The 138,028-nt window shown below is 44.1% G+C and overlaps 32 protein-coding genes across 32 annotated transcripts; 17 read left to right on the top strand and 15 right to left on the bottom strand.

Moving 5' to 3' along the window:
• Positions 1 to 1,487: 1,487 nt before the first annotated feature.
• On the bottom strand, positions 1,488 to 2,534 carry POGZ-2 (Pogo transposable element with ZNF domain; the record flags this gene model as incomplete). The annotated part of the gene is made up of 2 exons (XM_032020609.2): positions 1,488 to 1,663; positions 1,715 to 2,534. The coding sequence occupies 2 exons, from the start codon at positions 2,532 to 2,534 to the stop codon at positions 1,488 to 1,490; spliced, it is 996 nt and encodes a 331-aa protein (XP_031882429.2).
• A 15,766-nt stretch (positions 2,535 to 18,300) lies between these two features.
• CGGC5_v015618 (uncharacterized protein) lies at positions 18,301 to 20,097 on the top strand (the record flags this gene model as incomplete). Its single annotated transcript, XM_066153296.1, has 3 exons — positions 18,301 to 18,317; positions 19,677 to 19,701; positions 19,924 to 20,097. The coding sequence occupies 3 exons, from the start codon at positions 18,301 to 18,303 to the stop codon at positions 20,095 to 20,097; spliced, it is 216 nt and encodes a 71-aa protein (XP_066007188.1).
• Positions 20,098 to 43,803: 23,706 nt separating this feature from the next.
• On the top strand, positions 43,804 to 45,718 carry ATR14 (Cytochrome P450 monooxygenase ATR14; the record flags this gene model as incomplete). The annotated part of the gene is made up of 5 exons (XM_032027919.1): positions 43,804 to 43,854; positions 43,903 to 43,995; positions 44,046 to 44,115; positions 44,162 to 44,266; positions 44,340 to 44,395. The coding sequence occupies 5 exons, from the start codon at positions 43,804 to 43,806 to the stop codon at positions 44,393 to 44,395; spliced, it is 375 nt and encodes a 124-aa protein (XP_031875741.1).
• Positions 45,719 to 46,853: 1,135 nt separating this feature from the next.
• Positions 46,854 to 48,833, bottom strand: FRE2-2 (Ferric/cupric reductase transmembrane component 2; the record flags this gene model as incomplete). The annotated part of the gene is made up of 1 exon (XM_032027921.1): positions 46,854 to 48,833. The coding sequence occupies one exon, from the start codon at positions 48,831 to 48,833 to the stop codon at positions 46,854 to 46,856; it is 1,980 nt and encodes a 659-aa protein (XP_031875740.1).
• Positions 48,834 to 50,906: 2,073 nt separating this feature from the next.
• On the top strand, positions 50,907 to 51,539 carry ctr4-1 (Copper transport protein ctr4; the record flags this gene model as incomplete). Its single annotated transcript, XM_032027923.2, has 2 exons — positions 50,907 to 50,943; positions 51,064 to 51,539. 2 exons carry the CDS (start codon positions 50,907 to 50,909, stop codon positions 51,537 to 51,539), a joined length of 513 nt encoding a protein of 170 aa, XP_031875749.2.
• Positions 51,540 to 52,159: 620 nt separating this feature from the next.
• On the bottom strand, positions 52,160 to 55,390 carry CGGC5_v015614 (putative transcriptional regulatory protein; the record flags this gene model as incomplete). The annotated part of the gene is made up of 3 exons (XM_032027924.1): positions 52,160 to 54,475; positions 54,709 to 54,733; positions 55,149 to 55,390. The coding sequence occupies 3 exons, from the start codon at positions 55,388 to 55,390 to the stop codon at positions 52,160 to 52,162; spliced, it is 2,583 nt and encodes an 860-aa protein (XP_031875750.1).
• Positions 55,391 to 57,262: 1,872 nt separating this feature from the next.
• rhmD (L-rhamnonate dehydratase) lies at positions 57,263 to 58,753 on the top strand (the record flags this gene model as incomplete). Its single annotated transcript, XM_032027925.1, has 4 exons — positions 57,263 to 57,366; positions 57,445 to 57,593; positions 57,670 to 58,637; positions 58,694 to 58,753. 4 exons carry the CDS (start codon positions 57,263 to 57,265, stop codon positions 58,751 to 58,753), a joined length of 1,281 nt encoding a protein of 426 aa, XP_031875751.1.
• A 1,406-nt stretch (positions 58,754 to 60,159) lies between these two features.
• DHG2-1 (L-rhamnose-1-dehydrogenase) lies at positions 60,160 to 60,972 on the top strand (the record flags this gene model as incomplete). Its single annotated transcript, XM_032027926.1, has 1 exon — positions 60,160 to 60,972. One exon carries the CDS (start codon positions 60,160 to 60,162, stop codon positions 60,970 to 60,972), a length of 813 nt encoding a protein of 270 aa, XP_031875752.1.
• Positions 60,973 to 64,229: 3,257 nt separating this feature from the next.
• On the top strand, positions 64,230 to 65,665 carry CGGC5_v015611 (putative CDP-alcohol phosphatidyltransferase class-I family protein; the record flags this gene model as incomplete). The annotated part of the gene is made up of 2 exons (XM_032027927.1): positions 64,230 to 64,552; positions 64,654 to 65,665. The coding sequence occupies 2 exons, from the start codon at positions 64,230 to 64,232 to the stop codon at positions 65,663 to 65,665; spliced, it is 1,335 nt and encodes a 444-aa protein (XP_031875745.1).
• A 923-nt stretch (positions 65,666 to 66,588) lies between these two features.
• CGGC5_v015610 (uncharacterized protein) lies at positions 66,589 to 67,652 on the bottom strand (the record flags this gene model as incomplete). The annotated part of the gene is made up of 2 exons (XM_032027928.1): positions 66,589 to 67,296; positions 67,560 to 67,652. The coding sequence occupies 2 exons, from the start codon at positions 67,650 to 67,652 to the stop codon at positions 66,589 to 66,591; spliced, it is 801 nt and encodes a 266-aa protein (XP_031875746.1).
• A 235-nt stretch (positions 67,653 to 67,887) lies between these two features.
• Positions 67,888 to 68,202, top strand: CGGC5_v015609 (uncharacterized protein; the record flags this gene model as incomplete). Its single annotated transcript, XM_066153295.1, has 2 exons — positions 67,888 to 67,904; positions 68,016 to 68,202. The coding sequence occupies 2 exons, from the start codon at positions 67,888 to 67,890 to the stop codon at positions 68,200 to 68,202; spliced, it is 204 nt and encodes a 67-aa protein (XP_066007306.1).
• Positions 68,203 to 68,659: 457 nt separating this feature from the next.
• COX9 (Cytochrome c oxidase subunit 7A) lies at positions 68,660 to 69,170 on the bottom strand (the record flags this gene model as incomplete). The annotated part of the gene is made up of 4 exons (XM_032027929.1): positions 68,660 to 68,753; positions 68,822 to 68,852; positions 69,004 to 69,046; positions 69,135 to 69,170. The coding sequence occupies 4 exons, from the start codon at positions 69,168 to 69,170 to the stop codon at positions 68,660 to 68,662; spliced, it is 204 nt and encodes a 67-aa protein (XP_031875747.1).
• Positions 69,171 to 69,644: 474 nt separating this feature from the next.
• On the top strand, positions 69,645 to 70,786 carry CGGC5_v015607 (mitochondrial 54S ribosomal protein uL22m; the record flags this gene model as incomplete). The annotated part of the gene is made up of 3 exons (XM_032027930.1): positions 69,645 to 69,684; positions 69,776 to 70,573; positions 70,647 to 70,786. The coding sequence occupies 3 exons, from the start codon at positions 69,645 to 69,647 to the stop codon at positions 70,784 to 70,786; spliced, it is 978 nt and encodes a 325-aa protein (XP_031875748.1).
• A 450-nt stretch (positions 70,787 to 71,236) lies between these two features.
• CGGC5_v015606 (GPI-anchored CFEM domain protein) lies at positions 71,237 to 72,379 on the bottom strand (the record flags this gene model as incomplete). The annotated part of the gene is made up of 4 exons (XM_032027931.1): positions 71,237 to 71,611; positions 71,670 to 71,926; positions 71,985 to 72,156; positions 72,290 to 72,379. 4 exons carry the CDS (start codon positions 72,377 to 72,379, stop codon positions 71,237 to 71,239), a joined length of 894 nt encoding a protein of 297 aa, XP_031875743.1.
• Positions 72,380 to 78,943: 6,564 nt separating this feature from the next.
• On the top strand, positions 78,944 to 81,041 carry CGGC5_v015605 (putative RNA-binding protein; the record flags this gene model as incomplete). The annotated part of the gene is made up of 4 exons (XM_066153294.1): positions 78,944 to 80,727; positions 80,783 to 80,793; positions 80,841 to 80,964; positions 81,023 to 81,041. 4 exons carry the CDS (start codon positions 78,944 to 78,946, stop codon positions 81,039 to 81,041), a joined length of 1,938 nt encoding a protein of 645 aa, XP_066007292.1.
• Positions 81,042 to 81,049: 8 nt separating this feature from the next.
• CGGC5_v015604 (putative RNA-binding protein) lies at positions 81,050 to 82,222 on the top strand (the record flags this gene model as incomplete). Its single annotated transcript, XM_066153293.1, has 1 exon — positions 81,050 to 82,222. The coding sequence occupies one exon, from the start codon at positions 81,050 to 81,052 to the stop codon at positions 82,220 to 82,222; it is 1,173 nt and encodes a 390-aa protein (XP_066007171.1).
• Positions 82,223 to 82,745: 523 nt separating this feature from the next.
• Positions 82,746 to 87,441, bottom strand: DHX29 (ATP-dependent RNA helicase DHX29; the record flags this gene model as incomplete). The annotated part of the gene is made up of 5 exons (XM_032027196.1): positions 82,746 to 82,988; positions 83,044 to 83,119; positions 83,175 to 85,874; positions 85,928 to 86,642; positions 86,703 to 87,441. The coding sequence occupies 5 exons, from the start codon at positions 87,439 to 87,441 to the stop codon at positions 82,746 to 82,748; spliced, it is 4,473 nt and encodes a 1,490-aa protein (XP_031876400.1).
• A 1,922-nt stretch (positions 87,442 to 89,363) lies between these two features.
• Positions 89,364 to 99,077, top strand: GCN1 (eIF-2-alpha kinase activator GCN1; the record flags this gene model as incomplete). The annotated part of the gene is made up of 7 exons (XM_066153292.1): positions 89,364 to 89,505; positions 89,568 to 96,916; positions 96,971 to 97,512; positions 97,995 to 98,009; positions 98,253 to 98,522; positions 98,682 to 98,832; positions 98,922 to 99,077. 7 exons carry the CDS (start codon positions 89,364 to 89,366, stop codon positions 99,075 to 99,077), a joined length of 8,625 nt encoding a protein of 2,874 aa, XP_066007172.1.
• A 1,659-nt stretch (positions 99,078 to 100,736) lies between these two features.
• CGGC5_v015601 (putative serine hydroxymethyltransferase) lies at positions 100,737 to 102,620 on the top strand (the record flags this gene model as incomplete). Its single annotated transcript, XM_032027199.1, has 5 exons — positions 100,737 to 100,868; positions 100,938 to 100,994; positions 101,135 to 101,228; positions 101,279 to 101,416; positions 101,476 to 102,620. 5 exons carry the CDS (start codon positions 100,737 to 100,739, stop codon positions 102,618 to 102,620), a joined length of 1,566 nt encoding a protein of 521 aa, XP_031876370.1.
• Positions 102,621 to 103,175: 555 nt separating this feature from the next.
• On the bottom strand, positions 103,176 to 105,899 carry ALKBH2-0 (DNA oxidative demethylase ALKBH2; the record flags this gene model as incomplete). The annotated part of the gene is made up of 2 exons (XM_066153291.1): positions 103,176 to 104,749; positions 104,879 to 105,899. 2 exons carry the CDS (start codon positions 105,897 to 105,899, stop codon positions 103,176 to 103,178), a joined length of 2,595 nt encoding a protein of 864 aa, XP_066007173.1.
• Positions 105,900 to 106,869: 970 nt separating this feature from the next.
• Positions 106,870 to 108,195, bottom strand: gefL (Ras guanine nucleotide exchange factor L; the record flags this gene model as incomplete). Its single annotated transcript, XM_032027201.1, has 1 exon — positions 106,870 to 108,195. The coding sequence occupies one exon, from the start codon at positions 108,193 to 108,195 to the stop codon at positions 106,870 to 106,872; it is 1,326 nt and encodes a 441-aa protein (XP_031876382.1).
• Positions 108,196 to 109,207: 1,012 nt separating this feature from the next.
• On the top strand, positions 109,208 to 110,202 carry taf8 (Transcription initiation factor TFIID subunit 8; the record flags this gene model as incomplete). The annotated part of the gene is made up of 2 exons (XM_032027202.1): positions 109,208 to 109,499; positions 109,556 to 110,202. The coding sequence occupies 2 exons, from the start codon at positions 109,208 to 109,210 to the stop codon at positions 110,200 to 110,202; spliced, it is 939 nt and encodes a 312-aa protein (XP_031876372.1).
• A 784-nt stretch (positions 110,203 to 110,986) lies between these two features.
• Positions 110,987 to 112,527, top strand: cpc-2 (40S ribosomal protein RACK1; the record flags this gene model as incomplete). The annotated part of the gene is made up of 5 exons (XM_032027203.1): positions 110,987 to 111,028; positions 111,170 to 111,207; positions 111,342 to 111,468; positions 111,562 to 111,879; positions 112,102 to 112,527. 5 exons carry the CDS (start codon positions 110,987 to 110,989, stop codon positions 112,525 to 112,527), a joined length of 951 nt encoding a protein of 316 aa, XP_031876381.1.
• Positions 112,528 to 113,287: 760 nt separating this feature from the next.
• Positions 113,288 to 114,606, bottom strand: CEL6C (1,4-beta-D-glucan cellobiohydrolase CEL6C; the record flags this gene model as incomplete). The annotated part of the gene is made up of 3 exons (XM_032027204.1): positions 113,288 to 113,708; positions 113,776 to 114,273; positions 114,341 to 114,606. 3 exons carry the CDS (start codon positions 114,604 to 114,606, stop codon positions 113,288 to 113,290), a joined length of 1,185 nt encoding a protein of 394 aa, XP_031876385.1.
• A 2,182-nt stretch (positions 114,607 to 116,788) lies between these two features.
• magt1 (Magnesium transporter protein 1) lies at positions 116,789 to 117,952 on the bottom strand (the record flags this gene model as incomplete). The annotated part of the gene is made up of 4 exons (XM_032027205.1): positions 116,789 to 116,973; positions 117,026 to 117,381; positions 117,434 to 117,534; positions 117,599 to 117,952. The coding sequence occupies 4 exons, from the start codon at positions 117,950 to 117,952 to the stop codon at positions 116,789 to 116,791; spliced, it is 996 nt and encodes a 331-aa protein (XP_031876386.1).
• Positions 117,953 to 118,782: 830 nt separating this feature from the next.
• On the top strand, positions 118,783 to 120,764 carry CGGC5_v015594 (uncharacterized protein; the record flags this gene model as incomplete). The annotated part of the gene is made up of 3 exons (XM_032027209.2): positions 118,783 to 118,818; positions 118,892 to 119,176; positions 119,235 to 120,764. 3 exons carry the CDS (start codon positions 118,783 to 118,785, stop codon positions 120,762 to 120,764), a joined length of 1,851 nt encoding a protein of 616 aa, XP_031876406.2.
• Positions 120,765 to 121,335: 571 nt separating this feature from the next.
• Positions 121,336 to 122,703, top strand: CGGC5_v015593 (rRNA methyltransferase 2; the record flags this gene model as incomplete). The annotated part of the gene is made up of 8 exons (XM_032027210.1): positions 121,336 to 121,563; positions 121,627 to 121,677; positions 121,742 to 121,768; positions 121,830 to 122,171; positions 122,227 to 122,243; positions 122,307 to 122,355; positions 122,414 to 122,575; positions 122,626 to 122,703. 8 exons carry the CDS (start codon positions 121,336 to 121,338, stop codon positions 122,701 to 122,703), a joined length of 954 nt encoding a protein of 317 aa, XP_031876405.1.
• A 378-nt stretch (positions 122,704 to 123,081) lies between these two features.
• Positions 123,082 to 124,069, bottom strand: CGGC5_v015592 (60S ribosomal protein eL18; the record flags this gene model as incomplete). The annotated part of the gene is made up of 4 exons (XM_032027211.1): positions 123,082 to 123,159; positions 123,217 to 123,584; positions 123,669 to 123,773; positions 124,066 to 124,069. The coding sequence occupies 4 exons, from the start codon at positions 124,067 to 124,069 to the stop codon at positions 123,082 to 123,084; spliced, it is 555 nt and encodes a 184-aa protein (XP_031876393.1).
• Positions 124,070 to 124,963: 894 nt separating this feature from the next.
• CGGC5_v015591 (putative mitochondrial carrier) lies at positions 124,964 to 126,271 on the bottom strand (the record flags this gene model as incomplete). Its single annotated transcript, XM_032027212.1, has 5 exons — positions 124,964 to 125,207; positions 125,264 to 125,400; positions 125,457 to 125,732; positions 125,820 to 126,164; positions 126,263 to 126,271. 5 exons carry the CDS (start codon positions 126,269 to 126,271, stop codon positions 124,964 to 124,966), a joined length of 1,011 nt encoding a protein of 336 aa, XP_031876404.1.
• A 2,600-nt stretch (positions 126,272 to 128,871) lies between these two features.
• Positions 128,872 to 130,191, bottom strand: srp1 (Pre-mRNA-splicing factor srp1; the record flags this gene model as incomplete). The annotated part of the gene is made up of 6 exons (XM_032027213.1): positions 128,872 to 128,924; positions 128,988 to 129,061; positions 129,120 to 129,337; positions 129,389 to 129,488; positions 129,558 to 129,614; positions 130,109 to 130,191. 6 exons carry the CDS (start codon positions 130,189 to 130,191, stop codon positions 128,872 to 128,874), a joined length of 585 nt encoding a protein of 194 aa, XP_031876392.1.
• Positions 130,192 to 132,399: 2,208 nt separating this feature from the next.
• On the top strand, positions 132,400 to 135,213 carry ARE2 (Sterol O-acyltransferase 2; the record flags this gene model as incomplete). The annotated part of the gene is made up of 10 exons (XM_032027214.2): positions 132,400 to 132,456; positions 132,674 to 132,755; positions 132,825 to 133,192; positions 133,273 to 133,635; positions 133,696 to 134,356; positions 134,417 to 134,535; positions 134,597 to 134,693; positions 134,752 to 134,785; positions 134,841 to 135,024; positions 135,094 to 135,213. 10 exons carry the CDS (start codon positions 132,400 to 132,402, stop codon positions 135,211 to 135,213), a joined length of 2,085 nt encoding a protein of 694 aa, XP_031876391.2.
• Positions 135,214 to 135,508: 295 nt separating this feature from the next.
• Positions 135,509 to 137,710, bottom strand: fim1 (Fimbrin; the record flags this gene model as incomplete). The annotated part of the gene is made up of 5 exons (XM_032027215.1): positions 135,509 to 135,546; positions 135,602 to 136,587; positions 136,637 to 137,316; positions 137,400 to 137,610; positions 137,688 to 137,710. 5 exons carry the CDS (start codon positions 137,708 to 137,710, stop codon positions 135,509 to 135,511), a joined length of 1,938 nt encoding a protein of 645 aa, XP_031876390.1.
• Positions 137,711 to 138,028: the final 318 nt, after the last annotated feature.

Raw genomic sequence — 138,028 nt, 5'->3', positions numbered from 1 at the left:
GCAAGGTGCGGGGGCGGAAGAAGCGACGAGGTCCTGGGAAGAGGTGAGGGAGTTCTTCGCGGAAAGGACGTGCCAGTGTCGAGACGAGAACCAAGCGAAGATGAGACCGGACTTTGCTGTCGGTCGGAGCGTGTGCCGGTCGGGGTCGGGTAGCGAGGGGCCAGGTGACTCGTTGACGTTGGAAAAGACCTGGAAAGTCTGTGCTGTTTCTGGTACAGATGCGACTGCTGCTGCTGCTGCTGCTGCGGCTGCCTCGACGGCCCTGCGCTCGAGAAGGAGGTTGTGCTTCCAGTGTGAGGTGAGGGCATCCTGTGCGCCTTCACTTGATTGCTAAGGTCTAGCTAGAGACGTCAACCTAATCACCTGAATCAGTCCGCTGCCAGATCCGCCGCATTAGAAAGGTCGCAGGTGCTATGCTTTAGAAGTCTACCTAGGGGGTAGGACTAGTAGGTTTCACTTATTATCTATCTAGTGTTTTACTTACGCTATATAGCGTTAAAATATATAATAAGCTAATAGTATAATATAATAAAGTAAGAGAGAAAACTTATTAATTATACTAAATACTCTTCTCTAAGTGCAAAACCTCTTAAAAATACCTAAATACTATAAGAGGCTAGCCTTTAATTTTTTTAACTTAGGGGTGCTTTAATTATAGTAATCTAAGCTAAAAAAGGGAGGTTTCTAAAATATTCTTTATATAGAGGGAAAAAAAGTATAAAGTACTTATTAAGTAAATATAGTTATTAAAAATATAATTCCTATAAATCTATAGTATTACTTAGATATAATAAGTAAGTATAGTTTATAATATATACCCCCCCTTCTAGTCTTTATATAAATATAAGTTTAGTATAAGCTAAAATAGACTTAAAAACTTTATTAATTTGGACTACTAATTATACTATACTTTATAAATAAATAATATAATAATATAATTCTTTATTTTTAATTTATTTTTAGTTTTTCTTGTTCTTATTAACTTATATAGTAATAAATTACTTAATTTTTTATAATATTATTTAACTAACTTATTATTATTATAGCTATATTTTAGTATACTTTTAGTTTATTTATTTCATAAGTTAATTAGATCTAAATCTTTATTAATTATTAACTTATATATATTTAGTTACTATTTATTTAACTTCTATAAATAATACTTTTTATGTATTATTACTTACTTTTTCCCTATTATTTTATTATAATTAACGTGGTTCATCAGTCAGCCGGCCGGACCAGTCAGCCGGACGTTTTTCTCCCACGTACACAACAACATCTAGTATTTCTCAACCACAACGCATTAAATCAACTATTAGTTGTCGCTATCAGAATCTCCTGAGGGTTCGACATCTTTGGAACAGGTTCGCGCGTTATGCCCAGTCTCACCACACATACCACAGCGTCTCCGAGCTGGCTGGGCTCTCTTTGATGGACCCCCCTCGTCGTCCTCTTGAGGTGCTGGACGTTTCCCTTTTTGTTTCCCTTCAAGGCAAAACCTGAGATTCCTCTATACTAAGTGCCCCTCCAAGCTGGACCCGCGTTCTTTTAGCCCTCCGGCGCTTAGCAAGTGCTACATTCGCATCCTCAAGGGTACGAAGCCGATCAGTCAAAATAGTGATTGAGTGCGCCATTGCCTGCGCACCCTTTGACAATTGCTCAACTGCAGCAATAACTGGTGTCGGTAAGCTTCCTTGATGAGCAGAGATGCGACTTTTGATAAAGCTGGACTGTGAGACGGTTTGTTGTGGGTTAGAGGGCGTTTGCGACTGCCAAGGTGGTGGTGTTGAAGGGTTGGCTATAAGAGGTGTAGGCGTCCGTAAATGCACATCAAGCTTTTTGATGACATGGTCTGGGTCCCATGGTGAAATTCCAGCGCCTTGGAAAGCAGACCTGATGTTTTCCTCATCAAAAACCTTGTTGTGGGCCTGGTGGAAGGCAATAAAGAACTCAGACTTGGTGATGTGATTTATGGAGGCTCTGATGAATAGGTTGATTTCATCACCGTATGCGCGTTTTAAAGGCGAATAAAGGGCAATATCTAATGGCTGTAGTAGATGCGATGAATGTGCAGGCATACTGACGGTTATAATATTGTTCTGCTTGCAGTAATCGTCGAATTCGGCCGACAAATGGCTCTCGTGGCCGTCGATAATAAGCATCCGGTAGACGCCCTTCGTTCGGTTCTTAGTGTGTTTGTCGAAGTGTTTAATCCAGTCAAGACCCGTCTGATTGTCCGTCCATCCATTAGCAGTGGGTTTGATCACCCAGTTGCCCGGAAAACCTGATTCCGTGGTCCAACTAGCAAGGTGATATACGCCCTTAACGATCACGAACGGAGGGATGCACCACCCGCCCGAATTGATACATTCGATGACTGTAGCCCATTCACGGTTGCCAGGCTGGACAGACTCTGCTTTGTCGCGTCGATCAGCGCGTGTTACCACCATTGACGCGGTGATCATGCCCATCATGAAGCCGGTTTCGTCGAAATTGTATAGGTCCCCCTCTTGGATGCCATACTTGGCCATCATGTTGCGTAATAGCGCAAACCACTTTGATATAACCTCAGGATCTTCTTGAAGAGCCCTTTGATAATCGTATGGACGATTAAACTTGGTTTTCAGAGCAGGCTGTGAGTCCACAAACCGCCTGGCCCATCGCTTGCCAACAGGCTCGCCATTACGCGCTCGCAGCAGGAGATTGGCCATATCTTCCACACCGGCGAGGCGCAAAGGAAATCCTCTGGAATACTGCTCAATAACGTATTGGAGAAGTGTTTTCTCCTCGATCGCATCGAGTTTATGTCTTTGAGGTTGGGTAGTTTCGCGTCAAGGTTGGTTATTTATTCTGTTGCGTAAGGAGCTTTTAGGGACACCATAGTTCTTTGCTGCACGCTATACACTTAGCTTTTAACCTGCAGCATGTGTTAATTAGATCGCCTCGATAGCAAGAAGGATTTTGTCTTCTTGTGAGTAAATTGGCATTGTGGTTGTAGAGTATTTACGCGTTGAGTGTTTAAGTGGTTAATGACTGAGCGTGTCTGGGAAAAAGTGCGCGGCTGACTGATGAACCACGTTATAGATAATATATTTATAACAAGTTAAATAATTAACTGAATAATTAAAAAGCTTATAAAATAATACTTTTTATAAATAGTTAATCTAAATACTATCTAACTATATTATATTACTTATAGGGTTAACAAACTAGTTATTTAGTATTTAGTCAGACTAGTTAGTTAACTAGTTTAGTTAGACTTAAGTCACCTAATTTGGCTAACTTAACTTAACTAGCTTAGTCCTAGTTAACTAGCTAGTTAACTAGTTAGGACTAGTTAAGTTAGTATATAAATTAATTAATTAAATAGTTTATTAATTAATTAGCTAATTATAATTATAATAAATTATGTTATATAATACTACTAATATAGCTTTATATTAATAAGTATATATTAATAAGCTTTTTATATATACACTAGCAGTAAATATATTTTAATATATAGAACTAATAACTAGTTTAATTTAGACTAGTTAGTTAGACTAACTAGTTAGACTAGCTAGTTAATTAGTCTAGTTAAGTTAAACTACTTAATATAGTTAACTTAACTTAACTAGCTTAGTCTTAGTTAGCCTATTAATTTAACTTAACTTAACTCAATCCTAACCTTAATTACTTACTTCTATAATAGTATATTTAAAATATAATAAGAACAAAGTAAAAGCTTTATTATTTTTATCTTAAGTTTTAATAGCTTTCTAAAAGCTTTACTTTTAATATCTAAATTATTATAAGTATAATATAAATATACTAAAAAAGCATTTAGTTTAAATAAATTATTATTACTTCTTAAGCTATAAAAAGCTATAACTACTAACTATACTTTAAGTTTTAAATTGGAGAGTAGTAATACTAGTAGTAATACTAATAGAAGTATTATAAAGTTTAATACTAATAATAATAAAGTATTACTATTTATTATTATTTATATTAGCTTTATAACTAGCTTATTATAGGATTATTATATCATTAAGTTAGTTACTTAGCTTATTAATCATAGTATAAATTATTTTAAATGCTTCTTTACTTATTAATATTACTTCTAGCTTAATTACTTTAAGTTTAATTAGCTTTATTTTCTACTTACTATTTATTACGCTACATAACTAATAAAGTAAATATTTCATTAAGCTTAAATATATAAAAAGCTAACTTTTATTTTATTTAACTTAGAAGTACTTTAATTATAGTAATTTAAGCTAAAGAAGGGAGGTTTCTAAAATACTCTTTATATAGAGGAAAAATAAGTATAGGATGCTTCTTAAGCGAACATAATCGCTAAGGCTAGAATCCCTATAGGTTTATAGTATTATCTAGATGTAATAAGTAGGTATAGCTTATAACAAATACTTATATATTAATTTTCTAGTTAACTATAAAAGATATAAAAATAAAACTAATTAAAACTAGAACAACTTAGAAAATACTTATTTTTATTTAGTTTTTAAAAGGTAGAAACTAATAAATTTCATTCTAAACTAAACTAAAGAATTTTAAAAACTGTTTTAAAAATTTAGTTATTAAACTTATGAAGAAAATTAGAAAAGAATATAAAAATAAATACATTTTTTATTTATCCACTTAGTTTTTTTATTATAAACTAATTAAACTTCTATTTATTTATATAAGCTATTTTCTCTATAGTAATACTTAATACTTAAAAAAATATGTATTTTAGTTTTTATTTTTAAATTAAAATTACTAAAAATTCTAAAAGAATTATTTCTTTTAATATATCTTTCAAGTTTTTTATATATTAAAGTAGAGAAAACTTGATTAGGTTTTATTTATATATTTAAAGTCATCTTAAAGTTTTAGAGTTTTAAATTATTAGATTCATTTTATATTAAATTTTTAACTATCTCTTATTTTATATAAATAGTATTCTTATTCTTTATAGCTATTTAGGATATTATATATTAAGAAATAGTAATTCTTTTAGTATAATTAAAAATAAGTAAAGATCTTAAAACTTTATGTTTTAAGTAATATATTTAATTAAATTATTTTATATAACAAAAAGTCTATTTAAAATATAGCTATCTAGCTTAATAATATTCTTAAAAAGATTAAGTTTTCATTTTTATTTATCTACTTTTATTTAATATATATACTTTTCGAGGTTTTCTATTTTAACTTACTATTTTAGTTTTGTTTTATTTTTTTTAAAAAGTAGTCTTTCTTTTTAGTTTTATCTATATAAATTAAAAGGTTTAAATCTCTACTTCTTATGAATTTATTTTAATTATTGGTATTTAGAGAGGTAATTAAGTCTTTTTTAATAAGTAATATTAATTCTTAAGTAACTAAAAATATTATATAAGTAATAGTTAGAAGAAACCAAAGAGTTACATAAAGATATATCTTTTCTAAGAGAATATTACACTCTTAGTATACTTTATAGCCTAATATATTAAGCTTATATAGTTTATATAACTTACTCTTTAGTAAACACTTAATAAAGCTCTTTTATAAGATATATAATATGTTATTGAATACTTTACTATATACCTCTTTAACTATATAAATAGCTAATAAAACCCTTATATATAGTAATACTCTTTTAAAGTAAATAAATATAATAGTAACATAAGATTAATTTAAATATAATAAGAAGTATGTTTAAAAAGGCTATAAAGCAATCCTTTATATAAAGTTATAAAAACTTTTTGACTTATAATATATTATTAATACTATATTTATATATATATATTAAGAGCTAGTAGTTAGAGAAGACTAAAAGGTTTATAAAAAGGTATAACGTGGTTTATCAGTCAGCTGCGCATATCAGTCAGCTGCGCACTTTTCCCCAGACACGCTCAGTTATTAACCACTTAAACACTTAACGCGTAATTACTCTACAACCATAATGCTAATTTACTCATAAGAAGATAAAATCCTTCTTGCTATCGAGGCGATCTAATTAACACATGCTGCAGGTTAAAAGCTAAGTGTATAGCGTGCAGCAAAGAACTATGGTGTCCCTAAAAGCTCCTTACGCAACAGAATAAATAACCAACCTTGACGCGAAACTACCCAACCTCAAAGACATAAACTTGATGCGATCGAGGAGAAAGCACTTCTCTAATATATTATTGAGCAGGATTCCAGAGGATTTCCTTTGCGCCTCACCAGTGTGGAAGATATAGCTAATCTCCTGCTGCGAGCGCATAACAGCGAGCCTGTTGGCAAGCAATAGGCTAGGCGGTTTGTGGACTCACAGCCTGCTCTAAAAACCAAGTTCAATCATCTATACGATTATTAAAGGGCTCTATAAGAAGATCTTAAGGTTATATCAAAATGATTTGCACAATTACGCAACATAATAGCTAAACATAGCATCTAAGAGGGGGACCTATATAATTTCAACAAACCTAGCTTCATAATAGGCATGATCACCACGTTAATAGTGGTAATATATGCTGATTGACGCAGCAAAGCAAAGTCTATCCAGCCTAGTAACTATGAATAGGCTACAGTCATCAAATATATCAATTTAGGCGGGTGGTGCATCCCTCCGTTTGTGATTATTAAGGGCGTATATCACCTTACTAGTTAGACTATAGAATTAGGTTTTCTAGGCAACTGAGTAATTAAACCTACTGCTAATAGATGGATAGATAATTAGATAGGTTTTAATTAGATTAAATACTTTAATAAACACACTAAGAACTAAATAAAGGGCGTCTACTAGATACTTATTATTAACAGCCATAAAAGCCATTTATCAGCTAAATTTAATAATCACTATAAGCAGAATAATATTATAACTATTAGTATGCCTGCATATTTATTATATCTACTATAGCTATTAGATATTACCCTTTATTCACCTTTAAAACGCATATATAGTGATAAAATCAACCTATTCATTAGAGCCTCTATAAATCATATCACTAAGTCTGAGTTCTTTATTACCTTCCACTAGGCCTACAACAAGGTTTTTAATGAGGAAAACATCAGGTCTGCTTTCCAAGGCGCTGGAATTTTACCATAGGACCCAGACCATATCATCAAAAAGCTTAATATTTATTTATAGACGCCTACACCTCTTATAGCTAACCCTTTAATACTACCGCCTTAGCAGTTGCAAACGCCCTCTAACCTATAATAAACTATCTTACAGTCTAACTTTATAAAAGGTTATATCTCTACTTATTAAAAAAGCTTACTAACACTAATTATTACTACAGTTAAGTAATTATTAAAAGGTGCGTAGGTAATAGCATACTTAATTACTATTTTGACTGATTAACTTTATACCCTTAAGGATATAAATATAGCACTTACTAAGCATTAGAGGGCTAAAAGGTTGTATATATAGCTTAGAGGGGCACTTAGTATAGAGGAATCTCAGGATTTGCTGGAAGAGAAACAAAAAGGTAAACGTCTAGCGCCTCAAGAGGACGATGAGGGGGGTCTATCAAAGAGAGCCCAGCTAGCTTGGAGACGCTGTGGTATGTGTCGTGAGACTAGGCATAACGCGCAAACCTGTTCCAAAGATGTCGAACCCTCAGGAGATTCTGATAGCGATAACTAATAGTTGATTTAATGCGTTGTGTTTGAGAAATACTAGATATTATTATGTATGTGGGAAAATGTGTGCGGCTGACTGATATGCGCAGCTGACTGATAAACTACGTTATATTACTTAAGAGGAAGTTATCCTCTTAAGTATCTTTAAATCATAAGCTTATAAGGCTTATACTAGTTATATAACTTACTCCCTTAGTAAAGCTTACTAAAAGGGTTATATAAAGTAGAAAATATATTATAAAATAAACCATCATATACCCCCTTAGCTATAAGTATAGCTAAAAATACTTTATATATATATATAAAAGTATTTATATTATATAAAGACTAATTATATATATAAATTAGAAGTACCCTCTTAAAAAAGAATAACTTAGAAGTTTACTCTTTATAGTATAATTAAAAAAACCTTAATAAGTTCCTTTAACTTATAATATATTTAGTTAGCTTTATAAATATATAAAATATATTAGTTTATATACTTTATATTTATAAATAAAAATAGTTAACTAAATAAATATAAATAAAGAGGAAAACTTCTCTAAAATATATATAGAATTCTTTTTTATATCCCCTTTTTATTCTTTATAAGTATTTATTTTACGTACTTTTCTCTTCCCTCTTTATAGTAATATCTAAAATATATTTATAAAACTTTATACTACTTCTTAAAAGTATCCCTTTATATATTCTTCTTTTTTATATATTTTTTATATTATTCTTTATAAATATACTTAAGATATTTCTTAAAACCCTTCATAATAAGTTACTTATAGTAATATTCAAAAAGTATATTTTTTAAAAGTAATATAAAACTTTTTATATATCTAAAAAGCTATTTAATAGAATATTATTAAGCTTAAGAGAAACTAAAGAGAATATAAATATCTAAGTATTTATTCTATAAGACTTTTATTAACTATTATAACTTTCTAAAAACTAAAAATCATTAAAAGCTATTTTATAAACTCCTTCTTTTATAAAAGAGAGTGAAAAAAACTAATTAAAGGTTTTAATAAGAATATTTCTACTAATACTTCTAAATATTAATTTACTTTAAAAGATAAGTATTAGCTTATTTTGAAAGATACTATTATAAGAAACTTTTATATGAACTAAAAACTTTATAAGCTATTCTTTATTATTTAATTTTACCTCTATTTTTATAAGAATACTATTACTATTAAGTTTACTAAGAAACTTTTTCTTATTTAAGATAATTAGTTCTTAAGAGATTAACTTATTTAGGAGTTTATTACTACTTATATTAATAGTTCTTATAAGCTAAATATTTAATTTATTAAGTTTAGTATTAATAATAAAAAAGATATTAATAGTAATTTCTTTTATTTTTCTAGTAATACTCTTAAGTTTTTTTTTTATTTCTCTCAAAAAATAGAATTAAATTTGGAAGGTTTTTTCTTATTAAGATATAAAAGTTTTTCTCTTATTTATAAAAGATATATGACTAAATTTTAATATCTTAAGAGTTAATATTTTTATTACTTTTATTTACTACTAATAGTAAAAATATAAAACTAAATATAAGTTTATTATATTTTTTTTATAAATAAGATTAATATCTATTTAGAAATCATTACTCTTTAAAAAGTTATATTAACTAATTATAAAGGTAATATTTTCTCATTATTAAAGAAAGATAGTATATTTTATAAAGTTATATTTTATTTAGAAGTTAATTCTTTCTTAAATACTTATAGCTTTTTCTTAATAGTATTTATTATAATCTTTATAAGTATAAAGTTTATAAATTTTAATACTTTATTTATACTATTAGTAACTTTTAAAATAACAAGTATTATCTTTATATTTAGTTATCTTATAAGAGATATAATAAATAATATAAATAGACTCTTTATAGCTTTTATTATATTATCCCTCTTAAGCTAAAGTTGTTAAAAAATATAATCTATATTAAGATTTATTATATTATAAGACTATTAACTTCTTAGAAACATGATAATATTCTATGAATAAGTTTTCTTATTTTCTTTCATAAACTATTTAATTTTATAAATAAGCTCTTTAAGATATGTACTCTATTTAGTAACTAACTTAAAAGTTATATAACTGAGTTAAAATATAATAATAAAACTAAGTTTATTAATATGGTTAAAGCTTATAAAATATCTAAAACTTATAAAATAGTTATAATTTATAGAAAGTATAGTTCTATCTCTTCTATTAAAATAAAAACTAAACGTATTAGTAATATACTTCCGAAATAGTTCAATAAATCTTAAGAAATATATTAATATAAATATCTACTTTTAGATTTAAAAGGTTCTTATAAGATAACTTATTATAAATAAACTATAGAATAATCTTTATATTCTAAATAAATCAGCTTCTTAATCTTTAATTTTTAAGTATTTTAAACTAAGTACTTAAAAGCCTTTAAGTTAAAAACTTTAACTTTTAAGTATTAAAGATAAGTATTATTTTCTTATATAAATTTAAAGTTATAAAAAAGTTATTCTTAAGAAATTATAACTACTAATTATATAATATTTATAACTTTTAAATAGTTCATATTAAAATAAGTTTATAATAAAAATAAAATAAAATAATTAGAAATAAATTTATATTAAAAAAATATATTATTAGTTTATATAAATATTTAAAATAAAGTTTTTTTATTATAAATCTTATCAATATATCTATTTAACTAAATATTAATATTCTTAAGAGAAAATTCTAAAACAATATTAATTTTAAAACTTTTAATGAAGAAAATATTCTGAAGAATAAGATCTTTTATTTATTCTCTATGAAGTTTATAAAAACTTTATAAAAAGCTTTTATATTTACTTTATAAACTATTAAAATTTAATTGTTTATAATAACTTTTTTAAGCTTCTTAAGTAGTTTGTAATCTTATAAATAACTTAAATTATTAATAATATAGTTTAAAACTATAATATTATAAACTATAAAAAGCTATAAGAAACTATTATTTTCTCTATTTATATTAAAAATAAATTGAAATTTTTCTTCAAATATATTAAGAGTAATTAAGTTTATATATAATAGTATAAATATAATAATAACTATATTATTAAGATATATAATACTTTTAGTAGTATATCTTTTTACTTTCATAATATCCTTTGGTTTAAAATATTTTTTACTTATAAAGTCTTAATAGATTAGTTCTTACTTTTTTAAAAATATTTTAGTTTTAATATTATTTTAGATTTCTATAATAATTCTTAAAGTTAGTTAATAGAATATCTCATTCATTTTACTAATTCAATTCTTATATAGTTTTTAATAAACTAAATATATTATAAAAAAACCTTTATCAATAAATTTATAATATAAATATTTTTTAATTTTTCTAGAAATATTTCTAGATTTTTAAAACTTTTTATTTTTAAACTTTAACTTTTAAAATTTAGAATTTCTTAAAATTAAACTTAAGGTTTATAAGTTATTAAATCTATTATTGATTATTATAGATATTTTATCAATTTTAACTTCTTTTTAATAAAAGTTTAATTAAATAATTCTAATAAAACCCTTTTTATATTCTTCTAGGTTAAGGAATAATTTAATTAATTCTTTATAAATGATAAAAATTTAGATTATTTACTATATTTAATTAAGAGTAATTTAAACCTTAATAGCTTATAGAAAGTATTTAACTATAAAAACTTCTTAGATATCTAAAATCTTATAAATAAATACTTAGTAATAATAATTAATCTATTAGTTATTAAGATCTATTTAACTAATATTCAAGTAAATAGCTTTATAAAAAATACTAAAATAGTTCTCTTTTATAATAATCTATATACCTAGATTACTCTTTATAAGCTTACTTTCAAATAGTTTAACTACTATTTAAAGAGAAAATAATCTATTACTTTTCATATTTAAAATAGTTTAGTTTATACATCTTTATAAATATGTAAATATTAAAATAAGATTTATATTATTACTTAACTTAGAAGTATTCAAAATATATAACTTAAACAGAAATAGAGCTTTATATCTTAGAATAAGCTTACATAGAATATAGTTTTCATTAACTTTATTTAAGATTTAAAGCTTAACTATATTTATAAGTTTTTTATTAATACTTATAAAAACCTAGTTCTAAATATATTTTAAAAACTAATTTCTACTTTTTTAGTTATCTTAAATATTAACTTCTAAAATTAATTATTATTTAAGGAATATTTTATATTTAGCTTAAAGGAGGGGATCTTTAAATATAATAAATATTAACTTACTTAGCTTAAAAAGAGGTTATATATAACTAAGTATAAAAATAATAAGGATTTAAGTAACTTTATCTTTATTAATAGTTTATTACTACTAAGTTTTAATAGCCCTCTCTTATATATCCTCTTAAACTTTATTATCTACTTATTTTATAAGATTTCTATTATAAATATTTTATTTCTCTTTATTTAGCTAAATAATATAATTTTTAAAGGAAAGGATATTTATTCTGTTAGTATTGCTAAAAATAAGTATATTAAGCTTATTAAGATTAACTAAATTCTAAATATTATATATGATATGAGTAATTTTAAAATAGTTAAACTAAACTAATTAATCTTTATAAGTTTACAACTTTATTTATATATTTTTAAAATAGAAGTTTATTTTAGAAACCTTTCTAGAAGAATAAGATATTTTATAAAGTATATGAAAGTAGTTATATATAAAAAGAAGTATAAAAAGAGTAAAAAGAGATTTATTTACTCTATAAGATATTTTAATAATAATAAAAAGGAAAAATTAAAGTTCTAATAAGCTAAGCTTATAATTACTAAGAACTAATAGTTAGAAAAGACTAAAGAGTTTATAAAAAAGTATATATTACTTAAGAGGAAATTACTTTCTTAAGTATTTTTAAATTATAAGCTTATAAAGCTTATACTAGTTATATAACTTACTCCTTTAGTAAAGCTTACTAAGGAGGCTATATAAAGCAGAAGATATATTATAAGATAAACTATTATAATATATAAAATATATTAATATTAAGTAAGATAAGTAAATAAACGCTCTCTCAATATAAATAAAAGTTGAATTTCTTATAAATCTTTTCATAGAACTTTTCCTCTTTTAATATATCTTAACTTTTATATTTAAGGTTAGGATTTAATTAAATTAAGTTAAGTTAATAAGTTAACTAAAATTAAGCTAGTTAAGTTACCTTAACTATATTAAGTAACTTAACTTAACTAGATTAGTTAACTAGCTAGTCTAACTAATTAGTCTTAATTAGACTAGTTATTAGTTCTATATATTAAAATATTATAATAAGGTAAGGGAGAAAACTCATTAGTTATACTAAGTACTCTACTTTAAGTAGAAAACCCCCTAAGAATACCTACATATTTATACACTAGTTTTCTAGATAACTATAAGAGATATAAAAGTAAATATATAAATATAAGCTTAACTAACTTATATTTTATCTATATTTTCTACTCTTTTTATACTTTAAGTTATATAATCTCTTAAGAAAAAATAAGTTACTAAGAAGAATTTTAATAGTATTATCCCTATAGTGTTCTATTTTATTTTTACTCTAAATAATTAAAGAAATATAGTAAAGATTAAAAAAAAGGATAAAAATAAGACTAACTAAAGCTAGAGAAACTTAAAAATATTTATCTTTATTTTTTTTTTGAAAAGTAAAAATTGGTAACTTTTTTCTATAAACTAAGCTAAGGAATCCTAAAAGCTTTTCTAGAGGGATATTTATTAAAGTTATTAAAAAGAATAGAAAAAGTATAAAAATAAATATATTTCTTATTTATTTATTTAGTTTTTTTATTATAAACTAACTAAGCTTTTGTTTACTTATATAAGCTATTTCTTCTTATAATAACGCTTAATACTTATAAAAACGCTTATTTAACTTCTTACTTTGAAATTAAAATTACTAAAAATTCTAAGAACTCTATTTTTTTCTATATATCCTCTAAGTCTTTTATATACTAAAAAGAGAAAAACTTATTCAACTTTATTTTATATATTTAATTTACTTTTTAGTTTTTAATTTATACTTTCTACTATTTTAGCTAGTAGTTAGTTTCTTTATTAATTCTTTCTTAATATAAGCTTAATTATGATCTTCTTTTTAGATTTTTTTAGCTTACTATATATTAAGTACTATCTATCCTTTTAGTATAGTTAGAACTAAGAAAGTATCCTAAAGTTATATAACTTAAGCTATATCTTTAAGTAAGTTATTTTAAGTAATAAGGAATTACTTTAAAATTAAATTATTAAGTTTATTTACTTTAAATAACTTAAACCTTTTAACCATTTTTTTAACTTTAATATAATAGAGATCTCTTTACTTATTCTCTATTCCAATTCATATATCTTTAACTTTATTTAATTTTTCTCTAAAATAGTCTTTTCTTTTTATATTAATAATAAAAGTTACAAAGTTAAAGTTATTATATAGATTATATCTTCTATTTTATTAGTTTCTTTCTAAGAGGTTAGGTTTTCTATTTTAACTTTAATTAACTTCTAAATAACTAATATCTAATTAGGTATAGTTTTTGTAAAGCTTATACTTCCTTTTGCTTCTTATTATTCTTTCTATCTCTTTCTGTAACAGGCTAGGCCTGTCACATGGGATGCTCTCGGCTATGTTCGGCACTGGAGTAAGACATCAAGGGATAGGATATCAAGGGATAGGATATCAAGGGATAGGATATCAGGGTCGAAGATAAAAGGACATGTAGATGCAGCTGAGATGAACAAGAAACCTTCCTTCCTCATCTGAGGATAGTTTATAAAGTTTTTTAAGTATTTAGAACAACTAGTTTTAATTTTAACTTAATTAAGTATAAACTTTCTATAAAAATAGTAAAATATATAAGGTTTATTTTTAATGCAAGTAACAATATTACTTATAATATAGAGAAAATATAAATAATTATTAAATAAGAAGTACTTATTCTATAAAAAAGTTATAAAGTTTCTTTAGATTTACTAACTATTATTAAATATTAATATTAGAGTATTTAGCAGTTATAAAGCTTTTTACTCTTTTTATAAAAAGGGAGTTCTATTTATCTAAAATCAAGAATAAGAAGATATATTTTAGATATTTAAATATTATTTTAAGACTATATTAGTATTATATTATTTTAATTTATAAGTTTTAATAATTATTAAGATAAACTACTTAAAGTTTATGTAAAGAGGAGTATTAACTTAAAAGGATTTACAAAGATAATGATATTATATTGTTTTCTATTTATAGAAGCTAATTTTAAATTGATATAACTATTTAATTTATAATAAAAAGCTATTAGTAGTAATTATATATTTAAATATATAAGATATAAAGTTAAGAAGCTATTTTAGATATAAATCTTTAATTAACTATGAAAGCCTCAAATATTTTATATATAAATAATATTTAATAAAATATTAAAGTTACTAAATAGAATAGTTATTAAAAAATATAATTTATTTTTAGAATATTAATTAAGCTATTTTATAGTTATACTTATTATATTCTTATATTATAAATAAGATATTTTAAAAAGAATAGGAGGATAAATAAGAAAAAAGAAAGGTAATGTAGATAATTTCTACCTCTACTTTAGGGAAAATATATAGGTTAATTTATAGGAGCTCTTATTATAATGATATTTAAAAACTTAGCTTTTTAGTACATTTAAAATAAAGTATAAATAAGTAGTAATTAGTACTAAGAAGCTTACTCTATAATGAAAAGAGAAGATTAAAGTTTCCCCTTTTAGTTAGGTTTAAAACTATAAGTTACCAAGTATAATATTAACGCTTTTAACTAATTAATATTTGAAGATTAAATCTAAATATTAAGATTAATAGATAAAATCTTTTTAAAATACTTTCTAGAAATAGTTAGTTTAAAAGTATTATAACTTAGTAATAGTAAGCTATTTTAGTTAAAATAATATACTAACTATCTTAGTTTAATAATACTTCTAGTTAAAGTGGTTTTTAACTATTTATTAATTTATAAGGAATTATAATAGCTATGATTATAGAATAATATAGTAATAAGTAAAGTATAGGCTTTTCTAGTTATTATTACTAATAGAATAACCTTGTTATAACGTTATTGTAAACTTTATAATAGATCTCTTATATATAATAAAAATAAAGTTTAAATACTTCTAAATAATAATAAATAGATTCTTAAAAATAATAACTTTAAAAGGGATAATATTAATAGATATAGAGATATATATAGAACGCTTTATAAACTATTATTATTAGTTTTATAATATACTAAAGTTAATTATTAGTAATAAAAGTAATAACTAAATAAGCTAGTTTTAATAATAGTTTTATATACTTATCAAGATTAAATAACGCTTAAGTATTACTTTCTACCTATAAATAGATAAAATAACTAAATATTTAACTAGAAAATCTAAGTAGTTTTATAAATAATAATTAACTTTACTTAAGGTAACTAAGAGATTTACTTATTTTCTATTCAACTAATAATTAATGGCTATAATATAGCTATAATAAGAGTAACTTTATTTTTATTTACTTATAAGTATTATATCAACTTAGTATTAGTAGTTTCACTTATATCAAAGCTAATAAACCTATATAAATCAATTACTAATAAGTTTATTAGTAAACTAAAGTTAACTATAAAGTTAGTATAAGCTACTATTATAATAACTTAATAGATAATAAAGTAATTAATAAATACTGAAAGGATCTTAATGAAATATTATAAAGTAAGTAATAAGGTTTAGTTATTATCAATAAACTTCTATATAAAATAACTTTATAAGAAGTTAGATTAGTTATACTTAATGTATAAAGTAACTAAAATAATCTTACTAATTATAATTAAGTGAAATATTTTAAATAAGGTTTATAACTATTTTTATATTATTTTATTATATTATATTATAGATAACTTACTCTTAAGCTTAAAAGTTAATAACTTTAAACTACTATTTATTCTTAAGAATAGAGAGGATAAATGGGAAGTTAAGTTTGTTTTAATAATATAATAGATATATATAGATAAAAGTAAATATTATAAGTTACTAGTTACATAGATAAAGTATAGCTAGCTTATTTAGGAACTTTTATAATTCTTATAAGATTACTAAGTAGTTAATAAGTTTATAGAAGAATATAGCTTTATAGATAAAAACAATAACAACATTTAGTACATAATATTGTAAATAAATAATAATAAATAAATAAGAATAAAATAAGAGAGGTAAAAAGACTTTATTATAGTATAGTATAAAGCTATAAAAAACATAATAAATCTAAAACTACTAAGTTCTAACTAAATACCCCCTAAAGAAGAATTTAAGTAAAACTAAATATAACCAGCGCTATAAAAAGGATATAGGGCTAGAATTACTAATACTAGTATAACTAGTAGAATGATACCTAATGATTAAATAATTAACTTTATAACTATTAATTATATATTAATATAACTAAAAGGAATAAAGTAACTATAACTTTATCTAATTAGAACAAAAAGTGCAATTATATAAACTACCTATTATAGTCATTCCTATAATTAGCTGAAACAAGTAAATATATTAGGTTAGTTATTATAAAAAGTATATGTTAATAAAATAATAATTCCCTAAAAGCTAACAATATAGTTATTATTAACTAAAGTTAATGTTAAGTTAAGATTTAAAACTAAAATAATAGAAACTAATAATTTATAATAAATCTATTAACTATAACTATAATAATACTATAGATTTAGAATATCCAAATTCGATTAAATAAAGCTATAATAATTCACTTTATAATAAGGTTTTTATAGTTAATTACCTATTATAGTAATTACTTGATTAAGTAATTACTTAACTAAGTAAAGGTTTATAAGGAAAGAAAATATTATATATATATAATAGATTTTCCTACTTAGAATAGGTTTTAAGGAAGTAAGTAATTTAATAGTTTTATCTATCCAACTACTAACACCTATTATTACTATTATTAGTATTATTAAATACGAAGAATTTTATTATAATAACTAGTAAAATGAAAAGTTTCCCCCTTTTATTATATTAAATACTACCCCTACTCTTAATAATATTGCCTCTATTATACACGCTTTTATAAATAGTAATAAAAGACCTTGTAGTAATACTATTTCTGGTTTTAAAGAAGAAGACGCTTATATAAAGATATTAGATTTTATAGTAGAAAACAACTTATCGTTTAATACTATAGAATCTAATTCTTTTAAAAAGTCATTAAATTATTATAATATATAAGTCTATATTTATAACATTTATACTTAATATTTACAATACTAACTTATAATAGCTCTACCCTTATAATTCATTAAAAGAAAATGAGGGCTTGATTAGACTCTACTTATAGTAGATTTTTATCTTTTATTAATATCGAAATTACGAAGAATATTAAAACTTTAGGAAGATTTTCTTTAGTTTTAGATATTTAGACTTCTAAAGCCTAAGATACCTCTTTAAGTATTATTATAAGCTATATTAATAGCGATTTTAAGCTTATATAAAAGCTTATAGGTTAGTATTAACTATAAGTATTATTATTATTATTATTAGTATTATACTAACTATATGTTTAGTTTTTAAAGACCTTATTTAAGCTTATACTAGTCTTTATCTTTATAAAGAAGTAATAGATAGTTTAAGTATTTATCCTAACTTAATTATGAATAATTTCTTTAAGTAAGTTAATTATATTATTAATTATATATATATATATATACTAATTATATATAGTTTTATTAGAGATAATGTATAAAATAATACTACTTTTATTAAGTCTTTTAAAGCTAATTATAAGGAAACTTGTAATAAGCTTTTTAAGAATGATATTAGATATATTATATGAATAATTAACCTAGTAGTATAAGATATACTATAGAGTTTTGTATCTAATTTTACTATAAAAGAGGAGTTATCAGATTATACTAACAGTAATATTAGTATAATTAATAATAACTTAGCTATAGAAGAAAACAAAGAATTAAAAGACAATTTATTAAATGATAAGTATTTTGTTATATTATATATAATATTAATATTTATTATTTACTAACTAAATTAAATAGACCTTATGAAATAAATTTAACATATAACTATATTAGTTAAATATATAGGCGAAAAAAACACCTTTTATTAGAAAGTATTAATAGAGCTAAAAGTAAGAATACTCTACTTTCTAATTTTAATAGGAGAACTATCCCTATAAATAAGTTATTATTATAATATATACTTATATTATTAAAATATATATCAAAGACTTTATATTACTAATAGTAAGTATAAAGCTTTGAAAGACTTAAAATCTATATTTCTAGTCTTTTTAAAGCTTAGTACTTATTTGTAATATAAGCTTTATATTAACCTTGCTATAGGGTTATTATATATATATACTATTTATAAAAAGCTAGATAATTCAATCTCTAAGTTTACTACTTTAAAAGAGAGATTAATAGAAATAATAACTAAATATTATTATTATTATTATCATTAAATTATATAAACTAACTAACTTAATTTATAAGCTACTTATTATACTATCTTAATTAATAGTATAAAAAAGGGAATAACTAAATTAGCTAAATATTTCCCTTAAAAATTAGATTTCTTTAATCTAGATACTTATAAACCTTATATTATAAGTATAATACTAGATCCTAGATTTAAAGTCTACTATTTTAAAAACAATAAGCTTCTATACTATTATCCTACCATTAAAAAGGATATTATTAATTTATTAAAAAGAGAATATAAATTATAAGTATATATATATTTATTATTTTTATTATGTATTAATCTACTAGTTATATACTAATATATTAATTTAGGGTTAAAATAGAAAAAAATAGATCTTTAGACTCTAAAGACATAGTAGATTCTAATACGTCTTATAATTCAGATTCTAATCATTATTTTTATATTAGTAGTAATACTACTATAAAAGCTAAATATACTAGTTATTTAGCTAAGGGGCTATTAGGATAAAACATAAGTTATTTTACTAATATTAATATTAATTATATTTACTAATATTTATTATAGATTAATCCTTTACTTTATTAGAAAAGTAATAGCTATAAATGTCCTATATTAGCTATTTTAGCTAGAAAGTATTTAGCTATTCTAGCTACTTCTGCTCTTATAGAGAGGGTTCTTTCTATTACCAGTACTATTACTACTAAAAATAGAAATAAACTAAGCCTTTATACTATAGTAGAATTAATCCTATTAAAATATTAGAAAATTAAGGATTTAAAGGAATTAGAAGAGATGTTTTTAGATAACTTAGAAGAAGAAGAAGAAGAAGAAGAAGAAGAAGAAGAAGAAGAAGAAGAAGAAGAAGAAGAAGAAGAAGAAGAAGAAGAAGAAGAAGAAGAAGAAGAAGAAGAAGAAGAAGAAGAAGAAGAAGAAGAAGAAGAAGAAGAAGAAGAAGAAGAAGAAGAAGAAGAAGAAGATTAATTAGTTAGATTTTTATATATATAGTTTATTCAGTTATAAGTTATTTTATTTAATTTATTATTTTACTCTTTGCTTATAAACTATTTATATCAATAATCCTATAATATTAATTAATATTCATTAATATTAGTAATTACATAATATTTATACTAATTTATACTAGTTAACTAGTCTAACTAGTTGGTCGACTTAATTTAACTAGCCTAGTATTAGTTAATAAGTTGACTTAACTAGCCTAGTCTTAGTTAATAGGGTGACTTAACTAGCCTAGTCCTAGTCAGCTTGTTAACTTAACCTAACTTAACTAAATCCTAACTCTGAGTTAAACCTTATACTAAGATAAGTAGTATATAATAAACAAGAATAAAAAAAAGTTAATCTAATATATATATACTAAGGGAGGGTATTAAGGCTATAATATAATATATGCTAAGCTTTAAGAGCGATATATCTGAGAAAATATATATTAAATGATAAGAAATAAAATTAAAGGCTATCTACCTTATACATAAACCTAGCTAAGATATTTTAAAGACCTTTATACTTTTTCTATACCTTTAAGAATTCTATTTTAATATATTTATATTAATATCTAGAAGATTAGTAATTACTTTTCAGCTCAAACTTATAACAGGTTTATTAAAAAGCTTAATTAAGTTTATAGGAGATAATGTTTTATTATTTTAGTATATAATTTAAAAGCCAATAGACTTATTAAAAAGAAGTATTAATCCTTTATTTATATTTTTTTAACTTAGTTAGACTTTAGTAAAAAGAATTAAACTTTAGTTTCTTATATAGCTTTATTTATTAACTAAATATTAGTTAGATATTCTATAAAATACTCTCCTTTTTACTTTTTCTATAGATATAACCTAATTACTCTAATTAAAACTAAAAGCATTACTTAGTAAGTATTAGTTTAATTAAAGGTTAGAGATATTAAAATTAAGCTTCTTTTATATATATAGATTTTTAAATAACTTAATTCTAACTAGTAAATAGCTTTTAAATATATTATAAAGTAGTACTATTAAGTTACTAAAGATTATAACTAAATAAATAAGTATAAGATATAGTATAAGGAGCTATAATTTAGAGATATTATTTTTATCTATAATATAAGGCTATCTATTAATAAAAGCTCTTCTAGTAAGTTTAGTATATATTAGTTAGGCCTCTTTTATATTTAATAAATATCGCTTTAAACTTTATCCTATTTATTCAAAATCTGTATTAAAATTCTAATTAAGCGAATAGTAGCTAGTAACTACTGAAAGAAACTTATAATAAATAAAGATAGCTATTTAGATAATATCTCTAAAATAGAAGTTTAATTAGACTTTAAATAAGCTTTTAGTAAGGTTTTTCTTACTATATATTAACTTAATCTTAATACGCTTAGTTTAACACAGATCTTAAACCTTAATAAGTTATCTATACTAAAAGAAGTAGAAACTAATAATTTTAATATTATAAAAATATAAATTAAGTAATTATAAGAATAAAATAAAATATTATAAGCTGAAGTTAACACTTAGTAGTAAAAGAATGAAATAATAGTAAGTATCTTTATAAAGAATTAAGAATTTAATAGCTAGTATAAAGATATAGAGAAACTAAAGGATAGCTAAGTTTATAAAACTTGTTTATTTTTATTTATTTTTAATAAATAGAATAGTATCTTATTTACTTATATTTAGTTACCTTTATATTATAATATATGATAAATATATACTATATTACTTCTTTTACTTTTAATATATAAGGTTATAAAAGAAGGGGGGATATATAATAATAGAAAAACTAATGAAAACTATAAAGATTAGAAACTACTAAAAAAACTCTAAAGAAACTAATATTACTCCTTTAAAAATTTAAACTTGGGTTAGACTAATTATTTCCCTAAATATAATAAGTAGTAGCCTCTTTTTTTTCTTTTTTTTTTCTTTTAACTTTATTTCTACTAATAAAAAGCTAACTTATTTATAAAGGTTCTTATTAAGGATTATAAAAAAACTATAAGAGAATACTACTATAGCTTAAATTTATAATTTATAGCTAATTTAGTAAATTAGTTAATTAATAGTCTATATACTAATGTAATTAGTTATCTTACTTTTAAGATATTTATACTTAAAATAGAGTATAATATTAATATTCCTACGTACTATTAAGAATACTTTTCTTTTTATTACCCTTTTTAATATACTTAATCTATTTATTTATCTATCTCTAAGTTATAATTAAGCTTATATAAGTATAAAGAGCTTTTCTTATATTAGATATAGTTAGAATAAGCCTCTTTTTATTTAGTTTAATAGGAAATATACTTCTAGAAAGGAATAAACATAATAACTTAGTAGCTATTTCATTTAGTTTTAAAAGATATCTTTATTTAGCGTTTAAAGCACTTATTATATAAAAAGAGATTCTGAACGCTATATATATATTTTAATAAAGCTTTAACTACTTCTAATCTATCTATCTTCTAGTATAGCTATTCTAAAGGACTAATATAACTTTCTATAATATAAACCTCTTTTATAAAAAATAGAAACCTATTTAGTACTTCTCTTTGATTAATTAGCTCTGTATATATTATTAAGAACTTAGTAAATAAATATTAGAATCTTAGAATAACTCTTTTAGCTTTTTTATTAATAGTAATCTTATAGATAAAGCTTATTTTATATTAAACCTAACTAATAAGACTTTTAATAAGAGTTTTAAAAAAGAAAGAGAAGCTTATATATAAGCTAGTAGTAGTTTAAATGGCTTCAGAGAGATAACTTATTATAACTAATAGTAATATAATAAATCTAAATAGATAGATAGTTTTTTCTTTATCTTTATAATTTATAGAAGCTAATATAAGAGAGAAGGGAAAAAGCTTATATACTTAGTTTGAAATAGTAATATAAAAATAACTTAAGTTAATTTTAATATCTATAATCATACTACTTAGAAGTAATCTAGCTATTATTATAAAGTATTAATTAGGCTAAGGATTATAAAAGATAATATATTAAAAAGAAAAAAAAAGAGATATAGCTAAGTAGAAGAGATATATCTTTTTATATCTAACTAGAGAGGTAGTTAATATTAGAAATAGTAGCTATAATAACCTAAAGGTTTATTTACTATAGTAATTTATTAATAACATAAAAAAGAATAATTTAAAAAGCTTTTCATTATAACCTAAGATTAACTAAACTAAAAAGAATATATGTATTTAAGTTTTAATAATAAGAGTAGAGTAAATATATTAATTAAAATGTTGCTATCTATAAAAAGGAGGCTTTTAACTTTATATACTTTATAATTAAATTATAAAAAACTTTACTTTTTCTATAGCTATAAATATTAACTTTCCCTTCAAGTATATATAATTATAAGCTTAGCTTAGTAGTTTATAATTATATCTTACTTTTCTTATTATTAAATTATATTAGTTACCTTTTTTTCCTCTACTTACTACTTTTAGTATTTAACTTTACTTTTATCTGATTACTAACTATATTTAGTAACTACTTGAATCTTACTTTTAAAATAAACTACTTTATATACTTAATTAATTCCTTCTTTATTTGAAAATTATATTTGTAAAAGGAGTATTAAGTCTTAATACTAAATTTACTATTAATAACATGTATAAAAAGGGGTATTTTAACTTACTAACCTTCTACTAAATAACTTTATGTATTTATATATGTAATACCTACCTTACTTTAATAAATAACTTTATATTTAATTATAATATCTTGACTAAGCCTAACTATTACTTATAAATCTGAAAATTATACTTCTTCTTTTCTTACTTACTCTTACTAACTTTTGATAAAAACTATTAATATTATAATTAATACCTCATTATTTATTATAAATCTACTTTTTTAACTCTTTATTTTTTTCTAAGATACCTAATTACTACTATCTAAATAAGTAGTAATATAAGCCTATTTAGTTCATTCTATATATTTATAACTTAATAGCTTCTTCTCTAAATTACTATAAAACTTTATATAATATTTTATTAAATTACTCTTACTCCCCTTTAGTCTCTCTCTTTTAGAGATTATATTCCTAAATCCTAAAAGGCTTATAAAACTATATAGAATATTAACTAAATTATTAGAATTAAGTAGAAGCTTATAATTTATATTATATACTATTAATAATAAAAGTATAAAGCTAAATATAAGTTTTTTATTTCTATTTTGTAAGTAAACCTAATTCTTCTATAGAGATTATTACTTTTTTGAAAACTATTTTAATTAATTATAAGAGTAATATCTTCTTATTTTTTAAAAAAAAAATATTTTTTATAAAGTTATATTTTACTTAAGAGCTAATTTCTTTTTAAGTATTTTTAGCTTTTCTCTTAATAATATTTATTATACTCCTCTTAAAAGTAAAGCGTATAAGTATTAATATATTATATATATTATATATATTATTAGTAATTTATAAAGATATAAATATTATTTATATATTTAGTTATTTTATTAGAGATATTATAACTAATATAAATATATATCTTATAGCTTTTCCTATATTATCCCTTTTAAATTAAAACTTTTAGGAGATATAATTTATACTAAAGTTTATTATTTTATAAGACTATTAACCTTTTAGCAAAGAGATTATAATCTAGAAGTAAATTTTCTTATTTTATTTTCTTATAATCTATCTAACTCTATAAGAAAGCTTTTAAAAATATATATTTTATTTAGTAACCTATTTAGGAGTTATATAATTTAAAACATAGTAATAAAGTAAGGTTTATTAGTATAATAAAAGCTTATAAAATATTTAAAATTTATAAAGTAACTACTATTTATAAGAAATATAGTTTTATCTCTTCTATTAATATAGAAATTAAACTTATTAATAATATACTTTATAAAGCTAAATATCCCTCTTTTTTACTTATTAACATTTATATAAAACTTAAGATATCTTAGTAATAAACTAAAAAGATCTTATAAAAGAGTAAGATTTTTAATATCTCTATTTAAGAGTAATATACTTATTATATAACTCCTCTTCTTTAAATACTTTTTAGTTTAGTTTTCAAAACTATAGATATAAATTCCTCTTTAATATCTCTCAAGAAAATTATTATTTAATAGATTTATATTATTAATAATTTAAGTAAAGACAATAATCTTAAAAATTAGTTTTGTTAACGTGGTTGATAAGCGAGTCGATCAGACAAGCGAGTCGATCACCTTAGCAAAATTATAGTAGGCTGCACGCGAAAATTTGGTAAGAAATTGTTAAGACGTACTAACAATTTCTTACCAAATTTTCGCGTGCAGCCTACTATAATTTTGCTAAGGTGATCGACTCGCTTGTCTGATCGACTCGCTTATCAACCACGTTATAAAAAGTAGTAAATATAAATATTTTATAGGTTTTTATTTATTTCTTACTAAGAATATTATAAACTTTCTAATATTGTTTTCTTTTAAAAGCTTACTTTTAAAGCTTGAAAGTATTATTTTTTAGCTTCTCTTAAGTTTATTATAAGTTCTTCTAAAAGAGTAAAACTTAGCTTTTATAAAGGGTTTATTAACTTATCTATTCTTAAGTAATTATCTATACTTTCTATTTATAAAAATATACCTCTCTCTTGAGAGGATTTTATTAACTTAAAAGAAATTACTACTTAGAACTTTATATAAACCTTCTATAATAAGTTTAATATATCTAACTTAGCTTTTACTAAAGCTAATCTTGTAAAACTTATCTTTTTTATAAGATTTAATCCACTTAAGAACTCCTTTATATATTCTATTTATATATTAATTAATAATATAAACTTTATTAATATTATTTTTAGAAGAACTTAAGAAGATATTAATATTTTTATAAAATAAGTTATTTTATAAGATAGTATTAATTTAGTTTATGAGTTATCCTTTTTAGTTTTAAAACTTACTAAAGTTAGATCTTATAAGATTAGTTTAGGTTTTTTATAGTTTTTATTAAGTTTTATATTAAATAAGAAAAACTTATTTACTTTTTATAATTCTTATAAGTATATTATAACTATATATTTTATATTTATAAGATTTAAAAGTAAATAAGAATATTTAAGTTTTATTTATAAGAGGTTTTTTATAAATCTATTAATAAGTATCTTATTTATTAGTATATAAGTAATTTAGAAGCTCCCTTTTTAATACTTTTATTTTAACTATATATTATAGATATTAATATATTTTAAGTAAGTACTTATTCTCTTTTTTTTACTTATAATAAGTCTAATTATGTACTAGTTATTATAGTAAATACTCTATATATTACTAAGCTTAAGTTCAATATTTTTTAAATAACTTCTAAAAGACTACTAACTATCTCTTGTATTATTTCTATTAAACTTAAGAGTTTTATCTTAGCAGTTAATATTATAACCATTACTTATTTAGTTATTTTCTATTAAATGAGTTTTCTAAATAGTATTATAAGGTATTTTTATAAGAACTAATATATTTTTTATTATTTTTAAATAAAGTATCTATAGCTATAAATAAGATCTAAATATTTATAAACTTACTCCCTAAAGTACTAAAGTAAATTATAAGATATTAAGTCTTATATAGGTACTTTATAGTATATCTTATAGTAGCTAGATATTTTTAAAATAGATTTATAAAGAATTAAGATAAAGGTATTATAATAAATATAATATCTACTTTTATAAGTATAGCTATATAGAATATTAACTTAATTATCTCTTAAAAAGTTTTAATTTTTTATAATATTACTTATTTCTTATTTTTCTTCCGTTTTATTTAAAAGAGAGAAGTTAATAAGTACATAGTATCTTATAAGTTAAACTTCTAAATAACTTTCTTAATATATAAACTACAAACTAAAAAGATCTTTTAAGCTTTTTAATCTCTTATAACTCTTACTCCTAAGTATTATTTAATATCTCTTTATTTCTGAGTTTTCTACTTTTTTCTAATTCTATTAATAACTTCTTAAGTTTTATCATTATTATCTTTATAAAATAGAATAAGAAAGTTATTAATATAGAAAATAATTATAACTTTTTAGTTAGGGTTCTAAAAGAAGTAGAAGTCTTTTTTTAAATTTTAAAGACTAAATCTCTTAAGAGTAAAGCTAAATCCTTTATATTATAGGAGTAATATATTTTAAAACGTATATAGAGCTCCATTTACTTTAATAATATATTTAATAGGGGAATCTAAATATCTTTTAAGTATATTGTTAAGTAGTTTAGAACTTTTTATATCTTAAAGTTAATAATTTTCTTGAGTTTTTTATAATATATAGTAATAAATAACTTCTAAAGCTATTCAAATAGCTTCTTAATTTATTTTTAAATCATTAAAAGTAATAGTAATTAGATATAATATATCTTATTAAATTATAAAAAGGGATTAAGAAGAGGTTTCAAGATTATATTTTAGAGATATTATTTTTAGCGGCTTATTAATATTAGCTCTTATTATTTTATAAAATATATAGTAAAGTTTTTGATTTTTCTCTATAGTCTTTTATTTCTCCAGTATAAAAGTTGTAAAAAAGTTATTTTATTTCTATTTATTAGATATTAAGTCTTTATTTTTTATACTAATAGTATTATTAATATAAATAATAAAAATACTTTTAGGTTTAATTTAGAAACTACCCTCTTTATAAAAACAAATTTAAATATAAGTCTTTTTTATATATAAGTATTTCTTTTTTAGCTTAGAAGTTGTTTTTTCTATATCTCTAAAGTTAGGCTAACGTTTTAAAAAAAATAAATTCTTTTAAAAGCTATTCATATCTATTAGTTTAAAATTTCTTACATCTTTTAATAAAAACTTTATTCTATTAATAAATTCTACTTTTTCTTAAGAGTTTAGAGTAATAATAGTAATATCACTCTTAAGACCTATATTACTTAAAAATTCTAAAGTTTAACTAAAAAAGTTATTTCTAAATATCTAACTATTAAGTTTAAAAAACTACTTAAAAATACAAAAGCTATATTAAGTAGTCTTAAATATAATCTTTTTATTTTTTATACTTTATAGTAACTATTATATTATAATTCCTTTATTAATTATAGAATTATTTTTCTTTAAAAAACTTACTCTTATTAAATATAATATTTTATAAAACAATTACTCTCTTAAGTATTAAAATCTAAATTTACAAAGATTATATATATTAGGTATATATTTTATAAAATATCTAACATAGCTATATAAAACTATTTTAACTTTTTTCTTCTTATTACTCTTTTTTTTTCTCTTAAGAATGTATATTTTATAATTATGTATATATATCTCTCTTTAGTAAAGTTAAGTTTCTAGGTTCCATAGTATATTATAAGCTAATATTTATATATTAAAATATCTTTTAGATTATTCTTTTTTAATTTTATTAAGGGATTCTTAGTTTATTAATATATAAAGATTTATATTATATAAGAAGATATTTATGAATATTAAGTTATGTTATAGCTTAAAAAGAAATCTTATTAAATTCAATATCTATATATTTTATATAATTACTTTTTTTTTATCCTCTTTTCCTTACTAATTAGTTTCTTTATATAAAGAGGGGGGAGCTTAATATTAATATTATTCTCTTAAGTTTGTTATTAGTATTTAGTTATGTTTTAGATTATGATAATAGATCTATTAATATTCTATTTTATTTTATATATAAAAAGTCCTTTTTATCTAAGAACTTAATTCTTGAAAGTTTATAATATTTAGAATACTTTACAATAAGGTTTATTCAAAATTTAAATTTTAGAAGGTTTTCTTATATATTCATCTTTAATTACAAGAAGCTATAAAGCTTTTAAATAAGGTTTTCAGTAGTTAAATAGATCTTAAGAAATATATTAATATAGATATTTACTTTTAGATTTAAAAAGTTTTTATAAAATAACTTATTATAAATAAACTATAGAATAATCTTTATATTTTAAATAAATTAGCTTTTTAATTCTTACCCCTTAAGTATTTTAAACTAAATACTTAATAGCTTTTTAGCTAAAATATTTAACTTATAGGTATTAAAAATAAATATTATTTTCTTATATAAGTTTAAAGTTATAAAAAACTTATTTTTAGGAAACTATAACTACTAATTATGTAATATTTATAACTTTTAAATAGTTTATATTAAAATAAGTTTATAATAAAAATAGAATAAAATAATTAGAAATAAGTTTATATTTAAAAATAAGATATTACGAATATATATAAGTATCTAAAGTAGAGTTTTAGCTTCTTTATAATAGATCTTTATAATAGATCTTTATAATAGATCTTTATAATAGATCTTATTAATATATCTATTTAACTAGATATTAATACTCTTAAGAGAAGATTTTAAAATAATATTAGTTTTAAAATTCTTAATATAGAAAATATTCTTAAACGTAAAATCCTCTATTTAATCCCTATTAAGCTTATAAAAAGTTTTATAAAAAACTTTTATATTTATTTTATAAATTATTAGAAGTTGATTTATTATGGTAACTTTTTTAAACCTCTTAAGTAGTTTATAATCTCATAAGTAACTTAAGTTATTAATAATATAGTTTAAGGTAACGTGGTTCATCAGTCAGCCGGCCGGACCAGTCAGCCGGACGTTTTTTTCTAAACACTCTTACGTCCAAATCACTTAATTAAACCTTTGACGCGTAAAATCTCAACAACCATAATGCCAATCTACACCCAAGAAGACAAAGTCATTCTCGCGATTGAAGCGATCCGATCGACACACGCTGCAGGTAATAACTTAAGCATTTCGCGTACTGCAAAGACCTACGGTATCCCAAAGAGCACCTTAGCCGATAGAATAAACAACCAACCGCAACGCGAACAAGCTTAACCCTAACGACATAAACTCGATCCGATCGAAGAGAAAACACTTCTCCAATACGTTATTGAACAGGATTCCAGAGGATTTCCTTTCCGCCTCAGCGGTGTGGAAGATATAGCTAATCTCCTGCTGCGAGCCTGTAATAGCAAGCCTATTAGCAAGCGATGGGCTAGGTGGTTTGTAGACTCACAGCCTGCTCTGAAAACCAAGTTTAATCGTCCATACGATTATCAAAAGGCTCTTCAAGAAGATCCTAAGGTTATATCAAAGTGGTTTGCGCTATTACGCAACATAATGGCCAAGTATGGTATCTAAGAGGGGGACCTATATAATTTTGACGAAACTAGCTTCATAATGGGCATAATCACCACGTTAATAGTGGTTATACGCGCTAATCGACGCAGCAAAGCAAAGTCTGTCCAGCCTAGCAATCGTAAATAGGCTACAGTTATTAAATGTGTTAATTTGGGTGGGTGGTGCATCCCTCTGTTTGTAATTATTAAAGGCGTATATCACTTTACCAGTTAGACCATGGAATTAGGTTTTCCGGGCAACTAGGTGATCAAACCCACGGCTAATGGATGGACGGACAATCAGATAGGTCTTGACTGGATTAAACACTTTAATAAACATACTAAGAACCGAACGAAGGGTGTCTACTAGATGCTTATTATCGACAGCCATAAGAGCTATTTATCAGCTAAGTTTGACGATTACTGCAAGCAGAACAATATTATAACTGTTAGTATGCCTGCACATTTATCATATCTACTATAGCTATTAGATATTACCTTTTATTCGCCTTTAAAACGCGCATATAGTGATGAAATCAACCAATTCATCAGAGCCTCTATAAATCGTATCACTAAGTCTGAGTTCTTCTTTATTACCTTCCACTAAGCCCACAACAAGGTTTTTAATGAGGAAAACATCAGGTCTCCTTTCCAAGGCGCTAGAATTTCACTATGGGACCTAGACCATATCATTAAAAAGCTTAATATGTATTTATAGACCCTTACACCTCCTATAGCTAACCCTTCAACACCTCCACTTTAGCAGTCACAAACGCCCTCTAACCCACAACAAACCGTCTCACAGTCCAGCTTTATCAAAAGTCGCATCTCTGCTCATCAAGGAAGCTTACCGACACCAGTTATTGCTGCAGTTGAGCAATTGTCAAAGGGTGCGCAGGCAATGGCGCACTCAATCACTATTTTGACTGATCGGCTTCGTACCCTTGAGGATGCGAATGTAGCACTTGCTAAGCGCCGGAGGGCTAAAAGAACGCGGGTCCAGCTTGGAGGGGCACTTAGTATAGAGGAATCTCAGGTTTTGCCTTGAAGGGAAACAAAAAGGGAAACGTCCAGCACCTCAAGAGGACGACGAGGGGGATCCATCAAAGAGAGCCCAGCCAGCTCGGAGACGCTGTGGTATGTGTGGTGAGACTGGGCATAACGCGCGAACCTGTTCCAAAGATGTCGAACCCTCAGGAGATTCTGATAGCGACAACTAATAGTTGATTTAATGCGTTGTGGTTGAGAAATACTAGATGTTGTTGTGTACGTGGGAGAAAAACGTCCGGCTGACTGGTCCGGCCGGCTGACTGATGAACCACGTTAATGATATTATGAATTATAAAAAGCTACAGAAAGTTATTATTTCTCTATTTATATTAAAAATATACTTAAATCTTTCTTTAGACATTTTAAAAATAGTCAAGTATATATATAGTAATATAAACATAATAATAACTATATTATTAAAGTATATAATACTTTTAGTAATATATCGTTTTATTTTTATAGTATCTTTTAGTTTAAGCTATGTTTTATTTATAAAGTTTTAATAAATTAGTTTCTGTTTTTAAGAGTACTTTAGTTTCAATATTATTTTAGATTTCTAGAATAACTTTTAAGATTAGTTAGTAAAATATCTTATTAATTAACACAAGTTTAATTCTTATATAATCCTTAAGAGATTAGATATATTATAAGAATTATTTTTTACTAATAAATTTATAGTATAAATATTTTTTAACTTTTCTAGAAGTATCTCTAAACTTTTAAAATTTCCTATTTTTAAACTTTAGTTTTTTAGATTTAGATCTTTTTAAAGTTAAGTTTAAAATTTATAAGTGATTAGGTCTACTACTAGTTATTATAAATACTCTATTAATCTTAAGTTTCTCCTAATAAGAATTTAATTAGATAATTCTAATAAAGATCTTTTTATATTTTTTAGTTTAAAAATAGTTTAAATAATTCTTTATAAGTAATAAGATCGTAGATTATTTATTATACTTAATTAAAAGTAGTTTAAACCTTAATAACTTATAGAAAATATTTAATTATAAAGATTTCTTAAATATTTAGAATTTTATAAGTTAATACTTAGGAATAATAATTAATTTATTAGTTATAGAAGTTTATTAAATTAATATTTAAGTAAGTAGTCTAATAAAAAATATTAAAGTAGTTCTCTTTTATAATAGTCTATATAGCTAAATTACTTTTTATAAACTTATTCTTAAGTAGTCTGATTACTATTTAAAGAGGAAATAATACATTATTTTTAATATCTAAAGTAGTTTAGTTTATAAGTTCTTATAAATATATAAATACTAAAATAAGATCTATATTATTACCTAACTTAGAAATATCTAAAATATAACTTAAATATAAGTAGAGCTTTATATCTTAAGATAAGCTTAAGTAAAATATAATTCTTATGAAGCATATTTAAGATCTAAAGCTTAATTACATTTATAAATTTCTTATTAATACTCATAAAGAGTTAGTTCTAAATATATCTTAAAAGCTCATTTTTAGTTTTCTAATTATTTTAGGTATTAGCTTCTAAAACAGATTATTATTCAATAAATATTTTATATATAATTTAAAAGAGAGGATTTTTAAATAAAATAAAGATTAGTTTAAGTTTAAATATATATATATATATATATATATATATAAGAGTAGTTAAAACTTAAATAACTTTATTCTTATTAGTTTCTTATTAAGAATTAGCTATATTTATTTGCTCTCTCTCTTAAGTTTTATTCTTTTTCTATTTTACAAGATCTTCTTTATAAATATTTTATTTCTCTTTATTAATCTATTTAATATAATTTTTAAGAGAAAGGATATTTACTCTATTAGTATTTCTAAGAATAAATATATTAAGCTTATTAGGATTAACTAAATCTTAGATACTATACATAACATAAGTGACTTTAAAATAGTTAAAACTAAACTAATTAGTCTTTATAAATCTATAATTTAACTTATATCTTTTTAAAATAAAAATCTATTTTAGAAACTTTTTTAAAAGAGTAAGATATTTTATAAAATATATAAAAATAGTTAAGTTATATATAAGTAAAAATATAAAAAGAGAAAAAAGAGATTTACTTGCTCTATAAAATATTCTAGTAGTAGTGAAAGAGTAAAATTAAAGTTTTAATAAACTAAGTTTATAACTACTAAGAGCTAGTAATTAGAAGAGATTAAAGAGTTTATAAAAAAGTATATTTTATTTAAGAGGAGGTTATCCTCATAAGTATCCTTAGATCATAAGCTTATAAGGCTTATACTAATTATATAACTTGCTCCCTTAGTGAGGCTTACTAAGAGGGCTGCATAAGGTAAAAGACGTATTATAAAATAAACTATTATAATTATCAATGTATTATTAAAATATTACTAAAGTTCTATTTAGCTTAAATAAGTAAACTGACTATTTAAAAAGCTTACATTATATATAAAAAGTAGTTTTCTCTTAATATCTTTTTCTTATATAAATTTTATAGAAAGCTATTATGATATTTAATTTAATATACTATTTTACTAAACTAACTTTTTAAACAGTTTTTTAAATTAAGAATAAAAAGTAATAATCTTATTTTATAATAACATCTAATACTTAATAGTTATAATAAAACTATAATTTTCTATCAAGTTTTCTAATAAAGAGTATTAATATACTAATGAATAACTTATTAGTTTAAATAAGCCTCTTATTAAGTAAGTTAATAAGTATCTTTTTAAATATTAATAGATTTTCTCTTAATATATTATAGAGAAAGCTTTAAAATAAAAATACTTTTCAGCTAATAATATTATACTTCAAATGAATTTTATTATTCATACTAAAATAACTTAAGAATAAAAGTATAGTTTAGTAAGTTTAAAAAGCTTCATAAATTTATTATAAATATATAATATTAATCTTCTAAAGTAATCTTTTAGTTTTTTTATTTTAAGTACTTTTTTAATATCTTTCAAGTTTATAATTTATATCTTTATAGCTACTTTAAATAACTAACTCTTAATAACTTTCTAATAGATTATTATAAATGAAGTAGTATTTAGTTAGTAAGCTTTTTAGATCTCTTTTACTTTTTGAAATTCTTTTTATCTTTCTAAAATAATAATAACCTTTATTTTCTTATAGAATACTTACTTCTTTACTATATTGTATACAATATTACTTTATTCTATTTATAATTCCTTAAAAAGAAGTTAGTATTAAATTCTTCTATTATATAAATAAAAAATTATTATATATAGCTTCTAATTTTAAAATATAATATAGCTACTCCTTTTATAATAGTTTAAGCTAAATTATCAATATAACCTTATAATTACTATACTTAGTAGTTAATATATAGTAGATAGAAGTAATAAATATATTAATAATCTATTATTATATAGATATTATTTATAATCTATTAAAATACTAATAAGAGTGTTTTTATTAATTCTAATTATTAATATTATAAAAAGCTTATCTATTCTATATTTCAACTAAAACTATTCCTAACTAGCTTATTTTTCTTTTATTATCCTTAATATTTAATTTTATATCAAGGTTACGTATTTCTTAAGTTAGAAATATCTTCTTCTTTTTAACCTCTTTTAAATCTAAATATATTATTTCTTTAATAACTTTTATTGTTTTAAGATTATTTTTTAACCTTTTAGCTTTTTAATAATCTTTGTATAAATAGCTAATTTAATTATATTTAAAATAGTAATATATTTCTCTGCTAAAGCTCTTATTTATTCTTTTATGAGAATCATATACTAACTCTATTATTTTAATATCTTGATCTATATTTATTTTAAGAGGTAATAACTTTATTTCAAAAGTTATAAATTGATATAAAATATTATGAATATAGTATAATCTTTTTAGTTTCTACATAATATTTTATATAAAGCTTATATATTTAATATATTTATAAAAAGTTAAATAGTCAACTAAATAACTAAGAAGCTCATATAATAATACCTTATAACGTTATAAGTAATTAACTTAAATACTATCTAGCTAGGTTATATTACTTACCTCTATAATAGTATATTTAAAATAGAAGAGGAATAAAGTAAAAGCTTCATTATATTTTATTTTAAGTTTTAATAACTTTCTAAAAACCTTATTTTCTATATTTAAGTTACTATAAATGTAGTTGAAATATATTTAAAAAGTATTTAGTTTAAATAAGCTATTACTACTTCTGAAACTATAAAAAGCTATAACTACTAGCTATACTTTAAGTTTTAAATAGAAGTTAATTAAATATTATACTTTTTAGTTACTTAAATAGGAAACTTAATCCATCTTAATCTTATTATATATCTATTATACTTATATAATATACTTATTATAGTTTCTTATAAACTTAAAGAAGTTAAAGAGGGGTTTTAAGTATTAAATATTATTTATTTCTTAAGTAATATTTGGTTTAAAAGAAGTAGTACTAATAGTAATATTAATAAAGTTACTATAAAGTTTAGTATTACTAATACTAAAGTATTATTACCTACTATTATTCATATTAGATCTATAACTAACTTACTGTTAGCTTATTATAAAATTACTAAGTTATTAAGTTACTTATTAAGTTTGTTAATAGCTATATAAATTACTTTAAATACTTCTTTATTTACTAATATTAATTTTAAGCTAGCTATTTTTGCTTAATTGGCTTTATTTTCTACCTACTATTTGTTATACTATATTACTAGTAAAATAGGTATTCAAATAAGCTTAGATATATAAGAAGCTAGCTTTTAGTTTATTTAACTTAAAAGTACTCTAGTTATAACTACTTTCTTTTTATAATATTTAGAAATTATGAAATATTTATTACTTTTCCCTCTTTCTTAAGTTCTTTTTATTTTCTTTTGGTTTATAAACTTTAAAAAAGTATTTAAAATATAAGTAACATTAAAAAACCTTATAAAGACTTTCTGATTCATATTTATTTCTGTTATAAAAGTTAGTTAATTAAATCTGAAATAATAAAATATATTAGTAATATATTGAACTTTTAAAGAATCAAAGCCTTTCAATCTTAAACTAATATTTAGATATAAATATCTTTAATATAGTTAATATTATAATGAGAAAAAGCTAGTATATTTTCTGTATTTATCTTAAAAGTAGTTTTCTTAATATTATATTTAATATAATTAAGTTTATTAAAGGTTTAACTAAACTATAGATTTTTTAAATATATTAAAACTTAAAACTATTAAAAACTATATTATACTTAAATAAATATATAAAAATAGGAATATTATAAATATAATATTAATTAAATAGTAAAACGGTAAATTTTAAAAAAGCTAGTAGTAATTACTAATAATAAAAATAAAACTAAAAAGCTTAAGAAAAATATTTTTTCAACTTCTATAGTATTTTAAAATTATTTTAGAGAAATAACTTTTTTAAAGCTACGTATATTAAATTAACTTATAATTTTATTATTAAAGATATTAATAAAGGAAGACGTAAAAAGATCTATATAATATTTACTTTCTAAACTAAAAGTAATAAAATAAGAATTTAAAAAAAAATATTTAAAAAACATTAAACTTTATTATCTTTATTAAAACTTATAAAAATAGCAATTAGTTTTTAATTATAAATATTAAATAAAAAAGTAGCTTATATCTCTATTTAGATTTTAATTAAGATTTTTAGTTTATTATTAATACTTTTAGTATATTTTAAATATTTTTTTAAGAAATAATAAAACTTATTAACGATTAATATAAAATCTATAAAGTATTAATAGAGCAGGCCTCTAGCTATTCACTATGATTCTTACCTACTTAAAGCAACAGACCTTCTAACTCTACACCTCCTTACAATATATATAGCCTTTAGTTATATAGTTATAAACTAGCCTAATAATCTCCTAAGTCTCTAACCACCTCTCCTAACCTCAGCTGCACTCATATATATATTATCAACTTCACTATCTTCAACTTCACTTTAGTAATAATATAGTTTATAATTACTTAGTTACTTAATTACTATAGACTACTGAACTATTAACCTATCGTCTCTCTCCTATATCACTTATGCTGCTATTAAACACTATCTTTATTACTGCTTCACTATCTACTATTAAGTTATTACTATTATTGCAGTCTTCTTATTTAATTAGGCTAGCTGACGCCTTTAAAGCAGCTATGCTATTATTAGCAATTTTCTCTCTGTTCAGCATAAGGCGCACTTACTAATATCTAAGCCTTACTAAGCTAAAGCTTAGGCTACCTCTACCTTAGTATTATAGAAGGCTTATATAAAGAAAAACTACTCTTTAAGATAGCTAGAAGTATATATAGCTTCTATATAGAAGCGTCTAAAGCTGTTATTTATCGCTTTAATTATAGTATCAAGAGGGTCCTCTCTAAGGGTATTTATAAAGGCTCTAGTTATAGCCACCTTAATAATATACTATTAATTAGTAAAAAAGTATTGACTAAATATAAGGGTTTTATTTAATATATAGATATTATTTTATATAATAATACTTTTAGCTATTTATTTATAGAAAGGTATATTTTATATAGGATTAATATTCTTATTTATCTCTTATAGTATAGATATTATAAAGCTTTCAGATTTATTATAGGTTAATAAAGAAGAGGAAGATGAAGAGAGGTAAGCATAAAGCTTTATATATAGTAGTAGAGTTTTTATACTTCTAGCTATGAGAACCTCTTCTAATAACCTCTTTAGTTAAGAAGTTATCTCTTATATAGTAGCGTTTATAAAACCTTATCAGAAAGTTTAGTAAAGCTGTTATTAGCTATAAAAGCTTTAATAACCTATTTAGCCTTAATATAATCAGCCCTATTATATATAGTACTGCTAGCCTTATGCTATATAGCTAGCGCTATTATTATTCTGCTAGTTTATTTAGCTAAAGTATATATTTAACTTTATATAGTAATACTTAGAGGGTTTACTTACTAATAGGAATATTTAGGGTTTCTATACTATTTTCTTTAATTAGTAGAGAGTATAAGTTAAAGTGTCTATGTAGTGTTTCTAGAATTATACCTACATATAGAGTGAATTTTGCTATAGTCTTTTTACAGGAGGGCTGCATTATAACTATAAACTTAAGTACTAATAGAGATATAAAGATTTACTAATTATATTCTTTTTATTTTTTAAAGTTTTAATTTAAATTATTAAATAACTTTTAAAAATATAATTTCTATAATATTAACTTTATTTATTATATATTTTATAAGAAAACCTATAATTTAAAAACAACTTAGTTATAATATATAGCTAAAAAGTAAAGTATAATAAATAATTATTATAAACTTGTTTTTAATTACTAAGTTTAGCTTATTATCACAAATTTAAACTTTAAAAAAGTAATAATATTAAGAAGTTTTAATTTAAACGTAAGTAAATATTTAATAAATAAGTAAATATTATAGATATTATAGCTAGAAATAATAAAGGTTAAAGATTTATTAATATAAATTTAGCTAGAGAAAAAGTTAAAACATGATATCTAGTTTATTTAAATTAGTTTTTTATAATAAAGTATTTAGTAATATACTATATGCTTTATAAAGGAGTTTTAATAAGCGCTTACTAAAAAGTAAGTTATATAAGCTATATAAGTTTAATATATTTAAGATATAAAGTATATTAAAAGTATAATGTTTTTTAGAAAAGATATACTTTTATATAACTTCTTAGTCTCTTCTGATTCTTATCCATATAATAGTTATAAACTTAGTTTATTAAATTTTACTCTTATTTTTATTTATATACTATAACTATTTATAAGAATAAACAAGATTTCTTCTTTTCTCTTTTTAAATTATTTTTAATTAATTTACTATTAAGACATTTATTTTTATTAAGAATTAACTCTTAAGTTCTAAGTATTTTCTAAAAACTTAAGGAAATTAAGTTAAGATTTAAAACTAAAATAATAGAAATTAACAATCTATAATAAACCAATAAACTATAACTATAATAATACTATAGGTTTAAAACATTTAAATTAGATAAAATAAAGCTACAATAATTAACTTTATAATAAAGTTTTTATAGTTAATTACTTATTATAGTAATTACCTAACTAAGTAAAGATTTATAACAAAAAATATATTATATATATAATAGATTTTTCTACGTAGAATGGATTTTAAGGAAGTAAGTAATTTAATAGTCTTACTTATTTAATTACTACTAACTACTTCTAATAATATTACCTCTATTATATATACTTTTATAACTTTATTTAAGTTATTATTCTTATTCTCTTAAGTATTCTTTTTTTTTCTTAAGATTTTTACTTACTCTTTATATTTAAGTTTCTTAGTAAGTAATAAAGAGTGCTTTTAGTTAGAAAAAAAGCTAGTTTATAAGAGTAATATAGTTCTAAAAGTTAAAAATACTTATAAAAAGAGAAAATAAGATTAGATTAAAAACGTTTATACTAAGATATTAAGCGTTTATATTAAAATAATAAATATTTATAATAAGTTTCTAAGTAAAACTACTTAAAGAAGCTTAATAACTAAGAATATTTATAGTAAAATAAGAAAAAGTTATACTAAGAGGATAAGATATGATTTATAAGAGATAGAAATATATTTATACTAGAGAACTCTTGAAAATAAATAACTTTACTAAAAGTATTCTTAAATATGTTAATAAATATCTACTTATTAGTAATCTTTCTTATATAATTCTTTTATAAAAAGTTAAGCTTTTACTTTTGTTTATAAATCTTTAGACATATTAGTATTACATAAGTATATTCTTCTAAGTATTAATCTAAGTTAACTAATACTACTTATAAATTAATAAGAATAGTAAGTAAGAACTTATAAGTATTTTTCTATTATTAGTAGCTTTAATAGACCTCTTATTTATAATATTAGCTTAATAATAAATAAAATTATATACTTTATAGAAATATTAATAAGAGTTTTATAAAATAAGCTTATAACGATTATAGCTTATATATTTGTAGAAATTATAATAATTAATCCTATATAAGTAGTTAAATAAAAAACTTCTATTAATAAGAATTAGTTATAAAACTTTATATATATTATTTTTAAAAAAGTCCCTTTTATTATAATCATAAAAGTAATACCTAAGATTAAATCTCTTAATTCTTAAAAAAGAGAATAAATATAATATTTTCTTATAAATAAAATTACACTTACTTTAAATCTTATTTTTATTTTTACTTAGAATTAAAATAGTTTACTTGAACTTATAATTAGTAGTGTTAGTTCTCTTAGAAGTATAAATAAAAGTAAAAATAAGTTTTTAAATAAGCTTAAAAGTAGTAGGTTTAAAAAAATAAAAATACTTTTATAAATAGACTAGCTTTACTAATATAAATAGAATATAGCTTTAAACTTATAAATAAATAAGCTAAGCTTATTTCTAAATAATATAAAACTTTATAAAGTTATATGAAAATAGCAAATAAAAACTTTTACTATTAAAAAACTTATAAAAAATTAAAATATCTTTAAATATAAGTTCTTTATTATTAATATTAAATTTATTCTCTATTTATAAAAATAGTTAGCTAATAGCTTTAGAAATAAATAAGTAATACTTATTATAGCCTCTAGCTGTTCACTATAATTCTTACCTACTTAGAGCGATAGACCTCCTAACTTTACGCCTCCTAATAATACACACAGCCTTTAATTATATAATTATAACTCTCCTAACCTCAGCTGCACTTATATATGCATATTAGTTAATAACTTCACTATCTTTAACTTTACTTTAGTAATAATATAGTTTATGATTACTTAATTACTTAATTACTATAGACTACTAAACTATTAACGTATCCTCTCTCTTATAAAATACTTATACTGCTAATATTATCTCTATTACTACTTTACTATCTACTATAATAGCGTCTTTAGAAGTAAGTTATTACTATTATTATCTTCTTATTTAATTAAGCTAGCTAATACCTTTATAGTAGCTATATTATTATTAATAATACTCTCTCTATTTAGTATAAGCTATACTTATTAATCCTTAGAGGGCTACCTCTACCTTAGTATTATAGAGGGCTTATTTAAAGAAAGGCTACTCTATAAGGTATATAAGTAATTTACTTACTTCTACTACGAAGTTTATATACTTACTATTAATTAAGTTATATATTATAAGGTTTTCTATAGGGGTATTAATAAGAGCTCTCTTAAGTGTTATTCTAACTATATGCTCTCTATATATCTTAGATTATATAAGGAAAAAGTAAGTTTTATTAATTTAATTAATATTAAACTCTTTTATACGTTATTTACATTAATAAGTATACTAAGCTTAAAGTATCTATATATAGGGTTAGGTACTAATATTATAAAGGTTTTTTATAAGTTATAAGGATAAGTTATTAATGTAAGTTTAAAGGTGAGGAAGAAGAAGAAGGATAGGCGTAAAGCTTTATATATAGTAGTAGAGCTTTTTATACTTTTAGTTATAAAAACCTCTTATAATAACCTCTTTAGGTAAGAAGCTATCTCTATTTAGTAGTATTACTAAGCTTATTATAAGAGCCTTAGTAACCTCTTTAGCCTTAATATAATTAGCCCTACTATATATAATGCTACTACTACTAGCTTTATGCTATATAGCTAGCGTTACTACTATTCTACTAGTCTATTTAGCTAGGGCGTGCGTTTAACTTTATATAAAGGTTTACCTACTAGTAGGAATATATAAGGTTTTTATACTATTTTCCTTAATCAGTAGAGGGTATAAGTTAAAGTACTTATATAGTGTTTCTAGAATTATGCCTGCATATAAGGTGAATTTTGCTATAGTCTTTTTATAGGGGGGCTGTATTATAACTATAAACTTAATAATACTTATTATAATTTTTATCCTAAGAAGATAAAGTCTTAATTAATAACTAATTGTCCTTATTGATAAGTTTATTAGCTTTATTATTTTAATAAACTTATTAAGTATTTTTAGTTTTATAATATATTTATAACTACTTTATAATAGTTGAATAGTTTATATAGCTAGAGCTTATTATTATATAAATATAATGTTATAATATAAAAATTAAAAACGTAAGAAAAAGAAAAAAAAACTTATAAAAAAGTAAAAATGGAAAAAATAAAAAGAGAATAAATTACTATATAAGTAATAGAAAAGATCTTATAAGTAATAATAAAATAATATTTATAAGATATAAAGGTTAAGATATATAAAGAAATAGAAATTCTATAAAAAAACTTATAGAAAATTACATTTTTATTTATATTAAGAGAATGTTTACTTATTTAGTTTATTTAATACTAATATAGTTTATATATTTATATAATATTAATAATATATTATAAATTAAAAAGCTTTCTCATAACTTTATATAAAAAAGCGTTTTATAGTTCTTTTAAGAACGCTCTTTAGTATACCTCAAATAATCCTATATTATTATTATATTTATTTTAATTTAAATAAATGTTACTCTTAAATATAAAACTCTTATTAACTACTTATATAGCTAAAGAGGTATATGATAAAGTATCTAATAATATACTATATACTTTATAAAGGAGCTTTAATAAATATTCACTAAAGAATAAGTTATATAAACTATATAAGCTTAATATGTTTAAGATATAAAGTATACTAAGAGCGTAATATTCTTTTAGGAAATAAATACCTTTATTTAACTCTTTAGTCTCTTCTAACTATTACTTATATAATAGTAATTTAATAGTTTTATCTATTTAACTATTGTTACTTATTACTACTACTTATTACTACTACTTATTAACTAAAGAGTTATTTATATTTAATATAAATATTAAGCTATAAAAGCTTAAAAAATATCTTAAGCTTTATAATTATTAAATTTATTACATATATCTTAATATATTATATAGCTTTTTATTACATAGCTAATATTATTATTATTTTGTTTATTTATTTAACTAAAGTATAATTTAACGTAATATAAGAGTTTCTTTATTAAGAATAAATAATAAAGTATTTATATTAAATTCTATAATCCATCAAATATGTTAGTAAATATCCTTAAATAATAGTATTTATTATATAAAAGCTATATTATAAATATTAATATAATATAAAAGCTTATAAAAGCTACTATATAAAGCTAACTATAGCTATACTAATTAGTTATATTACTTATAGTTTACCTCTATACACCCCCTTTAGCGTCTATAGGGTCTAGTAATTTATCATATAAATCTAGCACGATCTAGGTTCTACGCCGGATAAGTATTTCCCTTCCCATCTACACCCAGGTCTAGTTTTAATTAGTCGGCTCTGATCGCCCACTGCCTGATGATATCCGTTGAGCATATATGAGTTCGAGACGCTGCAATGTTAAAATTGTCTACAGATTTCAAATGACGTTTCTTTGTTAGCTCTTATGGGCACCATCTCCGTTTTCGCACAATCCCGGTTGAATTGAGATAATCCCCTTCTCATAGCATACATCAGCGATTGAATAGTGCTTGAACGTTATTCTGCAATCCACACTATGGAAATCCTCCCAGGACTGACTTGGGCCTCCTGTACTGCCATCTCCATCGTAAGCAGTCATCTATCTCACGTTGTCGCCGACCCCTGATGTTGGCAGGTCATTTTGTATACTGCTTGGGCATGCATATACAATGTCTTCATCCACCCTCTTGCTAGATATCCCGGGCCCTTGTTGGCGAGAATCTCACCAGTAGGTAGTCTCAAACACAGTCTTGACACTTCAGATTGATCCGGATATAGGTATACAGCATCTGGGGCCTTTTCCGAGGACGGTGGCCATTTGATGTCCACCAGCTGCATCTGAAATATGGTCAGTTACCTGCATGATCATGGGAATCAGTCTTGACAATTAATAGGCCCAATCGTCCGAATTATGCCAAATGAGCTTTCCTTCACGGAGCCACAAGCATGGAAGGACATATATGGCCACCGCCAAGGGCACCCCCAATTCCATAAAGACCGTACGTCAAGTTGAGGCACCACATTCGTCCAGAACCTAGGAAATTGGAGAACTAACATTCTGTAGCTATCCAGTGAGATACCTGACGTTGACATATGCTGGAAAGGCTGACACCGGACGCGTGCGCTAATCAATTCCACAGCGTCGGATCCGTGCAGGACATACCGGGATCTACAACATTGACCATGGCTGATGATGCAAACCATACCCGCCAAAGGCGAGCGCTCTCGCACGCCTTTAGCCAGAAGGCATTACTGGAGCAAGAGAGCATCATCCGCGGCTATGTAAATCTCTTCGTCGATAAGCTGAGACCGTTCTCTGACAGCCACACGGCGATCAATATTTGCGACTGGTTCAGTGGGTTTTCATCGATTGATTCCATGGAAAAATCCGTCTAATCACCTGCGTTCAAGACTTCACAACGTTCGATATCATAGGTGACATGGCTTTCGGCGAACCGTTCGGGTGTCTCAAAGACGGTGTCTTCCATTCATGGGTATCCCTCATCACACAGACCATCAAGGCTGGGGCGTACGAGCAGGCTACGAGGCGAATGTTCAAGACCGGAAGTCTTCTGCAGAAGGTGCTTGTTAATCTCATTCCAAGTGATCTCAGAGAGAAAAGATTCCGCCACTTGGAGCTGAGCAGAGAAAAGTGCCTCAAGTAAGGAATTTCCCAGACACCTGCCACTATAACTGCTGACAATAATGGTAGGCGAATTGACGAGGGCCTCCGGAGAGAGCACCGAGATTTTCTATATTACATTCTCCGCCAGAACGAAAAGGGCGGAGTCAGCCAGGACGAGATCATCCTCAACAGCGCCCTGTTCATAGTTGCTGGTTCCGAGACCACAGCTTCTCTTCTCTCGGGCCTGACGATGTGGCTTATGCGCACCCCACACGCGTATAAGAGACTCACGGAAGAGATACGATCCAGTTTTGCATCTGCCGAAGACATGAAGTTCCTGGATCTTCAGAAACTTCCTTACATGAATGCGTGTATTGACGAGGCGTTGCGCATCTTTCCACCTGTGCCGACGGGTCTCACGCGTACTGTGCCGGAGCACGGCGACACCGTTGCCAACCAGTTCCTTCCTGGCGGAACTACGGTATCTGTATACAGCTGGGCAGCGACTCACTCGCCCTACAACTTCTCCCGCCCCAATGACTTCGTTCCGGAGAGATGGATAGAGTCTGCTTTTGCTAGTGAGAACAAGGAATCCAGTCAGCCATTTTCTCTCGGCCCACGAGGATGCATAGGCAGACATCTGAGCTACCTGGAGCTCAGGCTGATACTCGCGAATTTGCTGTGGCACTACGATATCCAGCGTGCGCCTGTTCCCTTGGGAGAAGAAGACATGTGGGACGCAGATGGGGATTTAAAACATGTGAAGGCTTTCAACACATGGAATAAGCCCCCTCTTATGTGCACACTGACCCTTGCACAGAGGTAGTATAGCGTAACATATTCAATTGGAAGCCCACCGGTACCTATCGCGCAAACTCATAGTCTCCCAGCGCGCCCTCCCCGTTTCTGGTTTGACGCAGCACTGCACTCATAGAGCAGTCGGGAGTATTCTAATGGATCACTACGAGTGTCTCTGATAGACTGCCATGTCATCCATGGTCAAACGCGTTGGAGCGATGGAACACCACCGTTAGATGTGTGCTGCCGGAACCTTGATATCTTCGCACGGATTATCTCCCCGGAATAGGAGGCCTTTGCCTCCCTCGCAAGCATAGTTTCGACGCCAAGGTTCCCGGACTACTCTCACCGGAACATTCGTAGAAACGCATGTGATAGCGATGGGCCCAAGTACATGCAATGCTACAGTTCTGAGAGTCAAACTCACCGCACAATCCGGTGTGTTTGGGTGGTCATCCCGCTTCAAACCACAGTGATGTCCCTGGATCATGAGATACCTGCAATGACGAAGCTCGCTTTCTGGCAGGGAATATGGAGATAGAAACGAGCGAGATGCGAGAAGTTCATCGACATGAACCCAAGCCTGCTGGAGGGCAGGTCCGAGGCATGATCATCATCAGACAATTGTGTCAGCCCACGTTCTTCACGATACGCATGTTCCTTTGTGGAATGGCCATGATTCCGACCTGGAAGGGCCTCTGAGCCATGCTGTGAACGCCTGAGTGCAGATAGCCAGACTGATGCCACTCTCAACAATGGCACTATCCAGTCAAGACCATTCTCAAGATGACATAGATGGAGTTACGTCGTTAAATTCTCCGTACCGCTTGTATGTGACCAACGCCTTGACCGCGATGCGCCTCGTTTATGCCTACCACTTCCTATGCAAATGTACGTAATGTCTAGTGTCTGTTAAACTCCTCGTCAAAGAAAAAGGAAGACGACTTCATGGTAAGCCATCCCCAGAAACACGCACAGAATGTGCTGGCTGAGGGATCGAATACGAATGAAAGAAGTCGAAGCAAGTGCCTTGTAATAGTGCTGTACCAACACTTTTGGGTATGTTGCACCGGTCTAAGTCTTCTAGTTATGAAAAATGGTATCAAGACTGATGAATTTGAACAACAAAGCCTCAGGAACCCCGAGCACGTAACCGTCAATCATCACCTTTCCATACGCTCGTCATGGATAAGGGTCACATTATACCGCTCCTCTCCTCTCCATACCCTACTCACTGAGTTGCACTTCGAGACCGCAACACGCATGCCGGACATCAGGCCACCAGGGCCACTGGCAAATACGGCCGTTCTACCAGAGGCAGTATTATCCACGAAGTTCCGAACAATGGTGTCTAGCTGGGGATGCCCAGAGGCTTCGCCGCTCGTCGTCTCCGTCACAACGCGTGACAATACTTGAGCCTGCTTCTCATCGGAACCAGCTGCGTCCTCCGACGTAGATCCAGATTCAGAAGCCTCAATGGCCTTGCTAGATCGGCTCGGGGGTTGACTGCGAGCATCGCGCGTTGCAAAGATGCGGATAACCACCTTTGGACCATCACTGGTCTCTAGGGCATCAAGTTCGGGTTTGATCCAAGCAACGTCGCTCATGTGTCTTACGACCCAGACAAGCTCGAGCTTCCGAGAATTCCCCGAGTGCCTCTTGAGGCTTATCAAAGCCGGAAGAACGTACGTCACTCCAGTACCACCAGCGACGCAGAGAATGTTGACATCCGAGGTGATATTTCGAATGATTGGGTCTCCGTATGGCCCCGTCAGTATCACTGGCGTCGTGGGCGCAGCATGTTCCTTGTCGCCGGAGAGGGCGGCAAGCTTTCGTGCGGCGATCTCGGCCACCTTTCTGGTCTCGCCGCCCTTGGCACGGAAAATGTATGAATGCTTCGTCTTTCCGTTCACCGTCAGGGGCGCGTTAAGAGGAGTGAACGGGTGAGACTGCCAAATACTGCTTTCGGAGAAACACAGATAGAAGTGCTGGCCGATGTGCCATGCGTCATGAGGATGTTCGAAGTCGAGTCGGACGACATCGCCGTCCTCCGCGTCCGGGAAAATCGTCAAGGCAGCCTGGGCAGCAGAGAAGCCCATGCCCTTGCCCTCGATGAAGTTATGGTGTAGTAGAGCCGTTCTGATACCACGGGCAGCGCGATCCAGGAACCAAAGAACGAGAGATGGAATCATAAAGCACTCGAGATTCTTCCAGTGACCGATACAAGCTCCAATGTATAGCATTGCAAGAACATAGTGAGACTTCCGGAAGAACTCATATCCCGTCAGACGAATAACCGGAGGCAGACTTAGGACGTAGAGTGCCATGAGGAAGAACAGGGCGATGCAGCCCCAGATCATGTATAGCTGGGAGATCCACTCATTTGCGACGGACGGTTGAGGCTGGTACAGTCGAACTTCGACCACTAACCACGCGATAGTGTGCAGACTTGACTGAATGACAATGATGTATCCTAGCCAGCGGTGAAGGAAGTTGAAGTTCTGGTAGGGGACTCCGGTGAGAAGAGAGAGGATCGACTCTCTGGTAGCAAAGAGAACGGTCAAGGGCGTGAGAGCGTAGGCAAGGATTCCGAGACGATCAGACCAGGGGCCGAGAGAAGTTCGAGTGTTGTAGACCCCTGGCATTTTCTTGACGGGCGTTACCCAAGTGGTGTAGATCATGCCGACGAAGGAGAAAACCAGAAGGTAACCAGCCAATACGGTCAGGATTAATACCTGAAGACGCGTGGTGCGTCCAAAGATGGGTCGGACACAGTCGGGAAGGAGATAGCGGTTAACCGCAGAAGAGGTGGCTTGGCGGAGGCGGTGGACGAAGCTCTTGCTCGCGCGTGTGTCTTCTAGGAGGGCAGCACGAAGGACGTCTTCCTCGGAGAGGGATGGAATGGCCCGTCTTCCAATGGCCCAGATCAAAAGAATGCCGCCAATGATGATCCATAGAATACCAACGTATAACATACCCCGGTCGTGGGAGCCGTAAACAAGATCAAGATATGCGCATGATCCAGCATCGTTGGTGCAGGGGACAGCTCGGTCTGCATAACCCCAATGAGGCTCTAAGGACGAGGCTTCGCTGAGGTTCTGGATATGGCGAGCTGCCAACTGGCTCCTAAGATGATAGTCCATTCTGTAAGAGATGCCCAGCTTGTCGGTAGGTCGGCGCCTGAAATGGGGGCAAGCTTGCGAGACGTCAGCGCTCAGCGCCGTCTACGTAGGTTGACTTGCAGCGCAATGTAGGGTTGCATAAAGAACGAGGCCGTTCGCGTGTCGTTCTGCCGTCGCGAAGTATTGCCGAGGAAAGGAGGCTTGATGGCGAGATAGTGAGGAAGTAGGATGACGATAATCGAGCGAGGACTGTGCTGTATTGCCGACGATGGTCGTGGCGTGGGAAAAACCTAATACGGGAGCTGTTGGTCGTTCTGGGACGAGAGACTTTGAGATGACGGTGGACTAGATAGCGACATCCGGCGACGCATTTCTCTTAAGGCCCAGGGGACGATGTGGCAACGGTACTAGGTAAGTACCGTCGCATTCTCTGCATGGGAAAAACGGGACGAGGCGGGATTTGAGAGAGTTTATGGGGTTGGTCAGTTAATGTAAGGGTCTTGGTATGTTTCCGGGTTGGGGCGGCTCCGCGGTGTTTCGATCCGGGATGAGAAGCGGAGTTATCTTGATAGCCATATGCCCCATACTAGGGCCGCTTCGGCGGTTGTTGACTTTCTTTTTGAGCAAGTTTGTGTGTCATCAAGAATGGGAGAGCTATGATGAGCCAGTTGGCTAAGGTCCAGACCCAGGCTGGAGCCCGCGGTGAAGGGAGAGACAGGGCCTGGCCATGGCGAGGTCCATGGATGAAAGCCGTGTGGTTCTGCCTTGACGCAGAGCAACAGCGGGGTTCATCCACGTCCTCGCTGAGCAAGGCTTGAGGCCATATCAATCACATCAGCGGAGGATGGACTGAGACATTGAAGAAGCAATATCCGGCTAGGGACTGACCGTAGTGAAGCAGGTGAATCCACAGGACGCACTGATATGTCGCTGTTGGTCTTAAGATGGGAGCCAAGAAGTTAGCTGACCCGATCCAGAAACACGGAACTTGAAGTGAGGGAAACGTGGAATGAGCAAGTCCGAAGTGAGCATCTTTGAGCAAGTTTCTGCCGGAAAGCGGGCCCGGGCCGGGGGCGTCGATCCACTAAGGAGGCCGCAGTGGGGTTGGCACGGACACTACACTACGGGAACACTGAACAGGTGCGATTCCAAGGCCCACTTGTTCTCCATAGAAGAAGTTGAGGCTCAGAGCGCATTCACATTTCTTCTTGCACCTTGATAGCATCAATAAGATGCGCCATGCCAGATTCCTGCCCCTACCACTCTGCTCTAATTATCTCATGGTGGTGTTTGAGCAAGTGCATCGCGCTACATTTTTCAATTGCAGTTTGAATTGTCAACTTTGAATAGGTTGCCCAGCGGGAAACGGTACCCACCCGCATCTGTCCACGGTTTTTCGTGGTACCTTTTCCGTACTATATGGAGGTACCTTACGCAGTTAACCTCCGAACCGGCTTAGCGTGAGCAAGTTAGAGGGTCCCCTCCGCGCTCACCTCACGATGGCCAGTGGCAACCCAACTTGGCAATTCGACTTGGCAAAGCACCTGTCACTGCCACCTCAACTCTGATTTCTTCTGCCACCAATCATAAAGTCACTTCTCTAAGGGCACGTCAACTCTCCAGTCCCAAATCTGGACCCTTGTTCCCGCCTGTCTTGAAACTTGCGCACCACTTAGCTTACCAGGATCGACTCCCCCGCGACCCAGAGCTTCTGCTGGTCGCGTTTCCCACTGTTCGGTTCACCCGAACCCACTGCATGTCTGCTTGCTGCCGAACTCGCCCGTGCATCTTTCCTCTCGTTGCGGGGCATTTTAATCCTCTCGCTCACCCTGCGCTCCAACCTTTCAGCCTTCCGTCTTCGCATAGATAATAAGCCACCCCGGCCCCGACTCCTCCCTGCGGCGCCGGTCGTATGAGCTGCCACCGTCCCCGATCGAATTGCGCTTTGCTACCACCACTCAGAAACCGAACATCGCAACCTTCTGGGGCTGAAGTTCCTGCAACTTCAGAATCGACACGCTACGGAAATAGAGCCACAGACCTCGCGGCATAATGGATCACAGCTCTATGAGCAGTTCCTCGGCGGACTGCAAGATGTCCATGCTGTGGAACTGGTACACAGTTGACGCTTGTGCGTATAACCAACCTACCTAATGGGCACTGACTGCCTAGCCTACCTTATACGAGCATGCTCGCAATTGTGTGACATCTCAACCTCGAACGAATTCTCGCTGACCTTTGCCCCTGACAGGCTTCCTTGCCGAATCGTGGCAGATCAAAAATGCCGGCATGTTCGCTGCCAGCTGTATCGGCGTCGGTCTCCTCACTGTTTTCCTCGAAGTCTTTCGCAGACTGGGCAAAGAATACGATGCCCTCATTCAACGCCAGTTCCAAGCACGCGCTGCTGAGCTGCAAGCTCGCATCCCGAAAGAAACCAATTGCTGCGACCCTCCCGCCGTCGTGGCGCCTCAGACGCTCGTCTTCCGCGCATCCCCCCTGCAACAATTTATTCGCTCAATAATTCACGCCGCCACCTTCGGCCTGGCCTACATCGTCATGTTGCTGGCAATGTATTACAACGGATACCTCATCATCTCAATCATCATCGGAGCCGGCCTGGGCAAGTTCCTGTGCGACTGGCTTGTCTGCCGCATCACCCTCGACGCACCAACAGCACCAGGTCCAAAGGCTCCAGGCATTGAGGAGCCAAGTGTGTGCTGTGGCTGATAAATCCTGCTACCCTACATGTTGTATACATCTTTTCAGCGGTGTTGTGGCGCATGATCATAAGGCATTGTCGCGTTGCGATCGGTCAGGCTCGGACGGGGGACTGGGAAATATTTTGCTGTCTAATGCCCAGCAGACACTTGGGTTGGCTACGAAGCAAATAATGAATATATACCCTTCATTTTATTGACAAATGCCTCAGCGCAACCTTGTTGTATCATAGGATTCTCACCCCGTCAGATCCTCAGTAGGCAGTTCTCCAATACCCAGCATCCGCCCGCCCCATACTAGTAACACAACTTCAAACCGATCAAAAGCTTCGGCTTCAAATGCTTGTTCTTCGAATTTTCAACAGCTGTAGCTCAACAACTGTTGGACTGAGACCAGTCGCCCAGGGTCTGAGACAACCGTGAGATCCGTCATTATCATACACACATACTTGCATAGTCAACCCTTGATTGAGTCAACCCATCTTACCTACAAACACAAAACAGACAGGTATCGGGCTAATGCAAGAACTAAAATAATTACCTGGCCATGCGTTACGTTGCCAGAACAGCACTCAACCAGCAGCACGCTAATCGAAAACCACCCCCCTAATTCCAATGTTCGGGTGTGATTCATGTGAGAAATTTAGCTCCCTCCTGCTTAAAGAGCCAGTCGCTGTTCGCGTCCACCATAAAATTCGTAATGTTGAATTCGTTGCCCGGAGGAGCTGGTCCGCTGGAGCCGCCGTTCTCGCTGTTTGCATCAACCCCCGATGATGCTCCATTTTGCCCACTGGGCCCGCCAGCCGCATGCTGGATACCGGCGATGTTCTCATTGCCTACCGGCAAACGTGGCACATTGAAAAAGTCAAAGACATCCAAATACTCGAGCTCATTTGGCGCCGGTGTTCGTGCGGGCGTAACGCTTGGTAAGCGGCTGTGGTTGGGCACCCCGTTCGCGCGAGGCTGCCGCGAAATCAGAAAGTCGAGGTCAAAAGCCGTCCGGCGCATGTCGGCTAGTATCTTGACTGAGCTCGGGGTGACGCCGTCTCCCTGTCGCTCGCTGTCGCGGTGTTCGTCCAAGACGCGTTGTAGAAGGCCGCAATAGCGCGCTGCCACTGGCCAATATCTCCCCATCTCGCGAAGGGTTTCCACGAAAAACTGGATTTGAGGTGAGAGTTTGTGTTCTACGGTTGACCCGTGGACTAAGAGCAAACGAGAGGCCACCCAGAGTGTAAATGCGAAAGGGGGACCCAGCTTCGCCAGCAGGCCATTGTTCACGACGAATTCGCCTAGTGCGGCTATGTTCTCGACTGCGCCGTGGCATCTCTGTGAAGCACTGTAAGAAGGGGTGAATATAGGAGACCGGGTCGTTGGATATGCCGCTGACGAGTGCAGTCTGATGACTGCTGTGTGGTATGTGGCGTGTAGCATGACCCAGCCACAGTTGAGCGTCTTATTGCCAGGCTGGAACAATTTCGCCATATTGCCGTATTCACCGGGGAGACCGAATTTCCACGATGTGAGCATGTTGTCCAACTCCTTGTACCGCATTTGCCACTGCTCAACATCGCTCAACGCACTGATATCCACAGGCTGCTTCAAGAACTTGTGGATCTTGGAGAGGATGGCCAAGATCTCAATGTAATACGAGAAAGCACCGAGATTCTCCGGCTTGTTGATGTCATACTCGGGGTTCGTATCCTCAGGATGGTCTTGCGTACGAAACCACCGCGTCTCGACCTTTTGGTTCTTGATCCACAAATCATCTCTGCAGGGCAATGTGCGGTCGATTTCTTTATCATCAAGTGCGAACTCGAAGGCGGTTGCCAATGTGGCATAGCGATCCAGAAGATATATCATCCAGAATAGCCGCCGTCGTGACTCTTCTTCGATGAAGTCCTTTGGCTCCGGGAGAATCATGGCCCTCAATGTATAAATTGATGTAAAGTTGGGCGAGACTGAGAAGGATGTGCTCTCAACAGCCAAACCCAGTTGCACAACCGATCTTGTGATCAAAGCCATGATATTCCACCCTGGCGGGCCATTGCTGCTCCCTGATAGATCGAGGGCCAGAATCACCAACGCTTGGAGAGCCTTAACCGAAGAATTTTCCATGCCATACAGCAAGACTCTTTGTTTGGATATGGAATGATAGTGCTGCCGGCTGTCCTCCGTGAGTCTCGAATCGGTTGAGTAGCGCAGGGTGGTGGCTACGATGGCGTGGAGAAGGATGCGATCGGTCTCTTCAAGAGTGGAGGGTCCGAATAGAGAATCAAGGGTCGTTTTCCTGTGCAGAATCGGGCACCATGTGTTGATGTGCTTGAAATATAGGTCTACCAGGGCATAGAGCAAGTCGTAAGGTGGAAGCTCTTGATCTGGTGTAGTTGAGGTCTGACTCTGGGCCATTGGAACGTCAGGCGAGTGGAGTTGCGTCTGGTTCGTGCCGTAGTACTCTTGAGCCGCACTGCTTGGGTGGGACATGGCAGCCACATGGCTCGGAGGTGCGGGCATACTGCTCATGGGCATCTGCCCCTGAAATTCATGCATTGAAGGCGTCGGGGGAGGCATGCCAAACTCCATAGACTGCGTTGAGGGCGGATAAGTGGACGGCTTTTGCAAGAAGAGGGCAGTCTCAGCCTGTGGCGTCCTGATCGACTCTGACGGGCGAAACAAATTCGCGGCTTCTCGTGGAGTGCCGTGGTCACTGGGTAGACTTGGGTTGCTGTTTCGTATACTTGGCGCCGTGCCATTGTGTTGGCTGGAAGTCAGAGTTGCCTGAAGGATCTCGGCATGCGCTCTGAGGATTTCCTCGAGCTTATCCAGGCGTTGCTCAAGTTCCCGGCCGTAGCCTGCGCGAAGTCCAGGCTTCTTACGCTCCTTGTATTCGCAAAGAGCACCATTGCGACTACACCAGCCGCAGGAAGGCTGGCCACGGTCGCATTTTACCTGTAAAGCCGAGGTCGGTCAGCTGCAGCGCCCTTGCGTCTTCCAACGGATGCCTATAAGGCCGCAAATCAAAATGAACAACGCGGTGTACGCTTTGAGCTTGCCAACACTACGGTGGTAATGAAGGTACCACGACGGAGGATCGAGGAGAAACTGGGTACAGCAACTGTGGAGGTGGGTAAGGGGGAAATGGAGGGGAGCGGAAAAGGAAGCTGAAGTGGACGCAACGGTACCTTTCTTTGCTTACACAGCTCGCACCTTGGAATTGGGTTGTTAGCTTCGGTATTTTGCTCGGAAGGCACATGCTCTGGAGACGGTGACATGGGGAAGACGGGGACGGCAGAGCACAAGGGGCATATCAGAGACAAGCAGGCGGGTAAGAGCAGGAATGAGGCGGCGAGGTGTGTGGGGGGGGGGGGGGGGATATCAGACAGAGAGGCGAGGCAGGTATCCAGAAAACGGGCAAGGCTCTGACTTGGTTTAAACAAAGACAAAGCACAGTAAAGGTAGGGCAGGAAGGACGGAGCAGAGCGAGTACGGGACGGTCAACCTAAGCAAGGTTGTTGTTGGGCAGTGACGGGATTGGGATAGGGATAGAATGGAGACAGGACGGAAGGAGAAGTAAGTGGACGGGCAAGGGGAATGGAACGGAACAGAACAGTGAATGACTTACGAGACAGATATGGGTCTCTTGCGCTTCCCAAGACGGGTGACATCCTGATCGTCCTGGTCGAGATCGTTTTCATCAGCGCTATGCAGCTGGTTGCCGTCGTCAGAGTCCTGGTCGTTCAGGGACTGGGTCTGGAATTGGGTCTGCGACTGGTTCTGGTCCTGGTTCAGATTCTGGAGAGACTTGGTGGTGTTGGCTGCAGGCGGTGACCGGCTGCTGAGAGCGTGTCCGCCATTGTGCTGCATCCTCAGGTGCGCGGGTCGGATGGGCGACGCGACGCAGCGCAAGGCAGTCGTCGGGTGCGCGGGTGCAAGGCAAGGCAAGATGCGTGGTTGGGTATGACGCGCGCAGCGAGGGCGGCAAATTCGCTGGAGTTGCAGGCGTTTGTGCGATTCGCAACGCAAACTTCGGGAGAAGCTTGGGAAGCTCGGGGTAATGTTGAGCAGAGGGTGGGAAAAAAAGGGCACAGGAACAGGAGGCTGGGGCGGAGGGCAAGAGGAGGCTCGGGGTATTTTTGTTTTTCGTCCCACACGTGCCGCAGGCCGAACAGAAGAAAATGATGTGACAACCCCGGACGGCAGCAGTGGACAGGGAATGGAATGGCGGCGAGGGGAAGGTGGATGAGGGGAGGGAATTCGGGGGAGGGGAAGCGAAGCGGAGAGGCCCGCGAGGGGTGCGGAGGTGAGTGTGGAGGCGGAGAAGAAACGGGCGCCTCGGATTGGACAGACTCCAACAGATGGAATGCCAAAACTCCTGGGCACCTACGCGGTAAGCAAACTGTGGAGGCCACGCGGACAGAATATGGAGGTGGCTTGAGATCCGTCATCTGGCGGCTGCGCCAGGCCGAGGCAAGGAAATTCCATTGCCTACCTTAGGTACGACCACACTGCAGTAACATAGCCGCAAATGGCAGGCTCCACGTGATAAATCACGAGATGACACAACTGTGGCCGCCATGTGCGATCCGCCGGCGCCGGGCAGACCTGGACGGGAGTCGTGGTGCGGAGACGGCTACCGCCGGCCTCCTAAGTCGGGCTGCGACCGGACCTGGAGTCCTCCGCAGTGGAGGAAAGCACCTGTTGATGCCTCAGGAGAAGCAGCCTACCTATCCAAAGGTCCCGGACTAGATCTCGGGCAGAGCTGTCCCATTCCCCGAATGCCAATTGTCACGAGACCATGGCTGGGATTCGTACGGAACAGAGCTCACCCGAATTGACTCTGAGAGACGCAGACTCATCCGCCATCGCCTTCCGCAAGCCCAGTCATACATTGAAATGTCCGATTGGCGAGCGCCTGCAGGGCATTTAGTCGAGCCTTGTGCTACTTACTCGATTGAGTTCGTTGTTGGTCGAGCAGAGAAGCTTGTGTTCCATGCCGTGTTCCATGCCGTGTTCCATGCCGTGTTCCATGCCGAACTCGGCGCGTCTTGCATCCGCCGGAACGACATCAACCTGGCTGGTCATATCCTTCGAGTTGCTGCCCACGCCAGCAGTTGATCGGAGCCCGGCCGACGCACGGAGAGGGAAGGACTTCGTACCTACCTAAGCACACTGCAGTGGACCTGAGGCAAGGAGGGTCCTTCGTGCCCTGAGCGTACGCTGGAGCTTCCGAACCCCCATGCCGAGTATCAATGGATCCAATTCCGCCTGTCGGGACATCTGACACCGATCTCCAAAAACCCCCAGTCCACCGCTCACTACCTTACCTCAGTCAGTGAGGCAGCACGAGCTTAGTCCACGAGACTCTCGGCCCAGCCATGCCTTGTTTACCCCCACTAACCTGATCATGTTGCCGTTGCCGGTTTTGCCTAGTTGCTTCTTGCCTGGCCGCCTAGGTTCCGTCGTCTGATAAGCTGTCTCTTGTTTTTTTCATATCCCCTCCCTTCGTATCCAGCTCGGCTTGTCTGTTTCGTAAGCCCGCCCGCATACCGCATGGCGACTTCCTCCAATTATTCTTAAAAAGACGCTGGTGTATTTCTCTTCCCCTCACATTTTCTTTCCCCCCTCAATCGCTTTTCTTCAACCGCATCGTGGCTCTCGTAATTGTCCCGCAGCGCGTCACTCCCTCTTCACCACCACTTCCACCCCCTCAGCAAGAGCCATACAGTGAGTGACACAATGGCGTCCGTGAGGTCATTCCCCTCCATCAAGGAGATTCGGACCTTCGTTATTGGCGGCGTCGGCTCCGGAGGCGACTACCACAATGTGAAGGGCGGCCACTGGTAAGCTTCCCACCACGTCGCTCCGACTGCAGCGGTACGACGTGTCACAGAAGCGCGACTGACACTGATTTTCAACAGGTTGATTGACAGCCCCATCTCCACGCCTTGCTCGCGATGGGAGCAATACCGCAATTCCAGAACGAGCTGGGGCATCAACGTCCTGGGCTCGTTTCTCGTCGAGATTGAATCTTCAGATGGCACCGTTGGAATTGCTACTGGCTTCGGAGGTAAGATGGGTGTATCCGCGACGCCTTTCTTGGGCGAGACGACGGAGAAACTAATTTGCTAATACATGACGCACAGGTCCTCCGGCTTGCTGGCTCGTCCACCAGCACTTCGAGCGCTTCCTCATCGGTGCCGATCCACGCAACACGAACCTGCTGTTCGAGCAGATGTACCGAGGCTCCATGTTTTACGGCCGCAAGGGTCTGCCCCTCGCCGTCATTTCCGTCATTGACTTGGCCATTTGGGATTTGCTGGGCAAGTTGAGAAATGAGCCTGTCTATAGACTTATCGGTGGTGCCACCAAGGAGCGACTCGATTTTTACTGCACTGGCCCTGAGCCGGCTGCGGCCAAGGAGATGGGCTTCTGGGGCGGCAAGGTTCCTCTCCCCTACTGCCCAGACGAGGGACATGTTGGGCTGAAGAAGAATGTCGAGTTCCTGCGCAAGCACCGTGAGAGTGTCGGCCCCGACTTCCCCATCATGGTGGACTGTTACATGAGTCTGAACGTGCCCTACACAATCGAGATTGCGAAGGCATGCGAGGATCTTAACATCAACTGGTGGGAGGAGTGTCTGTCTCCCGACGATACGGACGGCTTCGAGCAGATCAAGCGGGCACACCCGACCATCAAGTTCACAACGGGCGAGCACGAGTACTCACGGTTTGGGTTCCGCAAGCTTATCGAGGGCCGCAACCTCGACATCATCCAGCCCGACGTCATGTGGCTGGGTGGCCTGACAGAGCTGCTCAAGGTTTCGGCGATGGCGTCCGCCTATGACATTCCTGTTGTTCCTCACGCCAGTGGCCCGTACAGTTACCATTTTGTCATCTCACAGCCCAACACGCCATTCCAAGAGTACCTGGCCAACTCCCCAGATGGCAAGAGCGTGCTTCCCGTGTTCGGTGATCTCTTCCTGGACGAGCCCATTCCCACCAAGGGATATCTTACAACGGCAGACTTGGATAAGCCTGGCTTTGGCTTGACGTTGAACCCCGCCGTGAGGTCAAAGTTGATTCCAGGCAAGGCGCTGCTCAGCACCAGCATCGTAAGAAACTAGCTACCCACCCACATGCGATTGTAGCAAGACTAACAGTAAGATAGGAGAGGCCTTTGAAGACGGAAGAGGAGCAGGCGGCTGCGAACGTCACGAATGGCGCTTGAAGTACAAGGAGAGAATAGAGGCGAACGGCATGCACGGTCATGAAATATAGAGGCGAACGGTGGTGGAGCGCTAAGTACTGTCCTCGGCGGGGAGCCATTACAAACGAGACCCTTGGGACAGTGCCGCAACCAGCGGCCATGAATACTCTCATAATGCTGTAGCAATGGAAATGAATTGGATGTTAATGTCGGCTCACTGTGTTCTTTGTTCCCGATGCCTTCGGTCTCTGCCGAATTTGACATCAGAAGTGTGCCTTGATCTGGACGGCCAGCAGCAGTCTAACCATGGCAGTGATTAAGTGGCTGAGAGAGATGATATCCATCGGGACACCCGAAGGGCATGACGCACCGGATAATCCGAGACAGGCGATGAATAAATGGCGTCGTGTCGCCCAAGGTCGCGGAGCAAAGGCCGTCTCAGCGGCGTGGACGTTGTTAGGACGAGGGACTCCCGGCTGTGCTTGGTGGGGTTGGCTCGCTGTAATGAGGCCCGAGGACGCGGGGTGAGTGACACTAAGTAGAGAATGGACACAGCTCGTAGTGGGTCCATGGTGGGGGTTTTAAGGGGCTCACGGTGCAGTGAATGGAACCTGACATCAGGTACCCAAGGCAGCCCAGGCACCTTACACTATGGAAGTGATCTGGAGGAGGGGACACTGAGGTGGAATAGACGGGCTGTGCCTGGGCACCTCAGACACCTTCTGGGGACGGCACTATCTTACCTATCTTACCTTAGGTTGAGTAGGTAAGGTAGGTAAGGTAGGTAAGGTAGCCTCGATGATGTTTTCTGACAGAAAGACACGATGCCTGCGCATTCTTTGCTACCCACCTACCTACCTACCTTAAGGTGCATTCCTACTGGCAACAAAGATTACCAAAAGTACTGACCTGCCTCACCTAAGTTTAGGCACCTAATTAGTACCTACCTTACCTTACCTAGGTACCTACCTTACCTTGTATACCAACTTGGGCATCGTGACTCGGTTCGTCGGTGCTCCAGAGAACCAGCCTCGCTGCACATTAACCCCTCGTGCTCCTCCCGCGTCTCCGCCTCCTCCACCGCCGTCACCCACACCACCACACGATCGTCCGCAGCTACAAATACTCTGCCGGCCAGCCACTCGCCCACCCGTGTCAGAATGTACACGCTTCAATCGAGAGAAGACAGCCGGAAGAGAGTCAACGAACCATCTTGCACGCCATCAATCTGAAGTAGGCTACGATCGATCTTGTCTAACCCCTCCGGCTTCTCCTCACCCGTGTCGCCGTCCCCTCGCCGTCGAACCAACTAAATCCTCCGACACCCTTGCCGCCCAAGAACACCCCGCACCCGACATAAAATCAACCTCACCTCCTCCAGCTTCTGTGCGACGTCCCGAACTACTGCGTAGGCAATTGACATCAATATGGCCCCAACCAACCTTCTCGCCGGCAAGACCGCCATCATCACTGGGGGTACCACCGGTATAGGACGTGCCATCTGTCTTGAATACCTCAAACAAGGAGCCAATGTGGTCGTCAACCACCTGGGCCTTGGGAAGGACCAACCTCATCTCGATTCTCTCGAATCCGAGGCAGCTTCTCTGAGAACGGCGAACCCTAACGCCGGACGCTTCGCTCATCAAGTTGGTGACGTTCGCGAGCCCGAGACCGCCGCCCAGCTGGTGGCTCTCGCCGTTAAGCACTCGGGCAACGGCCGCCTCGACGTCTGTGTCTCTAACGCTGGCATCTGCACCTTTGCCGAGTTTCTCGACTTGACGCCAGACCTCTTTACCAAAACTGTCCGCACCAACCTCGACGGTGCTTTCTATGTCGTACAAGCTGCTGCTCGCCAGATGAGCCAGCAGTCGCCCCCGGGAGGCAGCATCATAGGCATTTCATCCATTTCTGCCCTCGTCGGTGGCGGTCTGCAAACACATTACACTCCCACCAAGGCCGGTGTCCTCAGTTTGATGCAGAGCACCGCTGTTGCTCTGGGCAAGCATAAAATTCGCTGCAACGCGTTGCTCCCTGGCACCATCAAGACCCAGCTCAACGATGAAGATCTCTCAGATGATGCCAAGCGCACATACATGGAGTCCCGCATTCCTCTGGGCCGCACCGGAGTGCCGTCCGACCTTGCCGGCCCGGCCGTCTTCTTGGCCTGTGAAGAGCTCAGCGGTTATGTTACCGGTGCACAGTTGCTCGTTGATGGCGGCCTCTTCGTCAACCTTCAATAAGCGCCATGACCCCTGACCTGTTCGGGTTTCCATTTTAGTGTTTGGTATCGGGGAATCCTGCCCGAAGGTATCGTAAAATAGGAATGAGGAATGAGGCATATTGCAAGACGAATGAGGGATAAAAGGGAGATGCACACGCACCTCGCACGCGAAGGCGCTTTGGTTACTACCTGCCGGCCTAGCCTGCGTTGCCCATTATCAAGGGTGAAACGCAGCTCCAAGGATGGATGGATGTATGATTGATTATTAGCAAGTGAGCGGCGTCTCCCAGAATCCACCTTCGTGCTCTGGCCATCCAGTCACGCCAGTCCATTGAAACCATGACCCTCCATTATTCCCTCGTGGAGCCCCTCAGCCTCCTTGGTGTCTGCAGAGTAGTAGTACCATGGGCTCCTGGTACTTGTTTCCCTCCTCTCATTCTCGCCTGTCGTTGTCCATGCTATTTTCTACCCAACAAGCTACAACAGGCGAATAGGATCTAGCTAAAACATGCAGCAGGTTTATGAGGAATGACAAGGCCCGTATGTCCAAACTGTCTCTGGTGGACTTATGGCAGACAAAACTGGATGGCAAGGGGAGTTGCAAGGGGGGCGTGCATATAAGTACAGAGACGGCGGACGGTGACGGCATCACAATGCGAATGGCGAGTAGCGCGCGTGGTGGCAGCGGGACGCGATAGCGATAGCGCCGGACCACGGCCTGTTTCTGTTCGGCCAACGTCCTGCCACGTCTCGGCAAAGCTGACCGATGGCGTAGCTGCGCAGGAGAAGACGGCGAGGCGCAGGAAAACAGAGAGACAAAAGGCTATGGATGATAAAACGCGCATCAAGAGGTCGTCCCGAGCCTGTGAGAATGCCCACCATGCCCACCATGCCTTGCCTGCCTGCGGCCTGCCTGCCTGCCCACCCTATTTGACCTTACCTCGCGCAGTGAGCCTGCAATGCGTCGCACACGTCGCTGGGAACGCAGTGGATACTTGGGGAATGTGTCGAATTGACCAACACATACTGTACGAGTCGAACATTTGGCCATATGCTTCATTGTCCCGTTGCCTATGCTCCATTGTTCCTCGTGCCCTCCCACTCCTCGGACCCTATGAGGAGATACTGTGCGTATTGCGCCCGTCCCTCAACAGGGAGGGTGGGAGCAGCCAGTTCACCCACAAATGTTGATGAGGGACAGACCGCGGAGCAACGTGCCCGTGGCGGCGGGTACAACGTATGTGGATGGCCTGGAGATGTTGTGGAATTGTGGTCCTGTCCGCAATGACATGGAGAAGCCGCAACGAGACGTCATTCGCCGAGTCAGTCGCTGTTAGCCCAGATATGTTGGCAGGAAAACGGCCTTCTGTGGGCAGTTGCCAAGGATCAGCATTGCTAGACTCTCGAATCGACTTTTTTCTTCAAGGCCATGCCAGCCGTGCTTAATTAGCAGGCAGTGAGACAAGCCCTGTCATGCGGAACCGGTGTCAGAAAAACCGTACCTTAGACACGCCCGAGGCCTTCCGGGCCCGACCCCTTTCCAAGCGCCCGGTTCATTGCCGCCACAAGCGCATTACCTAAGCCAGCCGATGCTGCGGAAGTTCCTTCGGCCCGTCTTGCGGAGCCCTCCTGGTCCAATCACCCGAGAATCCGGCCTGTCACATTGACTTCTGAACCCTTCACATTGTCTGTACACTAGTGTCTCGAGTGGGTATCCACCAGCATGACGTCACTGCGGGCTCTCCGGACCCGCTCTGATGGAGCCCGCTTGGCCACCACACGGCCAGAAGTCTCACGTCGAGGCCTGCGCTACGTATACACTTTTCCAATCTTCCTGACACCGACGCCCTCGCTCTCACCTCATGGTGCGATTGCATTCTCGCATTTGTGGACCACAATCTGTGCTATCACGGCAGGTTGCTGGCACCATCCCTGTAACGTCTACCCGTATCGCAAGGAACGATCGATAAGGAGCAGCACCTGGATCCAATAGGAGTCATGGAAGGGGAAAGGATGGGAGGAGGGGGAGGGGCAGTGGAGGGGCATCCTCACAGTGTTCTCTGCCCTTTTCAGGTGAGAGGCATCACACAAAACAAAAGCACCGATGTACCATTTGTACTACCTAGAGACAAGGTGGCGCGGCATATACTTTGAAAGATACCGGATCAAACTCCTGGCTGTCTTTACCTTTCGTTGGCCCGAGGCGTCCTTCTCTCTAACTGCGTGTCGCTTCTTCTCTCGCTTGCCTTGTCCATCTTGGATGTCCCTCCCTCATCATTGCTGTTTTTGGCTGACCATGCCGCAAGCCGCAGCACCCGTCCGAAAGTCTTGAAAGTTTGCTTATTTCAGGGTCCAACGGGCGTGATGGCGGCTTGCATGTGCACTCGCCAAGGCCGCTTCGGAAAGGCGATCGCTGCCGCATCAGTCCAGTTATCATCATCCCTCTCGGGACATTTCGAGGGCCTCTCCTTGCTTCTCGGCGGAACCTTTCGCAGCCGCAACGAGGAACCAGAAAGCCAAGTCTCCACCATGACGGTTGGCAAACTGGGGCCGGATGGAGCCTCGTTCACCATGCTCTCTCCCAAACTGCCATCTTGCTGGGTGACTCGCTCATTTCTTTGCCCGGCCCAGCCTTTGCGCCGACCCCAATCTGAATCTCACCGCCGTCGCTCCGCTTTGTGCCCACGTTTCTTTGCTTTCAAACAGGCGCACACACACGCAGGATACTTTGGAGATTGGGCACTGAGCCTATCCTAAACATGTACTGCTGTATCCTGTAGGAATCAGAATTCTCACCACCAGGTAAGGTCCTTGTGTCTCCCTCAGTGGAGCACTCAGGTCTAGGATCCAAAAAAACTTCTCATGCTACTTCGCCTCCACGTATCCACGGACCATGCACGACTCAAGAAACTCATCCCAGGAGTATCAGTCAACAAGGGCCTGCGTTTGCCTGGTTTTTGCGGAGACATCCACACGTTGGAAAGAGAGTGCTCCAGAAAGAGAGGTCAGCTATTAGAGTGAGACGTCAGCGTCAAGTCAAGATGCTCTCATACCTGGACTATATAAGCCGGTGGTCCCCAGGACGCATTTTCAAGATGGTGCTTATTGTTGCTTCATCATTTACTTTTCCGATTCATCAGCGCTTTTGACCGCTATTTATCTTTGAAAGATTAAGCTTGGGTGCATTCTACTACTCACCACTTCACTTGATTGCGCACCAGGAAACTAGTCTGCTCCCTCCGTCGTGTTCGACTCCCCTCATAACGGTTATAAAACATGGCTCCCAACCACCGAGCTTCGTCCACCGGCAGCTTCATTGAAAGCATTGTCGCAGCCCGCAAGGAACTGGACAATCTTGCTCTAAGCACTCCCGAATCCTCTCTGGATGGCTCCGCCGGCGGCTCTGCTGGATCATCAGCTCTGGGTAGCCCTGCCGGCGCGCTGTCACCAGTCACGCCCACAATCGACGCCCCTGTCGCTGACAGCTTTGCTTTCGCCTTCGACATCGACGGTGTCCTCATTAGAGGAGGTCGGGCAATCCCCGAAGCAGTTGAGGCGATGAAGGTGTTGAATGGCGACAACGAATACGGTATCCAGATGTAAGTTGTCACCCCGCCCACATCGCACGGCCCCACTTATATCCGCCGCATCGTGGCTTTTCTGCTCGCCAATGATGGATGCTAACATGCACGTCTAACAGTCCGTACATCTTCCTCACCAATGGCGGTGGTAAGACTGAAGAAGAGAGATGTGGTGATCTGTCTAAGCAGATGCAGATCGACATCTCACCAGCGCAGTTTATCTGCGGCCACACTCCCATGAGAGAAATGGCCGAGCGCTTCAACACTGTCCTTGTTGTTGGCGGTGAGGGCGAAAAGTGCCGCGAAGTTGCAGAGGGCTATGGCTTTAAGGATGTCATTACACCCGGAGACATTATCAAGCATAACTCCGCAACAACCCCCTTCCGCAAGCTCACCCAGGACGAACTTACAAATTCTCGCGAAAGAGATTTCACGGATGTCACCATTGAAGCCATTTTTGTCTTCGCTGATTCCCGAGACTGGGCTGGCGACATTCAAATTATGCTCGATCTCGCCATGTCCAAGGGAGGCCGTCTCGGTACTCTGAGCGAAACTTTCGACGAGGGCCCACCGATCTACTTCTCTCATAACGATATCGTCTGGTCTGCTGCCCACGATAATGTTCGTCTTGGCATGGGCGCTTTGCGCCGCATGTTGGAGGTCATTTTCCGTGACGTTACCAAGAAGAAGGGCAAATTGCACACCCACGCTTTCGGCAAGCCCCAGGTCAGTACCTTCGAGTTTGCAACGAGATTGCTGCAGCAATGGCGTCGTCAGCAACACGGCTTGGACGCACCTCCCGACACCGTCTATTTTGTTGGGGATACACCGGAGAGTGATATTCGGGGCACCAACGCCTACGATGAGCATGCGGACAATGAGTGGCACAGCATCCTCGTCAAGACCGGTGTCTACCAAGATGGTACGGAGCCGGCTTACAAGCCCAAGGCGACTGTCGATAACGTTCTAGACGCTGTGCGCTACGGCATCCAGCGCGAGATCCGCAAGAGGGTTGTCACATCGCTGAGAAAGGACATTCTCGGTGAAGAGGAGTGTTTGAAGGCTCTTCAGTCGAAGGACAGCGCCGTTTTCACTCCTCTGGAGGAGCGTAACCAGCCAATTTTGGGCTAGGTGGTCATGTGAACTTCGTGATCTAAGAGTTTGTTTGCTAGCGAGCCACTTCCTTCTTTTTCATAGTGTTGGGGTTAAGAGCTCAGGGTACTTGTTTAGTTCGGGGGAAAATTGTGATACCACAGGCGTTTTCCAATCAACGAGGTATATGACCGCAATCTAGAGTTGCGACACTGCTATAGCAGAATACACGATACACAGGCGCCATTTGACGCCGAGGGATTTGAAGCACTTGAACCTATACCACCATTATGACACACTCGGCTTGATTTTCGCTCCCAACACCTGGCAATTATCGCCAAGCTTCGAAATGCTTGTTTATGGCACGATTAAGGAGGTCCCTGAAGCTAACTCATCTCTTGGCCGGCTTCGTTACAATTTTTCACGCCGCTGCCGAACCATGGACATGGTGATTGATTGGCTTTGGGGGACTATGAAAGGTAATAAGACGGGATTGAGATGCCGAGAGGGATCTGGTCCTACCCGTTTGGGCCGATGCCTAGCCTGCGCATCTCCGTCATGCTGCGGCCTCGCGCGGCGCCGTGTTATTGTAATACATGCCAAGTCCGGCCGGTGTTGGCGTTGGTGCATGCCCCCCCCCCCCTCGGCTACCTGGGCCGCCGATCCCTTTCCGCTCCGTTTTTTCCAAGTGCACCAGCTCCGAGGTAACATGACTTGGAGTGCTGCAACGGCGGGTTGTTGTAGTAGGGTTTGTCTTCATATGCAAGTGGAACATGTGGGTATGGTAGGTTCAGAGATGTTGGTGAAGACACAGAAGGAGAGCATCCTGAGCATGTCCTTAAATGTGCAATGTAGCACGTAGCTGCAGATGTAGTTGCACTGGACATCACGAGAAGCATGCTCGCTCCACTCGCATCTCCTCTTTTGTCTCCTCCTCCGCATCCTCCACGGCCCCATCACTTTTAACTGTTTCCAGTCGTCATTGCATTGCTGTGGTGAGATTCGGGTGCATGAGGAACGGATTCCGTGAAGGTAAAGCTTCCCCACCTCGCAGAGGCAACCCACAGTGCCCCGTCAACGGCTTCTTGACGCCTTTGGCGATCGCTGATGGCCTCCTCTGCGCCGCACGCGATGGAGAACCCGGGAACGTTGGCGCGTTCGACATCCAGCCAGCCTCTCCAAGCGGCCACTATGTCGCCGGCTCCGATGGCTCCGATGACCACAGTCCCCCACAACTCGCGTGCGCCGCTATTGTGCTTGCCGTAGAATATCCATTGCTCGGCCGCAGCGACTTGCTCCCTAAGTTGGTCTGGGGAAATGCGCTTTGGATCGGCAGGGCCATTGGTGCTGCCGGTGATACCACGGCGCGCCGGACGCTGAACGTACACGTGACGGATGTCGTCGACACCGCAGCAGAGGCGTGTTACGTCAAAGCGGCCTTCTGTGTCGAAGATGAGAACCGTCTTGCAGTGGGGCGCGGAAACGAGGCCCGACACAAGCCGGTAGATGAGCGGGAGTTGACGGCCGGTGACGGCGAGAGGAATAGATTGTGTAGCACGAAAGTTCTTGACGGCGAACGCATTCAGGAGTGGGATGGGAAAGAAATTAGGTCGATTCTTCCTTTTCGTGGGGTTGACGGGCTTGTGTTCTGCGCTGAAGACGTCCAAGACCTATCGAAACAAAGTCAGCTGTATGACGATGACAAATGGCGAAAAACAGATCTGCTGTGACATGCTGAACGGAGCCTGGTGATGGTTTGATGCAAGTAGTCTGGGGGGTTGAGGTGTGTGAGTGGTGAGCTGTCTGGCTCCTCCACGGACCAAAAGTTTGCGTCGGCCGACCCCCCAAAACAACGACCCCATCCACCGTCCACCATTTACTCAACCTCACCAGTCCAGACTACTTATCGCCTCTCATCTTGTGGCACACCAACCTGTTCTAGCGTGGTCTCTTTGGCGTCGCCCAAGAGCCTCCTGCCCCTCATCGAGAGCCGCGAATACTTTTTCTTGTCCAGATATTTCTTCATCCTCGCGGTTGGTTTCGACGCCGCCTCTGCAGTCGAGATGACCCCGCCCTGCCTTGTTTTCGATGCGTCGGATTTGCCGCGACATGTGCAGGCGGACCTGAGAGGCAAAAAACGCAAGCTTGAGAGGGGTGCTGATGTCGATTTGTCCAAGTGCGCGTTGCGGGCGATGACGCAGTTTAGATGCACCGTCAAAAACCCCGACCGCAGAGACAGCCCCATTGGATGTTGGCCTATCATGCGGGTTTTCCGGCAGTAAGTCCGTTCCCAACTTTGTTCTACTTGGCGAATCTCATGCGGCACGAAATCGGCGATATGATTCATTCCCATGGCATGCCTAAGATTACTGAACATTACCTTCCATAGATGCCAGGATAAGAAGGGCACATTTACTGTTGAAACCACAGCATGGGAAGGGCTGAATGCTGGACCCAAAGATGGGCACGCCAATACTTTGGGGTTGCGCAGTACAGACGTCCGCCAGGACCATGGCAGAGAGGGAAACGGTGACCAGCGGACGTATTATGAATGGCCAGAGTTGTGGGAGAAATAGAAATGTTCTGGTGCTGGAAAAAGGCAGGCGATCCAAAAGCTACGAACAGAGTTCACGACCCCTTTAAGACATGAAGTAGATTGATGTGCAGTATAGTATAGAGAGACCCATCAGTTCCCTTGGGAGCTTTGTATGTTAGACGGACTTTTGAGTTTTTCGTCTTTTGAGGCACTGGTGACAGTATCATGTTCGCGACAAGCAGCACGTCTGACTGAGCGCCTCACACGCCTCGCAGCAATAATTTCTGCACGTCACACCATTGAACCGTTGCCCTCGACGTAAGAATAGTTTTCGACTCGATTTGCTGGTGTGTATGGTACAATCGGGGTCGGTTGACCAGCTGATGAAGCCCGTATCTTGTCTATAACCACGAATGCTTTCTCAATCCCATCGCTAATCGAAGCAAGTGCCCTCGTTTTCTGCCGCCACCGCAGTCAATCGTCGTCGTTATGGTCATTTACTGCTTCTGGCCACGAGCCTCGGCCTTCTGCTGCTCCAACTTGGCGTAATAGGCATCGCGAGCGTTCGTGCGAGGCATGTGGAAGCCGTACCTGACATACGGTTAGTTCGAGCATGTTTGCGTGAAGCATCGGGCGAATCTATTCCGGTGTTCGCATACCAGTAGACATTGGCCATAGCAAAGCCGAGACCTGCGAGGAAGTTAGGGTACTGGTCTGAAGGGTGGGTGACTGCTGGGTAGCGAGCGCATCGATGCACATCCCGAGGATGGCCCATGACGGAGCGCAATGGGGCGGCGCAATTCCAGCTGCGGACCAAAACAGGACTTCGGGGAGAACTCACCAAGAGCGATGCCAAGGTCGAGGACCAGGTTGCGTCGCAGCATCTGTTGTTCGCTGTTAGCCAACAACTGTTCATGCTCCGTAGGCCCGGCGACTGCGGCTCAAGGTGCTCAATTGATTCGGGAAACGTACGCCCGTGATGGGCTTGACAGCAGTAGTGCCGGCCATTGTGATGCGGAGTTGAGTGGGAGTTGTGAGGGTCGATTGAGCCGATATTTCGTGTATCCGAGGGTGATTTGGTGATGCTCAAGTCCCCGGGTAGCTCGAATGGTCTGATGAATTCGCGCGATGGAGTCATCACGTGATGTCAAATTCTCCCCATCCGTAGGTGACTTGTTCCTGACCTTCCCGCACTTCTCACATTACCTAAGCCAGGCAGGCCTGGGTCTTTGAATCCCCCTCCATCTGGTTGGCTGCTGGGCGTCATCGTATCCTTACATAAGCGTCCGTTGCAGTGTTCCTGGCTCGGTGCAAACGGGTCAACTCCGGCTAAGGACTAAGGTAGATCCACAGAACGACGGCCCGCATTGGCCCGGGCGCAACTCTCTGCATATCAGATGTTCTGATCTAGCAATTTTCTGCAGGAACGGGAATGGCGACGTAGGATTGCTGGTTTATCGTCCAGCAGACACAACAGCAGCCATGAACATCCATCTCCCTGCGAGGAGATTAACCTCTTATGGTCAGTTTCGAGGATTATGTTTCCCGTTCGTGAAGTTGCTACTTCGACATGGCATTGGCGGATCGACCAGCTAATCTCTATCGTCCATTAGCTTCTTCAACCCTTCAATCCATCGCACGACCAACGAGGCCTCTTATTCTTCCCTTGCGCCCGGCCACTCAAGTTCGATGCAAATGGGGCTTCTCTGGCATGTTCGGCCGCAAGAAGAGCAATCCTGTTGAGGATTCCTTCAGCGGTGGCCAGAACCTCAACGACCCCAAGATCCGTGAGCAATTCGCCAAGAAGCAGCAGGCTTCGCTTTCCAATTCTATTTTCGAAGAAGAAGTTGAGGATGCTGTCGCCGAGGGCGGAAAAACTGCCCTCGGGATGCAAAGCTCTGTGAAGACGGCAGAAACTATGTCGTACCGGGTTGACCCCGACCCGCGAGCTCGTCTACGATGGGAGAGGAAGAAAGTCATCCAGATGGTTCGTCGCAACGGCCGCGTCAGCCGCTCTGAGCGCATCACCCAGACAGAGAAGAAGCTCCAGCATAAGAGTCCCTTCCTGGAGACCAGCGTCAAGAAACTTGTGCACCTAGCTCGCCAAGTACAGGGCAAGAGTGTGGAAGAGGCGATTCTGCAGATGCGATACTCGAAGAAGAAGATGGCCCGGGAGGTCAAGTATCAGCTCGAAGAAGCTCGAGATCTGGCCATCGTCAGCCGCGGCATGGGTCTGGGTAAATCACATGATCCAATCAAGATCGAGACCAAGGACGGCAAAGCTTTGAGAGTCGACAACTCATCGAAGCTCTACGTCGCGGAGTCTTGGGTGGGAAGAGGACCCTGGAGATCCAAGTCGATGGACTACAAGGGACGAGGCAGATTTGGCATCATTCAATCACCGTCAACTAGTAAGTCCCGGCCCGGTTCAGGCCCTTTATCGACGTGTATCTTCTTCATGTGGGCTGACCAAGCCATTTTTAGGCATTTCTGTCGTGCTGAAGGAGGAGAAGACGAGAATACGCGAGCACAACGAGAGAGAGGCGAAACAAGCGCGGAGGAAGCCCTGGGTCCACTTGCCTGATAGGCCGGTGTCTGCGCAAAGGCCCTACTACTCTTGGTAGACACTTTTCACTGTGGCTACAAAACTCCCAGTCTGATTGGTCGACAGAGCGTGGAACACCACTCTCTGGAATTGTAAGAATATGTACAATGAAAGATGCCATGGAAACCATTACGCCATATTTTTTCCCGGCTGTAGCCATGATGTCGCATGTGTATGCGAAGCAAATCGAACTCCTAACTGGTATAATCGCGAGCAAGCTAGGCACCACGCTCCACACCGCACCCTCCCTACGCCGGACACCAAACAATCGTCAATCGTTAATCATAATGTGCTGCCGGCCGCAATCACCAAACGTCTTGTACGCCAGACAGTGTTCTTGTCAAGGCATCTACCACAGCTTGGCCTGGCACAAGTCCAGCTACGATCTCCGTGCCATCCCGGTCATGTTGTGACGAGTACTGTTCGGGCAAATGAACGAGTGGCGGTGGAGGGTAAAAGGATAAGCCACTCAGATCATCCGTCTCGGGGACTGGCGTGGAACCATATCTTCATATCTTCGAGACCGCATTTCCAGCTCCGAGTAATTCTTGCCAGTCATGCCCACAATGCCGTAGTCTCTCCCAGAGCCTGGCATCGGTCCTGAGATCTGCATGGAACGTGTCCTGTTCTGCGGCCTTCTCACTAAGAGGTAGAGAGCAAGGGCGATTGCAAGGACGCCCACGCCAGCGCCAACGCCAATTCCAATCTTCGCTGGTACTGAGAGGCCTGCAGTATCATTGGAGAGCTTTCCTGAATCGCTCTCTGAGGCGGATCCGGATTGCGAGCCTTGGGAGCCTGTCGAGGTCGAAGTAGTTGACTTGGTGGTTGATTTGGTAGATGTTGACTACAAAGATGTAATGTCAGTTGTGTCAGCCTTTCTGCGGCTTCAGGAGGGATTTTACCATAGTTGTGGGCGCAGGAGTTGAGATTTGCGTAGTCTGGGCAACCTCAGAGATCGCCTTGCTTGTTGCATCTGCCGGTGCCGAGTTGACGGGTTGGGACGAGGGTTTCTCTGCACTGTTTGTTGCGACAGTAGCCGCTGGTTGAGCTGGCTCGGATGATGCTTGGGCTGGTGCGGGCGTGGTAGGTTGTGGCGGCGGCGAGGAAGCCGGCTGGGATGCAGGCAGTTGTGTCGACGCAGGAGGAGCCTGGGTTGCAGCTACGCCGTCATGTTAGTGATCGCGTTGCTTCCGCTGTAGATCCAAGGGGCATCATACTTGCACAAAGAGATGTAACGTAATCGTTCACCTTGGTAGCGACGTCGGCGCCGCAAGACTGGGATGCACAGTCACGAACGCCAAACACAAAATCTTGTTGCTTGCAAAGGCAAGAGTTGTCCTGAGATGCGCAGCCAAATCCCTTTGCAATGACAGTGTTGACACATGAGATCTAATCACTTGAGTTAGCTGAAAGTACAAGCATAAGGAACGTGTCATTCCAGTCGACGAGTCTCAGCCACGATCATGCTGAAGAATTGAAGCAGCATTTTCAAGGCTGGGTATGACGTTAAAAAAGGACTTACACCACATGGCGGTAACGAGTCTAGCTGCGCGTGAGCAGCACCGAGAAGAACGACAGAAGCCGTGGCCTGAAGCCAGATACGACGCCTCATGATGGCACGGGGTAGCAGAGGTGAAGTCTGGCGAAGGGTATAGAGGAACGAGGGCGTGACGGAGTGTTTGAACGGCTGAGAAATACAGCCTGGCCTGTGGGAAGTGATGAGACACTGGTGTGTGTATGACCAGACCCGTCACAGCGTCACACAGCAGCTCATGGTCTGTCTTGAATCTGAAGTGGTAATCTCGGAGCTGAGCTGCCCAGAGTTGGAGGTGTTGGTGGCGTGTGAGGGCGTCAACGTGGCGAGGCAAGCCCCAAACACGCAGGGGCACGTTTCGAGGAGCAAAGAAAAGAAATAACGAGACAGCAGCTGGCAGTCCAAGTCGAGAGAAGGACGAGAGGACGAGCAGGGACAGACGATATCGACAGGTAAGGAGTAGACAGGTGTCTGGAATAATGAACGTCGGTTCAAGTGGTCAGTCGCAAGGCAGTTGTATGTCGAGGGCGGGCGGTCGAATGAGGGATAGACGAGTCAGACCGGGCGAGGAGAGAAGAAGTCTGAGAGAAGCTGGAAGGAGAAGGGCTGGCCAAGACAAGAAACAAAGGCCAAGGCCAGGCGGGAAGAATGGAAAGAGAGGAAAAAGAGGCGCCCGGTGGGGTGGAAGCGAACGTATGTGAAGAAGCACAAGAAGAAGCTAAGAAGAGAAGAACAGAGGCAAGGTTCCGAGAGGGAACAGGGCCAACCGCAGAAAGAGAAGGAGACAGAAGGGAAGAAGCCGGTAAATGAGGCCCAGGAATTGAGAAGGGAGGGCAGAATGGGGATGGAGGGAGGGATATCGACATGTTAAAAAGGAACACTGGAGGAAGGGACTAGACGAGGAGTGGACGGGGGCCGCCTGCGCCTGCGCCGTGCATTCAATTCTCCTTACTTCACCTTCCTTACCTTGCCCACCTCACCTCATCATAAGGTACGGTACTAGGTCAGGTAGGGTAAGGTAGAATGGTTCACATTTGGGGGCAGGACCTACGTTGGGTAAGGTAGGTATCTGTAGGTAGGTAGGTAGGAAGAACAGACGAAGCCGGGGGCCAGGGGCCTGCCGTCTGGAAAGAGACAGATGGGATGGCAGGGGACACCCGAGCCGACGGGAAGGAAGTGGAGGGAAATCGGAGGTCAGGGGGCAGGGGCGGGGATCATGGACGTAAGGTAGGTACCTAGGTATGCACACGGCCACAACTTCGCGACCTTACCTACCTAGTAAGGTAGCTCACCTCACCTCACCTTGCGTTCAATACCTCACCTTACGGCCCAGTCAAAATATATTGGCGGAGGTGTCAAGTCGATTGATTCTCCTGCCCTGAACTTGGAGGTGCCCTGTGTGCAACTCCAAGCGCGTCTGCAACTGCCATTGGCACCCGCGTCGCGTCCACGGGCTGATCTTACTACCTACCTAGGTGTAGTTAGGTGTGGTGTTGCTAGGCTTGGTCTTGTCGCGTCAAACGTGTTCTTGAGCGGGCCATCGTCTGGCGGCGGACGGTTGTGTGCGAACCTAGCGAGGTGCCAAAGGGGCCGATAGAGGATCGTGCCGAACACTAGGTAGGTATCTTAAGTACTTGAGGTAGGTGAGGTAGACCTGCAGATAGTCTGTTTGAGGTGGGCTGGGTCGGCGTTTACCTTAGGAGGCAATAGGAGAGAACAAGTCCTTTTCCCGGAGGGCCAGCGAGTAAGTACTGTAGGTAGGTAGGTATCCAATTCAAATCGAGAAACGGCATGGAAACATTCGACGAGAAAGGAAGGGTCCAACGTGCATAATTTCACCTTGGGTTCGTTCATCCTGCAGCTGAATGTCGCTGCGGCCAGGGCCGAGGTTTCCCATCGCAGACGATCCCGTGACGGTCACGGTCACGGTCACGATGACTGTCATCGAAGACGATGGGACGGGAGTCCGAGCCCATCCAGAAAAGACTGGACCATGATGGTGTCCGAGCGATGGGCCAATGTGGACGTGAAGTGAAGGGAGGCAACTTTTAGGGCGACAGGTCAAATTCGGATGGAACACTAGTGTGCAAACCGGGTCTGGATCGGATCTGAAAGACTCAAAAGTCAAGACCACGCCGCACAGCAAACATACAGAAGATGTCGACAGCATACATTCATACCTAGTAGTACGAGGCCGCCGTAAGTGCATAATGTTGGCTCATTTCGCGCACCTTAAGCCGGGCCTCTATAGCACCAGCCGCCCTATCAACGCACGCAATGCCATCCCCAAAAAGCCAGCCGCGCAAGACGAGCCCCGATCTCTAAAACAGGACCCGGTCGACTGTTGAGTAGGGAAGAGTCGGGCCCAACCAGCGTGCCGCACTAACCTTGACCAGGGGGCTGGTCCCGTCCTGTTCGTCGCAGCAGCCGCGCCAAGGCACCTACCATAGGAGGCGCAGCCAAGGCCCGCTGCTTGCTGTCGATTACCTAAGCACCTAAGGTACCTCAACTAAGGTACCTATCTAACCTTACCTAGGCACCTTAGGTACTTAGGTTATCTTCCAACCTGCCTTTTGACGGCAACGGCGACAGCGACAGCCACGGCGGGGGCACGCTGCAACGGTGGAATGGAATTCTTATTCAGAATGGATGACCCGATCAGGTAGGTTGCTGGCTGGCTCAGCGGTGCCCTTGCGCTGCCGAAGATGATCTGCACCAGGAACTCGTGTCGTGCCGCCGTAAGCCACCTCTGACACCTATATACCTACCTACCTAGTAAGGTAGGTACGAAAGGTAAGGTAGTCCCTCACCAAAGGTAGCTAAGAAGGGGGAAACGTCTCGACAGGCCATGGCCGAAATGCAACAAGTGCGGTCCATCACTGGCAAGTCCATCACCCATGATTCCCGCGTGTAAACGGCAGAAGTGTGCTCTCGTCATCTTCGTCGTCTACAATCGGATGGAAGAGGACAGCTTGTGGCTGGTTAAGGTACCTGAAATGGAAAGCTGGAACATGTTCCACCCGACGTTCCACTGGGCTGCATGAAGGGCGGAAACCCGGGGCGGGAACCCCATTGCTTCGAATAGATAGGTACCTTGAGGCCAATCGCAAACCCCTTTTTGCCCTCTGCTCGGTGCGTGAATGCGCTGCACCTTGAGTCGACCTACACGCACTCGTCGTCCGATAAAGTTGGTGGTCTCGTATCTAAATGCAAAATGCTTCTCGTACTCCTGCAAGCCGACAGTGGTGTGCGTGTGTCTTCCCGACTAATCATTTCGAGCCTACTTCAACCTTTTGTCGCAGCGTTTGCTACCCGGATCCCTCTGTACCTGAGCATTTGAGCTGTCGGGTTTCCAACTGCCGCTTCTTAAGTAGACCACAGGCGGCTTCATGTATGTTCCCCCGTCGGTAGTCGGTAGCCATCATGGACTCGCTTCGGGCTTCCATCAATATCGTGCTTTGCTTGCGCGCAAGCTTGAAAACTCGACGCGAACGTATGCCTATGCCTGTACGGATACTGCAGTGCAGCATTGCGGACGCGCTGTCCGATGCCAGCATCCCCGGCGCATGAAGGTGCTGGAGCCAGTGCAACATCAGACTGGGGGCACCGAGGAGGTTGGCAGGGCTGATTAGCGACACCTGCAACGGTCGCCAGCCTTTGAGCCCTATACCATGTCCATCACTATGGGGCTGCCCCCATTTCTGTCTCGAGTTTGATGGCTAAGCCGCTCGGTCAATTTAATTCGTTATGCAACGCGTTTCCTGCTGATGACCGCGGAAAATTTTCTGAAGAACGAGCGCCTCACAACAAACAATTGCTTAAACCGAGAGTCCTTACTTGCAAGTTTGCGTCCGAGCTCGACGACTCACAGGCCACTGCGGTCTGTTGGAATAGGCACGAAGAGTCTTTCTTTTGCAAACCTCTGTCGGGCCGGGAGAACACAGAATTTCAGGCACGCCGACCTGGCACATCTGCAATTCAAATGCTCTCCCAAGCAGTGGGTGACTTGGATCAGTCTAGACAAGGCAACATATGAAATGTGCTTCCCTTTAGGTTCCATTCCGTGTCAAGTCGATCCTGGGCCGGTGTAGATCCGAAGACCGGAGTCCATTGTTCGGAGCGGCGGGGCCAGCCGGATCGAAGAGCCGCACTTGCTCCGCAACGCCCGAGCTCTGGACGAAGCACGTCTGGAGACTTTCGATTTCCTACCTTATTCTATTTGCGTTATCGGAAACACTCTGGGAAAAATCACCTGGATGATTTTGCTCTCATGCAATAGACAGTCTTTATCACGCTGCAATGCACACCAAGATATCTAGCCTACTATAGGTGCCCAAGCATGCTGTCTCAGCCTCTTCTTCCACTGACTTTAATTTTTGGTCTGAGCCAGAAGACTTTCCAGCTCATATCTTGGGGACGAATGTGTGCTTGTGCGCAACAAAAATGTATGTAGTGAAATGAAAAAAATAGCCTTGAAGTTGTTGAAAGAGGAGAAACGTCTTGCGTCGGAAAGCTGGCAATGATGGACGACATTGTGAAGCATTCCTTCCATTCATCTTACCCCCCCTTAACTCAGTTAGGTTGAGGGTCCTGGTTTGGAGCCGGAGCTAGTTCCGGGGCATTCACTCAGGCGTATGGACACTTACCATCCGGGTCGGCAGCTTACATAAGGCAACCCGGTCAGAGGTAAGGTAGGTATGGCTTGCCAGTGTCAGTGAATGCGGAGGAGCATGACTAGCTTCATCAAGATACCTACCTACAAAACTACCTCTAGTGTAAGGTAGGTAGGCAAAGCAGGAGGAGATGCACAGTGCGGTCGGACGGTGCTGTGTTTTGAGAAGACGGTTCGGTTTTTTTTTTTTTTTTTTTTTTTTTTTTTTTTCCCCGTCTCCTTTTCCCCCTCCTGGTATGCGGGCAACAAAAGGGGATGGATACGGCAGAGGGAGAAGCATCCATGCAATGGAGTGAGATGATTTCACGTGCGAATACATGAGGAACTGAGTTGTGTCTTGTTTTTATAGAATATACAACGAACATGCTGGTGGATACGTAGACGCGATGGTTGTCTTGCCCAATCTGAGGTATCAGCTAAGACAAACAAGATAGAGTTCAGCCACCAAGGCTTTTGAATGCCTACTTTAAGGTACGATGTCATCCGCCAGATTACCTCAGGGGTTCTGTACACTGCAAATGCTTTACAGCGCGCATGTTGAGACGGCAGGGAAGCATGTTGTCGGGGACTGATGCCCTTTAACGCAGAGACATTTATCGACTACCTGGCTAATTCCCCTTCTAGGTTCCTGGTGCAGTGGGCATACCATACTTCACCTGTAGGCGACATTTTACGTACGCATGAGGTAAGGAGAGTCAGTTGGTTGAGCTTCGCTTTGCGGAATACCGCTTGGGAAACCCCACAGGTAGGCTGTACTGCGTAGGTAGGTAGGTACACTACACAGAATACCTAGGGAACAAATCACAAGCGTCGGTAGGTAGGTACAGAGTAGATACCTATCTTAGTAACGTACCTTGCCTTAAGGTTTTCCAAGGACTCAAATCCACCAACCAACCTACGCTGGACCCTCCAACGCCGAAAACGCGCACGTCTGGACCTAGGTAGGTATGGACCGTATCGGGCTTAAGGATACGCACCGTGCAAAGCCCGATGCCGCCTGAGGCCCCAATCCAATCCCTCTAGCATCGACAGTGGATTCAACCGCCTAGCCTCAAGCAGGTACCTATTACATCTTCTGAGCCTGTCCGCCCCACGAAGTCTGCTAGGTCGGCTCCAATCCTTACAGCTGCAGATGCCGTACGGTACCGCACCGAACGCCCAGATACTGGCACTGGCGTCGATAACCCGCCCCATACCTTCAGCTTACCTACAGGCCCGGTGCATCTGCTGAAACGGGAGCCTCGCACTACCTGCCTACCTCCTGACCTCACCGGGCGCCTGACGAGAATTGGAAAAAAAAAAAAAAAAAAAAAAAAGGGAATCAGAGAGAAGGGGAGAATAAGGGCCTCAGGATCGACAAACGGATTGCTTCTTGGGGCCAAGAAGGCTGCCTTCCCAACCTTCACCACCTTTCCACTCACTGCCCCAAGCGCCTAAAGGGCTTCTTACTCCTGCAGTTCCGTCAGGTACCTTTCCTCCTTTGACCCCGTCACCTGCCGTGCAGCATCTACCGCGACCGGGCCCTGTGGTGTTTAGGTTGGTCCAAGTATCATCCGCCTTGCGTCCGTACCACTCTGGCGCAAACCAAATTTCTGCTGGCCACTTTCCCCCCCCCGGCAATCCCTTCCCCCTGCCTTACCGCGAATCCATCAACGGTGCGTCTGGTCGAGTCAACAAGTCCATACCGCATCTGGTAGTGCTTCATTGACCTGTCGCATCGCCGTCACCATCTCCTGAACATTGTCGCCCTCGAAGGAAACCTTCCGATCATCACTCCGCGTTGCACCCACCTACCCACCGACCCGATCGCGACTCTGTTCGGCGCCTGCCCTTCGTCACGCACGCAGCTTGCTTCAATTAAGCCCCCAAGCCGACGGGAAACAAGGAAGCAATAGGCAACAGACAAGTTCAGATTGCCATCGCCGCGTCTCCCATGGTTCGTCTGTTGACGGCCGCCCGATTGCAGCAAGATGGCGACCCTGCCGGTAGGGGAGGACAAATGGGTGGACTACGTCGCTGAGAACAGGAGACACGCCAACGACCTGGAAAAGCGCGTTCACGTAATCGAATTGTTCAAGCTCGCCATCGAGGCAGAGCCCAACAGCGTCAGGGTTTGGCGCGCATACTGCGAATACTTTTGGTCCCTGTACGTTGACAGTCAGACCCCCGAATCCGGATGGACCGACGAGGAACGCCTTATGGGCCGCGAGCTCTTCTCTCTCAACGCCGCCCTCAGCCTTTGGCAGCAAGGTTACGAATCCATCCAGTATCGCATCAACGACAGCCATGAGCTGTGGAATCAATGGATCTCTCTTGAACGCGCCATGCTTGCCGGCACACGCACCGCCGAGGGCATCCGGCGCATTACCTTCCTCTATACCGATCGCCTCCAAGTTCCTCACGTTACCCGCGACGATACTGCGCAAGCCTTTTCCGAGTTCCTTTCCACCTATAACAAAGCTGCCTGGGAGGAGACCATGCAAGCTGTTACCGCCAAGTCACAGGAGGCCAAGAAGCTCACCGAGGATCGCGACATGTTCGAGCTGAAGCTCAGACAGGCTCGCCAAGAGGGAAAGGAAGACATCTACCGCGCTCTGATGAAAGAATATCTGGAATGGGAATGTAATCAGAGTAAGAGAAGCAACAAACACGCCGAGGCTACTGGTGACCTTTGCAGAGGCCTCTACGCAAGAGCTTTGACAGGGGTTTTCGCTTTTGACGACACCATCTGGAACGAGTACGTTCGATTTCTCTCCACATCTGGCACTTACGCTCAGTCGCCTCATGGCATGGTTGACGTCTTACGGCGAGCCGTGGACCATTGCCCTTGGTCTGGTACCATTTGGTCCCGGTACATTTTGACTGCAGAAGATGCCAGACTGCCTTTCAACGAGATCGAACAAATCAAGCACAAGGCCACCAGCAATCCCGAGCTCTATAAGAACGGCATGGCCGCTCTCCTTGACATGTATGCTGCGTGGTGTGGTTTCCTCAAACGAAAAGCCATGGATCTCAACGCAACCGACGAGGACGTTGATGTAGCTGACATGGGCTTGCGTGCCGCCCTCGAATTCGTCGACCAAGCCAAGAACCGATATGGCGATAGCTACAGAGGCGATCCCAACTTCCGTTTGGAGCGGATTTACATCCAATATCTGACTGAGAAGAAGCGCAATTTGGATGAGGCGAGAGGTCTCTGGCACAAGCTGGCTGAAAAGCAGCTGTACGCCGATAGCTACGACTTCTGGTTGAACTACTACCTCTGGGAAATGATGGTATTTGCTTCCAGTGGCAAGGATCGCAGCCCGACCCCTTCGACGGCTGCGATAGGTCTGCGAGTGCCATCTGTGGCTACGGCGGTGCTCGGCAGGGCAATAAAGAGAAAGACTCTGGACTGGCCCGAAAGAGTCATTGACGTGTATGTGCAGCATTGCAACGACTACGAGCTGCCTAGCACGGTACGCAACGCCATCGATACCGTTTACGAAACGCGCAAGGAGGTTGCGAAGCGGAGAGAGAGAGAGGCCGCGCAAGCGGCGGAATACTATGCGGCCGCCCATGCGCAGGAACAACAGGCTGCTCACGCAGCCCAATCGGCAGATGACGATTCGTCCTCTAGCTCCAAGAGAAAGCGAGACGACGAGACTGAGACAGTCGACGCGACGGCGAACAAGAGACCCAAGAACGATGCCGCCGAGGCAGAGGCTACGGCGCTGAAGCAGCAGCAGAGCCTGAAGAGAGATCGGGAGAACACGTCGGTCCTGGTTAGCAGACTTCCAAGTGAAACCACAAAAACCAAAATACGGCAGTATTTCAAAGAGTATGGCCACATCGTCGAAGTTACGGATCCCGCTATTGACCCTCAAGACAACACCCAGACCGTCATGGTAGAGTTCAGGACACCGGAGGAGGCGCAATCGGCACTTCTCAGAGACGGGAAGTACTTTGGCACAGCCCAGATCAGCGTCGAGCCTGGCACTGATTTGACGCTGTATGTCACGAACTACCCCCCTACCGCGGACAAAACGTATCTCAGCAAGCTCTTCCAGGACTGCGGCGAAGTCTTAAGCATCAGAATGCCCAGCCTAAAAGGCAACGTTCGCCGAAGATTCTGTTATGTGACGTTTCGCGACCGAGCCGCCTCTGCCAAAGCGACTGAAATGAATGGCACTCTTCTCGATGGCAGGTTCAAATTGGTGGCAATGTACTCTGATCCCTCGCGGGCAAAGAAGCGTGAAGGCGCTGTTGAAGAGGGTCGTGAGCTCCACATCACTGGCCTTGACCCGGCAGCAATCGAGGAGGACATTGAAAAAGTGTTTTCCAAGTATGGTACTGTCAAGCGCACCAACATCCCGAGGAACAAGGGTGGCAAGGCCCACGGAGTGGCTTACGTCGAGATGGAGACCAAGGCGCAGGCTGAGGCTGCTGCGTCCGAGTTGGACAAAGCCAAGCTACGCAACAGCATCATGTCCGTGCAAATTTCGACACCCAGCAACTTCAAGAGGACGGCAATTGCCTCAAAAGAGGACGCATCCCCCGCACCAAGCCGGGACAACGAAGGGGACGAGACTATGACGGACAGCAACGGCGACTCACGTCAAGTTGGCCCCAACCGAGCTGAGATTGCCTCGCGGACGATTGCCCTCCTCGACATCCCCGACACGGTCAATGACGCACGTATCAAGGAAATTATTGAGCAAAAAGTTGGGGGCTTCAAGAGTCTCGTTTTACAGCCCAGCCACGGCGGTGCCAAGATCGAGTTCGAGGACGCGGCCAGCGCGGGCCGCGCTGCCCTTCAACTTGACGGTTACATCCTGGATGGCCGTAGATTGCGAACGGGAACCGTCGAAGAGTTGAAGCAATCCAAAGGGGAGATTCGCACTGACAAGATCGTTTATGGTACAGGGGGGAAGAAGCAGAGCGACAAGCCTTCCACCTCTAAAACCACTGGAGCGACCTTGATTCCGCCGTCCACGACTGTCAGGCGTCCGGTTCTGGGCAGGGGTGGTGCCAAACGAGGATTGGGATTTCTTCCGAAAGCGGTGGCTGTGGGAGGCGCAGGTGGGAATGGAAAGCCGCAGCAGCAGTCTGATACCAAGGTGAACGGTGCTAGTGTTGGAGAGGGGGAGACACGGAAACCGATGAAGAGCAACGCCGACTTCAAGGCAATGATACTGGGATCTAATGCGACCAAAGAAGATGGTGAGGGGAGGAACGGTAACGGGCAGGCTGGGGAAGGCCAGCACTAATACTTACGGCGTCCGGCGGAATGGGAATGTAACTCTCTTGTTGCATTTGGGCGCACGGTACCCTCCCTGCCTTGCTCAATTCATGACACCGGGGGCTAGTGCCCGGTGTATACCAGCCATCTGCTGTCTTTAGCTTATATATTGCAGCTACCCACCCAGGGACGGCCAACGCAGAGTGTAATTGTTATGATTCTTGCATTGTATCTTTACCGGTTGGTCTATGAGGTCTATCGGCTGTGACATGATGCCAATCATGAGCCTCTCCTTTTAAGAGGAAAAGAGCTTTATGGCAAGGGCCTTTCTACCTCGTGCGTGATTCTCATTCCTTGATCCCACAACACGTTTACAGCCAACAGTATCTAGCTGCCCATACATCATTTGGGGGCAGACACATGCCAGCACCTTCCAATCCTGGTGCCTCTCCAGCTATCCATCCCATTAAGTAACCTCTCCTGTATCCACAGAGACTTCCTCACCGGCCTAGCGTTGTGGATTTTCTAGGCACCATCTACCAATGTGCATACTATGCCTTGGTCACGGGGGTGTTACCGTTGTTGTCCTTGTTCGCGTCTTGTGAGAATATATTTTGCCAAATGGCCAGCCAGCGCTCATGTTGGGCAGTTGGCAACTTTCCTGGTTGCTTAAATGAACGTGTGAGGAGCTCCCGAAGCCGTGTGCGCAGGACTTTGACGACGAGCATGGTCTTCCAGTCAGGAAGGGCAAATCTACAGCGATTGCCATCCAGGACAAGCACACCAGAAAACATCTACTCGGGTTAGATTGGCTATAATCACAGGAGGTACTGCAGGGAGGCGACTCACATCAGCTCTTACATCACCACAAAGGAGAGCAATGGCAAAGGGATCAGCTGCTGTGGTTTCATGCGCGTGGTAGACACTGTTTGAACTTGTTAGTCTATGCTCGTCGGGCTATTTGGAGAAAGGGGCCCTACCTCTTTGACTGCATTATGTGGTAGTATGACATCCACTTGATCTCATTATGGCCTTTGTTGACTGAGGATGGATGCAGACTGATGGATTGGTTGTTGCCAACATTTCGCAGGCCTCGGCTGCCTGGGTTGTCACGCACCAGAAGTTTGGGGTAGAAACTCCAAGCAATGACCGCTGTTGTAATAGCGTCGTTTTCGCTGTTGTTATTGACTCTGTGGGGGATATCAAAGAAGTTCTGATGGCGTCGGCCCCGCGAGTTTGCTCCGTACCGCAGTCGGTTCAGTGCCCTTCTCTCATTGTCTGTCAGCTGCAAGAAGCCAGAGTCTGCGACCGAAACCAGGAGTTGGCCTTTCAGATCTTCAATGTTTGCAAGTGTTTGCTGGCTAAGAAAATTTTTGCGACAAAACTGGAAGTCTTTGCCACCAGACGCACTCGTCGACTGGCAGACTCGCTTCCAGGCAAGGTAGGCGTTATATATGGTCAAGAGATCCGAGTCGCCTCTGCGAAATCCCATTCTCACAATATCTGCCTGCGCCCGCTGGCCAAATGGCGCCGAGAAAGGCGTCTTCGAGGATAGAATAGCCGCCACGGTGATGGCCATGTCCAGGCACTTGAAGATGGCGCCCATAAGAATTAGCTTTCCCAGAAACACGTCGAGAGGAAGTCGCGCGAGCTGGTGACCGAGCGGAGTCAGGTCCTCTGCAGGGGTCAAGGCTCGCACATCAATGAGTGCGTCCACAGCACGGCGGATGTTTTTGGCTGACGGAGGGTCCAGAGCCTCGCTCAGCGTCTCCTCGATGCCGCCGATCTTGCAAATCTTGACGCGGATGGCGAGGTCTTGGAGTGATAGTCGAAGCATTTCTGGTGTTTGCTGGTCGCTCATGAGCGAGTCGTGCCTGTGCTTCGTGAAAAGGTGGAAGCAGAGTCCCTCCTGGACACGACCGGCCCTGCCACGTCGCTGCTTGGCGTTCGCTCGGGAGATGAAGGTGTCGATGAGCCGCGAGAGCTGTCTTCTCTCGTCGAATCTCATCTCACGATGCTTGCCGGTATCGATGACGCAGGTAACGTCTGGGATTGTAATGCCAGTTTCAGCGATGTTGGTGGCGAGGACAATCTTGCGAAAACCAGGAGGAGGGACAAGAAAGGCAGCTTCTTGATCCTCGGTTGCAATGGTTGAATGAAGAGGGTAGATCAACCAGTTGGAGGCGAACGAGGCGTCGCCGGATAGGAGGTCGTTCAAAGTTCTAATCTCGGCGATACCGGGCAGGAAAACCAGAATAGCTTTGCTGTACGCTGTATACTCTGTGTCAGATGCTACTTTGGCGATGAGCTGCACGATAAGGTCGAAGTCGATCCGGTACTCGTCCATCTGGGCGAGAGTTGACCTTGTCTTTGCGGAATAGGCTGAGAGGTCGGCCCCAGACGTAGACTTGGGCGTGTCGGTGTCTACATCTACCATGTCGTCGTCTAGGTCGATCATCTTTTCCTGGTTGGTCTGCCCAACCATGTAGCCGGTCGTCTCGATGGCATCCTCTAAGTAGCGGACCTGCACGGGAAAAGTTCGCCCTGGCACAGTCAATACTGGTGCTCCACCGAGATATTTGGAGAAGCGCTCCGCGTCGACTGTAGCCGACATCAAAACCACCTTCAAGTCCTTTCGCCTCAACAGGAGCTTCTTGAGGATGATCAACAAGAAATCGCTATCGATAGACCTCTCGTGGACTTCATCGAGCACGAGGTGGGTAACCTCTCGCAAGTCATTTGAGCCTTCCAGCATACGCATGACTATGCCAGTGGTCGCATACACCAGGCGTGTCTCTCGAGACGTGTTCGCCTCCAGTCGAATGGAATAGCCAACCAGGGACCTGTTTGTTCCCACATCACCTCGGTTTTCTCCTAGCTCCTCGCTGACGCGCTTGGCCAACGAGATGGCCGAGATACGACGTGGCTCGGTGCAGTAAATCTTGCATGGTTTGCCCTGGGATAGTTGGTGCTCCAGCAGGAACGCTGGCGTCTGCGTACTTTTTCCACAGCCCGTCTCGCCGCAAATGATGACCACTTGCTCTCTATCGACGGCGTCGGTGACCTGCTGCTTGAAGTTCCACATGGGAAGCTGCATGCGAGACTGGAGCATGGCCTGATATCTGGGGGTGCTGCTCTTCCGAGACCAAATGTTCTGGTAGTACTCTGGGCCACCAGAGAGGCGCTTGGCTGCCTCCAGGCCAGCTTCATCTCTGTTGTCATTCCCACTTCTACCAGCGCCCCGGCCCTTGAAAGCACCTTGGATGATGACTCCGTCTTCAAGTTCCTGATCTTGCCTTTGGCGCACAAGACTTCTTAGCTCCCGGATGGCGTCTCGGTCCTTGGAGTCTAGGAGGCTCTTCCTGGTGTCGGCGAGCTCATCCCATAGCTCACGCCAGACAGCAGGAAGTCTCATGCCGACCTTCTCCTCCTTGGCCGACGTGCCAAAAACGTGAAACAGTGCCCAGGTTGCAATGAAGGCCTCTGACTGCTTCTTGTCCGGTGTGGCAATTGATTTCATGCTGAAGTTGAAGCTGGTCGGGTAAGCGATGGTCTCTACGCTGTCGTCCTGAGATTGCGGGAGGGAGCCCTGGGGTTTGGCCCAGGACATGGAAACAGAGTGACGGTTGGCAAAAGGTACCTCCGAAATAAGTCGGTACGTAATCTTTACCGAGGCGTCCCTGTAATTCTGTTAGCTTGTTGTAGCCTTCGAAGCATGTCCCGGAATACACACCTAGCTCTGCAAGCTTCCTCGAGGGCCCTCATGGGGGTGACGCCAGTCCATTTTCCAAAATCCCGGATCGTAATCTTCAAGCCGTCTGCGCCGTTGACCACGGTACTTGACTTTCCAGTGGCATCGACCTCAGTCACAGGCAGGTTGGCAAAAAGATCAGCAAGGGCGCCGTCGCCGTCATCGTCGCTGCCTCCCTCGGCGAGAATTTCGGCTGCGATGCGGGTGGCCTCATCGTTGACGTCTCCGTCAGATGACACAGCAGGCTGCTCGGTGTCCGTTCCAGGCTCCTTCGCATCTTCTTCCTGTGCGTTTTGTTTTCTCGCCTCTGCAAGCTCTCTCTCCAGGACGATCTTTTGAGCCTTCCATTGCTGCTCAGCCGGAAATTTGTCAAACAATACGTCCTTTTCAATTCTGTCAAGTTTCGCACGAAGCTTGGCCTTCTTCTCATCGTCCTCGTTCCCGCTGCCCTTACTGTTGTTCTGCCTCTTTCTTCCTTGCTGGTTCCGTTCAATTTCGAACAGCTGGGCCTTTGTTTCGAGGTAGGCGGGTACTAGGTCGTCAGGTTCGATGTCGCTGTCGCACGTCACCGCAACCCTCTTCTTCTGAGCCACTTGAGCCCCTTTCTTGGATGTTAGGGCAGGTTTCTGGCGACTGTCGGGCTCCAATACTCTAGGTGTAGTTGCACCCGAAGGCAGAGGGCTTTCAGCAGGCGTATCTGAAAATTCCTGTTAGCTTGATTTCCATCGAGACTGTGAGCTTTGGGTTCCTCATTCACCCAAAGGCTTGTTGCCATGTCTTCCCCGACCATCGTAGTCGGGTAACTCGTCAGTTGGGCATTCTCTAGCCAGCCAGTCAAGGGCTTCTTCCAGTCCCCACAAACTGTCTTTGGCGATGGCAGGTATATTGGGAGCAATGTCCAAGATATAACGCATGACGGACTGGACGCGATCTTCTGGAAAGCCGACGCTGCCGAGGGTCTGCTGTAGGGTCCAGAGTTTGATGGTCATATCTTCCTCCGGCAGCATCTTGCCGCTGGCAGCACTTTCCGTGGATACGCTAGAAGAAGCGAAACGGCTTTCGGCTTGGATGAGGTCCAAGATCTGATCCATAAGCTCTTGGGGCAACCACTTCCTAGAATTGATGGAGTCGGCCTGGCTTCTGAGAAGTCGCCGATCAGTTTCAAGCCGTGTGCGCTGACGCTGAGCATCCCTCTTGGTCTTCTGAGCGTATTTGTCAACAAGCAACTGCAATTCATCTTCTTCAAGCTGCTTTTCATATTCTTCCGGGCTCAAGGTCCTCTGGGCCGACTGGTCACCCGGGGTAGTAGACTGAGATGCAGCAGAAGCATCTTGGACTGTGGCAGCATTGGATGCGGCATTGGCGGCCCGGCCGCTGGCGGCATTATCAGAGCCCTCAGCGGGTTCGGTCCGAGCCTTGGATGAAGCAACGGAGGTAGTGGCGAAACCTCTAGCCGGGTTGGCAGCGGCCTTCTTCTTTTTCTTGGCGCCAGCCATGGCTGGTCGCGTGGAAGGGTAGACTTCAGGATTGAAAATAAAGACTGGATTCGCGCTCGATCGGAGTAGATGAGATCAGGGCGACGAGGACAGGCAGATAGGCAAGACGTGTTGCAGGGCAAGTCAGACTCGGGGGTTTTCCAAAAAGACCCAAGCCGGGCCTAAGTTGATCGGGAGCGACAGAATGAGGAGCCGAGCCGAGAAGCAAGAAGTGTGGACAGGCGTTGGGCAAACAGAAATGCCGCTTTTTGCTGTCCACGGACGAGATGTGCTGGTGGGCTCAGGGAGCCACGGCCTGAGCGAATTGGGTCAGTGAGTAAACGAGCAAACGAGTGGGTGAGAAGAGGCAGACGTTGGGTGGAATGAGGCAGTGGATGACAATGTTTTACCCCTTTTTTTCTTTTTTTCTTTTTTGAGCCAAGTGTGGTAGCCAGGCAAGGAAGATACCTTAACGATACAAGTGGACACGGAGGTGAGTTTGATGGCCACAAGCTTCAGGTGAAGTGCCTGAAGGCAAGGTAGGGTTGTATATCCGTAGAGTGCAGAGAGAAGTGCTGTGCGGGCATGAGGGTGAGATGTGTGGTGAGTTGTGATGATGAGGATGAGGGTGCGAGCGTGAGCGTGGCAGAGTGATGTCAGTAGTGGGCTCGGCTGCCAAGGGTAATGAATATTTTTGCTTCTGCGTTTGTGAAAACGGGCTCGATTACCTATGCCAGGTCATGGATGTTGTGCATGTTGGGCGACAGACAAATAGAAAGTATTTTTGCGGCGGAATGGGGGCGACAGGGTGCCTGTATGGCTGGCTCGAGGCAAGGGACGGAGGATGGACTCGAGGCAGGACCTGGACCTCAGCAACAGGCGGGTGGTATTGCCCGGCGTTTGAGTCTGACTGGACACTGTGGATGTGATTTTTAGAAGTGGATGTGGATGTGGACGACAAAGTGCTGCTGAAGGTGCAATCGTCGTTCAAATTGGGTGTTGGCTACCTAGGTACCTTACCTCTGGCCCGAGGAATTAGCGCTAAGGTAGGAGAAGAGAAAGCCTAGAGCGAGAGGTCTTTGTCACCTCACGTCATCCAATTGGCACCTTCCCTCCCGTTAGGCATTGAGTCACCGGCGAAGCTCGCAGGTCGGGCCCCTTTTTTTTTCTTTTTTTTTTCCTCTTTTTTTCCGGTTGCCCTTTGTGCCGGTCAATTGGCCTGCTATTCAACCAATGCTTAAACCTGGATCCTCATTCAAGGTACGAAGATATTAGCACAACTTCACCATGAGTTACACAATTCGTAGACACCTTAAATCAAGACATGTAAAGGAGTTTCTCCTTGCACACCTGCGCTTCGCCATAACTACGCAGTAATCCGTGCATCCACGCCCACCTGATGCCGACGAGTGCCCCGCGGTGGAAAAGTTGACCATGACTTGACCGCCTTCCCTATCAAGAAGCACAACCCCGCCAATCTACCGGGCTAAGGTACCTACCTACCTTAGGTGAGGGAAGGTACCTACCACCCTAATACCTCCCTACCTAAGGTGCCAGGCCCAAACCACACAACCCTAGAGCCGGATTCTGCCCACATCCGACTGGGGCATGGGTGCTGTGTGTCCACTGAGTTGGAGCTACTTACGCTGCCAAGACAGGAGGAGCGCGCTGTACTGAGGTGTATCTCAGGCTTTGCCTTGCCTTGCCGTGCGTGCCCACTGCCTCGAGCAGCCTCAACCACACCATCGAAATCTGCCTCGCATTTTGGCACCAACGGCGACAGCACTCAATTTCTTCTCCGTCCGTCATTCAACACCACTGTATCTGCGCCTATCCTCACTTCCGTCGGTGCCACAAGTCTCCGAAACCTACCTGCTCGCCGACCATATCGCTGGCCGGCTTGCCCCCAATGATATCTTCTGTCCGCTCCCAATCCCGCCGAAATGACTGAAGTCGTCGTCAATGGCTCCGGCTCTGCCCCCGCCCCTCTCGATTTCCCTGCCACGAGAACGGCCCTGACCTCGTCTTCCACCAATGTCAGGATAGCTCATCTGCGAACTGTTGAGGACAAGATATCAAATACAGGTGAACCGCCTCCTCGGCGCCCCCATTGATCCTTCCAGCTGACCTATTGCCATCTATTGCAGAACTTGACCCGCCATTGGTTCGCAGACTCGTCCAGTTGCTCTTCTGGACACATGCTTTCTACGCCGACCGACCCTCTCGACTCGCCGTACAGAGATGTCTCTCCGCTCTTCTTTCCAAAGGTCTCGACTTCGACGTACTCTCCGCTTTCGTTGCTGCTTTGCGCGCCGAGTCTCAAAAGCCTGGAATCGCCGCCAGTAATGCCTTCGTTCTCGTCGAGTGGTGCAGCTTGCTCATGCAGCATCTCGCCAAAACTTCCAACTGGGACAAGCTGGCTTCTCAGATCCTCCAAAGCTATGTCGACGTTTTGGACAAGTGTCTCCAGCCAGCTGCCAAAGGTGGCATGACCCATTCCGCCATCATCGTGACTCGGAGAGGCTTTCGCAAACTCTTCTCTGCCCATGAGAACCCAGACAAGGCTCTCAAGGACGCTGTTCAGCTCCTGACGACCAAGTCGGCGCAGCCTTCCATGAAAAATGCCCCGCTACTCGGCGTCATCGCCGGCGTGAGCTCTCGAATCCCCGCAGTCAAGTCGGTCCTAGAGGCCCAGAAGTCGCAGTACTTCACCTTTTATACCAGAGAAATCATTGGCTCACGGACTTCTGTTCCCCAGCATATCGCATCTGGGCTCAATGACTTCTTCCTTGACTTTGTGACCCTGGAAGATCTTGCCAAGGAGGTTATTCCATCTCTGGAAAAGGGATTGCTGCGTGCGCCTGAAATCGTTCTCAGCGATGTCATCATCCCCCTGATTCGCGCTCTTCACAAGGATTTCGACCTTTCGCAGATCCTTTTGGGAAACCTGCTGAAGCCTATCCTCTCCAATGTCAAATCCAGCAATGTCAACACTCGGAACGGCGCTGTTAAGGCCTTCAAGGCACTGGCTGCTGCAAGCCGGGATGATAAGGCCCTGGAGAAGGTCTCGGAAGAGATTGTTGGTCCCGTCAAAGGCGGGAAATTAGCATCCGCAGACCACAGAATTCTGCATTGTGAGATGCTCGAGGTTATTCCTCTCTCCAATACTATTGCGGACAAAATTGCCGCCGCTTTGGCAGTCGTCTCTGCAAAAGAGGGAAACGAGGCTGCTCTTGCCGTCGAGGCTTCTGCTCTGGCTAGATCTACAGGATTCTTGCTTGGAAATGACACAGAAGTTGCCAAACCAATCGTGGATGCGTGCATCAAAGGCATTTCTGACAAGAAGTTTACGTCTCGTCGCATTTGGCTACTTCGGGTCGGTGAGATCTTCAACGCTGCTACAAGCTCGGGTGATATTTCCCCTGCCGTCGTCAAGTTTGCTGAGGCTGTCCTACCGAAACTTTTGGACACCTACAATGAGGTCGTTGCTAATCCCCTCGTTGCCGCTCAAAACAATTTGACAGTGGGTGCCTTCATTGTCACCACACTCACCTCCTGGTCTCAGCAAAGCAATGTGACTGCTACTGTCAAGTCATTATTGTCAAAGATTTCTATTGCGAATCAGGTTCTTGCTCTTGAGCCCAAACCTTCCTTCATGCTCAATCCTCGCATCTATGGCAAGATTACTGTGGAGGACGAGCTTATCTGGTTCTCCCGTGCTTTGTCGGCCGCGTCAGAGCATTTGAGTGAGGAGACCACCAAACCTGTCTCGATTGCCTGGGCAGAGGCCTTCATTTTCGCCATCTCCTCATCCGGGGCAACTCCCAAGGCCAGACAGGTCGCCACGGACAGCTTGTCTCGCGTCTATGCCAGTCGTCCAGCTTTGGTCTCTCAGGCTGTCATACATGGCATCTGGCGCTGGATCGACAGCTTAGAGACGGCAGACAAGGACAGCGCAGCAGCATTGTCCAAGACCGAGAACAGCAGCCTACACCAAGTTTTACGCACCATTTGCATCAACCCAAAGAATGTGGAAGAAAGCCAACAAGAAGCTGTGCAAGCAATAATTGATCAACAGCTCTGCTCCCTACTCGTTCTTGCTCGGCAAGACCTCGTTCCTCGCTCTAGTTGGATTGATCTCTGCCTCCGCGTAGAACGGGATCCTGGAGACTTGGCACGTAGGTTTGAAGACAGCCTCATCAAGGAAATCACAGAAAGCACCTCGATCGAGCAAAAGTCCGATGTCGTCAAGAGGGCTGCCTGTAATGCCGCTGCTGAACTGGCTTTTGTTGCCCCAGAAACAATGACCAGCCGTATCGTTCAAATTATACAGCAAGACCTGGAGCCGGAAGAATTGCGAAACGTCGGGCCCGTGGAGGCGGCTATCTTCAGAACCCCCGAGGGCACCGCCTTCGTAGACGTTCTCGCAAAGAAGGCCCAGACAGCTGTTCCCGATAAGAACAACAAAGATTATGACATCCTAAAGTGGGAGGCGGAACTCAGGGCCCAGCTGGATCAGAAGAAGGGGCAGCAAAAGAAGCTCACAGCAGAGGAGACGGCCAAGGTGAAGGCTCAACTGCACAAGGAGGCAGAAATCCGCAAATCTGTTCGCCAACTCGAAGCCCGTTTGTTGCGCGGTATTGGTATCGTTCAAAGCCTCGCTACTGGTCCACCCACTGAAGCCAGCCACTGGATGGGCCCGGCAGTAAAGGCCCTCCTAGACGTAATCGACGCTGGGTCCAGTCTTCTCACCGGGGACGCTGCGTCTCTGGCTTACCTGGCCTGCTCTGAGCGAACCACCAGCCGTCTTGGTCCGATGAAACCTTTTGTTGGAGTTGCGACGTTGCGCGCCCGGGGCGTCACTTCGCTACCCGAAGATTACAAACAGGAGCCTGTGGATGAGCTCGTCACCAGGGTACTCTACCGTTTGCGATTTGCTGGTGAGCAACGACCCTTCGATACTGTCTCGCTTGTATACGCTCTATCGCTGGTCTTCACCGTCCTGGAAAGCGGAGGTTTCGGCCCATCGGCTGATGACCGTGATGCTCAACTTGTCCTCGCCATTGAATTCCTCTCCTTCCACACCATCACCTGCGAGGACCCTGCAACTCCTCGTATCCAGGTCCTGTCTTCCCTCATATCTTCCATGCAACAGTACACGCAGCATTACAAGATTGTCAAAGACTGTTTTGCTGATATGTGCCGTTGCGTTGCACCCAACATGACCCCGGAAGAGATTGCGGTGCTGGCTAAGGGAACTATCGTCCCTCAGATAAGCGTCCGGACTACAGTATTGCAGGCAATTAGTGCAGAAGTCGACATGAGCGATCTTGACTTCTCCGACGAAATCTGGCTAGCATGTCATGATGATGTGGAGGAGAATGTCGAGCTTGGTCGGGAGATCTGGGAGGAAAGCAACTTCAGCCTGTCCCCTGAAGTTCCTGCCAAGATGCTACCCTACCTGTACAGCATTGATGGCCAACTGAGGAGGGCAGCTGCCCGCTCACTTGCGGAGGCCTGTAATTCACACAAGGCTACCCTCGAGTCGATCTTGGATGCTCTCAAATCTTCGTATGTTGAGCTCGCGAAACCACGAGTCCCCGAGCTGGATGCCTACGGCATGCCCAAGAAGACCAATCTCGCCGACCCTTGGGAATCACGACACGGTATAGGATCCGCTTTCAAGGAGCTTGCGCCACACATGGACAAACAACAACTGGACCCGTACTTCGAATTTCTCATTGAAAGGGGGCCACTAGGCGACCAGAACGCGAACGTCCGTAGTGAGATGCTCGACGCAGCCATCCGCGCCATTGACATTCATGGCAAGGGTATGGTTGAAAAATTGATGAAGGTGTTTGAGCGCACCTTGGAAGGCCCAGATAAGAACACGGAGGCTTCTGACCGTGTCAATGAAGCTGTCATCATCATGTACGGTGCTCTTGCTCGGCATTTGAAACTGGGAGACTCAAAGCTCCCCGTCGTCATCGAACGACTTCTGTCAACCCTCAGCACGCCATCGGAGACCGTTCAATACGCAATTGCGGAATGCTTGCCGCCACTGGTGCAGGCTTATGGCGACAAATCGTCGAAGTACTTCCAGCAGGTCCTTGAAACGTTGCTGACCTCCAAGAAGTACGCCGAGCAACGCGGCGCAGCATACGGTCTGGCCGGCCTGGTCCAGGGTCGTGGAATTTCATCTCTGAAGGAACAGCGCATAATGATGACGCTGAGAGGAGCCATCGAGAACAAGAAGGAGGCAAATCAAAGAGAAGCCGCCCTCCTCGCGTACGAGCTGCTCTCCACTATTCTCGGTCGCCTTTTCGAGCCCTATGTCATTCAGATCGTACCCCAGCTTCTCACTGGATTTGGCGATGCAAACGCCAACGTTCGAGACTCTTGTCTGGCTGCAGCCAAGGCATGCTTTGGCCAGCTCAGCTCCTATGGTGTGAAGAAGATCCTGCCTACACTTCTGGATGGCTTAGACGACCAGCAATGGCGTAGTAAGAAGGGTGCCTGCGACCTGCTGGGAGCTATGGCCTACCTTGACCCCCACCAGCTAGCCCAAAGTCTTCCCGATATCATTCCTCCTCTCACAGGAGTTCTCAATGACAGTCATAAGGAAGTCCGTTCCGCAGCCAACAAAAGCTTGAAGAGATTCGGCGAGGTTATCAACAACCCTGAGATCAAGAGCCTCGTCGACATTCTCCTGAAGGCGCTCAGTGACCCGACAAAGTACACTGACGAGGCTCTGGATTCTTTGATCAAGGTCCAATTTGTTCACTACCTTGACGCCCCTTCTCTTGCCCTGGTTACAAGAATTCTCCAACGCGGCCTTGGCGACCGTTCCAACACCAAACGCAAGGCTGCACAAGTCATTGGTAGTCTTGCCCATCTTACGGAGCGAAAGGATTTGGTCTCTCATTTGCCAGTCCTTGTTGCAGGACTTAAGCTTGCTATCGTCGATCCGGTGCCGACTACCCGTGCTACGGCTTCCCGAGCGCTGGGTTCTCTAGTTGAGAAGCTGGGTGAAGATGCTCTGCCGGATCTTATTCCTGGCCTTATGCAAACTCTCAAGGCAGACAATGGTGCTGGCGATCGTCTCGGCTCTGCCCAGGCTCTCAGCGAGGTTCTCGCCGGCTTGGGTACCACCAGATTGGAAGAGACACTCCCTACCATCTTGCAGAACGTCGAGTCTTCAAAATCAGCTGTTCGCGAAGGATTCATGTCCCTCTTCATCTTCCTTCCCGTCTGCTTCGGCAACAGCTTTGCAAACTACTTGGGCAGAATTATTCCTCCCATTCTGTCAGGTCTTGCCGATGATGTCGAGTCAATTCGTGAGACGGCTCTTCGGGCCGGCCGTCTGCTCGTCAAGAACTTCGCCGTACGTGCCGTCGACCTACTTCTTCCTGAGCTTGAACGTGGCTTGGCCGACGATAGTTACCGCATTCGTCTCAGCTCCGTCGAGCTTGTTGGTGACCTGCTCTTCAACCTGACAGGCATCAGTGGCAAGACTGAGGATGACGAGGAGGATGAGGAGAGTGCCAAGGAGGCTGGCGCTTCCCTCCGCGAGGCACTCGGAGAGGAGAAGAGAAACAAGATCCTTTCTGCTCTCTACGTGTGCCGATGCGATACGGCTAACGCTGTCCGTTCCGCCGCAATCAGCGTCTGGAAGGCCTTGGTGTCCAGCCCCCGCATCCTCAAGGAACTTGTGCCAACTCTTACCCAGCTCATTATCCGCCGCCTTGGAAGCTCCAACATGGAGCACAAGGTTATTGCCAGTAATGCTCTCGGCGAATTGATTCGCAAGGCGGGCGATGGCGTCCTCTCTACTTTACTGCCAACTCTGGAGGAGGGCCTGCAGACATCGACGGATACAGATGCGAAGCAAGGTATCTGTCTTGCCCTCAAGGAGCTTATCTCTTCAGCCTCCGAAGAGGCTCTGGAAGATCACGAAAAGACACTTATCTCCGTTGTCAGGACGGCCCTCACCGATTCGGATGGAGATGTCAGAGAAGCCGCCGCAGAGGCCTTCGACTCCCTGCAGCAGATCCTGGGCAAGAAGGCTGTGGACCAAGTTCTTCCATACCTGCTCAACCTGCTGCGCTCCGAGGAAAACGCCGACAACGCATTGCAGGCGCTGCTCACCCTCCTTACAGAAACCACCCGTTCCAATATCATTCTCCCGAACCTCATCCCTACCCTCATCACTCCTCCCATTTCAGCGTTCAACGCCAAGGCCCTTGCTTCTCTGTCTCGGGTCGCTGGTGCTGCCATGAACCGCCGTCTGCCGAACATTATCAACTCTTTGATGGACAACATTATCAACTGCCAAGACGAGGCTTTGAGAGAGGACCTCGAAAACTCTTTCGACACAGTGATTCTGTCCATTGACGAGTACGATGGTTTGAACACGGTAATGAACGTCCTGCTTCAGCTTACCAAGCACGACGATCATCGCAGACGTGCTACTACCACACGTCATTTGGCCAAGTTCTTCGCGTCCGCCGACGTGGACTATTCACGTTACAATCAAGATATTGTACGCTCCCTCCTCATCTCGTTCGATGACAGAGACCAAAATGTACTTAAGGGAGCTTGGGCCGCGCTCAGCGAGTTCACCAAGAAACTCAGGAAAGAGGAAATGGAGAGTCTCGTCACCTCAACCCGACAAGCTCTTCAACAAGTTGGCGTTGCTGGCGCCAACTTGCCAGGCTTTGAGCTTCCGAAGGGCATCAACGCCATCCTACCGATATTCTTGCAGGGTCTCATGAACGGCACCCCAGAGCAAAGGACACAGGCAGCTCTGGCCATTTCTGACATTGTGGACCGGACCAGCGAGGCTTCCCTTAAGCCGTTTGTCACGCAGATCACGGGGCCCCTGATTCGTGTCGTATCTGAGAGATCTACAGATGTCAAATCTGCGATCCTGTTGACCCTAAATAACCTTTTGGAGAAGATGCCTACAGCGCTGAAGCCATTCTTGCCCCAGCTGCAACGTACATTTGCCAAGTCGCTTGCAGACACTTCCAGCGAGGTTCTCCGAGCTCGCGCAGCCAAGGCTTTGGGTACGCTCATCAAATACACGCCACGAATCGATCCGCTCATTGCCGAATTGGTGACTGGGTCCAAGACTGCGGACCCAGGCGTCAGAACCGCCATGCTCAGCGCGCTCTACGAAGTCATCAGCAAGGCCGGTGCCAATATGGGCGAGACCTCGCGCGCTGCTGTCCTGGGTCTCATTGATATGGATACTGATGAGAGAGATGATGCGATGACAATCACCAATGCCAAGTTGCTCGGAGCACTTATCAAGAACGTGCCCGAGGAGGCTGCGAACGGGCTGCTGAAGAACCGGGTGGTTACCAGTCATTGGAGTCACTCTTCGGCTCTCGCCCTCAACGCGGTGTTGGTTGAATCACCGCAGAGCCTCCTGGAAAGCCCCTTGGCGGACGAACTGCCCGATCTCCTTTGCCAGGGCATGTCGAGCAAACACGTAAGTAAATGGTGCTTGCAGCACGGTCACAAAATGCTAACGCAAGCTATGCAGCCTTACATCGCGGACAACGTCATCTTGGCCACTGGTAAATACCTATTGTCAGAATCGGTCAAGACTTTTGATTCGAACAAGAAGATCTTTGAGGCCCTGGCAAACATCATCCAGCCAGGTAATTCCGTGGACTCTCGGCGGCTGGCATTGGTTATCGTTCGCACAATGAGCCGTACCAACATGGATATGGTTCGCCCGCACGTGGGGTTGCTTGCTGGCCCCGTGTTTGCCAGCGTTAGAGACCCGGTTATTCCCGTCAAGCTGGCTGCGGAAGCCGCTTTCGTTGCTCTCTTTAACGTTGCGGACGACGAAAGCAAGGTCTTTGACAAATTTGTGGATGGTGCGAACCTGCCACCCAACACCAAGAGGAGCATGCAGGACTACTTCAAACGTGTCACCCTGAGGCTCGGAGCGCAAGTACGGGAAAGGAGGGAAGCAGAGGGAGGCCAGGGAGGCCTGGGCCTGTCCAATGACGAGGTTGAAGATGAAAAGGAGATATGGAGTGTGGGCAAGGTTGACGTTGGCGAGGATGTGTTTGGCAAGTAAGGTAGGCAGGGTTAGCATACAGGATGGATGGTAAATGTGGAAAAGTTACAATTCACTTCATGCCATGACAGTTGCTTGCAATTCTGGGAGTGAAAGGTGTGCGCAAAGCGCCGTGCGAAGATGAGGTATGGAAGAATTGGGGAGGATTCCTGAGTTGGTATCGATAAGGCTGTTGTTGGCACTACAAAAAGATGTGGCCGTCCACCCCAGCCAGGCACAGGCACAGGCACAGTCTCCAGCGCTGCGAGGTGAGAGCGGTTGTTGCACACTGCGGTACGTACCTGCATTTTTGCTGTGTTGGCGTATCACGTGATGGCATGATTCATTCGGAGCCCTCGCTTAATCCTGAGTAGCTGGCTCAGTGGCCCCACTCGAATCCGCACCGCTTTCTGACTTTCCTCCAGAGAAATATTCGTGCGTCAACCCCTCTCAATTTTCCAACACCTCGACTCCCCCGGTAGGTACGACCATCGACTAGGACAACATTCAAGATGTAAGTTATCACGACCGCACCCAGCAACGCCCTGCAACACCGATTCCAGTGAGATTCCCGTCGTCCTGTGTCCCGGCAACGCCAATTCCCGGCCGTTGTGGCGTCGGGGATTGGCGGAGTCGAAACGAACCGAACACACGACGACCGGCACTTGGATGGAATCGAAGGAGGATGAACACTTTTTCCTCCCACAATGTCATGATGTATCGGGGACAAGGGCTGATTGCGACTGCTTCTCTCCAGGGTCAACTTGCGAACTCAGAAGCGCCTCGCCGCGTCGGTTATCGGCTGCGGTGAGCGCAAGATCTGGCTCGACCCCAACGAGGTCAGCGAGATCTCCAACGCCAACTCCCGCCAGACCGTCCGCAAGCTCATCGCCGATGGCCTCATCATCCGCAAGCCCGTCACCATGCACTCGAGATCCCGTGCTCGTGAGCTGAACCTTGCCCGCCGCATCGGTCGCCACCGTGGCTTCGGTAAGCGCAAGGGTACCGCCGAGGCTCGTATGCCCAGGTTCGTCGACACCAATACTCCCGGCAAGCGATCTGTGGGATAGCCTGTTGCGAAGGAGTCTCCTCGTCACACGTTTGTCCTGGCGAGGAGACTCTCATCTCAGCTACACCACGGCTGTATGCCCTTTACGTGGAGATTCTATACTGACTCTCGATGAAGCCAAGTCCTCTGGATGCGCCGCCTCCGTGTTCTCCGCCGTCTCCTCGTCAAGTACCGTGCCTCCGGCAAGATCGACAAGCACCTCTACCACGAGCTCTACCACGCCAGCAAGGGTAACACCTTCAAGCACAAGCGTGCTCTCGTTGAGCACGTAAGTTACAACACCCGGACCCTTCAGAAACGAGACCACGACTATGCGTGGACGGAAGGGATGTGTGCTAACATCTTTGTTTGCAATAGATCCACCGTGCCAAGGCCGAGAAGGCCCGCGAGAAGGCTCTCAAGGACGAGATGGATGCCAAGCGTGCGAAGACCAAGGCCGCCCGCGAGCGCAAGCAGGAGAGAGCGGCGGCGAAGAGGAACGCTCTGATGGGCGAGGAGGAGGAGACCAAGTAGACGACTACAATTCGATCTCGGTCCTTAGGCGGCTGCATTCGGAGTCATCGGGTTGGGTCTTCTTTTTTTACGTCCTACTGGTCCTAATGTCGCAGCAGGGCTTTGGCATGTAGCATTGAAAAATGGAAATCGATGACATGGCAAAAAAACGGGCATGAAAAATGAGCAGCAGCAATCTTTACACGGTTATAAACTTTCAACTTATTTGTGATTCCCACATGGGTGTGCGTATTTTGTGAAAGTTGTTGAGGTTCTTTAAGCGGCCTATCTCTAGGCGCTGTCTACCAGCCCAAGGCCACCAGATAGCATAGGAGCGCAACCAGAGACAGACAAGGTAATTGCACAGGGCACATACAATTCGTGTCATGGGATTGTCGGGAACTAAGATAGCCCCAGGGCTCGGCAATTACGTTTCCTACCTACGAATACAGCGAATTCTCGATATTCTTGTGTTCGGCGGATCGGGTTCAGTCAAGGGTCCGAATGATACGATCCGTCATATGGTGTTGGCCCATCTCCATACGGCAGCGGTATACGAGGCAAGCTTGCTAGGTAGCTTTGGGCAGTATGCAGAACCAACATTGAGGTCATCCACGGACGCGAGGCACAAAACCAGCCGTTGGGAATATTGATGGAAAATTCCATCACGTACTCAGCTTTGATCAGTAAGCAGTCGACAGGAACAGCCACAGTGCAGCAATACATTGTCGCAGACGTGGTTTCCCTATGGACAAACTACGTAACGCACTTGGACTACGTAAAGTTCCCCACACAAATGCAGCATGTTTAGTTTTGAAGCCCTGAGCACACTTGTGCGTTGGGGAGAGGATGGCCGACCGGCGCAATGAAAAGAGTATGAAGAAAGAAGCACAACCATGGATTGGATCAGATTGTTTCAAATTGTCCCTGAAAAGGTGGTGATGGTGCCAGGACATTTCATCATGCACCCGCCGAAGCGGAAGAGCTGATGTGCGAAGAAAGCGTGCTCGTCATCTCCAATTTAGTTGTGTAAAGAAGAGAAGAAGAAAAGGAGTAAAATTTTCGGCCGCGATGCCGCGTAAAAAGGTAGGTCAGGACAGGGTCCACCATGAGGCGGGACCTTGCCGAGGGCCCGTGCACTGCTTACTGTTCCAACTGCCAACTTCCAGCGCGGACCTGCTCTCGAGCGGTGCCTGTAGCGACATGACGGGGCGAAAGGTGCTGGAGTCTGGAGCGCGGTCCCTACCTAAGCATCGGCGAACCACCATGCAGGCCGATAAAGCTGATAAGGTCGGTCATAGTGGGTAGCGCGGAGCCGAAGCCGGCGCCAACCGCTGAGCAGCTCGGTCGACTTACCGCTGGACGACGGATGAGATACCGAGCAATGGTCACTGGTTCAGCGTATCCGCCAGCTTGGCTGGTGCCATATGTACCGGCTCCCCCACCGACTGCACATCGCTACATCATCTCCTCGTGGTTTGTAGCTGGGGTACTAGCATCGGTAACTCGATCCCTCCCTCAGGTACTTGCCTGGCTGTTGCAGCTGTCCTAGCCCTACCTTACATCAAGCCTCCTCCTGCTCATCCTCCATCCCCTCTTCACCTTTTCCCTCGTTGCTTTCCCTCCAATTCTCCTCGTTTGACACTGCTTCCACGACAGCCAGTCGTTATTGCTGTCATCATGTCTTTTTCCGTCTTCCGAGGTACTTCTCGTGCCCTGCGTTGCTTGCCGAGAGGGGCGGTCCCGGCGACTCGTCCGCGCGTGAGTGGCGTGAGATGCATCTCGACGTCCAACTCTGAGGGCCAACAACAGGTGCGCCGTTTGGCTTTCCGACCTTTTCCTGACTTTCGAATTCCGTTGCTGACTTGGGTTGCCCTTTAGCTGCTGTCTGCTCACCTCCAGCAAGCCGATCCCGCTGTCTTCGACATCATTGAAAAGGTACGACTTCATAGGACGATATCTAAGGTTGACACCGACATTTGCGACAACCTCCTTTCCCCGTCAACACAACGAGCAGTGCTGCGATGACACGAGGTCTTGGCGAAGGGAACCAGCCGCTGACTCGGGTATACCTGCAGGAGAAAAACAGACAGAAGCACTTTATTAACCTCATCCCCTCAGAGAACTTCACCTCCCAAGCTGTTCTCGATGCCTTGGGCAGTGTGATGCAGAGTATGAGCAGCTTGTCCCCAGTACTGAATTTATACTCATCAACTGGCTAGACAAGTACTCCGAGGGTTACCCGGGCGCGAGATATTACGGCGGAAACGAGTTCATCGACCAAGCGGAACGTCTCTGCCAGCAGCGAGCTCTCGAGGCTTTTGGCCTCGATGCCACGCAATGGGGTGTCAACGTGCAGGGTGCGTATTGTTTTCTTTCCCTTCTCGACAATCCAGCCAGCCAATAACTCATGGTGCAGCTCTGTCCGGTGCCCCCGCCAACTTGTATGTCTATTCTGCTTTAATGGACACCCACGATCGCCTCATGGGACTGGATCTGCCTCACGGCGGTCACCTTTCCCACGGCTACCAGACGCCCACCAAGAAGATTTCCGCCATCTCCAAGTACTTCGAAACCGTCCCCTACCGGCTTGACGAGACTACCGGTCAGATCGACTATAACAAGCTGGAGGAATTGGCCATGTTGTACCGCCCCAAGGTCATTGTTGCCGGTGCCAGTGCCTATAGCAGGTTGATCGACTACAAGCGCATGCGCGAGATCGCCGACAAGGCCAATGCCTATCTACTCGCTGACATGGCCCACATCTCTGGTCTGGTCGCGGCCAAGGTGATGCCCGGGCCCTTCGCCTACGCCGACATTGTTACCACCACTAGCCACAAGAGCTTGCGTGGACCCCGCGGTGCCATGATCTTCTTCCGCAAGGGTGTGCGCCGGCAGAACGCGAAGAAAGAGGATGAGATGTACAACCTCGAGGGCCCCATCAACAACTCCGTCTTCCCTGGTCACCAGGGAGGCCCCCATAACCATACAATCACCGCCCTGGCCGTTGCCTTGAAGCAGGCACAGGCTCCTGAGTTCCGCGCATACCAGACGCAGGTTTTAGCAAACGCAAAGGCGTTTGCACACAGACTGGGCGCTCCTAAGGAGAAGGGAGGTTTGGGTTACAAGCTGGTGTCAGGCGGCACCGATAACCATCTCGTGCTTGCAGACCTGAAGCCGCAGGGTATCGACGGTGGTCGTGTTGAGCGTATTTTGGAGCTTGTTGGTGTCGCGGCGAACAAGAACACCGTTCCCGGTGACAGGTCAGCACTGGTGCCTGGCGGTCTGCGTATGGGCACACCGGCCATGACAACAAGGGGATTCAGCGAGGAAGACTTTAGCCGTGTCGCTGATGTCGTTGACCGGGCCGTCACCATTGCCGTCCGTATAGACAAGAGCGCAAAAAAGACTGCCGAGGAGAAGGGAGAGAAGAAGCCTGGTCTGCTGAGACACTTCATGCAGCATCTTGGCGATGGAGAAACCGACCCAGAGATTGTGCAGCTGAGATCTGAAGTGGCTGACTGGGTCGGCACATATCCGTTGCCGTGGGACGTCCGCTCTTGAGCAATTGGGGCCGCAGTTCATGAAGGAATGATGGGTGAGCACTTGGACTCGAGACATGAGGGGTGCTGATCCATTTCGGCGTTTTATTGGGGTCCTTGGCTGCTTTCAGGCTGTGCGAGAGCGGTCGCGCCTCCCCACGTTTATCATTTATGTGTTCTTTTTATATCAAGGGCCTACCACCAGTCCTAACAGCATGTTGCGCTTACATGTTGCATGGAGCATGCGTCTCCATTTACACAAAATTTATCATCCTCAACGAGATACGGAAAAAAAAAAATGATGTGTAAACATTTTCAAGATTTGCCGACCCAGATAGAGCCAAGCTTCGATGACTGTAACGTTGGCCTGCTTCACCAGCAAACCTCACAGCGCGCCCCTTTTCTGGTTTGCTTGTGTTATTCGAGGCATTTTTTGTTTCTTACAAAAAGGTATCAAGCAAACAATACGCTCCGAGGCTTTCCCGCGCATCATGGACCTATTCCTCAGATACCCAGGAGCTGTAAGATGAATCCGTCCCTGGGTATCTTCAATTACCAACGTGAAGTGAGGATAATTTCAAGGCGTGCTTGGGCCCTCCGGCCGGTCTGTTCCCAGCATTTTGGTAGTCGAGTCTCTGCTCTTGAACCTCTCGTAATACTCCTTCAACTTTCCAGTCGCGACGAGTGCCTCAGCACCATACTTCTCCACAATGGTGTGAAGCACTGGCCAAACGGCGAAGTCGGCCAAAGAAACCCTCTCTCCCGCAATAAACTCCGACTCTCCGGAGTAGCCTCCCCAGATAGCCAGCTCTTTGTTTAGGAGTTTCAGGTCACGCTTGCCTTCGTCGTCTCGCTCGAGTTGGCGCCATTTTTCGAGCAATGCGAGTCCTTGCTGGAAACGGGTCAGAATCCTCGCCAGGTCTGAGTGCGACTTGCCAGCGGCTTCTGCTCTTGCTGAGCCATAGATGCCGTCAAGGTACAACATGATTGCCAGCTCGCCCTGTACCGTGGACTTGACGGCGTCGTTGTCGATGAATCTGATCGGCGGGCTTTCAGGGATCGTAGAGGTGTTGTTTACACCTTCGCCATCTTTCCAGTTGAAGGACGAAGACATGCTGCCCTTTGCGTAAGAAATTCCATACTCGGCTAGCATCAGGGCGATGCGTATATTGACGACGGAATCAGCTGAGACGCAGAGTCGAGGTGAATGGTTCATGTGAAGAACGTCGAACCCCTTACCGTAGTGCCGGTCCCAATCGAACGCGGTAGAATGGTTCTCCGTGCCAAAAGCGTGCAGCATTTCCACCGCCTCAGGGCTTTGCCCATTGATAACGGGCTTGGCCTCATCTCGGGCCTTGCATGTCGCTCCTTGGCCCCAGATCACTGTACTATCGCGATCCAAAAAGGTGCCAATCTGTCGGAAGGTGAGGGAGATGCGGCCGCCTGAGAAGGCCAGTTCAGCAGGAGTCTTGTCGCGCTCCATCCTCTTGTCCTGCCTGATGGCGTGCAACCAGCGCATGTTGGTCTTCAGGCCCATGCGGCACAGAGAGTTGTGTGGCAGCTTTGCGCGGGCGATTTGGCGCTTCTTTGAGTCTTCTCCGGATGGTGACTCAGTACTAGACGGGTCCTTGTCCTGTCTTTTAGTCCTGAACACCATCGTTCGTTCCGCCCCAAGGCTGACGTTGGCGATGTAAGATCCCTTGACAATATCCAGGGTCTTATCACTGTGCTCGGAGATGTAGTCGGTGCCGCCACGATAGAACTGAATCAGGGCGTGGTTCAGCGGATGGCCGAGCTGTTTCTCGACCTCGGTCTTGATTTCGCGCACTGTTGGCGAAAAGAACAGAAGAGGGGGCGATTCGTCAGATGGATGACGGTAAACTGGCATGCTGCCATCGCCAGCCACTTCCCCCTGAACGGCGACTAGACGAGGGACTTCGCCGCCTTGGTGCGACATTCTCTGCCAGCTGACTTCATCTCTGACTTTCTCAAAGATGCCTTCAGCCAGAGGCTCGGGGATGATGTTGTGTATGACAGTGGTGTCTCCCTCACAGAGAGGTTCCGAGACCTTCAGGGCGTCTTCGTTGTCGACTTCTTCGCTGCTCATGGTTCCAGTCCCTGTGGAGGCTATTGTGGTATCTACTTCAAGTTCTGGGTCGGATGCAGGTGTTTTTTCATCGTCAGAGGCAGCTTCAATTATTTGAGGGTCGTTTGTGGTATCTTCCTCCGGTTGAATAGCAGCATCCGGGTTGCGAGAAACCTCTATGGCCGGTGACTCACTGATGATTGGTGCTGCTGATGATGGCTGTGCATCCGGGTCGACTTCCAACATATCGGAGATGGTTGCACACTCTGAGTCATCCGGGTACCGATACCTTGCGGTCCTTGCAGGCCTCGAGGCTGGAGAAGGTCTACCGACGTCGTTTTCGAGTTTGAGCCCGGCCAGCTTTTCCTCGAGGGACTGGGATTTTGGAGTTGAAGCGTCACTGGCCACCAGAATTCCATCGTCGGCGGTTTCTATGAGCCTTCTTGGTACAACAGGCGAGGAAGAACTGGAAGCGGCCGAAGCCGGGCTTTTCTTGGCTTGCAGTTTCTCGACGACGGCTGTACCTTCAAGTACATCACAGCCGGTTAGATCAACGAGACTTCGCATAGTATTACTTAGGCGAAGTTCGGATATGAAACCACAGCAATCCTCGACGAGAGTGATGGAATAGCCGTACTTGACAGCATCGACGGCAGTGGCATGCACACCAACGTTGGCGAGGGAACCACAGAGAAAGAGCTCGGTGACGAACTTGAAGCGCAGCATCTGCAACAGCTGGCCCGACTTGAAGGCAGAATAATGAGACTTGAGGAACTTGATATCGCGGGGTGCGATGGCGTCTTTGACGGCAGCTGGGAATTGGGCACCTGAGGTGGAAGGGCGAACGACGGGGGGGCCGGGCTGGCTGAGAAAAGCCTCGTGATCGCGGTCCGTATCTGGCTCTTCAGACTCTTGTTGGACGGCGGGTCGGCGGCGGTAGCGAGATGTCAAAATGGTGGGCTTGGGCATGACATCGGTAGCCAGGATCTGTTCCGCGGAAGAGGGACGGTGCTTTTCAAATTCGGTGTGTACCCAGATGATTTCGCCAGTCTTTCGAAAAGCCTTGACGAGGTCGAGGGTGCGCGAAACTAATGCATCAGGCTCAGCAACGGGGAGAGCGCCGTCGGCGGCAAGGAAGTCGTTCTGGAAGTCGATGACCAACAGGCCCTTGCGGGTAGGCAACGTTGGCATGACATTTGGGTCGAAGGGAAACATTGCGACAGTGGGAGCGGTCTCAAAGTATCCAATAAAAGTGCATGTTTGGTGGGTGTTGTTAAGTTTGAACCCGAGGAGTGACGTTGCTGCGGCAAGGTCACGATGATAGTGAGTGAGCGCAACCGAGGAGATGAGTCGTAGCAAGGATGCAAATTGACGATGAAAGAAGTCGGTCTGATGCTGTCTGTCTGTTCTTTAATGCCGTGTTTCGTTTCCTACTAGGACGAAGGGAAAGAAATATGGATGAGTCGGTGGGATGATGCCTGGCGGTCGGTTCGTGAAAGGCGGTGTTGGTGTTGGTGGTATGTAATTATCAGTATTGAGGTTGTCGGCACTGGACCCTGCGTTGCGAGGGGAGTTTGAATGGAACGGAACGACTGGGGTTAGTGGTGAGGGGAGCGCAAAGCCCTTCTTTCCCCTGGCTCCCGCCCTGCTCGAATCGGACCTCGCCCGATCCGTGGGCCTCGCAGATACCTTACCTAGTACCTACCTAGGTAAGGTAGGGTAGGTAAGTACGAATAAGGTACTGTGGGCAGTGGAGGGCAGCCTCCCTCCAGGCAGCCTCCAGAAAGCAGCATACCTGGGCGGTGCAAGTGCCATCGGCCTCACGCAGCCCTACCAGGAAGAACATCCGCCGCCAACCAACCAACACTCGAACAACACCACCCACACGACCTCAACGCACACATCGTCACCCAACGCCGGCTAGATGTTCAGGCATCCCCAGTAAACTGACTTATGGACATATAATCTTTTGCAGATTACCCCCGCCCGCACTCATCCGAACGTCAACTCCTGAATTGACTCCGCATCGCCCGAGGTTTTTGAATGCCTAATCATTTCTGCCCATGTTTATAGGATGACATCTAGTCTATATGGATGCCTCTTGGTTTATTTCCATGTCTATCTATCCCTTCACGTTTGAGACTCGCCGTTTCGCACCCCCACGGCTGTGAGAATGTTGATATTTTCAATGCAAATCTTCAAGTATCTGCACAACCTCCACGAAACGCGGTCTGTCTCCGACCACAGGGGTCGAGCATCGAGCAAGCAGCTGCTGTAGTCCCTCGATCGTCCGCCGCTTCTTGTCCATCTCCAAACGGCCCGGGCCCGTTACTCCCAAGAGGTCCTCAACTAGATGACCGAAGGCTAGAATCTCCAACCTCTCAAAGTCGAGGCCGTTGAGATTTTCATATACCGTCGCCGCTCCAAAGTCACCGAGCAGGGCATGTCCCGCCTCGTTGAAGAGAATGTTGTGGGCATAAAAGTCGCAATGGGATACCTTACGACCATGCAGGTGGAGAGCTGCCGCTGCAACGCCAGCAAGAATCTCCAAAACAGTGTCCAGCGGCAGCTTTCCCTCGTCTTCATAGCGGTCCCTCGTACAGGTCTGCAGGGAAGGAGGAAGCCCCAGAGTCTGGTAGTGGGGCGGTATGAGCTGCATAACGAGGCCATGCTTCTCTGGGTGCCCATCAATGCTTGCCAGTGTGCTGATTAGGTTCTTGTGCGATCCTGCTGCGAGACAAGCTGACATCTCATCGAGAGGTGTCCCGTCGCTTGTTACTTCGCCCTTGAACAGCTTGATGGCCACTTCCTCTACGACGGAGTCGGCCAACATCCATCTCGCTTTGAAGATGTCGCCCGAAGCTCCGTGACCGAGCAAACCTTCGACCTCTAGATCATGCCAAACCACTTTGCGAAGCTGAGCCACTTCGTGTTCGAGGGTGATGGCGCAGCATGGATTACCAGCCACCGAAAAGAACGCCAGCTCAGGCAGCTTGAAAAGCCAGGGTGGCAGATGGTTGAATTCGTTGGCGGAAAGACGAAGCAAGCCAAGCTTCTTGCACGCAGACATCTCGTCGGGCAGGTTTTTCAAGCGATTGCCTGCGAGCATGCATTTCTGAAGACGCGCGCATTTGCCAACACTTCTCGGGAGGTTTTCGATGCGGTTGTTGGTGAGGATAAGCCAGCGCAGGTTACGGGGCAAAGCATCCTCCGGGATGTTGCTCATGCCGTTGGAGCGGAAGGCCACCATTTCGAGTTTCGGGCATTGTGCCAGCTGCTTGGGAAAGGCTTTGAAGTTGCAGTCCGAGAAGAAGGCAATCTTGAGCTTACGCAGTTGACCGATGCTGTCAGGTAAAGTGGAAAGCCCCGTGCCAGAGAGATCCAGATGCTCAAGCGTATCGGCGAGTTGAAGAATCTCCGAGGGAAACTCGCTCAGGGGGCCTGCGAGCTTCAGCTTGTGTAGGCCAAGATCACGGTAGCCACCGCTACGCAAGGTTTCCAGGCTCTGCATGGTACCGCAACGATAGATAGTGGACTCGTTCTGTGTATAAGGTAGGGACTCGTGATCGAGGGCGTGGGGGATCAAATGATAAAGAGTGCGGCCCCCTGGCTCGAGATTCCGTTGAGACTCGGGCTGAGATAGGGACAACTGCTGGCGCTTGACTCAGACACGCGAGGATGGCAATGAGAACTGAGCGGAGGGCGGCGTTCTCTCCCGCTATCTCTCCAATTCGGCAATATTTAGTAGGTGGAAGCTGCATTGGACAGCTGGTCATATCGTAGCGGGAGGAAAGACGGGATCGGGCTTATTAAAGGTAGAGCGATGTGTGGAACACCTGGAACACTGCTTCTTTGACTGCCACGCCTGTGTCACACAGATAAGATAGTAGCACAGCCCGCCAGCGACGGGTCTCGACTCGAGTTGAGCTATCCGTAAATTGACACACTAAAAGGAACTATGGAAATGAAAAAGACAAGGGCAAATCGAGAGCCATCCTGAGACCACATGGACGAGTTTCGAGTCCCATATGAACGCGAATCTAGGTACGCCATTAAACGCAGGGAGACGACGACGAGTGAGGCGAACCAATTGGCTGGGATCACCCACTGTACGTATTTGGCCCAAGAGCCGACGCAAGGACCACCTGCCCCAGTCTACCTAAGGTACAAAGTACCTACCTACTTTAGGTACTAAGGAACCTTACCTCCTAAGGTAGGTTCCCAAGTTCCTCAGGAAGAGCCTCAACCTCCGGTGCTTCCTCGCCAATTTTGCTGCTGGAAAGTACGTACCGACCGACAGTTTCCGTCCAAACAGCTGCAACTTCCATATCAAAAACTGCGACGATCTATCAACTCTCTCGTGTCGGCTGGGTCATCTGCTTCAACAACAGCGCCCGGCACCTATCGCCTGTCGCCCGTCCTTGTTCCGCCGAACTTTCGTAGACGAAAACATCCTGAAATTCGAAAGCCAGCGCGTCATCGACCCGCGTCTCGATACGCGGGCTTCGCCTGAGCTTCGCGCCATGTCCGCACCTGCCTCACCCGCTGCGGCCACGAGCCCACGCAAACGAAACTCGCCCAGTGACGAGGAGGAGTCCAACGCGAAACGGCAGAAGACCGATCTTGGGCTTTCCGCGACACCCGCCGAAGACGACGAGTCGTTACTCCCATGCGCAACCAAAGTCATCATCCCTTCCCTCGACTACCAAGCAAAAAGCGGCCTTGAACGTAGTATTGGCTTAGCGTTGCAACATGTTGGCTTTGACTCCGCTACTACCGAGGCTATGGAGAGCTATTTGGTGACAGTTGAGACCTGTGAGAATCCATAGGGGACCCTGACAGCCGCACATTTGAGCTAATCTCCAGCGTAGACATGGCTTCTTTCATCGAGGACCTCAAACGAGTTTCTCTCGCCGCGCGCCGCGAGCAACCAACGCCTGCCGACTTCGAGTCTACAATGCAACGCTTCACCCTCAAGACGAAGGCACTCAGACCTCACGCTCGCCAACCCGTCCCCAAATCTAAGCTCGCCGTCGACTACTTTGACCCGATGCCCGAGGACCCCGATGCGCATACTACCTTGCCACTTCTTGGAGAAGAGCTGAGTGGCAGGCCAGAGAAGGAGGCCAAATCATACATTCCCAAATCGTTTCCTGATTTCCCGAGCAAGCACACGTACAAGTACACGCCAAAGGAGGACGACAGCGGACGAGATCCTCAGAAGATGAGGGACGAGGCTGCAAAGGCATCGAAACAAGGCGAGGAAGCCTTGCGAGGCTTGGTAAGGGCGACTAAGATGCGGAAGCAGAAGGAGGTCAGATCACTGTCGGAGCGCGACCCTATGACCAAGGAGCGCTACTCGCTATGGGCCGCGGCTATGGAGGGGTTCATGAAGAAGGAGGGAGGGGCAACCGGACAGCTCGAGATCGCCGACCACAGCATGATTGTCAATTCGGATGCGCGACACTTGCGCAGAGAGGTGCAGCGTCAGGGGAAACGAGCTGCGGGTCAAGGTTAAGAGGGCAGATGTCGGCAGGGGCTTGTTTTTTGTGCATGGGAAGAATCGGCAACGGTAATGGTGGCCGCAGATGTTCTCCACGGGCGTGCCGGCACAATAGTCGTTTACGGTTGTCGCATTCAGTCGGAGGGTGCGAAGAATTATCTCGCATCAAAATGCATTCAGCAGCAAGGCGTTTAGGTTTGGGAAATATGCCGCTTAAACCACCAGGCAGGAGGGTAAATCAACAGGGGGCATGGGCATGCTCACAGTAACAACCAAGGTTTCCGAGGCATCTGCGACTATGCGGTTCCATGATCAAGAAAGGAGAAGGGGACGCCCAGGCAGGGACAGACTTGCAGGGCTCAGCAGCGGTAGGAGCAGATAAAAATCCATACACAGGCTGTGAGACCCTATGTAAGCTTTCCATGAATCCTGCACAACGTATGTTCTGCTCCGTACCTTAGGTCCAGTCGTTCCCGACCCAAGTCCCATTGCACGTCTGCAGGCGTGCCCGCCGTCGCCCCTGCACAGTGACATGCAACTCTGAGCGCGCAAAGTGGAGCCAATCAGCCTCGTCGCAGCGCTGCCGCCACGCAGGACGCCCATTGGTCGCAGCCCCACCGACAGCCTCTTCCACGCTTCGCGTAGGATACCTTAATCCGAAGAGGGCTTTTTTTTCGCCCACACACAAATTCCTGAATTCAGCAAGAGCTCCAAGGGTCAAAGGTGTGACCTCAGAATCAACTCCAACCTTTCTCACCTTTCTCTCACCACTCAATCGACCTGATTGCCTCATTTCCCAATGGCTGAGCAGTTGATTCTCAAGGGTACCCTCGAGGGCCACGTAAGTTGCTGCTTGCCCACTCTCCGCGCCGACGCCGTTGCTGCTGCTGCTGCTGCCGCTGCTGCCGCCGCCGCCGCCGTCGCGGGCGATTTTTGTCTGCAAAATTTGGACCACCAGGACTGACGAACATGCTCTCTGCAGAATGGCTGGGTCACCAGCCTGGCTACCTCCATGGAGAAGTACGACTCCCATCGATGAATCCCACGGTGCTTTCTCGACACGGAACGGGTTCCAGAAACCGAGACGAGGAGAGAGATGCGCTGGTGGTCGAATCTGAGGCTTGAGAGCTTTGGTCGCTAACTTTTGTCGCCAGCCCCAACATGCTCCTGTCCGCCAGTCGTGACAAGACTCTGATCATCTGGAACCTCACCCGTGACGAGTCCCAGTACGGCTACCCCAAGCGCTCCCTCAAGGGCCACTCCCACATCGTCTCCGACTGCGTACGTCTCCTCGACCCCTCCCGGACCCCGCGAAAATTCTGCGCCGTCTAGGGGCTGTTGACCAACTTTGGGCTGATGGAGGAGTGAATACAGGTTATCTCGTCGGATGGCGCCTACGCCCTTTCCGCCTCGTGGGACAAGACTCTCCGCCTCTGGGAGCTTGCCACCGGCACCACCACCCGCCGTTTCGTCGGCCACACCAACGACGTCCTGTCCGTCTCCTTCTCCGCCGACAACAGACAAATCGTCTCTGGTTCCCGTGACCGCACGATCAAGCTGTGGAACACCCTCGGTGACTGCAAGTACACCATCACCGACAAGGGCCACTCCGAGTGGGTTTCCTGCGTCCGCTTCAGCCCCAACCCCCAGAACCCCGTCATTGTCTCCTCCGGCTGGGACAAGCTCGTCAAGGTATGTGGAAAAATTTCCCCGTGGAACCGTTCCTTTTTTTCTTGGACAAATCTTCGACATGATGTTTTGCAACCAAAAGTATTTGCTACTTCAGAGCCTGTTTTTTGCAGGCCATGAGACCACTATTCACCAATGCACTGATCTCGCACCATCGAATCCATCATTTTTGCCTCTGTATCCACTCTCGGAATGGACGTTGTGGGCTAACACTGGCAATTCCAGGTCTGGGAGCTCTCCACCTGCAAGCTGCAGACCGACCACATCGGCCACACCGGCTACATCAACACCGTCACCATCTCCCCCGACGGCTCTCTCTGCGCTTCCGGTGGCAAGGACGGAACGACCATGCTCTGGGATCTTAACGAGTCCAAGCACCTCTACTCCCTCAACGCCAACGACGAGATCCACGCCCTCGTCTTCTCTCCCAACCGCTACTGGCTCTGCGCTGCCACCGCCAGCAGCATCATCATCTTTGACCTTGAGAAGAAGAGCAAGGTTGACGAGCTCAAGCCCGAGTTCACCGCTGTCGGCAAGAAGAGCCGTGAGCCTGAGTGCGTGAGCTTGGCCTGGAGCGCCGACGGCCAGACCCTGTTCGCCGGTTACACCGACAACATCATCCGTGCCTGGGGTGTCATGTCGAGAGCATAAAGGGCATAAAAGCTCTCTCTGTCTCTCTTCTGGGTTATGGATGGCGATGACGATGTGTGGTGGGGAAAGGGCTCTGAGATGGTAGATCATGGCGGGCGTCCTAGGCTGGCTTCCTCGTTTGGTCTTTCGGGATGCGCAGGGTCAAATCGATTTGTGAAAAATGGGGATGAGACTGCATTGCTGGCTTATAGGTAGCCTACGAAAGGACTCTGGACATGAAACCCACGTAACGCCCAAATCAAAAGATCCTGGCAAACAAAATATGCTGTTTTCTGTTACAATTCTCGGTGAAGCCGACCTCATTTTGCTGTGACTGTTTCTGTATGCTGCCCGTGTTTCTATGTCCCTTGTGACCGGGATGGGTGATGTTCTACTGTGGTGTGTTGGGACAACCAATTTGCCAAATTTCGCTGTGGTTCGGAAGGAGCAGCAAGTAGCACTAATTCCTACTCGCCTCAACCTACAACTGCTCACCTCTATTTCCACTTTGGGCCTTGTTCGTGGTTTCACCGTCAAGATCGTGGGTCCAGATGCTCTGAAGAGTATGACGGTTAAGTACGGAATTGATTGGCTATGTACTGAAAATGGCTAACTGTGTATCCAAGATGTTGAATATATACAAATAAAGGGAGTGTTGGCTCATCACGTCGGGATGGGAGTACGCAAGGGCATTTCCCCTGTTTTTTACCCTCCTCACTCCGTTTCCTGCTTACAGTGGGACTCTGCCAAGATACCGAGCAAGAAGCCTTCAACTCGCCATCTAGAACGCAGGCTTGGCATTCTTGAGGAGCATCTCAAAGTAGGCCTGGTTCCAGGTTCCGGCCTCCGGCGAGGGCTTGTAGGCGTCGGGCTTGCCGCAGAAGGAGTCGTAGCGGACAGCGCTCGAGTCGCTGGTGCCATCAGACTCTCCGCCGGGCTTGACCCACACGAAGGCATCGGCCAGCTCGAGGCCGGTGTTGGCGCTGGGGCGGAGACCGAAGCCGGCCCCGTTGACGTTGCACCAGTTGCCCCACTCCTCGCGGAGGCCCTGGACGCCGTTGCGACCGGTGTCGACGATGGCGTGGTTGGGCATGCCGGCGGTCTGCAGAGCGGCACCGAAGAGTGTGACATACTTCTTCTCGTTCTGGGCCTTGTTGTACTGGGCATCGGGGTCAGAGGCGAACTCACCGGGCTCAGCGTCCCTAATCATGTCCAGTCAGCATCCTTTAACCCTTGTGTAAGTCGTCTGAAAGGAGACTGAATGCTCACCAGGAGTTCCAGCCGGCGACGTTGGTGGCGAAACCGCGCAGTTGCGACGGGCTGCCGGCGGCCTTGTACGCCTTGGCGAGCTCCTCAGCGCCGGGCTTGAGGTTGTCGTTCCAGCCAAGCCAGCCTCCGTGGCCAGCATCCATGTACATGACGACGTTGGGAAGGTTGAGGTTCTTCAGAGCGTAGGCGACGCCGTCGCGGTAACCCGCGGCCGAGTTCTGGCAGGTTTGCAGGTTGATGTTGGTGACCAGGTTGGGGAGGGAGTCCGGCTCGATGACAAGGGCAAAGGCCGTATTGGGGTTCGCCTTGATGATCTTGACGATGGGGTCGATGTACTGCGACTGGTACTTGGAGAGTTCGCCGACCGCGAGCTCGCCGTTGGAAGCCTTGGCAGCGCAGTCACGGCCCGGGAGGTCGTAGATGACGACACCCAGAATGTGGTCACAGGGGGTGTCAGCAATGGCAGGATCAAGACGCGCAATGTTTGCAATGGTGTCACTGAACGGTCGTCGTTAGTCTCCCTTAATGTTCTCTCGGGCGGACGGTGAGTTTTGGGACGGCTTACACCCATACGAAGGATCCGACATCAGCGACCTTGAGAGCCTGTTCCTTGAGAGTGCCGCTCATGCCTGCGGCGGCAGCCTGGATCTCAGCCCTGTAGAAGTTGTTGGGGTGCAGGGTGTATTTCGAGAAGACGTTCGTCTTCGCATCCAAAGAGACGGCCGAAGAGCACGCAGAGACGGCTTCCCGGGGTTGCTCCTTGCGTGTGGTCGAGGGCGCAGCAATGGCCGTCGAGGCCAAGGCCGCCAGAGTGGCGGTTGTGAACTTCATGTTGATGCAAATTCTCTTGGTTTAGCTGTTCTTCTTTTGTGATGCTGAGTTGTCTGATGAGAGTCTAAGGGTAAAGGTAGACAGTACCATATATATACACCTCAAACCTTCAAGGCCAGCCAGATTGTGAATCCCGTAGACAACATTACGTACTTGCGATCTTCAAGAGCACTCGCCTTCAAAGCGACATCAATCAGGAAATAGGCCCGACAGTTGCGAAGGCTTCGGCCAGCTCTCTCCGCGTTGCGATGACGCAGTTGCCTTGAAGGGCAAGCCAAGGCTGGTGGAAGAAGACGAGCCGTCTGGGAAGATTAATCTTTCGAATTGGCATGTCTGGGCAATTTTACTCCAGGGGGGTCGATATGAATCCCATCATCAGTTAAACAGGCAACATGGGATTGGCGTCCTGAAGCGGCTTCTTCAATGGCGATCCTCCAGTCAGATGGTCTCCCAGTGTTGGCCTGCTTTATTGCTTGCAACCCCCGCAACATGAGAAAGCCTTAGATGCTTCCATCCGGGCTAGGCGGAGGAAAGTATCTAGGCCCTGTAAGCATTTCATGATCCACGAGTGGCGAGACAGGGTGTTGTAGTGCTGGCGAGCCTCGACTGGCACTTTCGCCCAACTCTCGTAGTCAGGACATGTTTACCCGCTTTCGTATGATCGCTTTGCCATCACCAGTGCTGCCTTGTGGGATCTTCAAACTACTCGAAGCGTGAGAAAGAGCAGAAGCCAGTGCCAGTGGACAGTATCAACCTGGCATTTCTTTAGTGTGCGCGTGCCCAGTTCGATCTGATCTATACCTGCGTATAAGTCGTCGACTAGCGGCCGCCTCCACAATAGATGCAATCAAGCCAACCCAAGTAGGGACGAGGATAAGACAACGCAAAGTAAACTGTGAATGAAAGGAGGGGGCCGGGAGAAATGCCGTGGCGGCAATCCCACATCGGGAAGCAGGTACAGCAAACTCCCCGCCACTAATTGTCATCCATTTATTGCCGCCATGAATATGAGTATTGTTGAGTCGACTTTAGCCGGGCGAACCCCAGATCGACAGCACGAAGTTAGGTGCCGGCACTAAGCTCGTTGCTGAAGCTTCTCTTGGCCGGCTAAAATATCCGAGCAGGGCCGCAGCTTTTCGGCTGTCTCGCTAACCAATTTGCCAATCGTTGCCGAATAGGACGTTGCCCATTCGTGCAAAATTGACGATGTATCGTAGCCCTCTGTTATATTAACTACACTCCCTCCCCCCCTCGCCTCCTTGCTAAGAGCAGCGTGAAATTGAGCACGACACACGGCACGGACCAAATAGTCGCTGATCCTCCAACTTACAGCAAGTCACAAGAGCGGAGCTGCCCGGTAACATTGCAAAGCTTTCAAGGTATCACGAGATTCAAGTGGACGTCTCCAAGGTTCCTGTCCGAACTTCATTCGTAAACGCGGGGTTGGGTCTCGTCGCGGAGCAACCTTCCGACCAGTGCGCATCCAGATTGCTTCCACATTGCGCTTAAGTACCCGATACCACCATGGCGCTTGGCGGCAATGGGACGATGGGTGGTGAGAGGAGCAAATTTGTCAATTTGATTGTCTCCTGCCTGAATTGGCCTCTGTTTCTGTCGCAGGAGAGTATCTGGAACTCGTTTCTCATGGGGTCATGAAGAATGTAGTGGCCGGGTGAGGTGAGAATGGCATTGATTACGACAGCGGCATTGCGGCGCGACGAAGCGACACAGCGATGGCAAAGACGCGGATGGCAACGCGGGCTGACCACGGCAACATGTCAGTCGATGATATCTGGAGTGGACTTAGTATTCGTCCTTACAGCAAGACCATGTCAAGGCAGAATGGCAAAGTAGACTGCGTCGTGTCATCCCAACAACAGCAGCAGAAATTTGGACCAGTTCCGACCACTCGACTTGAGCATGCCAAGTCTTCCGCCAATGATCACCCCAGGAGATCCTGTCGTAGATTTCCGAAGTCCAACTTGTACATTGTCATTGCAGTGGCCATTTCGTCCTCTGTGACCACTTTCTATATCTTTATTTTACACTCCTGTCAACGAGGACATTGGGTCGTTTGGCAGCAGCAATAAAGCGTGCCGAGCAACGATGTAGAAACGGCCCATTTTGTGGCGGTCTTGCTTGGAAGTATACCTCCAATGCGTTCGGCTTAACAAGTGCCTCCTTACATGAAAGGAGGAAGAGAGAAGGGGTAGCCGCCGTTCTTGATGCGGAAGACGCTGAGGAGGAAGCTGTACATGAGGAACAAAACACCGCCCCAAGCCAGCACAGCAACCTGCTGCGTCTTTGAGTCGCCAATACGAGGAACCTTGACGGTAAGAGAGATGGCACAGAAAGCCAAGACACCATCTAGTAACTGTCAGCTGCGACGCACAAGTTTGGAGACAGTTGCGAGGCTTACAAATGGCAGCCACGATCTGGGTTTCCAAGCCAAATTGGTTCTGGAAGCCACCGGCAAAGTAGCTGATACCGCCGCGGCCATCTCCGGCAACATAGGGAACCTTGCGAATGTGGTTGAACATGTGTCCGCTGGTGAAGAGAAGGATGGCAATGAGGCTGACGGCGGCCCAGAGATTGCGGTTCTGGATGATGGGCAAAATGTAAGGCGAGGCAGTGACGACGACCGTGCCCAGACCAAGAATAATGGTGATGGAAGAAATCCAGCGCATCCAGTTGATAGGACGCTTGACCGGAGGGTGAGGCCGGTCAGCCAGGTGTCGCGAGAGCCATGCGTGGACTTGATCGGCAGACTGAGGTCTACGTTGTGTGTCAGTTTATTTCTTCAGTGACGAGGATTATTCAAACCAACCCGCTGGTGAAATCGTATTGCAAAGGCTCCTGGGCAGGGACAGCGTGAGGGCCGACGGTGGGCTGGAACAGGAGGAGGACGGGGGCGGTTTGGAGGCCGAGCTGGTCGTCGTATTAGTCCATGTCTTGTCTCGGACAATGGGGCGGTGGTAAGGTGGGAACTTACCGACATGAAGACCTCACGACCGTCAGAGAAGTCCAGAGTGCCGAAAATCAAGCGGGACTCGCCCTTCTTATCGCCCTTGGTCCAGGACTTGCCGAGAAGATCCCATTCCGGCTGGAACTCTCTGCAAAGCTGGCAGCCGAAGCGAGACTCGAGAGCCGTCAGGAGGACGGCAACGGTGTAGTCGCGGGGGGTGGCGGTCAAGGACTTGTAGCTGGTGTCGGCGAGCTTGATCGGAGAGGAGGAGAGGGCCTTGGTATGGAATTCGTTGAAGCGCTCCTCGGTGGTCTTCTTAGCAGCGAGAGAACCGGCCGCCAGGAACGAGGTCGCGGCCAAGAGGGACTGGAGGAAGCGCATGGTGAGTTTCGTTGCGGGCCCAGAAGCTATTGTCGATTTCGTGAACGCTCGCGCGGGAAATTTGTGTTTGTTTCGTGGCCAATTGGCCTAGGTGATGTAGTTGAATCGGCGTACGTAGCGAGTGGGTGCGCCGCGAGTGTCGTTGAGATGCGGCAAGCTGATGCAGCTTGAAATGGACAGCTCTCATCAGCGTTGCCAGCCCACAGTGGTGTGGGTCAACCTACCAGTGCTTTGCCGGGCAGGTACTCTGTAAGGTACGTACGCGCTACAGAGCAACCCCTGGACTTGAGGTGGGAACTGGGGCCCGGCTCTACCTACTGGAGTCTGGCGGTAGGACGACCGGGGAAAGTATTTGCCGCTCCGTCAAGAGTAGTCAGCCCGATACCTAAGTAGCTAAGGCAGATAACCTTACCTAAGACTCAGTGACGTCGAGGCTTTTCACTGTGTGTAGCCCCTACAAGCACGGACTCAAATCGACCAGGCTGGCTACCTTACCTACACTACTGGCACAGTGGGACAACACACCTGCTTCGAGTGGGGTCACCCCATGAGGGCGAAGCTAACCCTTTTCGGCATCATGTTTACCTCTTCAGCGTCCACATCGAAAGGCACCCCCCGAACACACCGCATCATCATCGCCAATTCAACATCGACATTGCGAATCTCATCAGAAACAAGTGCGGGCACCCCTACTACTGCTTTACACTTCAGATATCAGCCCTGAGACATAAACGTCAAGGACTGATCGCGCCCTATTTCTATTTCAGAGATTATACGGACTCCGACCAGGCGACGCGCTCACGCGCTGAAGCAAAAACAAGTCCTGCAAAATGCCGTGCAAGACGAGAAATATGGACTCGGAGGAGGTAAGCTAGCTACCTGCGACGCGCGGAAAGCGCACACGTTCAAAGTTCACTCCATCCTGACTGTCGTTCGCAGAGGATGGCGGCCGCCCACGAGCTTGAGATGAAGCACGAGAAACACATCCACCAGGCACAACTGATCGCCAAGGAGGAAGACGCGCGTAGACAAAAGGTTACAAAGCAGGTGCTTCTCGCAGAAAACTCGACATTACGCGAGCAGCTCGCCGAGAAAGATGCTCAGATCAACCAATTGACCGACAAATGCGACGAGACGCGCTCCGAGCTGGACTCCTTGAAGGCCACTAGTCACGATCAACAGACCCAAATAAAGTCACAAACCCGAGAATTCGCCAATATCAAGGTTGGTCCCTGTCGCGAGCCCGCCCATCAGTAAGAAACGCCATAGCTGATGAAGACAGGCCGAGCTTGAGTCACTCAACAGTTTGTCCCAAGAGTCAACCAAGGTTCTTTCCGAGAAGCTTGCTCTTTCTCGAGAGCTCAATGCTTTAAGGCCCGAATTGGAGCATTTGCGGTCACAAGTGGCTCACCAGCAAACAGCCATCGCGGAGAAGTTGGCGTTGGAACGGGAACTCAACATGGTCGAGGTGCAATTGGCCAACGAGAAACGCGTACGGGAACAACAAGCAGCCCAAGCGGAGGGCAACAAGACAACCGAGGACGAGCTGAGTCGCAAGCTAAAGGACACCGAGAAGAAGTTGGCCGCCGAGAAGCGAGAAAAGGAACAATTGCAAAAAGAACTCGATTCTGTCGCTGCCGCTGCGCAGTCGGGCGAGGACAACAAGAAAGCGGACCAGGAGCTTAAGAAGAAGCTACAGGAGGCAGAGAAGATGCTTCTGTCCGAAAGGCGTGAGAAGGAGAGACTTCGTAAGGAGAACGAGGTGGCACTGTCGGAGGCTCAGGCACAGAACGAAATGCTGGAGCAGCGTCTTGACACCCTGAGATCAAAGCTACGGATTACTCAGGAGGAACTCAAGTCGATGCGATCCGAAGTCGTCCACACAAATACCGTGCCTACGAAGAAGGCAGATACCGCCGCGCGGGTTGGCGGTGCCAAGGCGCAGAATGCTCGCAAGCGTCGAGTAGAAGAACTCAGCATAAGCGACATGAGCATTGGAACGCCAGAGGATGTCACACGAGGCAGGCGACAACTTAAGAAGAAGGAGCAAGCTCTTGTGGGCGAAAAATCGACATTCTCCATCACTCCTTTCTTGGCCAAAAGCAAGACTCTTACCGTTGAGGACGCGGTTGCTGAGGAGGAAGAAAACGAAGCCGATGTCAGCTACGTGCCTCTTGCACACCAGGCTCAACAGGCCGCTGCTGAGGCTGAGGCGGAGGCCCAGGCAAGTGCTGGAGAAGATGATGGGGCTGAGCCCGAAACTGCAGACTCGGCAGAAGCGGAGCCCGAAAAAACCGCCCTCGCTCCCAAAGAAACCAAGACTAAGACGAAAGTCAAAAGCAATGGAGAACCCAAGAAGGCGCGTGGCAGGCCCAAGAAGGCATTGGCTGAGGCATCCCCGAACATGCCTGTACAGGCCCCCTCCGCGAGCAATGACGTGGCCAAGTCAGGTTCTCTGCTTGACAAGGTTCTCGAGGAGCCCAAGGCCGGCGAACAAGAGAATGCAGTTCCTCCCGCGAAGACCACTGCAGCGGAGAAGAAGGCGACGGTGACGAGTACGGGTGTGCGCGAACAAGAGGTCAAGAGAAAGAAGCGCAAGCTCGCCGGCGACTCAACCACTCTTTTCGACGACGACGGTGAGGCGGAGACTGCGAATGTCAAGCGACCTGGTGGTAAAGTTGCGCCAGGAGCCGGCAAGGCCCTTGGCAAGACGCACTTGTCCTTGGTGCGTAACGCAGGCGCATTTGGCAAGAGGACATTCTCTCCACTCAAGAAAGATAGGAGAGGTGTTGGTGCTAGTTTCCTGGCGTAAGACAAGGCCGGCGATGGATGGGTCTTTATCCGAGCATGCAGGAATCATATGCGGGTTGCATGGGCGGCGTTCTGGGATGGGAACTGGTGTTGGTATTGTTGGGTTTATGTAGGTACGGTATTCAGATCAAGTTGCATTTTCCTGAATGAAGAGGGCTTGAGGGCTGCAAATCTCGCCCAAAGCTTTCCATCCGATATGAATCCTCTGGAGTCTACGTGTGGTTGTGTACTTGTTGAAACTGAGACGTCGTGACAACACTGTGAAGCTCACCTAGGCTGTTTGCTACCCCTGTTTAGGTGCGACTAAAGCTTGGGCCAATCAGCATGTCGAGTCAATGGTGGATGCAGAGGCTTCACTTGAATAGGTAAACATGCTACACAACAACGACGGACTTTGGTTGGAATACCTCCTTATACTCGGCTTTTGACCCTTCAATCCAATCGAAAGCGGTACGTGATCCTTGACGTGCCAATCTCTGAGCCATTCGCATGTGGAGTGGTACAGAGGACGGCCGTTTCCAAACAACCAGTACGCTCGTGACGTCTGCCGCCTGCGGCACACAATGACAACAATGTCCAAATCACCCGCCCGCGCTTTCATGAGAGTTTCTAGACGCCAGTCTTTTCTCATGCTTTCTACAGCTTGTGCGGAGTGCCGGAATACACTCAATGCTGGCGCCGGTCAGACGCGGGCATCTTCGTCCAACTCGAGATGGAAGATGAGGCAGGGCAAGGATATTTTCGCGCGCGAGGCCAAGGTCCAGGGCCTCAAAAGCAGGGCGGCGTTCAAGCTTCTAGAGGTTTGCACATTTTTGGGTTTGTCTTTGTGAAGATTTCCTCCGGTGAGCTGACGAGTCTGCCAGATGGATTCCAAGTACAGAATTTTCCGCAGGGGACAGACAGTGGTGGACCTGGTATGTTGCCCTTGCTCTCATGCAAAGACCCCTCAAGACCACGTAAATTGACAGTTTGACACAGGGATATGCTCCTGGGAGCTGGTCGCAGGTATGCACATATTTCATGAACTCGTGGGAGCATATGCCAAGATGTGTTGCTGTGTATCTAGGTCGCCGCCGACCGGACGAAACCCCACGGACAGGTTTTGGGAATCGACATCATCCCGGCCCAGCCACCAAAGGGTGTCTCGACGATCCAGGGTAACTTCCTCTCGCCTGACGTCCAGGAGATGGTGAAGGATTACCTCATCCGGCACAAGAAAGGCCGTCCGGCCCGGCCACCAGCCTCGACGACCTCATCCGAGGGAGAGGAGAGCATAGGCACAGACGAGTCCGCCATTATCGAGGACCAGCCGAGCTATATTGACATGGAGAGGGCGGGTTCAGAAACGCCCGACAAGTCCGAGTGTGTTGCTGAGACAACGAAGCCAAAGGATGGTCGGTTGGTTGATGTGAGTAATCGTCAACCAGGAGAAGACTTCTGCAAGGACTGACAGAGAGGTCTAGATTGTATTGAGTGACATGTCAGCACCTTGGGACCAGACCACCGGGTTTGGAGTGAACAGTCATAGTAATCCCTATCATAGGATGATGAACACGAGCGGCATGGCCTTTCGAGATCACGCCGGTAGCATGGTTCGTGTTCGTCTGAGATCAGGCTTCACATTTCATGGGGGCTGACGAGGTGTTGCAGGACCTTTGCATGGCCGCGCTCCAATTTGCCAACGATACGCTAAAGAACGGCGGCCACTTTGTTTGCAAATTCTATCAGGGCTCCGAGGACAAGGCGCTCGAGATGAAGTTGAAAACCCTTTTTGCGAAGGTGTTCCGCGAGAAGCCCGAGTCGTCTCGTAGCGTATGTTGGACGTGTCTACTGGGTTGTGCGACGAGGCTAACGTACGTCAGGATTCGAAAGAGGCGTACTTTGTGGCTCTTAGGAGGAAAGGCGAAGTAAGACTTCAAGGGGACAATGATAGCTTGTGAAGGCGGAACGGTCGTTACACACCAGTGTAGGAGGGAGGCACACACTTTTCAAGTTCATACACACACAACATATGCCAAATGAGATCACACAAGCAGAAGGGACTGTATGATATGAAGATGAAAAACCAGCCTCACGGCCGCCCAAGAGATGCCATTTGACGCCATGCGAAGTGTGTAGATCGTCAATTCTTTTTTGGATTCCTAACCACGCCAGTACCATGCAGAAAGTTCCCTGTGAAGCACGATGAGAGACCCTCATCGGCAGTCCATAGCCGTGATAGCGTGTCCACCAATGCGACGAGAAATCGCACGACCAACCCCGAAAAGGAGCATGATGAAAGTGGTCCCGCCAGAGACCGATAGCACCATACAACCCGTTTAGACCTTGAAGCCGCGAGAGCGTCTGCGACCACGGGCACGCTCGAACTTGCGACCCTTGGACTCGACGTAGGGCTTCTGCAGAGATTGTTAGCACTCACGTATTATGGCAAAAGGGGGGGGTTGGATCCGGACCTTGTGCTTGTGGGGACCGAAGCCGAAGTGCTTGACGGCCTCGCGGGAGTTCTTGGGGCCGCGGAGGAGCAGGGTGTTGCTTCCGGTGGGGGCGCGGAGGGCAAGCTGGTCGAGGGTGATGGCCTCACCGCCGGCGGCAGCAATGCGGGCACGGGCGGTGGAGGTGAAGCGGAGGGCCGCAATGGTGACCTTGGGGACGGTCAGGAGACGGTTGTCGTCGGTGACGGTGCCAACGATGACGACGGTCTTCTTCTCGTTGCCGTTCTTGATGTTGGCGGCAACGCGAGAGAGGGAGACGGGAGGGCGGTTGATGCGCGACATGAAGAGGCGGCGCAGGATAACCTTGTTGAAGTTGGACTCCGTGCGGCCTGTGAGATTGGGAAGAAACCAAGATCAGCAATTCATGTTTGACATCCTTGGCGACGCTCGAGGCGGGGGGGAGAGAGACTCACGGGTCAGGAAGCGGTAGAGCTTCACCAAGAGCTTGAGGTAGACATTGTCGCTCTTGGGAGCCTTGCGGTGCGTGCTGCGCACGTGGTGGCGGTCGAGATCAATACCTATAAACGGGGTGAAGAGCCCATCGTCAGCCTTTTGGTTCAAGCATGCTCTGAATGAGGCGGGAAGTCCGTCATCCACAGTCCCGAGTCCCCAAGTCCCAAAGACTCCTCATCCTCTGCTCGCACTCGGCGAGGGGACAGGCGGCCATTGGGGTGGGAAAACAGGCAGGAGAGGGTTTTTCTTTTCCGCGCGCCTAGTTCGCAGAATAGCAACAGCAAAGATCCCAATGAAGGGTTTTGCGTGCACATTCCACTCGCATGTAAAGGCTTTGGAATGGGAATTCCTACGTACCCATCTTGTCGTTGGACTCCCGGAATTGGCGATCTGAGTCGATGGGTGGCCGTGGTTTGTCGTCGTCGTGTAGATGGGAAGACTGTGGAAATTTCGCAACCGGGCCAGACAGAAAGAGTGGCAGCAAACTTGTGGGCGCAAAAATTTGCCCTAATGCACCGTCAGGCCGTCAGGCATCCAGTTCCTCTCTCTCTTTCCCCCCCTCCCCCCCCCCCCCCCCCCCCCCGCCTTTCTTCTCTCTCGGCTTGAGTGGCAGTGGGACCGTGCACCTCAAGTGCCCACCTCAGTGGACCGTACGCTGAGTGCCCTGCAGGAGCGACCGGGGCCTGGACCCTGCAACGCTTGCTCCTGACCGACAGGCCTCGGTGTGTCGGTGTAGAGTTCGGTGAGGTCAACCGCTCGTTAAATTGCCTATGCCTAGGTATCTGCTTGCCGTATTCTTTCACATGCCACAGCACGAAGCCATATGGAGGGACCATGTGTCTCATGAAAGAATCTCAATTCATGCCGGTGTATTCAGACGACCTGCGGTCTAGCCTGTGCGAAAACAAAGGTGGTGCTTACTTGTCTTTCCATAACGGTAGCAGCCATGAGGTCCAGCTCCCCGTGACGCCCTGGACAGTTACTGGACAACTCCCTGCCCGTCTTCTGAATACTCAAGCTAGTCTTCTTCTTGTTGTTGTTGTAATACATTATAAAAACACTGATGGATGAAATGCCGGGTTGAATGAGGCAACCCGAGCGGCAGTCTCTCTGCCCCATCGTGACTACTACACAAGCCACTGTCTAGTTGTAATCACCCCATGCTCAGTACTGAGGCTTTTTGTAAGCCGCCCGCCTGCATCTTGCGGCCGCGGCGTGTCGCTAAAGTGAAGTTGTGGTGCATGGCATCACCTTTTCAGATGTTGGCCTCCGAGTTGCCATCCGGCCTCAGCGACACCAAATAATCGCGAGAGAGCTCAAAGCTGAGCCAGCTGGATGCCATGCTTGGCGCAACCTTGAGGAGATTGGGCACGATGCCCTTGTAAAGGCCCTTGATGCCTTCGTGGGCGACGATGACCTTAATAGCATCGAAGATACCCTTGTACTGGTAGCCCATGCCCGTCATGGTGTTGATTTGGAATCTACGACGTAGAACGTCACTGTGATAAAGTCAGCACCGCAACCGATGCACAACGCTCCAGCGGGAATAACTTACAAGGGGTAAGTACACGTCTGAGCGACAGCTCCCGAAACCGCTCCGGCGAGCAGTTTCCTGACGGCGCTGGGGTTCTTGTCACCCTCAGGAGTCAGGTATTTGCGAACCCATTCGTAGACCATAAAATTGAGGCCAACCTGAAGAACTGTTATCAATCAAGCCACCGAAAACAGCCTCTCTCATGAATACGTACGTAGGGGGCGACGCCGGCAACCGTCGGGATGATGCCACGGTAAAGCGCAGAAAAACCGCCTTCCGTCTTGTACATCTTCCCCATGGTGGCCCACATACCAGGGAGCTCCTTGGGTCGGTCACCAAGCTCGGCAAAGGAGGCAGACTGGATGGAGAGGCGGGTCCGTACAATGTCGAGGGGATAGGTGAAGAAAACGGAGGTAATTCCAGCAATGCCGCCGCAGGTCAGGCGGGCAAGGGGGGACAAGTCTGCACCAGGCTGCTTCTCGAAGAAGTTCTGCTTGCGGTCAGTTGAAAGTGACATTTACATGCTCAAAGGCTGTATGCGGTATGTATGTATAACAAACAATTTGGAAGAACTCACCCTCTTGTAAAAATTGTAGCTGCCAAACTGGACAGCTGAGTACGGAACAATGCGGACGCAATTGGTCCCATTGCCTCGCATGAAGCCTCTCCAGCCTTCCTCCCGCCACATTTTGGCAAGGCCTTGACCGACAGACAGCTTGTAGGCATCGCGACCAACACTCTGGACTTGGAACAAGATTTTGAGACGTTCGAGGGGCGATACGACAGTCCGAGAAACGGCACCAGCGACACCTCCAGCGCAGAAGGCAGCCACAACGGGTTGCGAAAACGTTTCGCGGACTCGGACCATACCAGCAAGGGCAGCTGGTTCCGCTGCGGCAGGCACAGCGGTATTGCTTGGGGACTGATGGCATACTCGCGTCAGTTTCGATGCTTCCCACGCCCCCAGCCGGCTGAATACAGAGCGGCGTGAGATTTAGGTGTAGAACAGAGAAGACTTACGGGCGACATAACTTCAGACTACCGGTGGTCAACAAGCAGTGCGGGTGTGCTTTTTTCTCTCTATTTGCATGCGCAAGACTGTTGGTTCAGAGCAACCACACTGCTGAACCTCTGAAGCCGCCTTTGTGCTATGACGTTGCTTGCATTTAAAGCTCTTGGGGTTGTTCTTTCGAGAGTCGTATCAAGAAGCTCTGCGACTCTGGAGCAGTGGCTGAACACAGATGGAAGGATGCTTTCAAAGAATGACCCAAAAAAATGGAGAAGGGATAACGAGAAATTTAGAGAGAGCTCGACAACGGCAACGGAGGCATAGTAAATGGGGTATCTGGGATTGAAATTCTGGTTTCAACCATTAAAGGCAGCTTCGTCGTCGGGGCGAGAGGGCGGAAGCGTGGGTGGTTTTCGAGGGTATCGCGGTTTTTTTTGGCCGAAGTTGGTCGTCGGGAAAGGCAATCTCCCATGTGCCGCGGCTATGGCGTGGATGGGTCCGACAATGATGATGACGGAAAGGCACGGGTAACAGATGGGTCGGTCGGTGCACTGCTATCAATCGTCAACGAGTGCTCGAGGAATTGCAGGTCGAGTCGGGTTGACGAGGCGGATCGTGTAGAGCGAGGGGCGCGTGGTGGGAGTCGAATACGAGAAGGACAGGTCGAACCTTGCAGAGGGAAACGTTGAGGAAGAAGTCGGGCAGATGGCGGCGCAGTCGACAGGGCAGGGACGGCGACGAGATGAGAGACTGTCAGAGGTGCGCGAGATGCAACGGAGCGGTTGAGATGTCGTGATCTTCGCGCGTAGAGACCTTTGAATGTTGCTACAGTGTTCAATGAGGGGCGGCAAAGGTCCCAAGTCAAGTTCGCGAAGGGAAATGCGGACGCGGACGCAGAGACGCAGTAGGCGCAGGCGCAGATCAAGATCCGGGCCAGATCCAATTTCAGCTTCCAGCAAGTACCTAGGTAGGTCAGTCCCGTCGTCGCCAGTGTCATAGCCTGGCACCTGGCAATTAGGTGGTCGGGCGGGTGGCAGCGGGCACCTCAATGACAGTGACGGGACACTGAGCTTCTCAGCTTTGGGAGGAAGCCCCTCGTCGGAAGGTGTCCGTTCAGGTACCTCACCTACCTACCGGCCTCTTCCCCAGAGCTAGGTACTTAGATGCCCGGCATCACCTAAACCCCTCCAAGCTGCCTGGGCCGGGGAAGTTAGGTCCTGTACACCTAGACATCTGTAGTGGAAAGCCAGAGACGTTGCACCCCTGGAACCCAGTGTCCTTGGCTCGAAAAAGGCCGCCCTTGGGTGTGGATTTGCTCGCACACGAGATCATTCCGGGTGCGGCCTAGGTTGCGATGCTTCTGTTGCCAGTCGCCAGTGGAGTCACTGGAGTGGCCTCCGACACTCTCTCCACACAAATGACGACAAGCCGGGGGGAAATGGGGCTCTTTACAGCCACGGACGCCCGCTGCAATTCGTGACATTTCAAAATCTCAAGTCATGCTCATGTGCCTCACGTGCCAAATTAGGTAAGAAACAGATGCAGTGATTCCGGCAGATGACAGGAAAGGAGAAAGAAAGACTTGGGTCATGGGGCTTAACGGTCTGCCAGCCCCGACCAGGCGGAGGAGGCAATGCCCAGAGTTCCCAGATGGGCGTTTATGGACTTGACGACTGCGATAGCCAACTGATGCTACTACCTAAGCCACACAGCACGTAGCCAGCCAGCCAGCCAGCCAGCGCCGGTCTGCAGACGCCAAATAGACTACGTAGTAATTGGACTCGGTTTGTGTTGCCGCATCATCTCATCCAGTCCCGACACTGAGGTCCGGGCATTCTCCCACCGAATGTCGGCTTCGTCCGGGTTACATCGGGGCCAACTTGCCGAAACTTCACCTCTCTCTCCTTTCCGAGCCTCCGGATCCTCCCTATCAACACTCCCAGTATCGACAAGCGCGCATGTACCATTCTCAACACTGACACCCCGCCTTGACTGCCGTCTTCCCCGCACCGAAATCTACACGTCCAAGACAGAATGGCCACCGGCCCAGCTTCGCCAAGCCCACGCGTGATCGGCATCCCTTGAAATGACCCCCACGGAAGGTAGGTGTTTGCCCGCATGAAAACATGACCCAATGCCACAACGGACCTTAATCACCCGAGGCCAAGCCCACTGGTAACATCTTCTCTTCAAGACCACGACAGACATCTCTCAAATGGCACCGCGGAACAAAGGAACTCACAAATGACAAACAGACATCTAAACCCATACAATTCTGTAAAGACCTACATTCAATTTCTCTAAAACTACGAATTGGGAAATGCTATCAAATGGCCGCCGCCGCAACCTTCGTCGTCTGAAGCTCATCGCCGAGACGGAGGTTCCGCCCATTATCACTCCGATATGACTAACAAAGTTTGAATGCTGCCTACGTCGGGCAGCTCAGCCCTCGCATTCCGGGCCCGAAGCCGAATCGGTCGAATCGAGACTAAAAAGCTCCCAGATGGTGAGGACACTTTACAGATCCAGGTTCAACAGGTGAGGGGAGAACCGGGTAAGAAAATCAGAAACTTTTGGCACAGCCGCGCACAACCCGACAAAATTTTGCCAAGTATACTTATCACTCCGCAGCGACATCCAGGTCGTCGTGAGCAGGGGGGGGGCTGTCAATGGCTGTAGTGCGTTCTCGTCAGCTTGCGGACTCCATGGCTGTCTCCTACGATTGAATACACGTACCCTTTCGGTCGTCGCCGTTGGTACCGTTCTCACGGTGGTCGCGCTCATCACGATCGTCCTTGGCATCCCGGTCACTAATACACAGCTGTCAACATCTCCATCGGGTGGGTCTGGCATCCCGGGGGTACGAACCGGCGGTCAGGACTGCGAGAGCGGTCACGAGTGTCGCGGCGTTCGCGGTCGTAGTCACGGTCGCGGTCACGACGATCGTCCTTTCTGGGGGAGTAGTCGCGGGTGCTGCGACGGGGAGAGGGAGAGCGGCCCCGGCGGGGAGAAGAGCGGCGGGGGGCACGCTCGCGGTCCCGGCCAGAGTCGAAGCGCCAGGAGGCGGAAGGAGGAGTGCGAGCCCACTGCAAACATGTCAGGATCGGACGGGTCGACCGGTTGTCGCGTCATCATACCTCGATCTTCAGGATGTCGTCGCGGCCGATGCGCTTGTTGTGCATCTCATGGTAAGCATCGTCAGCGTCGCGACGGTCCTCATACTCGACGAAGGCAAATCTGAGCAAGATTTAGTACGCAAGCATTCGGCGGAAACATGGTCAGAGGGGGGAATCAGTGACAACTTACAGTCTAGAAGAAGCCGAACGAGGAGCTGGGATGTCACAGCGGACTAGATGACCATAGCTACAGGGGAGCCAGAACGTCAGCATCTCCATACATACTCGGGATCTTGTTTTTTTTTTTTTTTTTTTTTTTTTTAAATATTTGTTCTCTCGATTTGGATCTTTTTGTTTGTTCAACGAGACAAAGAGTCGGGCGCCGGACGGGCTTGGCAGAGCCAGGCAGGTAGCCTCGTGAGTCTGTTCTCGCTGGGACGGAAGGCCGGCAGACCAGGGCGGCGCGGACAACAGGCGGCGGGTTGGTCGCGCGGGCCGAGGCGAGCGAACGAGGACTTGACGACGCATCGACGGGGACGGAGGGCGAGGGAGGCATATAGTATTGATATGCTGAGGCAGGAGCAGCGGAGGAGGACGGGAGGACGAGGAGACGAGGACGATGGGCGGGAGGGGCGAGGGAAGGAGATGAAGAATCGGAAATCTCGGAAGGCTCTCGCGTGCCGGGCAAAACAGGACGGACGGAGGCATCGACGTGGGAGTTTCTGAGTTCAGTTGACATACCGTTCGAATTCGTAGGCGAGGTCTCGGGCGCGCGTGCCGTGGCTGAAGCCAGTCACGTAGAGCGTGGTTCCACCGCGCGACATGATGAGCTGTGTTGACTGGTTACGTGGAGAGAGGAAACGACTTCAAAGGCTAGGAGAAGAGGAAGCGAGGCTCTCGAATGATGGGCAAGAGGGAGGAGAAACGACAATTGAGGGCTGATGGAGCAGCTCCGTTGACGAGATGGATGCGCGTTGGTGGTTTGTCGTGGAGTGGTGATGGTGATGATGAAGTGGTTAGAGGAGGAGGAGAAAAGACAAGACAGGCAAACTGGAATGGGTTGGTTCGGGATCGGCCTGGCGCAACAAAAAGATTTTGGTATGGCTCCGGGGGGGGGCCACTGGCACTGGAACGAGCTCGGGTTCCTCACGGTACCTACCTTAGGTACCTACCTCAGGTACGTGTCCGAGAAGGAGAGCCCCATACTTAAGGTAGCTTGTGACTGGCTGGAGGACGTCAGTGGTCAGTCAAGACATTACCGCGCTCGGAGCTTGGAAACAAAAGCTTACGTAACGGCGGATGCCCAGCCAGGTCACGTACCTACCTTACACTGTACCTACCTAGGTACCGAAGGTAAGGTAAGGTATGGATGGACATGGCAGAGGGTCGCGTTTCAACGCCAACGGGCAGTTGCCGCTAGATTGGCAGCTAACGCAGGTCAGGTCAGGTTGCCTGTCTGTCCTCACTCCTCAGCGTCCTGTCCTGCCCTGCCCTGGGCTTCTCTCCTCTCTCTCTGTCTCCCAAACGGAACGACAGGAACACCCCCCGGCCCGCTCGACCACGGGTGATGTCATTGACAGCCAGCGCGCCAAATTTACTTTGGCACTTGCGGAAACAACTCCAAGGTCACCGTCTACACTCACCGAGCCCGCCCCGTCCGTTTCCCGCTTCACAGTGTTCGGCATCCCGGTCAGCAAGCCTACCTATGAATTTGCACTCCACCACCACCACCACCACCACCAACAACAACAACCTTTGCTGCACGACGTGCGTGACCAACGAATGTTTAGCAGATAGGCAGACAGACAGACCGACAGACCGACAGACCTTCAACCGAACGACGCCGGACATTCGACAGAGACAGCCCGGTGCGCACCGACGGATGATTCGGGCCCCAGGGTCGAGCGCGGATGCAATCTGTCTCTCCGCTTCCGGCCACACGATGCGACAGCTTGATGTCAGAGAACACTTCGTCTTTCCTGTTGCTACCTACACGGTAGCCAATGCAGTAGGGTTTGTTCGCCTGCCGAGCTTCAATCGTCCGATCACCACATTGGAGGCGAGTTGGATGCCACCCTGAGGCTCCAAACCTTTTGCTCCTAGCACAGTTGAGGCGACCAGGCTTCCCACAGGCACCCCAGACTCACTCTCTCCTTCTCTTGTCTGGCATCTCCAGGGTCGTCTCCAGGGCATGCGAGACATTAATCGTCGAGGCAGTGAGTGGATAGAGACATGCGGGAGATGGTCGTCGCGCTTGTCTTCCATGTCTCAACCATCTGCGCCATCCATTTTCCCTCCCTTTCGTCTCTTCACGTGTAATTCGACGTCGACCAAGGAAACTCTTACATGGTCAAGTCGGAGGGCGTCAAGCCACCTCATTCGAGCATACTACATACTACTCGCCTGCTAAGAACATTGCCAACTGGGGTTGCCTGTATGGAGACGACCACCACACCGTCCTCATCCACTCGTTTCTCCTATGCCAGCGCCCATTTGCGCTTCGTACTGACTTCATGGAGCCCACACCTTACTCCATCCAACGTGTTCTTCTTACTCAAGTCGCCTCTGAATCCCAACACCCATGTCCACGTACACCACGCTTCCGTCCGTGGTCCTGTGTCCTCTCGCTGTTCCAACGGGATGCGCGGGATCTCGCAACTCGCAATCCCTCGGAGCAGCCTTTTGTCGTATTACTCGCACTACGCGACACTCCGTTCCCTCAAATGCCCAGACGCTTCCCGGCTTATGGCGCCCGCGAAGACGAGAAACCCCCTTCCCCCCCCCGGAAACCTCGGCCGCAGTTGATCACCCGCCGACGTCTTTGTCTGGCCATCTCAGATCATCTCGGATCGATGTCAGAGGCGGACGACCCGCGATGAGCCCGGCAGACCCGTAAATCCTTCACTTCACTGCACCGCGCTCTCAACGTTTTTTTAAACCGCCATCGTCCTCATATTTCTGCTCTTCCCACTTGACGTTTCATTCCGACTATGGTTCAATTCTGATTCGCTTTACTTGGCCCATCTCCATTGATGCTTTTTGGGACTCATCTCGTACTCGACCCGAGTCATTGGTTGCTTCTTGCAAACGTACGTCTTCCCGGTCGCGCGGGCTGAGTGACATATACTTCCCTGTCCCGAATCGCGCCGCCCTACTTCGCCGCATCGCAGTGTTACATCGACCTCGGAATAAGCGTTGTCGCACGTATACACGCCACAGCAATATCTCACACTCTGTTCATCCTGACGACAGTTTCAAGTATTATAAACAAACAACACTGACGCTGACATTTGTTGACGTCGTCAGGGCGCCTCAGCATCTCGACCTCGTCTTATAGCTTTCGCCGACAGAACCGTAAACATCGTATTGGTGCTTCTTTTCATCTCAAGTGAGCTGCGCATAGCATCGTTCTCGCTGTGCCCGTGCGAAGACGCAGGAACGCATTGAGAACCCTCAGATTCTAGAATGGCGGCACGACCGGTGGCCTCACGGGAGTCACCCCGTGCATTGCGAGACGCATTACGGACGGCCAACGGAGGCAGGACAAATTCCACAACCCCGTCCGAGACCACGAGCGAGGAGGACTACGACGAGCCCAAGCTCACAAGACGTCGCCATGACAGACCGGCAGCCAAGAACACATCATCGCCTCTAAAGAACTCATCAAACCATGAGAGGAAGTTGTCTCTGGACGGCTCGACCTTGTCTGAAGCCTCGAGCATAGACGAGTCCACTGGAGGAGCTGACAGAAAAGACCTGAAGACGTATGTGTTGTCCGCTGATGATCGAGAGCTTCGCGATGTCATCAGACGGGGTCTCGAACGGGTATGCTCTTGGTGACTCTGTCCTGACAGGGACAGACTACGCACGAACTGAGGGCACAATCATTGACAACAAATCAACAGGAAAAGGACCCGAAACGACCACGTCGGCCGGGGAAGTTCAGCGACCTAGTGTTTACTCGCCAATTCTCTGCCTTTGACCGGCAGAACCAGCAGACGGCAAATAGCCCTTTCCATGGGTTCTTCACGCTATTTTGGCTAGCCGTGGCGCTGTTCGTCGTCAAGATCGGGGCGGCCAACTGGAGGGCCACCGGCAACCCTTTGGGGACGAACGAGATTATGAAGACCATGTTCCGGCGGGATGTAATCGTTCTGTTGGCTTCCGACGGTGTCATGTGTGGCATCACCGGCGTAGGCTGGATTCTGCAACGACTCATCTTCAGCGGTTATCTTGACTGGAATCGGTCTGGCTGGATCATACAGAATGTAAGTCTGCCGTAAAACATGCTGTCCTTATGTTCTTTCTTACACAGGGTTTTCTCATAGGTTTGGCAATCGATCTTCATCGGCAGCGTCGTCGGTCTCACCCTCATCCGAGATTGGCCCTGGACACATACCGTCTTCTTCGTCCTCCACGGCATCGTCATGCTCATGAAGCAGCACTCGTACGCCTTCTACAATGGTCACCTCTCCACGGTATACAAGAAGCGAAAGTACCTCCTTTCGAAGTTGAAAAAGCTGGAACATGTTGCCCCCATCAACTCGCCTTCCACGACCAGTCCGTCGGCATCCACCATATCCGTTTCCCACCTGGACAATCCCCCGTCTGCAGCCGAGATGAAAGGCCGCCGACACTCCGTCACTCACACTCGTGGCTCTGAGACGACGGACGTCGACCGCATCTCCCACGCTATCGAATCCGGCGAGCCCCTCGACGCCGACCAGGTCCGCGTGTTCGAGCGCATCATCAAGTGGGAGATTGACGGGCTCACCGACGAGCTGAGGGGTAAGGCGACGAGCGTCGCGCGGGCGTACCCGAACAACCTGACCCTCGCCAACCATTACGAGTACATTGTGTTGCCGACCGTTGTGTACGAGCTCGAGTACCCCCGTTCTGACTCCATCGACTGGTACTATGTCGCCGAGAAAACGGCCGCTACCTTTGGCATTATTCTCGTCATGATCATGGTGTCTCAGGCTTTCATCTGTTGGTCAACCCCCGCGCCCACTACTTTCAGACACAGGCCTAAACTGACGACTTTGACAGATCCCGTCGTGATGCAGACTGTAGCCATGAAGGAGACGGGCATGCCCCTCGCTGAGAGATTCCGCTACTTCCCCTGGATGTTAAGCGACCTCATCTTCCCCTTTATGATGGAATATATGGTAAGCACTCAGACATCCGAACACACCCCCTGTCATTGATGCAGAGACTAATGGAAAATAGATGGCCTGGTATCTAATCTGGGAAACGATTCTCAACACTCTGGCGGAGCTCACCTACTTCGCCGATAGGAGCTTCTACGACGCGTGGTGGAACAGCGGTAGGTTGACCTTTCCCCAAGCCGACTCGCTCAGAAACTGACAAGGCACTTCCATCAGTGTCCTGGGACCAATTTGCGCGTGACTGGAACCGGTAACCTCTGACCCAAACCCTCGAAACCCCCTGAGCCCCAGCTGACGATCGCTAGCCCGGTGCACAACTTTCTCCTCCGCCACGTCTACCACAGCTCCATCTCATCCATGAAGGTGAACCGCCACACTGCGACGCTCATCACCTTCTTCCTCTCAGCCTGCGTGCACGAATTGGTCATGTGGTGCCTGTTCAAGAAGCTGAGGGGCTACCTCCTTTTTCTGCAAATGTGCCAGCTACCGGTATGTGGATCCTTCTGCCCTTCTTCAACCAATCTATCTCGAGATGATTCTGACGGGAGGGGAAAAAAGCTTGTGCAGCTCAGCAGGACGAGTTGGATGAGAGGTCGCAAGACACTGGGCAACATCATGTTCTGGTTCGGCATCTTTACCGGTCCCAGTCTGCTCTGCAGCCTGTACCTCATCTTGTAAACTTGACTCAAGTACAAATGTCGAGACAAAATTTGTACCATACTCACAAGACTGTACCACGTGAGACGTATTACAGAAAGTTTCAAAGTACAATTTCGAATATAGAAAGTTCTACATACTCTCTCGAGAGAACACGAGGCAGGCAGGGAAGTCTTTGGGGGATATTCTGATGACTTGGATTCATTCAACTACAAAACACGCAATCAACAAAGCCTCGCCGAAGTTTTGGCCTTTTTCTATCCTCATTGACAAAACATAACGTTCACGCCGCGTAACAGATGGTCGTCAAGTCGGTTTACAGCCCCTGCTTCTCCGCAGTGGCCATCAGGGAGCCTGGGTATGGGTTAGCAAAAGTGTGCTGAAAACAAGCGTTTGCCAAAGCACTTACCGATGAAAGTAGTCACCAGACGGCTGCGGACCTGGCAAATATCCTCGGGCACCAGCCAGATGGTCGCTCCCATCTTTCTCGCGATACTGATGCTGAGCTTGGCGTTGAGGTAGGCGTCGTCGTCCGTGTGGCCAGGGGTGACGAGATCGTAGTCGACGTAGCTGCTCTTCATACCGTTGAGCACATCCAACAGGAAGACACCGGTGCCGATGGCGGGGTCCTTGAAGGAACGGATGCTCGAGGATTTGCCGCCCTTGCGGGCCATGTCGTTGGCCCATCTGACCATCTCCGAGTCTGTAATTTCACGCTTTCCAAGACGCTGTGCCAATGTGGATAGAGTGACAGTGATGTCCTTGCGCATCAGCTGCCAAACCAAGCCGAGCGTCAAGGTGCGCTGGCCGTCAGTGATATCCGCACCCTGAATGCCGACAAGCGAGAAGCGGTTCTGCTTGCCCAGCTCAATGGCGTAGTTGGTGTTCTCAACAGCCTTGAAGCGCAACATCTCTCCACCGTGAGCCGGAGGCTTGTTGACATGACGCCAGTTGACAGATCCCTTGATGACCTTGTCGTACGCTTGCAGAAGTACAGTGCCATCGCGCAAGTCGTCGAAGAAGGACTGAACCGCGGGCTGCACGTCCAAGCTGTTGAGCCAAAGAGTGAAAACGCGAGCTTCCCTCTCACCTTCGGCGTCAAAGTCCTCAACCTCCAGCTTCTCCTCCTCGGTGATGGGGTCGAGCGCGGGGTGATTGTTGAAGAGGTTGGCAACGAAAGCCAGGTTCAGTTTAGGGTTGCCGGCAACCAAAGAGGTTGGCGTAAGGAACTTGCGGCAACCCATCCTGTCGGCCGTTTGCAGAATCTCTTCGGCTCGCTGCAAAAGATCGCGTGTCTGGAGAGGGCCTCTCGTCGCGCCGTACTCGGAGCCGATTTGTGCCAAGAGCACCGTGTAGTTCTCGCCGTCCTTGATATCGGTCGAAAAGTTGTTGACCCTGTCATGCGTCAGTCACAGTCTCCCCTGAATTGGGGCAATTGACATACCTGCGAGGCCAGTTGGCCGCCTTCAAGTGGTAGTTGAACCATCTCAGAAGAATCTGCTCAGGGGGAAGGCGCAGGAACTGCTCCAAAGTCTCGTCCTCCTCGAGCAAGCGGTACAGCTCAGGGTGAAGCTTGATGTCAATCTTGCTCAGCAGGCCACGACGGATGATCTGCCAGATCAGACCAAGAATCAGATGCTCTCGGCCTTCGATAATATCACCACTGCCAATGTTGACAACGGACAGACCGATACCCTTGGAGGACTCAATGACGATGTTGTTGTTCTCCGTCATTTGGAAGGCGTTGAGGTTCTTTGCCTTCTTGGGGCGGTTCAGGACACGCTCGTCGATGGTGTCAGGGACACTGTCGTTGATGAGCTTGGCGAGCACCAGACCATCCTTGCACTCGTCGAACATCTCAAAGGTGTCAGTGGGAAAAGGTAGGCGGTTGCCAATATCTGGGTCGCCGGCCAGAACGGCGTTGATGTGGCGGGTGAATTCGGTTCGCTCATCTTCGTTGATGGTGTGGGTGACGTTGGCGTTTGAGCCCTGAACGTGAATCTTGCCAATGCTGGCCTTTTTGGCATGACCACCGGTTGCTTGCGCGACAATGCCAGCGGGCGCAGTAGGACCTGTTGACATGCGTTTTTGGGCAGGAGAAGACTCGCGAAGCTTGGCAATCAACTGTAGAAGGGTCGGTCAGCAAAGAGGGGGAAATTGGAGGGCTGGGGCAAGGACGAGGGGTGGGTGGGATGACGGCGACGTACGGCGACGTAGTCCTCGAGCTCGACACGGCGAGACGAGTCGAGGTCAACCTCTTTCAAGGCCTGTCTGACGACATCGTATGGCTGGCGCTCGCTCTGTTGGGTAGCTTTGATGGCAGTAGCCTCGTCAACGTAGCCCTTGTCGTCAATGTCGAGCTTGCGGAAAGCGTCGCTCAGGCCGTAGATTTCGTTTTGGGGGAACTGAGGATACTTCCTGTCGACAGATGTGTGTCAGTAATGGCCAACCCCCTGGGTGATGAATCACGGGGTGCGGGGGTTTGCAATGCGCACCTCTGGAGCTTGAGAACGTTCATGATGGCGGGTGTCTGAAGGAGGCGCGGCGGGAGGAGAAGGGAGGCACAACTCGAGGATCGAGAAGGAGAGGTTGAACTGGACAGGACGGCAGCAAGGGCCTTGGAGTTGGAGAGACTGCGCTCGGCGCGGGAGGAAACCGAACCACGAGATCAGGGACCAAGCGGACCTGGGAGCGGTAGATGCGCAGGAAGCTCCGGAACGCACGGACGCTGGCGGAGGACAGTTGAGGAGGTAAGGTGCCTCACGGTGAGGGAGGAATGCGAGGGATTGTGCTCGATGGGTGGGCAGGTAGATGGAGCTGCAATTGCCGGGCAGCA

Source organism: Colletotrichum fructicola, assembly GCF_000319635.2.
Source record: "Colletotrichum fructicola Nara gc5 chromosome Unknown KSG_Nara_v1_contig10, whole genome shotgun sequence".
Taxonomy (NCBI): domain Eukaryota; kingdom Fungi; phylum Ascomycota; class Sordariomycetes; order Glomerellales; family Glomerellaceae; genus Colletotrichum; species Colletotrichum fructicola.
The sequence above is the reverse complement of the archived record's forward strand: the minus strand, read 5'-3'. Positions and strand labels throughout refer to the sequence as shown.